This window comes from Bombina bombina, chromosome 5 (assembly GCF_027579735.1).
Source record: "Bombina bombina isolate aBomBom1 chromosome 5, aBomBom1.pri, whole genome shotgun sequence".
Lineage (NCBI taxonomy): Eukaryota > Metazoa > Chordata > Amphibia > Anura > Bombinatoridae > Bombina > Bombina bombina.
The window spans coordinates 467321974-467466152 of record NC_069503.1 but is presented as its reverse complement, the minus strand read 5'-3'; positions in this window follow the sequence as shown (position 1 = coordinate 467466152).

Sequence of the window (144179 nt, the reverse complement as noted above, 5' to 3'; positions counted from 1 at the left end):
GTGTTAGTTCACATATTTCATATAGATAACACTGTCCTCGTGCACGTGAAGTAATCTGGGAGCTGGCACTGATTGGCTAGACTGCAAGTCTGTCAAAAGAACTGAAAAAAGGGGCCGTTTGCAGAGGCTTAGATACAAGATAATCACAGAGGTTAAAAGTATATTAATATAACTGTGTTGCTTATGCAAAACTGGGAAATGGGTAATAAAGGGATTATCTATCTTTTAAAACAATAAAAATTCTGGTTTAGACTGTCCCTTTAAACTAATTACACCTAATCTAATAGCCCTATGAAAATAAAAAAAGCCCACCCAAAATAAAAAAAAACCCTAGCCTAAACTTAACTACCAATAGCCCTTAAAAGGGCCTTTTGCGGGGCATTGCCCCAAAGAAATCAGCTCTTTTACCTGTAAAAAAATACAAACAACCCCCCCAACAGTAAAACCCACACACACACAACCAAACCCCCCAAATAAAACCCTAACTAAAAAAACCTAAGCTCCCCATTGCCCTGAAAAGGGCATTTGGATGGGCATTGCCCTTAAAAGGGCATTTAGCTCTAATGCAGCCCAAAGCCCTAACCTAAAAATAAAACCCACCCAATAAACCTTAAAAAAACCTAACACTAACCCCTTAAGATCCACTTACAGTTTTGAAGAGCCGACATCCATCCTCAATGAAGCCGGGAGAAGTCTTCATCCAAGCGGCAAGATGTCCTCAAAGAAGCCGGCAGAAGTGGTCCTCCAGACGGGCAGAAGTCTTCACCCAGATGACATCTTCTATCTTCATCCTTCTGACGTGGAGCGGCTCCATCTTCAAGGCATCCAGCGCAGAGCATCCTCTGCAAAAAACCCACCCAATACACCCTTAAAAAATCCTTACACTAACCACCGAAGATCCACTTACAGTTTTGAAGACCAGACATCCATCCTCAAAGAAGCCGGGAGAAGTCTTCATCCACGCAGCAAGAAGTCCTCAACGAAGCCGGGAGAAGTCTTCATCCAAGCCGGCAGAAGTGGTCCTCCAGACGGGCAGAAGTCTTCACCCAGACGGCATCTTCTATCTTCATCCTTCCGACGCAGAGCGGCTCCATCTTCAAGACATCCGGCGCAGAGCATCCTCTTCAATCGACAGCTTCTCCTACAATGAAGGTTCCTTTAAATAACGTCATCCAAGATGGCGTCCCTTAGATTCCGATTCGCTGATAGAATTCTATCAGCCAATCGGAATTAAGGTTGAAAATATAATATTGGCTGATGCAATCAGCCAATAGGATTGAACTTCAATCCTATTGGCTGATCCAATCAGCCAATAGGATTGAGCTCACATTCTATTGGCTGATTGGAACTGCCAATAGAATGCAAGCTCAATCCTATTGGCTGATAGGATTTTTTCTACCTTAATTCCGATTGGCTGATAGAATTCTATCAGCCAATCGGAATCTAAGGGACGCCATCTTGGATGACATCATTTAAAGGAACCTTCATTGTAGAAGAAGCTGTCGATTGAAGAGAATGCTCTGCGCCGGATGTCTTGAAGATGGAGCCGCTCTGCGTCGGAAGGATGAAGATAGAAGATGCCGTCTGGGTGAAGACTTCTGCCCGTCTGGAGGACCACTTCTGCCGGCTTGGATGAAGACTTCTCCCGGCTTCGTTGAGGACTTCTTGCTGCGTGGATGAAGACTTCTCCCGGCTTCTTTGAGGATGGATGTCTGGTTCTTCAAAACTGTAAGTGGATCTTCGGTGGTTAGTGTAAGGATTTTTTAAGGGTGTATTGGGTGGGTTTTATTTTTAGATTAGGGCTTTGGGCTGCAATAGAGCTAAATGCCCTTTTAAGAGCAATGCCCATACAAATGCCCTTTTCAGGGCAATGGGGAGCTTAGTTTTTTTTAGTTAGGCTTGTATTTGGGGGGTTGGTTATGTGGGTGGTGGGGTTTACTGTTGGGGATGGTTGTTTGTATTTTTTTTGACAAGTAAAAGAGCTGATTTCTTTGGGACATTGCCCCGCAAAAGGCCATTTTAAGAGCTATTGGTAGTTTAGTTTAGGCTAGGTTTTTTTTTTATTTTGGGTGGGCTTTTTTATTTTGATAGGGCTATTAGATGAGGTGTAATTAGTTTAAAGATCTTGTAATTTGTTTTTTATTTTCTGTAATTTAGCGGGGTTTTTTTGTAATTTAGCTAATTGTATTGAATTTAGTTAATTGTATTTAATTTAGGGAATGTATTTAATTGTAGGGTTAGGTTAGGTGTTAGTGTAAGACAGGTTAGGTTTTATTTTACATGTCAATTTGTATTTATTTTAGCTAGGTAGTTATTAAATAGTTAATAACTATTTAGTAACTAATCTACCTAGTTAAAATAAATACAAACTTGCCTGTAAAATAAAAATAAACCCTAAGCTAGATACAATGTAACTATTAGTTATAACTAGCTAGCTTAGGGTTTATTTTACAGGTTTTATTTAGATTTATTTTAATTATATTTAAGTTAGGGGGTGTTAGGGTTAGGGTTAGACTTAGGTTTAGGGGTTAATAAATTTAGTATAGTGGCAGCGACGTTGGGGGCAGCAGATTAGGGGTTAATAAATCAAGGTAGGTGTCGGCGATGTTAGGGCGGGAGATTAGGGGGTTAATAATATTTAACTAGTGTTTGTGATGCGGGAGTGCGGCGGTTTAGGGTTTAATATGTTTATTATAGTGGTGGCGATGTCCGGAGCGGCAGATTAGGGGTTAATATTTTTATTATAGTGTTTGCAATGCGGGAGGGCCTCGGTTTAGGTGTTAATAGGTAGTTTATGGGTGTTAGTGTACTTTTTAGCACTTTAGTTATGAGTTTTATGCTACAGCTTTGTAGTGTAAAACTCATAACTACTGACTTTAGAATGCGTTATGAATCTTGATGGTATAGGCTGTACCGCTCAATTTTTGGCCTCCCAGGACAAGCTTGTAATACCGGTGTTATGGAAGTCCCTTTGAAAATAGACTATACACAAATTGCGTAAGTTGATTTGCGGTAAGGCCAAAAAAGTGTGCGGTGCCCCTAAATCTGCAAAACTCGTAATACCAGCGGTAGTAAAAAAGCAGCGTTATGAGCCTTAACGCTGCTTTTTTACTCATAACGCAAGACTCGTAATCTAGCCGTTAGAAAATGAAAATGTATCTGCAACTAGCAGTCTTCAAATCTCTCGAAGGCATTTCCACCATCTGAAGAAATGTCTTTATTTCTGGAGAATGATGACTGAATTCATCCCAAGCAACTAACCTTACGGAAAACACACATCATGTAATGTGTTAGATTTAACAACCAACATTGTAATGAGCAACAGAAAACATATTAGCCAACTTTAATCATTTTTAAAACAAATCCATTTTGTTCCCTGCAACTTTTTTCAATAGGCAAACTCCATCCATCGCTTGCCTTATATGGAGGAGTCATTCTGGTCTTTAGTCTGCAGACAACAATGCTAGCCATGGTTATAAAGTTAGTATAAAGTGAATTATTTTGCAGTGTTAAAACCAATTAGGGAAATATATGTAGCAGGGTTAGCCTTGCCAAGTTAGTAGGGTGCATCCACAATTTTCAGAGCTAAATTATATGAAAAGGGTGCAAAATAAATAATTGGAGTATTTTGCAAAGTTCTTTTACTACTCATTATTCAACATTTTATTTTAAAATCACAAGGATTTTACTGTCTAGTAGACATCAGCCACCTACAATTGTTATGTATCAAGTATTGTATAGTCATCGTAATATTAATTTAGACTGGAAAACAATTCCAGAAAAACAATTCTTATTATGACATCAATTCATTTTGTAAAATAAATATGATGACTTTAAAAATGTAAGAAAATATTTCTAAGAAATGAATGCTTCTATAAAACAAAAATCACCTTAAACAATGTTGTCAAAGACTAACATAACTTCTCATTGCAATATTTTATCTGATTGGTAAAATATAAATAATTTAGATCGTCCTGAGCCTAAAATAAAATACAACTAATGATTTTAATTTCACCAGGACCAAGTACCTCATAAGAAATCAAAGTATCAATGAATTGACATAAAAAGAATACAATTTTCAGAAGGCAAATAAGTCTAACAGTAGCTCAATAGTGAAGAAATATCTATATTTGTTTAAGAAAAGGGATATGAAACCCATAGTTTTGTTTTTTTGATTCAGACAAAGCATACAGTTTTAAAACACTTTTCAATTTATTTCTATTATCAAATTTGCTTTGTTGCCATACACCTAGATTTAGAGTTTTGCGTTAGCCGTCAAAACCAGCGTTAGGGGCTACTAACGCTGGTTTTGGGCTACCGCTGGTATTTAGGTACTTTTCCATACCGCAGATCCCCTTACGTCAATTGCGTATCCTATCTTTTCAATGGGATCTTTCTAACGCCGGTATTTAGAGTCTTGGCTGGAGTGAGAGTTAGAACTCTAACGACAAAACTCCAGCAGCAGAAAAAAGTCAGGAGTTAAGAGCTTTTTGGGCTAACGCCAGTTCATAAAGCTCTTAACTACTGTGCTCTAAAGTACACTAACACCCATAAACTACCTATGTACCCCTAAACCGAGGCCCCCCCACATCGCCACCACTCTATTAAATTTTTTAACCCCTAATCTGCCGACCGCACACCGCTGCAACCTATATTATCCCTATGTACCCCTAATCTGCAGCCCCTAACACCGCCGCCACCTACCTACAATTAGTAAGCCCTAATCTGCCGACCGGACCTCACCGCTACTATAATAAAGTTATTAACCCCTAATCCGCCTCACTCCCGCCTCAATAACCCTATAATAAATGGTATTAACCCCTAATCTGCCCTCCCTAACATCGCCGACACCTAACTTCAAGTATTAACCCCTAATCTGCCGACCGGACCTCACCGCTACTCTAATAAATGTATTAATCCCTAAAGCTAAGTCTAACCCTAACACTAACACCCCCCTAAATTAAATATAATTTTTATCTAACGAAATAAATTATTTCTTATTAAATAAATTATTCCTATTTAAAGCTAAATACTTACCTGTAAAATAAACCCTAATATAGCTACAATATAAATAACAATTATATTGTAGCTATTTTAGGATTTATATTTATTTTACAGGCAACTTTGTATTTATTTTAACCAGGTACAATAGCTATTAAATAATTATTATTAATAATATTTAATAGCTACCTAGTTAAAATAATTACAAAATTACCTGTAAAATAAATCCTAACCTAAGTTACAATTAAACCTAACACTACACTATCAATAAATTAATTACATAAAATACCTACAAAAAAATACAATTAAATAAACTAACTAAAGTACAAAAAATTAAAAAAGAACTGTTACAAAAAATAAAAAAATAATTTACAAACATTAGAAAAATATTACAACAATTTTAAGCTAATTACACCTACTCTAAGTCCCCTAATAAAATAACAAAGCCCCCCAAAATAAAAAATACCCTACCCTATTCTAAAATAAAAATAGAAAAGGTCTTTTACCTTACAACCCTTAAAAGGGCCTTTTGCGGGGCATGCCCCAAAGAATTCTGCTCTTTTGCCTGTGAAAAAAAACATACAATACCCCCCCCCCAACATTGCAACCCACCACCCACATACCCCTAATCTAACCAAAACCCCCATTAAATAAACCTAACACTAAGCCCCTGAAGATCTTCCTACCTTATCTTCACCACGCCGGGTATCACCGATCAGTCCAGAGGAGGCTCCGAAATCTTCATCCAAGCCCAAGCGGGGGCTGAAGACATCCATCATCCGGCTGAAGAGGTCCATCATCGGGCTGAAGTCTTGATCCAAGCAGGCACTGAAGAGGTCCATCATCGGGCTGAAATCTTGATCCAAGCGGGCGCTGAAGAGGTCCATCATCGGGCTGAAGTCTTCTATCAAGCGGCATCTTCAATCTTCTTTCTTCCGGATCCATCTTCTTTCTTCCGGATCCTGGCCGACGACTTCCCGACGAATGACGGTTCCTTTAAGGGACGACATCCAAGATGGCGTCCCTCGAATTCCGATTGGATTCCGATTAGAATCCTATCAGCCAATCGGAATTCGAGGGACCCCATCTTGGATGATGTCATTTAAAGGAACTGTCATTCGTCGGGAAGTCGACGGCCAGGATGGATGTTCCGCGTCGGCGGGATGAAGATGGATCCGGAAGAAAGAAGATTGAAGATGCCGCTTGATAGAAGACTTCAGCCCGATGATGGACCTCTTCAGCGCCCACTTGGATCAAGACTTCAGCTCGATGATGGACCTCTTAAGCCGGATGATGGATGTCTTCAGCCCCCGCTTGGGCTTGGATGAAGATTTCGGAGCCTCCTCTGGACTGATCGGTGATACCCGGCGTGGTGAAGATAAGGTAGGATGATCTTCAGGGGCTTAGTGTTAGGTTTATTTAAGGGGGGTTTGGGTTAGATTAGGGGTATGTGGTTGGTGGGTTGTAATGTTGGGGGGGGGTATTGTATGTTTTTTTTTTACAGGCAAAAGAGCAGAATTCTTTGGGGCATGCCCCGCAAAAGGCCCTTTTAAGGGCTGGTAAGGTAAAAGAGCTTTTCTATTTTTATTTTAGAATAGGGTAGGGCATTTTTTTATTTTGGGGGGCTTTGTTATTTTATTAGGGGGCTTAGAGTAGGTGTAATTAGCTTTAAATTGTTGTAATATTTTTCTAATGTTTGTAAATTATTTTTTTATTTTTTGTAACTTAGTTCTTTTTTTATTTTTTGTACTTTATTTAGTTTATTTAATTGTATTTATTTGTGGGTATTTTATGTAATTAATTTATTGATAGTGTAGTGTTAGGTTTAATTGTAGATAATTGTAGGTATTTTATTTAATTAATTTATTGATAGTGTAGTGTTAGGTTTAATTGTAACTTAGGTTAGGGTTTATTTTACAGCTAATTTTTTAATTATTTTAACTAGTTAGCTATTAAATAGTTATTAACAATTTAATAGCTATTGTACCTGGTTAAAATAAATACAAAGTTGCCTGTAAAATAAATATAAATCCTAAAATAGCTACAATATCATTATTATTTATATTGTAGCTATATTAGGGTTTATTTTACAGGTAAGTATTTAGCTTTAAATAGGAATAATTTATTTAATAAGAAATAATTTATTTCGTTAGATAAAAATTATATTTAATTTAGGGGGGTGTAAGTGTTAGGGTTAGACTTAGCTTTAGGGGTTAATACATTTATTAGAGTAGCGGTGAGGTCCGGTCGGCAGATTAGGGGTTAATAATTGTAGGTAGGTTGCGGCGACGTTGGGTGCGGCAGATTAGGGGTTAATAAATATAATATAGGGGTCGGCGGTGTTAGGGGCAGCAGATTAGGGGTACATAGGGATAATGTAGGTTGCGGCGGTGTGCGGTCGGCAGAATAGGGGTTAAAAAAATTTAATAGAGTGGCAGCGATGTGGGGGGCCTCGGTTTAGGGGTACATAGGTAGTTTATGGGTGTTAGTGTACTTTAGAGCACAGTAGTTAAGAGCTTTATGAACCGGCGTTAGCCCAAAAAGCTCTTAACTCCTGACTTTTTTCTGCGGCTGGAGTTTTGTCGTTAGAGTTCTAACTCTCACTCCAGCCAAGACTCTAAATACCGGCCCATTGAAAAGATAGGATACGCAATTGACGTAAGGGGATCTGCGGTATGGAAAAGTCGCGGCTGGAAAGTGAGCGTTAGACCCTTACCTACACGACTCTAAATACCAGCGGTAGCCCAAAACCAGCGTTAGTAGCCCCTAACGCTGGTTTTGACGGCTAACGCAAAACTCTAAATCTAGGCGTTAGAAAGTTGTTTAAAATTGCATGCTCTGTGTGAATCAAGACAGAAAAAAAATTGTGTTTCATGTCCCTTTAGCTGTTGTGCCCCAAAACCATTGAGATATTTGCATATACATTTCTAAGGGTTTTAAAAAGGTACATTATCCATTTAGTGGGCATGTGTGTGTGTGTGTGTGTATGTATATGTGTGTGTGTGTGTGTATGTGTGTGTGTGTGTGTGCGTATGTTTGTGTGTGTGTGTGTGTATGTGTATGTGTCTGTGTGTGTGTGTATGTGTGTGTGTGTGTGTATGTGTGTGTGTGTGTGTATGTGTGTGTGTGTGTGTGTTGGGTTATCAATTTTGATCATTTTTAGTAGTATAACATTTTTTCTTATTAATGTTATAACTTAATTTGATTGAGGAGGAAGCATTTGTATCTGTTTGGTGATGTTGTTATCTAATATAGAGGTAATTTTAGTGTGTTTTCCCAATGTGCAAAACCAATGTTACCTTCAAAAAGTTTTAAGGTATCTGGTAATAAGTAAACAAAAATATATATATATATATATTGTCTGGGATTTAGCCCTTTAGCTATTGAATTAAAACTAAGTGAAATATGCCCAGGTACTGTGTCATTAAATGGACATAATACTCATATGCTAAATCACTTGAAACTGATGCAGTATAACTGTAAAAAGCTGACAGGAAAATATCACCTGAGCATCTCTATGTAAAAAAAGAAGATATTTTACCTCACAATTTCCTCAGCTCAGCAGAGTAAGTTCTGTGTAAAAAAATATACTTCAGCTGTTGCTCAGCTGCAGGTAAAAAAAATATATGAAGAAATGAACAGCAGCCAATCAGCATCAGCAGTGCTGAGGTCATGAACTCTTTTACTGTGATCTCATGAGATTTCACTTAACTCTCATGAGATTTCATAGTAAACTTCCTTAAACTGAATAGGTAAATAACATGAGAGTGCACATAAGCTCAACCCCTTAGCTGTCCCGGGACAGACATACTGATTTGCTGCTTAGAAGTCCTTTACAATGGGATGTGGCTACTGAGGAATTTTTGAGGTAAAATATCTTTCTTTTTTACATAGAGATGTTCAGGTGATATTTTCTAGTCAGCTTTTTACAGCTATGCTGCATCACTTTCAAGTGTTTCAACATTTGGGTATCATGGCCCTTTAAGTATCAAGAATTTAGATTGTGATCAGAAAAACAGACTAGCACATGTAAAGTATAGGACCATTTTTCACCAAAACATTTATGAAAAAAGTGCTGCCAATAAACAATTAAAATTGATGATTTTGATTCCATCGACATAGAAAACGGCCTAACAGTAATTGTTAATACATTAATAATCAAATGATAAAATGTATTCAATCCCTTCATTTCTGATCATTTGCATTAAAAATAAATAGTGAACTATAATTCAGACCTGTTATTTGCAGGGTTTTTTTTATAAGGTATAATAGCCTGAACAAGTTTTTGAGCCAACTATAAAGCTTCTGCCAACTCACTTTCTTTCTCTTTGTAAAATAGACCGTTAATGCTGCTGAAAATTTGAATACAAAATATTTTCTTAAAGGGATACTAAACCCAATTTTTCTCTTTCATAAATCAGATAGAGCATGCAATTTTAAGCAACTTTCTAACTTACTTCTATTATCATTTTTTTTTAGTTCTCTTGCTATCTTTATTTTAAATGCCGGAATGTAAAGCTTAGGAGCAGGCCCATTCATAAGCCTAAGTTCATAAACCAGGAAATCAGTCAGGATCAGGCGTATGAACAAGGATTGAAGCAAAAGACAGTAAGTCAGTCTAAATTCAAGCCAGGCAAAACAAACAGGAACAAAAGTTATTAGGATCATCACAATAAAATACCCAGGCATCAAATGAAAGGCACTGCAGGTTTTTAAAGGGTGCTTAATTAGTAACAAACTCCAGCTGGAATTTCACGTAAGCAAGAATAGGAGCTAAATGAACATACAGCTAGATTACGATTTTGGCGTTATGAGTGAAACGCTTTTTCCCTAACGCTGCTATTACTAGTCTTGTTGGTATAGGTGTACTGCACACCTTTTAGCCTGTCATGCAACGTCAGTACCACACTTTTTCAATGGGACTGAATGAAGAGGATGCTCCTCTCCGAATTTCTTCAGTATGGACCCGCTCCGCGCCGGATGGATGAAGATGCCGTCTGGATGAAGACTTCTTGTCGCCTGGATGAGGACTTCGCCGGATGGATGAAGATAGAAGAGGCCGTCTGGATGAAGACTTTTTGCCGCATGGATGATGACTTTGATGATGATGATGATGATGATGATGGATGATTGCCTTTTCAGGGCAATGGGGAGCTTAGGTTTTTTTTAGATAGTTATTTTATTTGGGGGGTTTGGTTGTGGTGGTGGTGGGTATTACTGTTGGGGGGGTGTTTGTATTTTTTTGACAGGTAAAAGAGCTGATTTCTTTGGGCCAATGCCCCACAAATGGCCCTTTTAAGGGCCATAGGTAGTTTATTGTAGGCTAGGGTTTTTTACCATGGTAAGCAAGTTAAAACAAGAAAGGTATTTTAACTTGCTTACCATAGTTAAATAATAGTTAACTGGTATACTCTTACTACTTACCTCAGCCCAACAGTCTCATTAATTATAAAAATATAAGCTTAATTTAGCCCTCGGATTATAAGGGCTTCGTTTATTTTATTTTTAAACGTTGGCTGACAATTTTTATCCATGAGTATCTCTCTGGCAACTTTATTTTTAATACTAACCTAGTTAAAGTGTTTTAAAACTTAGCTTAAGCTATTGTATGAATGATTATTCCTGGCTGTGACTTATATTTTATAATAAAGATAGTAATGTGTGAATGCAATGGAATAATATTTTTCTAAAAATTCCTTATCAGTCTTGCTGAGTTAATATATACTTCTTATCGTGGAGCTAACCCTTCTATACTGAATGGTGTACTTATTTACAATTAGTCTAGCTAGTTGTCATGTGCTGACTGTTTAGTTTCCACAACAGGTAATAATCTAAGCAGTATTTAAAATTTACAAATTAATTTTTAAAGAAAAGCAATATTTAGAAATTACCTGCTACTATATAACTCCGCTCCCCCCCCCATCCCCTCTTTTTGTCTCGTATTTATTTTAACTAGATAGTTAGTAAATAGTTAATAACTATTTACTAACTAGTCTACCTAGTTAAAATAAATACAAACTTGCCTGTAAAATAAAAATAAATCCTAAGATAGCTACAATGTAACCATTAGCTAGCTTAGGTTTTATTTCACAGGTAAATATGTATTTAGTTTAAAATAGGTATTATTTAGTTAATAATTGTAACTTTAGTTTAGCTCTATTTTAATTATGTTAAAGTTAGGGGGGTTAGGGTTAGGTTTAGGGGTTAATATAGTTTAATTTAGCTTGTTGCGATGTGGGGGGCTGGCGGTTTAGGGGTTAATAGGTTTATTTAGTTAATAATTGTAAATTTAATGTAGCTATATTTTTATTATGTTAAAGTTAGTGGGTGTTTGGGTTAGGCTTAGGGTTACGTTAGGGTTAGGGTTACATTAGGGTTAGGTTTAGAGCTTAATGGATTTATTTAGTGGTAGTGATGTAGGTTTAAACATTATTTTCTTTTTCCCCATAGACATTTTCTTTTTCCCCATAGACATCAATGGGGCTACTTTACGGAGCTTTTGTTTCCGCGATCGCAAGTGTTAGGCTTTTTTTTTGCCGGCTCTCCCCATTGATGTCTATTTGGAAATCATGCACGAGCACGTCAAAGCAGCGCTTGTTTTCGGTGTGGTATGGAGCTCAACGCAACCATTTAGCTCGCACAAGCCTGCTTTTTTTAAAACCTGTAATACCAGCGCTATAGGGAGGTGAAATAACGCCGCTTTTGTGGTGAACTTGAAAAACATGGATCACTAATATCAAATGCATGAAATCCATACCACTTTCATTTTTGTGCTGCTATAAGTCTTTGGTTAGTATTTATCACACGTATGTTATTATGATATGTACTATAGTCATTCATTTTGATTAGCACTGATGCATAAAGCCTTTCATTATAGTTTAGTTCATTTTCCTCAGGTAATGAATTTCTATGAGGACCCAAAACATATTATTGTTGGATAGTGCCAGTGTGTAAAGCTGCTCTAGAGCCATACTTTCATGTAATTACGCTTTTGTTTTATTTCTTTGCTATACATTGTCCATATTAGTTTAATTGTACGTATTAGATGTAACACATACTGTCAGGTTCTGTGTTAGACAAGTTCTGTGAGCAGTGAATCTCAACTGCAGACCTAGTATGTAACTGGTAAGAAGGAATTTTAAGAAGGCTCCTGCTATCTTGTTACAGGAGAGTGGTTGAGAGATGCTTCAGGCAGCAGTTAATAGGAGAGATATGGTTGAGCTAAGGTAACTGCAAGGAGAGAGCGAGGAGCGCCGTATCCAAACAAGCAGGTATCAAGCTAGTTGCATATAGTCCAGAGGCTAAACGCCTTAGTTAGCAGTTTATAGGGTAGTAATTGTCTTACTCAATATGCAGTTAGTAGTCCGGTAGTAGGCTGTGGCAGCAGAGGATTAAACAACAGGTCCGTTGTGCTGTGAAGGGAGAAATGCTTGAAGCTGCAGTGGCAGCGTCTGAGAAGGGAGTGTGCGTCCTGCACAATCAGGAGGCTGGATTTGCTGACAGGCTCTGTGCACACTGAGCGCACTGGAGGCAGGCGGGCAAAAGCAGAGGGAGACGGTAGGCGGCTGAAAGCAAACAAGCCGAAAGTGGAAGCCCAATAAGTCGGAAGCACAGCTTCTAGTCAGAGGTTTCCAATTGTAGTTGTCTTTGGTAATAGTTCTTGTAGCAGCTGTGAAGTCCGGTACTTAGAATGAGGCAGCTTGAGGAATTCCACAAGACAGGGAAAAGTCTTTAGATAACCCCTTTTAGTGATGATAGGTGTTATGGGGTCACGGCACTTAACGAGTGCTAGGAATGAAATCCAGAAGATTAATAGTTTTAGCTTTGCCGGGCGTTAGGAGTCTCTGCATCAAGGTAGCTTGGTCAGTAACTCAAACGGATTAATTGGCAGGTGTAAGGGGGAGGAGTAGCCTTATATAAGGTTTGCTTAAAGGTACATACACACTGACAGGAACCTGACACATACACACATACATTTACAAACTGATTATACCATATACTCCTTCCCCAACACCTCAAATCATTATCAACTTCACTAGACTTGCAATATGACCATAAAACTTTTTGATAGATAGATGTGATATAGATGAAATATAAGTGGATATGCAAAATGTATTACAAAAGCCATAACTGTTTTATACACGATTAAATATAGTTATTATATGTATTACAAAAATGCAAACATGTAATTGATTAACAGCTATTATGTATGTTGTTTTGTTTTGTTTTAATATATATATATATATATATATATATATATATATATATATATATATATATATATATATATGAGACAAAAAGGGGAAATATATAAAGGCGCTAGGCTGAGGGGGTAAAAAGATATATGTGCACACAAGATAGTATACCTATATCATACTAGAAGGCAATATTCCCCTTAGAGCAAAGAACCAACCATATAGCAGCTGTCCCTTTAAGAGGAGTGTGAAAGCTGCACCAAATAAGAAAAAGTGCATGGATACTATCCCACTTAATCTAAGATGCAGATGTACTATAGAATCCTATCAGCCAATCGGAATTGAAGGGACGCCATCTTGGATGACGTCCCTTAAAGGAGCCTTCATTTGTCGGTAGTCTGTCGGGAAAGAAGGATGTTCCGCTTTGGCGGGATGAAGATTCAAGACCCGGCTTCGAAGATGACCTCGCCCGGATAGAAGACTTCTTCAGCGCCTCTTGGAAGATGACCTCGCCCGGATGGAAGATTTCTTCAGCGCCGCTTGGAGGATCACTTCATCGGATGGAAGATTTCTTCAGCGCCCCTTGGATGATCACTTCTGCCGGTCCTGATGTCCTCTTCAGTTCCATCGGTGGCTCGGCTGAGTGAAGACGACTAAAGGTAGGATGATCTTCAGGGGATTAGTGTTAGGTTATTTTAAGGCAGTGACGTGCAGTGACGTCAGAGGCTGGTGAGGCAGTGGCAGGATACGCCTTCATTCTTTAGATATCCTTTGTTGAAGAAATAGCAATGCACATGGGTGAGCCAATCACATGAGGTATCTATGTGCAGCCACCAATCAGCAGCTACTGAGCATATTTAGATATGATTTTTAACAAAGGACATCAAAAGAATGAAGAAAATTAGATATTAGATGTAAATTGGAAAGTTATTTAAATTTGCATATGGGTTTCATATGGGTTTCATGTCCCTTTAAATGGTGTCTTGGAAAACTGGTCAACTTAGTAAACATCTGATTTTAGTTTAAAGGATTGTAACAGAAACTCTTGCCAGATAACACAATGCTTGCTCTGATTATGAGATCTAGAAATCCATGCCCATTAAAATATGTTTAAAACATACTTTTTACTTTAATGCTGCAAATTATGCTTATAGATTCTTTCATTACATAAGGGATGAGAGTCAGAGGGGGAGGAAGAGAGACAGAGAGAGAAAGAGACCATGGGGGAGAACAACACATAAGGAGAGAGATGGATACAGAGAGAGACACACACACACACACACACACAAGGGGGGGGGGGGACCACTGCATTTTAAAGTAATAAAACAGCAGAACTACAGAGAGTTCAGAAAATTAGTCTATAATTTAGTGTGAAGTACAGAGGCAAGCTGCTAAGTTAGTGGGTGTAAAGTTTGAGTAAACAAAATACAAAAACGACCCTGCTGTAAAAGAGTAAACAAACACTAAACCACATTCATTAAATTATCATTTTCACTAACAGAATCCCTTTCAGTAAAATCTTACTTTAATAAGATGTGGGTGAAACACTGCTCTCTGTGCCTCTCTCCTGCTCTGGAAGGATTCAAGAAGTGACAGTGGCACATTCCACTGCACTTAGAGGGGAAGAACAGAACTCTCTTTTTCATTTTAGCAAAGCTGACAGCTTCACAGGACAGCAACAAAATATATGAAAGTTGTTTTTTTCCGTTTTTGTTTTGTTTTATATGATTTAACATCCAGCCCCAACCCTATGTTCCACTTACTAAGGCCTCTCGTTGGATTGGTTCAGCCCAAATAGGACTGCCTCAAATAAGCAGTTAATGGGCCATGCAATGATCTTAACCACTTGCATCCAGTAGATGGCGCAGCATGTTGTGTAATGGTGGGCAGACCTGCTTGTGCCTCTTCATTGCACAACATATAGCTGTGAGAAAAGAAAATGCTGGGAAAAAAAATTATAATTTTTTTTTTAAAGCCAATAAAAAAAATATATTTTTGCCCATATGAGAGGTGAAGCACTGCCTCACCTGCCTCTAGTGACTGCACATCACTGTTTTAAGGGGGGTTTGGGTTAGATTAGGGGTATGTGGGTGGTGGGTTTTAATGTTGGGGGGGTTGTATTTTTCTTTTACAGGCAAAAGAGCTGAACTCTTTGGGGCATGCCCCCACAAAAGGCCCTTTTAAGGGCTGGTAAGGTAAAAGAGCTTTGAACTTTTTTAATTTAGAATAGGGTAGGGCATTTTTTTATTTTGGGGGGTTTGTTATTTTATTAGGGGGCTTAGATTAGGTGTAAGTAGCTTAAAATTGTTGTAATATTTTTAACATGTTTGTAACTTATATTTTTTATTTTTTGTAACTTAGCTTTTTTTTATTTTTTGTACTTTAGTTAGTTTATGTAATTGTATTTAATTGTAGTTATTTGTAGGTAGTTTATTTAATTCATTTAATGATAGTGTAGTGTTAGGTTTAATTGTAACTTAGGTTAGGATTTATTTTACAGGTAATTTTGTATTTCTTTTAGCTAGGTAGTTATTAAATAGTTAATAACTATTTAATAACTATTCTAACTAGCTAAAATAAATACGAAGTTACCTGTAAAATAAATATAAATCCTAAGATAGCTACAATGTAATTCTTAATTACATTGTAGCTATCTTAGGGTTTATTTTACAGGTAAGTATTTAGTTTTAAATAGGAATAATTTATTAAAGTATAGTGTAGTGTTAGGTGTAATTGTAACTTAGGTTAGTTTTTATTTTACAGGTAAATTTCTCTTTATTTTAGCTAGGTAAGCTATTAAAAAGTTAATAACTATTTAATAGCTATTGTACCTAGTTAAAATAAATTGAAAGTTACCTGTAAAATAAAAATAAATCCTAAGATAGCTACAATATAATTATTATTTATATTGTAGCTATATTAGGGTTTATTTTAAAGGTATTTAGTTTTAAATAGGATTAATTTAGTTAATAAGAGAAATATTATTTAGATGTATTTAATTCATATTTAAGTTAGGGGGTGTAAGGGTTAGTTTTAGACTTAGGTTTAGGGGTTAATAATTTTATTACAGTGGCGGCGGTGTAGTGGGGGGCAGGATAGGGGTTAATAAATTTATTATAGGTGGCGACGGTGTAGGGGGGGCAGGATAGGGGTTAATAAATTTATTATAGGTGGAGACGGTGTAGGGGGGGCAGGATAGGGGTTAATAAATTTAATATAGGTTGCAGCGGGTTCAGGGAGCGGCGGTTTAGGGGTTAAACTATTTATTTATTTGCGGTGAGGAGCGGGATCAGCAGGATAGGGGTTAATAACTTTATTATAGAGGGCGGCGGTATAGGGGGGGCAGGATAGGGGTTACTAGGTATAATGTAGGTGGCGGTGGGCTCCGGGAGCGGCGGTTTAGGGGTTAAGACATTTATTATAGTTGCGGTGGGCTCCGGGAGCGGCGGTTTAGGGGTTAAGACTTTTATTATAGTTGCGGCAGGGTCTAGGAGCGGAGCTAGCAATAAAGCTGGGAAAAAGCCGAAGAGCAGCGAGATCGGATGAGTGATAACTCTCACAGTCCGCTGCTCATCGCCCCGCGGCTTATTGACAACTTTATTTGATAACTTAGGCGTATTTTTTCAGGTCCGCGGCGGCGAAGGTAGGCGAGCTTAGGCGGGCGTATTGGGCCGGCGAAGGCAGAAAAGTTGACGGCTTGATAACTACCCCCCAAAGTGTTTAATGCCCCTTTTACCTTACCCAGAAGGTCGTAATTAATGTAAAATTGGTTTACCCTTAATGCATTTCCGATGACTTGTCATACCAACTACAGAGTATAAAATGTATAGGAAATTGCTTCTTTAGGTTTATTTTTGTATATTAAGTTGTTCTTTTTGCTAGTTGAAACGACAACCCATATAAATGGGCAGAGTTGATCTTTTTTCTCTAAATACACTATGGCCTCCTTATCTCATCTCTGTCTGATTACAAAAAAGTAAGTGCAATTGAAAATGAACATTTTAGAACAAATATCAGAATGCCCACTGGGAATGTAAATTCTTCTGCACCTTCTTGTTTACATAGCTTTAATACAGCCAAAACAAGAACTGAGATTTTCAGTATAGGTGGGAATACAACCAACAAAAGTAGCTATTTTAAATGGCAAAATAAGAGTAAAGGATCTATTTATAAACAATTTAATATACTCTAGCAGGTATAATAAATAATCTGAAACACATTTTAAAGTACAATATCTATTTAAAAATATTTATTTCTATATCAGTCTTGTTCAGCTTCATTCAATGCTTTTCTCTCCAATCATCAGAGTATTACAGTTTATTACCTTGACCTGTATATAGAAATGTACCAGCACAGTTTATAATCCAATAAGTAAATTTATATCATGGTGCTTTGGAACTAGAGACATGAAGGTACATGTACAAGGTCACTAATAATTGTGATTTATAAATATTGAATTTATGGGCAAAATAAAAACTACCTGACAAAGCCAGTCTTTGATTCTTCTATTTAATTAGAAAGGACAGAACAAAATGAATACTTAGACTTTTTTTTTTACATTCAGTGTAGCTGCAAATATACAGTATGTGTGTATTCAGGAAGGATATATTGAAGCTGCTACATTTGCAGTTAAATAGACAGTAATTACTTTGAGATTGTAATATATAAAGTGTTTATGGTTAGTAAAAACAAATTTGCAATATACTTTCATTATTTATTTTGAAACCTTTATCTGTAACTGCAAAACTAACGATAGTTTACTAACAAAAGGGTTGATTCTTTCCAATTTGTTTTTTTCACTGATGTTTGAAAAATGGGAAATATCATTATTTATTTTTTCCAATAACAAAGTTATCACAATCTTTCTGAGTCACAGCCAAGATTGTTAACACACTCAAGATTTGATCTCCATTTTTCTGCAATGGCACTTAGAACTGCTGGTAATGGATGCCAATCACTGAAATAACAAATGGGTTAAAGAGTTAGTGGAGTCCATGTCTGTGTTTTGCAATTGGATACAATGATCTTTATGATAAGTGTTGAAAAATAGGAATGACATTTGTATATGGGTATTATGGGTATACTGGGAATGTTTGATCAATTATGTTTTTTGAACTTTTAATATGTTTGTTTCCTTTTTAACTCATTTAGAAAATTTTGTTTTCTGTTTTGGTGAGAAACTCATATAAAATGAGGATGAATAGCGCAGGATATTAATTCCCATAAGAATAAAGTGGCCACTACTAAACTCATCTTCTAGAACGGGATACTTTACAGTTCTCACACTGTAATTGGTGAAACAGCTAAGTGACTGTACAGAGTCAACCGCACTGTACAAACTGCATTTTCAAACCTCCCTCTCACTGTACAGACCGGGGTTTCTCTTTGTCACATTTCTATAACTGTAAAAATATTACATTTTAAACAAACAAGACTGATTGGCAACTACATTACTCCTGGTCACGATGACGCAATTGCCAAGAGAAACCACGTTTGTAAAGAAGAGAAGGCTGTACCTTATAATCCCAAAAATGCAAGTATGAAATAAAAACAAACACCAAGATTACGAGTTTGGCGTTAGCCTTAAAAAGCAGCGTTGAGAGGTCCCAACGCTGCTTTTTACCTAACGCTGGTATTACGAGTCTGACAGGTAGAGGCTCACCGCTCACTTTTCTTCCACGACTCGAGGCTACCGCAAATCCCCTTACGTCAATTGCGTATTCTATCTTTTTAATGGGATTTGCCTAACGCTGGTATTACGAGTCTTGGAAGAAGTGAGCGGTAGACCCTCTCCTGTCAAGACTTTGCCCGCATTTAAAAGTCAGTAGTTAAGAGTTTTATGGGCTAACGCCGGAACGTAAAACTCTTAACTAAAGTGCTGCAAAGTACACTAACACCCATAAACTACCTATTAACCCCTAAACCGAGGCCCCCCCACATCACAAACACTAAAATAAAATTTTTTAACCCCTAATCTGCTGACCGGACATCGCCGCCACCTACATTATACCTATGAACCCCTAATCTGCTGCCCCTAACATCGCCGACACCTACATTATATTAATTAACCCCTAATCTGCCGCCCCCAATGTCGCTGCCACCTACCTACAATTATTAACCCCTAATCTGCCGACCGGACATCGCCACCACTTTAATAAATGTATTAACCCCTAAACCGACGCACTCCCGCCTCGCAGACACTAGTTAAATTTTATTAACCCCTAATCTGCCGTCCCTAACATCGCCGACACCTACTTACATTTATTAACCCCTAATCTGCCACCCCCAACGTTGCCGCTACTAAATTAAAGTTATTAACCCCTAAACCTAAGTCTAAACCTAACCCCCCATAACTTAAATATAATTTAAATTAAAAATAAACCCTAACCTAAGTTACAATTACACCTAACACTACACTATCATTAAATAAATTACCTAAACTACCTACAATTAAATACAATTAATTAAATAAACTAAATTACGAAAAAAAAACCCACTAAATTACAGGAAAAAAAAGAGGACCACTTGTGCCCGGCTGGGTGAAGACGGCTCAAGGTAGGGAGATCTTCAGGGGGTTAGAGTTAGTTGTTTTTTTTTAAGGGGGGATTGGGTGGGTTTTAGAGTAGGGGTGTGTGGGTGGTGGGTTTTAATGTTGGGGGGGTATTGTATTTTTCTTTTACAGGTAAAAGAGCTGATTACTTTGGGGCAATGCCCCGCAAAAGGCCCTTTTAAGGGCTATTAGTAATTTAGTATAGGGTAGGGAAATTTTATTATTTGGGGGGGCTTTTTTATTTTATTAGTGGGATTAGATTAGGTGTAATTAGTTTAAAATTCTTGTAATTCTTTTTTTTTTCTGTAATTTAGTGGGGTTTTTTTTTCGTAATTTAGTTTATTGAATTAATTGTATTTAATTGTAGTTAGTTTAGGTAATTTATTTAATGATAGTGTAGTGTTAGGTGTAATTGTAACTTAGGTTAGGATTTATTTTACAGGTACATTTGTACTTATTTTAGCTATGTAGCTATTAAATAGTTAATAACTATTTAATAACTATTGTACCTAGTTAAAATAAATACAAAGTTGCCTGTAAAATAAATATAAATCCTAAGATAGCTACAATGTAACTATTAGTTATATTGTAGCTGGCTTAAGGTTTATTTTATCGGTAAGTATTTCGTTTTAAATAGGAATAATTTATTTAATTATGTTAAATTAATTTCGTATAATTTAAATTATATTTAAGTTAGGGGGGTTAGACTTAGGGTTAGACTTTTAGGGATTAATAAATTTATTATAGTAGCGGTGACGTTGGGGTCGGAAGATTAGGGGTTAATAAATGTAGGTAGGTATCGGCGACGTTGGGGGGGCAGATTAGGGGTTAATAAAATTTATTAAAGTGGCGACTATGTCCGGTCGGCAGATTAGGGGTTAATAATTGTAGGTAGGTGGCGGCGACGTTGGGGGCGGCAGATTAGGGGTTTATAACTATAATGTAGGTGGCGGCGGTGTTGGGGGCAGTATATTAGGGGTTCATAGGGATAATGTAGGTGGCGGCGATAGCGGCGGCGGCAGATTAGGGGTTAATAAGTGTAAGATTAGGGGTGTTTAGATTAGGGTGTTAGGTGCAGACATATTTTTTATTTTCCCATAGGAAACAATGGGGCTGCGTTAGAAGCTGGACGCTGCTTTTTTGCAGGTGTTAGGTTTTTTCCAGCCAGCTCAGCCCCCACAAGCACGTTTAGCCATCTTACCGCTACCGTAAGCAACGCTGGTATTGAGGTGAGATGTGGAGCTAAATTCTGCTCTCCGATCACCTTTTTGCGGCTAACGCCAGGTTTAAAGAAAACCTGTAATACCAGCGTTGGCTTAAGGGAGTGGTGGAAAAAAAGGAGCGTTAGACCTGTAAGCCTTACCGTCAAAACTCGTAATCTAGGCTAAAGAAATTAAGAGCAAAATTGCTACTTGCCATTCCTCAATATTGCAGTTGTGATTTCTATTTTCTCCTGAAGATTTCATTAGCTCTACAGAATATTAAGTAAATGTGTCTATTAACCCTTTAACTTGTGATCCATTTCCAACCCTGTGCTGAGCTGTTTCTTTTTTTAGATTCTGCTCATATGTAGGCCCTACTGTAGGTCATTTTTTAATTAGAAACCATCACATTATATATAATAGTATAACCAGCAGATTCAAACGTTACCATTATTTTATGTATGTATTATGATATGTAAGAAACCTGCAACAAAAAGTGTGAACATTTTTTTTAATTCAAATTTTAATAAACAAGGTTATAAACAATAGTGTGTGTGTGTTTTCCCCCTAAACTTTATAGTAAAAAACAAGGGTTATCATATAAATAAGGGGCTTTCTGTATAGTTATGTAACTTTGATCTTTGATCTGCAAATAAATGGAAATGTATTCACACCAGGTGATAACTATTACCACAGTGAACACCTGGCTATTAAAACCTATATAGGGACTTTATTTTAAGAGGGGCTTTAAAACAAGGGGTCTTGGGGCCTCTAAACCTTTTTAGTGGCCTATTAGAATGGTGTTTATATGTATATGTGCTTAAAAACATTGGTGTCTTTTTTAAGTGCTTATACATAAACCCCCAAGACACATCATTTGACACCTGCACTGTTCATTAGCCCATCTCTCTTAACCTCATGTTACTTTTATATTCATGAAATTCACACATTCCTAAAGACTCTCACCTCCCCTTGCACCTAATCCCCAAAACAGCCTCATTACTGCAAATCTGCATTTCATCTCATGTCACTCTCCCTCTTGCTCATACTAGCTGCTGGTGACATCCCCCCTAATCCTGGTCCCCCACAACTTCCTAGCCTCGCACACCCATGTGTGCCTTTCTATAGACTTCAAAAACAAAACTCTGGTAACCTTAATCTCATTCCTCTTGCATCCAAAGCCACTACCCCCTTCACTTGTGCAGTCTGGAACTCTCGCTCTGTTTGCAACAAGCTCACTTCTAACCATGACCTCTTTATCTCCCACTCTCTCAACCTTCTGGCTCTCACAGAAACCTGGCTCTCTCCTTCAGACACAGCTTCCATTGCTGCACTATCACATGGGGGTCTCCACTTCAGCCACAATCCTAGGTCTGGTAATAGACAAGAAGGTGGTGTTGGTATTTTACTTTCCTCTCATTGCACCTTTCAACAAATACAGCCCTTCTCTTCCCCCACATTTTCTTCATTCGAAACACACATGATTTGCTTATTCTCTCCCCTCTCTATACGCGTTGCAGTCATATACCACCCCCTGGCTCTTCAACTTTATTTCTAGATCACTTTGCTGCCTAGCTACCTTATTTCCTTTCCTCAGAAACCCCTGCCCTCATTCTTGGCGACTTCAACCTCCCTGTTGACAATCCCACTGCCTCCTCTGCAAAACAACTTCTGAAACTCACTTCCTCTTTCAGCCTGTCTCAATGGACTGACTCTCCCACTCACAAAGATGGTCACTCCCTTGATCTGATTTTCAGCTATCAATGCACTATTTCAAACTTCACAAACTCCCCTTTTCCTCTTTCTGACCATCATCTCCTCACTTGTAACATTGCATCCCTCCCTACAACTCTTCCTCCTTCTACTCCTCACACCAAACTTCACAGAAGCATCAAGTCATTAGATCAGCAACAGCTTGCTAGCACTCTCAAACCTCTCCTCTCTTCCATCCCCTCCTTTTCCCGCCCTAATGAATCTATCTGCCACTATAACTCCATCCTTACATCGGTCCTTGACATTCTAGCCCCACATACCATAGCTTGGAAATCATACACTCATCCTCAGCCCTGGCATACTCCTCTGACATGGTACCTACGCAGTTGTTCCCATACTGCTGAGCGACACTGGAAAAAATCTATGAGTTCAGCTGACTTTCTTCACTACAAGTTCATCTTGAACACTTACTATTCTGCCCTTAATCTATATAAGCAACATTAATTCTCCACTCTTATCTCTACTCTTCTTCAAACCCAAAATGTCTCTTCTCCACGTTGAATATTCTTCTCTGCCCACCTCCACCTCCTACTACAACTTCTCTCTCAGCCTAAGATTTTGCCAGCTACTTTAATAACAAAATTGACTCCATCCGAAATGAAATCAGCTCTCAGCATGCTACCAGTCTCCCACCTCCTCAAAAGCTCACAATCACCTTCTATCCACATAGCCATAAATTCAGCTCTTTTACCCCTGTTACAGAGAAAGAAGTTTCTGCCCTTATACTATCCTCTCACCTCACTACCTGTCCCCTCGACGCCCAATCCCCTCACAGCTACTCCCCTCCCTCTCTTCTACCCTTACCCTTATACTCAAACACATCCTCAACTTCTCCCTCAGCACTGGTATATTTCCCTCATCTCTTAAACATGCACTGGTCACATCTATCTTAAAAAACCCTTCTTTTGATTTAACCTCCCCATTCAACTACTGCCCTATTTCCCTACTCCCTCTTGCCTTGAAGCTTCTTGAAAAGCTAGTATATGCACATCTATCCATTTCTTTACAGTGTCATTTACACACTCCCTCTTTGACCCACTGCAATCTTTCGCCACATCACTCCACAGAGACAGCAATTGTTAAGGTTACCAACAACCTACTTACAGCAAAATCCAAAGGCCACTTCTCTCTGCTTATCCTCCTTGATCTGTCTGCAGCCTTTGATACTGTCGACCACCCTCTTTTGCTCCAAACCCTCCAATCCTTAGGCATTTGCAACACAGCTCTCTCGTAGTTCTCTTCCTATCTCTCTAACCGTACCTTTAGTGTTGCCTTCTCTGGGGCATCCTCTGTTGAGGTACCACAAGGCTCTGTCCTCTGTCCCCTTCTCTTCTCAATCTACATGTCATCATTAGGTTTCTTAATAAAGTCTCCTTCCTTGCAAACCCGTGTCACTACCTGTCTTTCTCATATCTCATCTTGGATGTCCTCTCACTACCTTAAGCTAAATCTCACCAAGACTGAGCACATTATTTTCCACCTTTTTTCAAAAGTTTCCACCCCAAACTTCTCTATAACTTTCGATAACTCCATCATTACCCTTACCCCACATGCCCGATGTCTTGGGGTCACACTTGACTCAGAACTTTCTTTCATTCCTCACATTCAGTCCTTGGCTAAAGTCTGCCGTTTCCACCTTAAAAATATTTCTAAAATTTGTACATTCCCTTACAACTAAGATTTTAATCCATTCTCTCATCCTTTCCCTCCTCGAGTACTGCAACTCCATCCACTCTGGTCTCCCTAGCTGCCACCTAGCTCCTTTACAATCCATAATGAATGCCTCTGTCAGAATCATCTTCCTTACACGTCACTCTTCATCTGCTGCACCTCTCTGCCAATCCCTTCACTGGCTTCCTCTGGCCTCCAGGCTTAAACACAAAATTCTCACTCTGACATACAAAGCCCTCAACTGCACTGCTCCCCCCTACATCTCAAACCTTATCTCCAGATACTCTCCCTCCCGACCCCTTTGCTCTGCTCATGATCTCCTAGTCTCCTCCTCTCTTGTTACCTCCTCACATTCCCGTTTACAAGACTTCTTCAGACTGGCTCCCACCTTATGGAACTCTCTGCCTCGCTCCATAAGACTTTCCCCTAGTTTTGAAAGATTTAAGCGCTCCCTAAAGACTGTACTATTCGGGGATACATACAACCAACACTAACCTTTCCTTACTCCATTGCTATCCCCTTGAACTCCTTAGCATGTAAGCCTATGAGCCCAGCTGTTTTTAGATCACCCTCATAAGAGCCAACTACAACAGCGCAACTCTCGGCGGGGCCCTCTACCCATTTGATCCCTATAAATGTTATTGTGTATACCGCCTATGTTTATAGTGCTGTGGAATCTGTTGGCACTCTACAAATACCTGATAATAATAATAATAATAGGGTTTGAATACCAACCTCCCCATCCAGCTCCCTTAAAGGGACAGGAAACCCCCAAATGTTCTTTCATTAATCAGATAGAGCATACCATTTTAAACAACTTTCCAATTTACTGCTATTATTTATTTTTCTTCCTTCTCTTGTTATCCTTTGCTGAAAGCTTTATTTAGGTAAGCTCAGGAGCAGCAAAGAACCTAGGTTCTCACTGCTGATTGGTGGCTGCATATATATATATTGATTGTCATTGGCTCACCCATGTGTTCAGTTAGAAACCAGTAGTTGCTGCTCCTTCAATAAATTATACTAAGAGAAAAAAACAAATTAGGTAATAAAAGTAAATTAGAAAGTTGTTTAAAATTGTAAGTTCTACCTAAATCATGAAAGAAAAATTTTGGGTTTCATGTCCCTTTAAGCCCTCTTCCTTCCCGGCACTTCTGGGTTTCAGTGGCTTGATGATGTCACTGGCATCTCTGGATTCCCAGGGCTGGAGCCCTAGACCACCAGAGATTAGGTGTAAGTGTAGGGGAGGGGGGCTGTGATGAGCTCCGAAAGCACCCCTCACCAGATGATAACACGCTGTCATCCATGCTGAATACATTGTTTGGATGACGACAACATGTAGATGCACATACTTACAGGGTTAAATATATATACATATGTAAATGTATGTGCCCCCACTATTGAAGGACTATATTTTAGTGGTAAAAATAGGTTTAGTGATCCTAGACTAAGAGGCCGAATTATGAAAGGTCTTGCGGACCTGATCTGACAGTGCGAATCAGGTCCGCAAGACCTCACTGAATGCGGAGAGCAATACGCTCTCCGTATTCAGCATTGCACCAGCAGCTCACAAGAGCTGCTTGTGCAACGCCGCCCCCTGCTGACTTGTGGCCAATCAGCCGCCAGCAGTGAGGTGTCAATCAACCCGATCGTATTCGATAAATGGGCCTCAATATATTCATATATATATATATATCTAAAATGCTGTTTATGGCATTTCATAGTATATTGCACATGCACAATATAATAGAAATATTCCAAACCATCTTGGAATATACAGAAGCATGTGAAAAAGTCTGGTTTTGCAATTTATCACCACCCTTTGTGTGCTGAATTCAATGTGTTCATTTTATTGCTGAAATAAAGTACAAAATCAGTGGGCGGGAGAATTGTGATCGCCAAAGCTATTGCTGTCCTTGCATCCTATGGAAGATTTTCCCACTATCTGCTCGGATCTTATCTGAGCTTTTCTCAAAACGGAAATGTTGTTATCACTTAGATTATGGTAAACAATATTGCCTAAGTTTAGTAGTAAGTCAAAATGGTCTCCTCCAAATATGTCAAGTGGTGATGAAGTGAATGGAGTTTTGCTTTTGAAAGCCAATTACACCAAGGGCCCGATCCAATATGCAGTGTCGCCCGCAAAAGCCGGCAACGCCGGTTTTTGCGCGTTTTTGGTATCCTATATACAGCGCTGCATATAAATGTGGCACGTATATTTCACCCGTCGCTCGCAATTTTTACTCCCATAAGCTAACATGGGACCGCGTCGTAAATCGCTATCCAATATCCAGCGCAAGGCCTTACGTGGAGAAAATGGAGAAATCTTACTCCATTTTCACCTCGCCATAAAAAGCAGCCGTAGCAGGCCTTGCGCTGAGTATGGGAGCACTGTAACTCCCTTAAATGCCTGCAAAAATAAACTAACACCTAACGCATGCTCAATGTCTATTTACATGTCAACCGCAATCCCCCACCGCAATAACTAATAAACTGTATTAACCCCTAAACTGCCATAGCCCACACCGGAATAAACCTATCCTAGTATTAACCTCTAAACCGCTGTAGCCCACATAGCCTATTAAATGTATTAACCCCTAATCTGCCGCCACCAACGTTGCCGCCACTATAATAAAGTTATTAACCCCTAAACCTAAGTCTAACCCTAACACCACCCTAAGGCCTAGATTTAGAGTTCGGCGGTAGCCGTCAAAACCAGCGTTAGAGGCTCCTAACGCTGGTTTTGGCCGCCCGCTGGTATTTGGAGTCAGTGATTAAAGGGTCTAACGCTCACTTTACAGCCGCGACTTTTCCATACCGCAGATCCCCCTACGCCATTTGCGTAGCCTATCTTTTCAATGGGATCTTTCTAACGCCGGTATTTAGAGTCGTTTCTGCAGTGAGCGTTAGAGCTCTAACGACAAGATTCCAGCCGCCTGAAAATAGCAGGAGTTAAGAGCTTTCTGGCTAACGCCGGTTTATAAAGCTCTTAACTACTGTACCCTAAAGTACACTAACACCCATAAACTACCTATGTACCCCTAAACCGAGGTCCCCCCACACCGCCGCCACTCGATTAAAATTTTTAACCCCTAATCTGCCGACCGCCACCTACGTTATATTTATGTACCCCTAATCTGCTGCCCCTAAGCCCGCCGACCCCTATATTACATTTATTAACCCCTAATCTGCCCCCCACAACATCGCCGCCAGCTACTTAAAATAATTAACCCCTAATCTTCCGACCGCAAAGCGCCGCCACCTACGTTATCCCTATGTACCCCTAATCTGCTGCCCCTAACACCGCCGACCCCTATATTATATTTATTAACCCCTAATCTGCCCCCCTCAACGTCGCCTCCACCTGCCTACACTTATTAACCCCTAATCTGCCGAGCGGACCGCACCGCTACTATAATAAAGTTATTAACCCCTAACCCGCCTCACTAACCCTATCATAAATAGTATTAACCCCTAATCTGCCCTCCCTAACATCGCCGACACCTAACTTCAATTATTAACCCCTAATCTTCCGACCGGAGCTCACCGCTATTCTAATAAATGTATTAACCCCTAAAGCTAAGTCTAACCCTAACACCCCCCTAACTTAAATATAATTTACATCTAACGAAATAAATTAACTCTTATTAAATAAATTAATCCTATTTAAAGCTAAATACTTATCTTCCTACCTTGTCTTCACCATACCAGGTTCACCGATCCGTCCTGGCTGAAGAGGTCCAGAAGAGGCTCCAAAGTCTTCATCCTATCCGGCAAGAAGAGGACATCCGGACCGGCAAACATCTTCTGGACCTCTTCAGCACCGGATTATGGATCGCCAACCCCCGCTTGGGTTGGATGAAGATCTTGGAGCCAGGACGGATCGGTGAACCTGGTATGGTGAAGACAAGGTAGGAAGATCTTCAGGGGATTAGTGTTAGGTTTATTTAAGGGGGGTTTGGGTTAGATTAGGGGTATGTGGGTGGTGGGTTGTAATGTTGGGGGGGGGTATTGTATGTTTTCTTTTACAGGCAAAAGAGCTGAACTTCTTGGGGCATGCCCCGCAAAGGGCCCTGTTCAGGGCTGGTAAGGTAAAAGAGCTTGTAACTTTTTTAATTTAGAATAGGGTAGGGAATTTTTTATTTTGGGGGGCTTTGTTATTTTATTAGGGGGCTTAGAGTAGGTGTAATTAGTTTAAAATTGTTGTAATATTTTTCTTATGTTTGTAAATATTTTTTTATTTTCTGTAACTTAGTTCTTTTTTATTTTTTGTACTTTAGCTAGTTTATTTAATTGTATTTATTTGTAGCAATTGTGTTTATTTAATTTATTGATAGTGTAGTGTTAGGTTAATTGTAGGTAATTGTAGGTAGTTTATTTAATTAATTTATTGATAGGGTAGTGTTAGGTTTAATTATAACTTAGGTTAGGATTTATTTTACAGGTAAATTTGTTATTATTTTAACTAGGTAACTATTAAATAGTTCTTAACTATTTAATAGCTATTGTACCTAGTTAAAATAAATACCAAGTTGCCTGTAAAATAAATATTAATCCTAAAATAGCTATAATATAATTATAATTTATATTGTAGCTATATTAGGATTTATTTTACAGGTAAGTATTTAGCTTTAAATAGGAATCATTTATTTAATAAGATTTAATTTATTTCGTTATATGTAAATTATATTTAAGTTAGGGGGGTGTTAGTGTTAGGGTTAGACTTAGCTTTAGGGGTTAATACATTTATTAGAATAGCGGTGAGCTCCGATCGGAAGATTAGGGGTTAATAATTGAAGGTAGGTGTCGGCGATGTTAGGGAGGGCAGATTAGGGGTTAATACTATTTATGATAGGGTTAGTGAGACGGATTAGGGGTTAATAACTTTATTATAGTAGCGCTCAGGTCCGCTCGGCAGATTAGGGGTTAATAAGTGTAGGCAGGTGTCGGCGACGTTGTGGGGGGCAGATTAGGGGTTAATAAATATAACATAGGGGTCGGCGATGTTAGGGCAGCAGATTAGGGGTACATAGGGATAACGTAGGTTGCGGCGGTTTACGGAGCGGAAGATTAGGGGTTAAAACTGTAATGCAGGGGTCAGCGATAGCGGGGGCGGCAGATTAGGGGTTAATAAGTGTAAGGTTAGGGGTGTTTAGACTCGGGGTACATGTTAGGGTGTTAGGTGCAGACGTAGGAAGTGTTTCCCCATAGGAAACAATGGGGCTGCGTTAGGAGCTGAACGCTGCTTTTTTGCAGGTGTTAGGTTTTTTTTCAGCTCAAACAGCCCCATTGTTTCCTATGGGAGAATCGTGCACGAGCACGTTTTTGAGGCTGGCCGCGTCCGTAAGCAACTCTGGTATCGAGAGTTGCATTTGCGGTAAAAATGCCCTACGCTCCTTTTTTGGAGCCTAACGCAGCATTTGTTTTAACTCTCGATACCAGAGTTAAATTTATGGTGCGGCCAGAAAAAAGCCCGCGGAGCGTTAACAGCCCTTTTACCGCCGAACTCTAAATCTAGGCCTAACTTAATTATTATTTAAATTAATCTAAATAATATTACTATTATTAACTAAATTATTCCTATTTAAAACTAAATACTTACCTATAAAATAAACCCTAAGATAGCTACAATATAATTAATAATTATATATAATTATTTTAGGAGTTATTTTTATTTTACAGGCAACTTTGTATTTATTTTAACTAGGTACAATAGCTATTAAATAGTTAATAACTATTTAATAACTACCTAGCAAAAATAAATACAAATTTACCTGTAAAATAAATCCTAACCTAAGTTACAATTACACCTAACACTACACTATCATTCAATTAATTAATAAAATAAATTAACTACAATTAGCTAAAATTAAATACAATTAAATTAAATAAACTATAGTACAAAAAAGCAAACACTAAATTACAGAAAATGAAAAAAATTACAAGAAGTTTAAACTAATTACACCTAATCTAAGCCCCCTAATAAAATAAAAAAGCCCCCCAAAATAATAAAATGCCCTACCCTATATTAAATTACAAATAGCCCTTAAAAGGGCTTTTTGCGGGGCATTGCCCCAAAGTAATCAGCTCTTTTACCTGTAAAAAAAGAAATACAACCCCCCCAACATTACAACCCACCACCCACACACCCCTACTCTAAAACCCACCCAATCCCCCCTTAATAAAACCTAATACTACCCCCTTGAAGATCACCCTACCTTGAGCCGTCTTCACCCAGCCGGGCACAAGTGGTCATCCGATCCGGGCAGAAGTCTTCATCCGATCCGGACAGAAGAGGACATCCAGACTGGCAGAAGTCTTCATCCTATCCGGGCAGAAGAGGACATCCGGACCGGCAGACGTCTTCTTCCAAGCGGCATCTTCTATCTTCTTCCATCCGACGAGGAGTGGCTCCATCTTGAAGACATCCAACACAGAGCATCCTTCCAGCACGATGACTACTCGACGAATGCCGGTCCCTTTAAATGACGTCATCCAAGATGGCGTCCCTCGAATTCCGATTGGCTGATAGGATTCTATCAGCCAATCGGAATTAAGGTAGGAAAAATCTGATTGGCTGATTTAATCAGCCAATCGGATTGAAGTTAAATCCGATTGGCTGATTAGATCAGCCAATAGAATGCGAGGATAATCCTATCGGCTGATCCAATCAGCCAATCAGATTGAACTTCAATCCGATTGGCCGATTAAATTAGCCAATCGGATTTTTCCTACCTTAATTCCGATTGGCTGATAGAATCCTATCAGCCAATCGGAATTCGAGGGACGCCATCTTGGATGACGTAATTTAAAGGAACCAGCATTCGTCGAGTAGTCGTCGTGCTGGAAGGATGCTCCGCGTCGGATGTCTTCAAGATGGAGCCGCTCCTAGTCGAATGGAAGAAGACAGAAGATGCCGCTTGGATGAAGATGTCTGCCGGTCCGGATGTCCTCTTCTGCCTGGATAGGATGAAGACTTCTGCCGGTCTGGATGTCCTCTTCTGTCCCGATCGGATGAAGACTTCTGCCCGGATCGGATGACCACTTGTGCCCGGCTGGGTGAAGACGGCTCAAGGTAGGGTGATCTTCAAGGGGTTAGTGTTAGGTTTTATTAAGGGGGCATTGGGTGGGTTTTAGAGTAGGGGTGTGTGGGTGGTGGGTTGTAATGTTGGAGGGGGGGTATTTCTTTTTTTACAGGTAAAAGAGCTGATTACTTTGGGGCAATGCCCCGCAAAAAGCCCTTTCAAGGGCTATTTGTAATTTAGTATAGGGTAGGGCATTTTATTATTTTGCGGGGCTTTTTTATTTTATTAGGGGGCTTAGATTAGTTTAAACTTCTTGTAATTTTTTTATTTTCTGTAATTTAGTGGGGGGGGGGGGTTGTACTATAGTTTATTTAATTTAATTGTATTTAATTTTAGCTAATTGTAGTTAATTTATTTAATTAATTGAATTATAGTGTAGTGTTAGGTGTAATTGTAACTTAGGTTAGGTTTTATTTTACAGGTATATTTGTAATTATTTTAACTAGGTAGCTATTAAATAGTTATTAACTATTTAATAGCTATTGTACCTAGTTAAAATAAATACAAAGTTGCCTGTAAAATAAAAATAAATCCTAAAATAGCTACAATGTAATTATTAATTATATTGTAGCTATCTTAGGGTTTATTTTATAGGTAAGTATTTAGTTTTAAATAGGAATACTACTTTAGTTAATAATAGCAATATTATTTAGATTTATTTAAATAATATTTAAGTTAGGGGGTGTTAGGGTTAGACTTAGGTTTAGGGGTTAATAACTTTATTATAGTGGCGGCTACGTTGGCGACGGCAGATTAGGGGTTAATAGATTTAATAGGCTATGTGGGCTATGTCGGTTTAGGGGTTAATACTAGAATAGGTTTATTGCGGTGTGGGCTATGGCAGTTTATGGGGTTAATAATTTAGTTATTACTTGCGGTGTGGTCTATGGTGGTTTAGGGGTTAATAATTTAGTTATTACTTGCAGTGTGGACTATGGCGGTTTAGGGGTTAATAATCAGGCTTATTGCGTTTATTATTAGGAGTGAGAGGGGGGATTGCGGATATAGGGGCATACGTGTCGGGCTTATTTTTGGGAGGCGTGTTAGACAGTTACGGGAGATTTAAAATTTTTGTTACTTTTCTTAGGCACCGGCAGTTTCTAAAGTGCCGTAAGTCACTAGCGACTCCAGAAATTTGTAGTTACGCTTATTTCTGGCCATCTCTAGTTTATCCGACTTACGGCACTTTAGGAACTGCCGGCGGGGTATATGTAATACCCCGATGTGCAAGGTGAAATTACGGGCGGCGCGTGTTCCCTCGCTTTCGCCGAAAACTACGCTGTATATCGGATCGCGCCCCAAATAAGGTGTTAATGCATTAAAAAAAAAAATGAATTCATCTCACTCTGTGTATTTGTTTATTGCATGACTGTAGAAAAAGTGTGTAATTACAAGGAGTTTACTCTTTAACTAATACATAACTAGGCTGCTTAGGAGCTACCATAGACACTGCACATTTTCATTCAAGTTGAAATACAAAATGTTAAGACTTTGAAGTTTGCAGACTAAACAAATATTTGCAGGTCCCATCATGTCACAAAACACAGGTGATGAGCCGTTTGATAACTGAGACATCTAATTAGAAGATAAAAAACTGATGACTACAATACTTCTCATCTCCTTAGTGGATAAATGACTTAGCTGTCAAGGTTAGATCAGCTTTGAATCAATATCCCCATAACAAACTAGTAACCAGCAAAACTTACATATATTCTAGTGTGACTGAAAGCAATTTTGAACAAATCATAACAGCAATTTTCTTCCAGGTTTGCAGTTGTTTTGGCTTGTCTGCTCTTATCTGGTTCCCTAACTCATGCACAAGGTTTTGTCTGAGTGATATACGCAGCAAACAGGGCTGAATTTCTCATTTGTAATAAAAGCAACTGCTTATGGGAACCTTCACTGAGAGGGACTAACCTAATTATAATATTTTGCAATTCATTCCCTACCATTTTGCATTCAGTTTTCTATACTATTCTCTGCTGAGTAAAGCTCAGAAACTAAAGCTGCTAGGACTGATGTGAAAAGAGAATTTGTTTAAAATTAGATTAAGTTTTACTACAACATGATTATTATTTCTATATTCATTCTTTAATATCTACATTGACATGAACTGTAAAATTACCAGCAACAGTAGTGGATTTAAAAAACATATTTTAGGTATTAAAACATAATTTTGGTAAGATGATACATTTGACATGCAGTAAATATTGCAAAGACACCCAAGTATTTTTTTTTTACTGATTTTAATCAAATTTCCATTAATCAGTAAAACCACAAAGTTAATTTGAAAAAAAAAAACTGAAATATGTTACAATGTTTTGGTATTTTTCTTGCTTCTGAAAAAATAAACACGTGAAAAACAAATCAAGGACTAAAAAATATTTAATGATTTTCAAGTAGTTTGATACAAGGATTTTTGGAGATCATCATTATGCTTGTGCAATGATAAATCATTGGCTTATCTGTGCACATGTCTTAAGCACTATATGGAAGTAGTGTTAAAGACAACTTTGTAACAATGTTATACATTGTTGCAAACACTTGCCATATAGTGCTCAAGACGCATGCCCACACCTGAGCATATGTAGATATTCTCTTAAACAAAGGCTACCAGGAGAACAAAGTACATTTGATAACTTAAAGTGAAGGTCAATTTTGATGAATTAGTGCCCGGTTTTTAATAATCCTATTAAAAACAAGGGCACTTTAATTCATCAAAATAGACATTTTACTCTTTTTCTTCAAAAACTTACCTTTACATTCTCCAACAATTCCCACGGCCTTTGAAAGCCTCTGCAGACGTCAGAAATGACGAATCCGGCTTCCTCCAATCACGGTTTCCCCCCGGGGGAATCTTGGCCTGATGCAACAATGTGATTGGAGGAAGACGGATTTGTCATTTTGGACCTGCGAAGACGGCTTGCGACGGGCGGAGGAAGTACTGGAGCGGCTGCCAGGATTAAAAGGTAAGTTTTTGAAGAAAACAAGTGAAATGTCAATTTTGATGAATTAAAGTGCCCTTGTTTTAAATAGGATTATTAAAAACCGGGCACTAATTCATCAAAATTGACCTTCATTTTAAGTAAATTGAACCTTTTTCTATATTGCGTGATCATGTCTGAATCATGAAAGTTAAATTTGACCCCTGTCCCTTTAAGCGCACACAAACACAGTTGATAATAACACAGTTGATAATATAAGTAATGCTCATTGTTATTAGATTTAAATAATGTTTTATTTGCTTACAATCCTATATTATAAAAGGCCAAGGCCAAGTGTGTTTGTCTGAAGCCGTCATGCGCAGTAGAGACTGCGCGTTGACAAACACACCTGGCCTTCAGCTGCAGAGTAGTGCGCACTGCGGAAGCTGCCTGGGGGGGCGTGACTGGCGTCGGGCGTGCTGTGATGGGGGCGTGGCAGACATGGTGAGGGGGTGTGGCTGGCGGGCGTGATGAGGGGGTGTGGCCTCGTGGGAGCGCGTGGGAGGGGCGTGGCCGGCGGGAGAGACCAAAACAGAGAAAGGAAAGAAAGACAGCGAGCAGAAGAGGGGGGAAGAGCAAAAGAGGGAGAGAGAGCACAAGAGAGTGGGAGAGAGAGAGGGGGAGAGAGAGGGGGGAGAGAGAGAGGGGGAGAGAGAGGGGGGAGAGAGAGAGCTCAAAAGAGAGGGGAGAGAGAGAGCTCAAAAGAGAGGGGGGAGAGAGAGCTTAAAAGAGAGGTGGGAGAGAGAGCGCAAAAGAGGGAGAGAGAGCACAAAAGAGAGGGGGAGAGAGCGCAAGAGAGGGGGAGAGAGTGCAAAAAAGAGGGGGAGAGAGCGCAAGGGGGAGAAAGCACAAAAGAGAGGGGGAGAGAGCGCAAAAGAGAAGGGGGAGACAGAGTGCAAAAGAGGGAGAGAGAGAGCAAAAGAGGGAGAGAGAGAGTGCAAAAGAGAGGGGGAGAGAGCAAAAAAGAGGGGGAGAGAGCGCAAAAAAGAGGGGGAGAGAGCGCAAGGGGGAGAAAGCACAAAAGAGAGGGGGAGAGAGCGCAAAAAGAGGGGGAGAGAGCGCAAAAAAGAGGGGGGAGAGCGCGCAAAAAAGTGGGGGGAGAGAGAGAGCTCAAAAGAGACGGGGGGAGAGAGAGCTCAAAAGAGAGGGGGGGAGAGAAAGAGTTTAAAAGAGAGGGGGAGAGAGAGTGCACAAAAGAGGGGGAGAGAGAGTGCAAAAGAGAGGGGGAGAGAGCGCAAAAGAGAAGGGGGAGAGAGCGCAAAAGAGGGGAAGAGAGAGTGCAAAAGAGGGGAAGAGAGAGCAAAGAGAGGGGGGAGAGAGAGCAAAAGAGAGGGGAAGAGAGAGCAAAAGAGAGGGGGGAGAGAGAGCAAAAGAGGGGAAGAGAGAGCAAAAGAGAGGGGGGAGAGAGAGAGAGCGCAAAAGAGGGGGGAGAGAGAGAGAGCACAAAAGAGGGGGGAGAGAGGGAGCAAAAGAGGGGGAGAGAGAGAGCAAAAGAGGGGTTGAGAGAGCAAAATAGGGGAGAGAGAGAGCAAAAGAGGGCGAGAGAGAGCAAGAGGGGGGGAGAGAGCAGATGAGGGGGGGAAGAGAGAGCGCGAGCAAAAGAGGGGAGAGAGAGCAAAAGAGGTGGGAGAGAGAGAGCAAAAGAGGGGGGAGAGAGAGCACAAGAGGGGAGAGAGAGAGCAAAAAAAGGGAGAGAGAGAGAGCAAAAGAGGGGGGAGAGTGCAAAATAAGGGGGAGAGAGAGAACTCAAAAGAGAGGGGGGAGAGAGAGCGCAAAAGAGAGGGGGGAGAGAGAGGGAGCAAGGGTTGGAACCGCGGTACCTAAAAAATTTGCCCGTGTACACGGGCTTTAGGACTAGTTAGCAAATAAATAAATAAACAGTTAAATAAAGCACAAGATGACACACAGGCCCGCTGACATTTACACACATATCCATATAGATGTGTACATACTGGTAAACACGCATTTATACACAATCACAAGCAAACTGGGCAAAGCAATGTAGTGTTGTGGGTAAGGTCTGGGTGGTCCCTAGTTTGACTTGGGGAATGGTGACATTTAGAACACAGGGACTGTGGGAAAGAGCAATGATAATCCAGCAGCATGGAGGGTGGTTGAAAGCTCTGCCTATTTAGGCCATGATAGAACATTGAGGCTCAGATGCAATACCAGTTCATTACTTCCTAAGCTACACTGTGTTTTATGTTAGGCAAAAGTATATCAACTGCAAAAGTATACACCAGCCTCCTAATGGGACAGCCAATCAAAATGAAATATAGAAACTTAAGAATAGAGGAGATTATAGGGTGCTGTATCTGGGCTTCCTCTGAGAAGCTTCTATACTAGAATAGGGGGCTTTCTAGTTAGATTTGCCAGTAATGTGAACTCTATGGGGAATTTGTATCTAAGTTTTTAGAAGACAAAATTAAAGGTAAAACACCTTAGACACAACAGGGTTTTGTTATAAAATATAAAATTATTGTTAAAATATATATTTTTTTTACTATAATAAATGTAGATTCCTTTTTTGTTTCATCTGTATTCCTCACAGGGGCCATGATGATCAAAAGAGCTGTGAGGCGGCAATATATTTAAAAGGGATCTGATGCGATGGCAAAAATGTGCAATGATAAATCATTGGCTTATGTGTGCACATGTCTTGAGCATTATATGGAAGTAGTGTTAAAGACAACGTTTGTAACAATGTTATACATTGTTGCAAACACTGTTGCCATATAGTGTTCAAGACGCATGCCCACTCCTGAGCATATGTAGATACACAGGCCCGCAAAAATGGCAAAAATGCTGGTAAAATATTCATAAGTGCTGTCATCACTGTTTAAAGGCAGGATGCAGAGAGGCGTCTTACTATACATTGCAATGGGTGGCGATGCTGGCAAAATATTCCAAGCAGCATCTGCACCAACATTGGCGATGTAAAGAAAAGGATCCCTTTTAAATATATAGTACCAAGCCAGAGGCATAACTAGAAGCCGCAGGGCCCAGGTGCAAGAATCTAAGAAGGGCCCCCCAACCCCCCCCCAAAAAAAAGTGAATTTGATACATATGTTTGTTTTTGTTTTTTTACATTTAACACAGAAAAAAAAGTGAATCAGATTACATGTCTGCAAAAGGAGGTACTCTGTGCCCACAGTCTGAGAGATGGTCTGACCCCCTATTACTGTATATAGTGACACTGTTTAACCCACCAGTACTGTATAAAGTGAGTCAGTGACACAGTCTGTAATCTGTCGGTGAGATGGCTGGCCTGACCCTACCCGCCCCAGTACTTTATAAAGTGACCACAGTAGTTTGTGACATGGTGGTACTGTATAGACTTACACTGTTTACCCCCGCCCCCCCCCCCATGCTGTATAACAAGGTCTGTAATTTGCTGGTTCCACAAACATACACACACCCATACATGCATAAATACACACACAGTCACATACACACACACATACATGCATAAATACACACACAGTCACATACATACACACACACACACACACACACATAAACACCAATGGGTAAACAGAAACACTAACCCCTGTAGTCAGAGACACTAGTGAAGCATCATGTCACAATCACATTATATCAGTGCAGGCCAGGATCGGCTCTAAGAGGGGGCATTGGGGGGCAATGCCCCCCAAATGGAATGCTGTGCCCCCCAGGGCAAAAGAAGTGATTTAAAAACATTTTTTTTTTTTTTTACATTTTAAAAGTGACGGAACGTCCAGGGTCCCAAATGTTACATCAAACATTTGCAGCCACTGGACCCTGGAGATCCACCACTGGGGGGCCCAGCTAATCTCTTTACTCTCCTCTATTTACAACCAGATAAACAATAAAGCTGCATTTCCCTGCTAGTGCTCTCACAGTTAACCTAGGGCTTGCAATGCCCCTCCTCCTGCTAGCCCACTTACTACAGAGCTGAAGTGAGATGATGACATCATCAGACCTCTGCAGGAAGTGCTGGGAAAAGCTAACAGTCAGTGAGAGGGAAGGCAGAAGTAAGTTTGTGAAAAAACAGCCGTATAACCAACGTGTGTGAGAGAGTAGTATCCCTTCCCTATTGTGCTTTATATCCTGGCAGCCACAGATAAAGAGGCAAATTGGGAATTCCTAGATTTCCTCACTGCAGGTCACACAAAACAAGTGTGCACTGTGCCTGCTTTATCTGCAGTGATCAGTGTAAAATGTGTGTCAAATTATAGCCTTATGTTTATTATTTACATGTTTCAAAACATCTCCTATTTGTCCCCAAGGTTGTTTTATTATATATATATATATATATATATATATATATATATATATATATATATATATATATATATATATATACACACATACATCATACATTCAGGTGATCTCTGAGTTTTTCACCTTTATACCTGGCAATTGTTGCTGAATAAAATACTTGGTTATCAAGCTTCAAGTCTCCGGTTGTCCATCTCTCCTTTCGGAACCTGGTTTCCTACATACATACACACAATACACACACTGTGTGTGTATATATATATATATATATATATACTGTGTGTGTGTATGTGTGTATATATATATATATATATATATATATATGTGTGTGTGTGTGTGTGTATATGTATGTATGTATGTGTGTGTGTGTATATATATATATATATATATATATATGTGTGTGTGTGTGTATATATGTATGTATGTGTGTGTGTGTGTGTATATATGTATATATATATATATATATATATATATATATATATATAAATAATTTTTGTGTATATACATACTGTATATACTGTGTGTGTGCTGGTAAATATCATTAATAATATCTGTACAAGTAATGTACTGCTTGGCACTGAAACTTATTGTCACGTAAAAGCTTATTTGATCATTAGTAGGGTTATTGGTAGAGCTACACATGCAAACAGTATCCACTGGCTGTGTCATATGTGGGAGACATTCCTGAGATATGACAAATGTAACCCCTGCACTGCCATATATCTGGTAAATTTAACTGCTGCGGCACTGCCAGACATCTTATAAATGTAACCCCTATACTCCTTGAGATATGACACATGTAACCAGAAATATAAACAAATCTAACTCCTGCACAGCCAGAGATCTGATAAATGTACCCCCTGGATTGCCACAGTAGGTCTGCTCTTATTTTGACTCTCATACATGCTTTTTAAATGCGTCCCCCCTCGTGAAAAAAAAATGCCCCCCCATTTCATTCATTCTGGAGCCGACCCTGGTGCAGGCAGTGGCAGGTCAATGTTTTTTATTGTAAAAAAAAAATATAAATATATATATTTTTTTTAAGCTGGGCCCCCACCCTTGGGCGCCCGGTCGCAATTGTGACCTCTGCACCCCCTGTAGTTTTGCCCCTGTACCAAGCCCAATAAATATACCTATTTACTCCTAAACCCAACATAACCCACCACCGCAAACTAACCATACAATAACTAACTCCTCTACCACCAATAAACATCCTAACCTATTAAACCCTATACCCCCAATAGCCAACCACAATAAACTTCCTATCCTATTACCCCTATACTGCCAATAGCCCATCGCAATAACCTTCCAAACCTATTAACCAGCATACCTCCCCACCGTAAACTACCCTACACTACTTAACCGCTATACTGCCATAACTCCTATAACCACTGCAAACAGCACCTAACCTATTAACCCGTAAACCATGAGAACCCCCAAAATGCAAACTTCTTCTAACCTATTAACTTCTACACTGCCACAACCCCTAACGCAAACTAGCCCCAAACTATTTAACTACCAAACAGCTAATCCTCCCAAGACCCCTAACCTAACACCCTCTAAGTCAGTGTTTTTCAACCAGTGTGCCGTGGCACACTAGTGTGCCGTGAGAGATCCTCAGGTGTGCCGCAGAAGACTGCCAACAGTGTGACATATTTTTTAAATTTTGCTTGTTTTTTATTCTGGGCCGTTTTTTTATTTTGAGTGAGATGATGACTGAGGGTAACAGCGCAGCGGCAGCTGGCTTCTCCGACCCATGTTCACACTTGGAAGGAACCCCCACCACAACACGTGTCTAGTGCCGGCTCTACACGCCGCAACACTTCAATCCCCCATGCATGCTGGCGCAGCTTTGCTCCTCCTCCTGAACAGTTCCAGCCAGCGGGGGTGTCCCTCTTTCAAATTTTGAAATATTGGGATGTATGTGACAGGCTCATCAGGCATCATTTACAACCATGACATATTGACAATCATGATGATTGTTTGTGAATGAATGTCAATATGTCATGTATAGTTTGTAGGAGGCATGGCATGACACAGTACAGTGTGTGTGTGTGTGTGTGTGTATGTATGTATGTATATATATATATATATATATATATATATATACACACACTGTATTAGGCTACAATGTGTGATTTTGTAACATTTTGGGATGGTGGTGTGCCGCAGGATTTTTTAATGTAAAAAAGTGTGCCACTGCAAAAAAAAGGTTGAAAATCACTGCTCTAAGTTACACAAAATAACAAACATTAACATTACACAAAATAAAAAAAAAAAACATTATAAAAAAGCACTAACAAAATAAAAAAAAATAGTTATGCCTATCCTAAAACTAAAGCCCCCTTAAAAAAACACCCCAAAATTAAAAAAAAAACTATACTAACACTAAAAGTTACTATAGAAATAGCCCTTAGAATTGCTTTTTGTAGGGCATTGTCCTAATGTGAGTTATCTCTTTTTCTCAACAAAAAAAAATACAACCCCATTCTACAATAAAAGTAACCCCCCACCCCCAAAAACAATCCTACCCTAAAAATTGCCTTGAAAAGTATAACGTAATTTCAGCTCTTTTGCCCATTAAAAAACAAACTATTCTTTTAAAAAAGTTTGCCCTAAAAAGGGCATTTGATTGGGAAATGCCCTTATAAGGGCATTTGGTAGGACAGTGCCATAAAGTGAACATATCTCTTTTGCCCATAAAAAAAGCCCTATAGTAAAAAAAAAATCCTAAAAAAAAAAAAAACTTTGATACATGACAATGCATATAATTTGCAATAGGGAAGGTTTTTTTTGTATACTTTAGTAGTCAGGTAGATTGCAGACGTGATATAGGTGTAGGCGTTCTGTGGGTGTAACTTGGGCATTCCATTGGGAGTATAGGGAAGACAAGACATAGGTGTAGGTGGTCTATGGGAATTGGCTGGGCATTTAAGAGCGAGATTAGCTAAAATATGATGTACGCGTTCTGTGGGAGTGAGCTTAGCATTCCAGGAGAGTAACCTACACTTTCCAATCTCTGAAGTACAGGTTACAAGTAGGGTGTTTGTCTCACCACCAGTGGTGAGGCTTTACAATGTGAGGTAGGTAATGTAGGTGTAGTTACAGTAAGGTCACAGAGGCAGTATTTTAAGTATTCCTACACAGAAACCGACGGACTGCGAGGCCGACGGACTGCGAGGCCGACGAGGCCAGAAAGGCAGTTTCTCATTGGTCTGTCGATGCTTTGAATATTGGGGCCAGGATGATTTATCTGTTCACACTTTTACTTTTTTTTTAATCAGGCATCAATATTTCAGCAATAAAATATTAAGGATAACCATATTTTAATGTATAACTGATCAAGCATATATCCTTCCCAAGTACTTTCTATATTGTTCACTCCCTGAACTTTTACTTGAAAGTTAGGAAAAATGGTTGTAACAAACAAAGCTTAGTATTTCCAGGCACCATAATTGCAAAACTTTGCGTGTGTGTGTGTGATGTATCATGTAGTTCAAAGAGAATAAGAAAATTGATGCTAGCTGTCAGAAGATTCACAAAGTGCTGCATGAATCAATCTTGTGTTACTTAGAGCCAAGTTTAACATTGACACTTTGACAAATTGACCTCCTGGTTTCTAGTGTCTGGTGCAAGGAACTACTGTAAATAATTCTGATGGAATTCTCTGAGATGTTAAAGCATTGATATAATTTCATTGACTCCTGGAGTACAACTACATTTTAAAAATATACTGATTTTTTTCTTCTTCTTTATTGCTAACATTTTATTTTTGTCTTGAGACATGTTTTTAGTTTATTTATTAGTTTTTATTAAACATACATAGAAGTTAAACAAAACACATCAGCAATCAGAACTAAGAACAATTGGTAATTTGGGTATACAGTTGACAACATATATTATATACGTAATATAAGCGCTCTGCAGTGTAACATTATTATTACAGTTTTCTAGCCAAGTATTTTTCCCAGATCAATTTGATTGAGTGACAGATATCCATACGTTTAGTAATCTGAAAACCATATTTCCCCAATGACAAGATGAGGAAGGCCTGATCCTCATTCTACGACTGTTGTTATAGTAGCTTATTGTGTACTACATATTATAATATAGAAAAGTTTTACCCATAGAAGGCATTTCAGTTTTGGGGTGCTTTTGGGGAATATAGAATTATCTAAAAGTACTTGTAAATGTAGAAAGAACTGAAGCTTCTTAAAAGGGATATAAAAGTCAAAATATAACTTTATGATTCAGATGGTACCTGTAATTTTAAACTTTACAATTTATTTGTTATTAAAGTTGCTTTGTTCTCTTTGTATTCTTTTGTTAAAGAGCTAGGCAGGCTCAGAATTGTGAGCATGTCTCGAGCATTCTATGGAGGCAGTGTTTACAGAAATAATTTGAAAAATGTTATACATTGTTGCAAACACTGCTGCCCTTTTATGCTCAACAATATCTAACATTGTGAAAAAAAAGTTACATGCACTGCTACCATATAGTGCCCACAATATGCGAACACTAAGAGAGTTTATGTAGGTATGCTCTCCAATAAAGCATTCCAAGAGAATGAAGTGCATTTAATGATACAAGTAAATAGGTAAGTTGTTCTGTCTGAATCATGAAAGTCTAATTTTGAATTCTATGCCCCTTTAAGTCCATGACTGTCAATCTTTTTCAAGGCTTATTATGCCATATCACTCATGACATTTTACAGATAAATGGAATTTGTTCTTCGGTGACTACTTTTCAACATTATTAACTCACTCATTTATTATATAATCTTAATTGTTAGCATTCATACAGTATATCATGCTCCAAAATATTCTACAGCATTATACCTAGAACATAATGAATACTAGATTAGTCAAAAATATACATACATAAATGTAGTCATATAGCATATTATTTTATGACAAAGTATGTGTAAAACCTACTTTGTATATTTAAGGAAAACCCCTAACATCATCATTATTCTATTGAATATAATTTGCAATGATAACCAATAATGGATCAAATCCATGGTCATGTAATTACTCTATAGAAGTAAGGATAAGTTAAATCCCATTCTGTTTCTCCCATAAGTTTTACTTGCAATCTCCTGACATCCATTATAGGTGGAAAATCACGAAAAAAATATGTACCACAAAATGTTAGGGCCAGATTACAAGTGGAGCGCTAACAGTTACGAGCGAGTGATAAGGGGTATTTTTTGCAGGGGTTTAGGAAAAAGTTCTTCGAACGCGGCACCCATTCTCTCATCCTCTCCTCTTCCCACTCTTGCTAGTTGCTAGTGAGGAGATGCTGCGCCTGACGTCACTATACTGAGTCCTGAGTGTTTCTGCACACTAGTGCACAATGCAGATGCGATGGAGCCGGATTTGATCACTGTGAGGACTGGAGCAATAGATAAAATAGCCGCCTTAACTCTGCTAACTTGTAAGCCACATTGCGGCGTAGCAAGTTGCAACGTACAACACTGGTCCTGGTGAATGCGGCAGCTTGATTAGCAATGGCACTATATATTTTTATATAGGCATTGTCAATAAATCTGAAGCACTCACCATGGCCAGTGTTGCTATGCGCTGTGGCTTACAAGTTAGCGGCTGTTCCATTGCTCCTTTGGCAAAGAGCTGTGGCTGCTTGAGGCTGGCAGTCCCAGATAGCGCTGATGCTGACTCACAGGGGATACGTTACGTAGGGCCCACGGCCACTTCCATATTCCACCTTACTACCTGATTAGGGCCTATTTACAAGCGAAGGCTTGGAGCTGCAGCTCCAAAAAACTTTACGCTAATCTGTCAATCATAAAGAATCATAAAATCATTTTTAAAAAAAAGTTTAAAAAAAAAGTTTTAAAAAAAATACTGAATCTAGTATCACTGGCGCCCCTTCTGCAATGCGCCTGTAGGCACATGCCTACTGTGCTTAATGGCAAATCCGGCCCTGCCTCTCTCAACAATGTGTGGTTTCTCCTACAGCGATCTGCTGGTTCTGCTTCAGACTCGCCCTTTCTACTTCCTTGCCACTGGGTCCTAAAAGTCCTTTTTGTTTAAGCTGTCCCAGAGATACTTAAACAAATTTAGATGGAATAGGACAGGCTTTCGCAAGGCCACTGGCAGCAAGGTACCTTTCCACTTGAGCCACCATAGAATCATATGTAGTTGGGTTTCCTTGTCCTACCCACTCATGGATGCCACAGGGCAGTGCTTGCAAGAGTCAAGTATTAGCATTTCAACAATCTGTGCAGGACGTTGGGCCTCTGGTCTAAGTGATTTTCTCGCCAGATGTGTTAAGTCAAACATCTTGGACCTGGGAGGTTTTCCTATGTTGAAATGCCAGTTATAGAAACATTGAGCTCTCACTTTACATGTCACACCCATTCTGGTGAGAACTTCAGCTTTTAGCTGTGTATAGTCTCCAGCAGTCTCTTATTCCAGTGCACAATAAGCCTTTTGAGCTTCACCGAGGAGAAAAGGAGCAATGATTTCTGCCCATTGCTCTTGTGGCAGGCTTGCCGGGTAGCTGTGCATTCAAACGTCACCAAATAGGCCTCCACATCATCCTCTGGGGTCATTTTCTGAAAATAGCCACTTGCCTGTATCCTGTTTGCACCTTCTGCTTGTGCAGGTGCTCCTTGAGCAGTAATAATACGCTGCACAATATCATAAAGCATGGCATGATCCTGTTTTTGGGCCTCAGACAGGGTCCCAATCTGCAAAGCTAAAAGTCAGTTAAACTCTTGCTGAGTTGCCACAGATGCTGCAGGCTGATGGTTAATTTCTTGTTGTACAGATATCCCTTTATTACCTATTCCACAGTTTTGCATAACCAACAACAGGGCCTTTAAAATGTCCTCCATATTTCAATGGGTCTGTACCTTTAAAGGGACAGTCTACACCAGAATGTTTAGTGTTTAAAAAGATAGAATACCCCTTTATTACCTATTCCACAGTTTTGCATATCCAACACAGTTATATTAATACACATTTTACCTTCTTACTAAGCCTCTGCGGACTACCCCCCTTATTTCAGTTCTTTTGACAGACTTGCATTTTAGCCAATTAGTGCTGACTCCTAGGTAACTCCATGGGCGTTGGCACAATGTTATCTATATGGCACACATGAAATAATGCCCTCTAGTTGTGAAAAAATGTCAAAATGCATTCAGATAAGAGGCGGCCTTCAAGAAATTAGCATATGAGTCTGCTTAGGTTTAGCTTTCAACTAAGAATACCAAGAGAACAAAGCAAAATTGATGATAAAAGTAAATTGGAAAGGTTTTTTTAAAATGACATGCCCTTTCTGAATCATGAAAGTTTATTTTTACTTTAAGGCTTCTTATGTAGAATATCCCTTCAATTCCCTCTACAATTTATTGGTTGCAGAAAAAAAAATACATAAAAAGAGGGACAGAGACAGAGAGAGAAATAAATGTTACTTTCCTATGAAGTTTTTTTCTCTCAAATTCTAGAGTAACCTCAGCCAACACAATATAGATACCTTTTCATTTTTTAAAGATTTTTTAAATTGGAAATGACGAGAGATTTTTTGTGTGTAAGAAAAAAAATGAAATATTTCACATGAACACCCTTTTCTATAGTTTGAAATGCCAAAAAAAGGAAACTAACAATCAAACAAGTTAAATATAAATTCTTACACATTAAGTCGACTACAAATTCTTACATATCAATACATCATGGTTTGAAATAGGTGCTTGCCTTATTTTTAACACATACAACTTTGTAAAAAAAAAAAAAAAACTATTCTAAGGTACCATGCTGATGGCCACATGATATCATGCAGAGGTCCACATGACTAAAAATGTCCTTTGGCAACTTCCAAGAATAATCTGTATAGAAATCCATACTTGAACCCATCCTCTACATTTTAGAGAATAAATTGGATTTTCTTTTTTCTGAATAACTATATTAAAATCGTGGCCATTCAGCACTTTTGCTGCAGGCAGAAGTGAAGGAAGCTTCACTAAATATGAAAATTAGTCTACACCTAATTTAATTTCAACTGCAATAATCATTTATATCCCTCCATAGCAATGATTTCCTGAGTGAGTGGTAGTGTGTAGCGGAGCGTGTCTCCCGAATGTTCACTAAATACATTATTTTTAAAGTCTGAGATTTTAGATGAAAAAAAATTATATAAAATATTTAACAATTTTTGATTGTTTTGTTAAAAAATATATATAATTGTCTAAACTTGAAGTGGGAGGGCAGATTTTGAGGGATGATTCTATGGCATGAAGCCTTCCTCCTCTCATGATTTTTAAATGTTTTATTTATTAATTTTATTAAAAGGAATTGTTGTTATCCAATGGGGTGCATGAGACCTTAATGCCGAAGCAGACCTACTCAACAGAAGCCTCTGGTGCAAACAATATTTTGCCCCACAAATGCAGTATTATATATAAACAGTGATAATGAGCGTACTGCACTTTATAATGATACTGAGTATTTATACACTGGCCGTGAGCTCACTGTGCTGTATAATGATGTTAGTTTCTCTAAAATATTCCCTGATAAGTACACTGCCCCGTGTAAATACCACCATTTGCCTTATTTGGAGGAGCCAATAAGGGTTTTAGTCCACAGTCAACAAGGCTAGCTACTGTAAAAAATTAGTATACAATGCATTGTTTTGCAGTTGTTAACTGATAAACAGGGTTAGTCTTGAGAAGTCAGCAGGATATATTTCAGGTGATTTCATTATGCATAACTGAACATTTTATATAATATTTTCAAAGTGCTTAGTGTCCCTTTAAACTGGCTGCCACTATATCAGTGCTAATGCTATATAGAAAAATTACTTGTAACCAAATAATCCTAAATAAATTGTTTTCCATAGTGCAACTTAACATAACTGATTTCTTTGTAAGTAACAACATTTGTTAATCAAAAGTTGCTGCAAACACTGCAAATCAAAATTTCTTAAGGGAGTGGGACATGAAACCCCAAGGGGGATATTTATCAAAGGTCTGGCGGACCTGATCCGACAGTGCGGATCAAGTCTGCCAGACCTCGCTGAATGCGGAGAGCAATACGCTCTCCGTATTCAGCATTGCACCAGCAGCTATTGTGATCTGCTGGTGCAACGCCGCCCCCTGCAGATTCGTGGCCAATCGGCCGTCAGCAGGGAGGTGTCAGTCAACCAAATTGTACTCGATCGGGTTGATTTTCGGTGATGTGTGTCCGCCTGCTTAGAGCAGGCGAACAGGGTTATGAAGCAGCGGTCTTTAGACCGCTGCTGTTTCTAGTGAGCCTGCAGGCTCAACAGAAACACGTGCCCTCAAGCTCCATCCGGAGCTTGATAAATGGGCCCCCAAATGTTTATTTCATGATTTAGATAGAGAATACAATTTTAAACAATGTCCTTGTTTACTTCTATTATCTTATTTGCTTTGTTATCTTGGTATCCTTTGTTGAAAAGCATGCCTGGGCAGGCTCAGGAGCTGGTAACTAGCTGCTGATTGGTGGCTGCACATATTTGCCTCTTGTCATTGGATCACAGATGTGTTCAGCTAGCTCCCAGTAGCTCATTGCTGCTCCTTCAATAAAGGATACCAAGGCAATAAAGCTAAATTGAGAATAGACATAAATTGCAAAGCTGTTTTAAAATTATATGCGCTATCTGAATCATGAAAGATACATTTTGGGTTTATTTTCCCTTTAACTGATAAAAACTGCAAAGCAATTACATTTTTAATAACTTGACAACAATGGCTAGTAGGCATATGCATTTGGCAGGTTCGTTAGCTGCCTAATATGGAAGAAGATGGCCGCTTGCGGCCTTCAGCTATTTTCAGAGCCAGATTCATTGTTGTGAAAGTACAGCATACCAAGATCTGTGCAAACCCAAATCTTGAAAAATAATTGCAGTAAAAAGGATGTTAATATGTTTTAAAAACATTAAGACTTGGCTCAAATGAATGATGCTCTATAGCAACACAACAAAATGTCTTCTAATTACAATATGTTTACTGTCTGAAAAATGGAAAAAGCTAAAGATAAATTCTACAAAACTAGAGATCAAGACAAATACCTACCCCATGGGGTCAATAATTTACTAAGTGTCAGACGGACATGATTTGCTGTATCGAATCATGCCCACCAGACATCGCTAAATGCCGACAGTATACGCTGTCGGCATTTAACATTGCACAAGCATTTCTTGTGAGGTGCTTGTGCAATTCTGCCCCCTGCACATTCGCTGCCAATTGGCCACTAGCAGGGGGTGTCAATCATTTAAAAGGTGGCAAACAAGTTAAGTAGCAGCGGTCTTACGACCGCTGCTTTTTAACTTATGTTTCCGGCGAGCTCGAAACTACGCGCAGAGAAAGCAGCGTCCACTGCTTATTAAATCTACCCCATGAGGCCGACTTATCAAGCCGTCAACTGTGCTGCATTCGCTGGCACCAATACGCTCACCTGACTTTGCCTAACATCGCTGCCGCGGACCTGAATACGTTCTTCATAGTTAACAAAAAATCTGTCAAAAAGCTGCGCACCAAGTACGGAGCGATGAGCAGCGGACTGTTGTTAACTGTCAGTCATCGATCTCGCTGCTATTCGGCTTTTTCCCAGCTTTATTTGTATACTGTCACTAAACACCGCCACTATACTAAACTGTTGAACCCCTATCCCACTGCTCATGGACCCCGCTGCAACTAAATAAAGTTATTAACCCCTTAACCACCGCTCCCAGATCCCACTGCCACTCTTATAAACTTATTAACCCCTATTTCTCCGCTCCTGGAGCCCACCGCCACTCTAATAAACTTATTAACCCCTGTTCCTCCGCTCCCGGAGCCCACCGCCACCTACATTATGTTATTACCCCCTAATCTGCCGCCCCCTACACCGCCGCCACCTACATTATACTTATTAACCCCTAATCTGCCACCCCCTATACCGCCACCACCTACATTATGTTATTAACCCCTAAACCGCCAGCCCCCCACATCGCCATAAACTAAATTAACCTATTAACCTCTAAACATAACAACCTGCTAACTTTATATTAAATATTAACTTATCCCTATCTTATAATAAATTTAAACTTGCCTTTAGATTTAAATTAAACTATATTAAACTATTAATTAAGCTACCCTAACTTTTATAATAAAATTACATTAAACTATATTAAATTAATAATTAATCTAACCTAACTTTTATAATAAAATTACATTAAACTATATTAGATTAATAATTAATTTAACCTAACTTTTATAATAAAATTACATTAAGCTACAAATTAAATTAACTATATTATATATTTAAACACCTAACCCTACTCAAATAATTTAAATCTACACTAAAAAATTACAAAGTTACAAAAAATAACAAACATTAAGTTACACAAAAAAATAAACACTATGTTAAAAAAAATAAAAAAGAAATTATCAAAGATTTAAACTAATTACACCTAATCTAAGGGCCCTATGAAAATAAAAAAGCCCCCCCAAAATAAAAAAAACCCTAACCTACAATAAACTACAAATAGCCCTGAAAAGGGCATTTGGATGGGCATTGCCCTTTAAAGGGCATTTAGCTCTATTGCACCCAAACCCTAAGCTAAAATTAAAACCCACCCAATAAACCCTTAAAAAATCCTAACACTAACCCCTGAAGGTCGACTTACAGTTTTGAAGATCCGACATCCATCCTCCAAAAGCCAGCAGAAGCCTTCATCCAAGCGGCCAAAGTCTTCATCCAAGCCCGCAGCGGCTCCATCTTCCAGACATCCGACGCAGAGCATCCTCTTCCATCAAAGTCTTCTTGAACAATGGATGTTCCTTTAAATGACATCATCCAAGATGGCGTCCCTTAGATTCTGATTGGCTGATAGAATTCTATCAGCCAATCGGAATTAAGGTTGAAAAAATCCTATTGGCTGATTGCATTGAAAAACAGGTACGCTGGGCTGGAATAGTGGCGAGCGTACCTGGTAGATTTTTGTTAACTTACAAAAGTAGTCAGATAGTGCCGAATTTGCATTCGGAACATCTCTAGTGACGTAAGCATCAATCTGTGTCGGACTGAAACCGGCGGATTGTATGCTACGTCACAAAATTCTACTTTTGCCGGTCTATAGGCTTTGATAAATAAGGCAAATCAAGCTTGTCACAATTACGCTGCAGAATTCCAGCGTATTTGCGGTTGACGGCTTGATAAATAGGCCTCCAAATTGTAACACTACAATTTAACACGCTTGGACTTTAACCCCTTAACGACCGAGGACGTGCAGGGTACGTCCTCAGAAAAAAGGCAGTTAACGCCTGAGAACGTACCCTGCACATCCTCGGTGTGGAAAGCAGCTGGAAGCGATCCTGCTCGCTTCCAGCTGCTTTCCGGTTATTGCAGTGATGCCTCGATATGGAGGCATCCTGCAATAACCTTTCACGGCCATCCGATGCAGAGAGAGCCACTCTGTGGCCCTCTCTGCACCGGACATCCATGGCAGGTATCGTTGGTGGGTGGGAGCCGGTGTGGGAGGTGGGTGGCGGCCATCGATGGCCCTGGTCATGTGGAGGGGGGCGGGATCGTGGGCGGGTAAGCCCGGGACAAAATTTAAATCAATAAAAAAGCCCTTAGGTGTGATTTAGGTGGTGGGGGTTGGTCCGTGGGGGGGGGGGGGGTCATTGAGCTACCCTAAACACAGCATATGTAAATATGCTTTTTTTTTTTTTTCTTAAAAAAAAAACTTATTTTAGTACTGGCAGACGTTCTGCCAGTACTTAAGATGGCGGGGACAATTGTGGGGTGGGGGAGAGAAGGGAGCTGTTTGGGAGGGATCAGGGGGTGGGATGTGTCAGGTGGGAGGCTGATCTCTACACTAAAGCTAAAATTAACCCTGCAAGCTCCCTACAAACTACCTAATTAACCCCTTCACTGCTAGCCATAATACACGTGTGATGCGCAGCAGCATTTAGCGACTTTCTAATTACCATAAAGCAACGCCAAAGTCATATATGTCTGCTATTTCTGAACAAAGGGCATCCCAGAGAAGCATTTACAACCATTTGTGCCATAATTGCACAAGCTGTTTGTAAATAATTTCAGTGAGAAACCTAAAATTGTGAAAAAATTAACGTTTTTTTTTTACTTTGATCGCATTTGGCGGTGAAATGGTGGCATGAAATATACCAAAATGGGCCTAGATCAATACTTGGGGTTGTCTACTACACTACACTAAAGCTAAAATTAACCCTAGAAGCTCCCTACATGCTCCCTAATTAACCCCTTCAATGCTGGGCATAATACACGTATTGTGCGCAGTGGCATTTAGCAGCCTTCTAATTACCAAAAAGCAAAGCCAAATCCATATATGTCTGCTATTTCTGAACAAAGGGGATCCCAGAGAAGCATTTACAACCATTTATTCTATAATTGCATAAGTTGTTTGTAAATAATTTCAGTGAGAAACCTAAAGTTTGTGAAAAAATTTGTGAAAAAGTGAACAATTTTTTTTATTTGATCGCATTTGGCGGTGAAATAGTGGCATGAAATATACCAAAATGGGCCTAGATCAATACTTTGGGATGTCTTCTAAAAAAAAATATATACATGTCAATAGATATTCAGGGATTCCTGAAAGATATTAGTGTCCCAATGTAACTAGCGCTAATTTTGAAAAAAAGTGGTTTGGAAATAGCAAAGTGCTACTTGTATTTATGGCCCTATAACTTGCAAAAAAAGCAAAGAAGATGTAAACATTGGGTATTTCTAAACTCAGGACAAAATTTAGAAACTATTTAGCATGGGTGTTTATTGGTGGTTGTAGATGTGTAACAGATTTTGGGGGTCAAAGTTAGAAAAAGTGTGTTTTTTTCCATTTTTTCTTCATATTTTATAATGTTTTTTATAGTAAATTATAAGATATGATGAAAATAATGGTATTTTTTGAAATTCCATTTAATGGCGAGAAAAAACGGTATATAATATGTGTGGGTACAGTAAATGAGTAAGAGGAAAATTACAGCTAAACACAAACACCGCAAAAATGTAAAAATAGCCTTGGTCCCAAACGGACAGAAAATGGAAAAGTGCTGCGGTCATTAAGGGGTTAAGCCAAATAGCTGTCATTCAATCCAAAACAGCTACACAAAAGTATATCTGGAGAATCTAGACATCCCAAGGCATTTACCTAGATGTATTGTGACATTTTTAATTTAACCTTTTTATCAGCAAGGCCATGGTGAAAAACAAAAATGTTAGTCTCTCTACTGCAGCCAGAAAGGTTGAAGTGCATTCTGTGGAACTCAGAATTCTGACTCTCCTATTTTTCAATCCTGTGCTTAAATTTTAATACATATATATAAAAATACTTTAATATCCCTTTAACATTACTTAAAGTACAGTGAATACATTTAGAATTGTAGTGAAACAACATTTCAATATACTTTCATTATTTATTTTGCCTCATTTTCTTGTAGTTCAGCTCTGAAAATTCAGCATTTTCTAATTCTCAGAACTTGGAATGCCCCTGCTGACTTCTAAAAAGCTAACACTGCTACATATCTTTAACTAACTGGCTTTAAATGCAAAACAATGCATTTTATACTAACATTATGACCATGGCTAGCCTTGATAACTGCAGACTCAAGCATCGATTGCCTCTCATAAATAAGGCAAATTGTGGGTGGAGTTTGGATACAAAAACAACTGCAGTAAAAGGGGGCTGTCAAAAGAGGCTTAGATACAAGGTAATCACAGAGGTAAAAAGTATATTAATATAACCATGTTGGTTGTGCAAAACGGGAATCTATACTATATTGCGTTTGAAATTTCCGTCGCCGTCGGCAGTTGCGCACGCATCCTCAATGGAATGTTGGCAGCGCGAGGCAGCCAACAGAATGTTGGTTTCGAGTGCAGCCAAAAATAATCACCTTGCGGCAGCGAAGCTGCATCCAGGTGGATTCCGAAAATGGCAGGGTGGTGCCACCCTGCCATTTTCAGAATCCACTGGGATGCAGCGAAGGCAAATGGAGCATTACAAAAAAAAAAACCCACTGCCCGCACACAGTATAACAAAATAAAACCCAACCCTCCCACACAAAGTATTAACAAATACACTGCAAACCCACACATCGCAAAATAATAAAGTAATTAACCCCTTAATCTCTTAATCATCAACCACCACATCGCAATAAACCTAATTACCCTATTAACCCCTAAACTGCGAACCCCCCACATCGCAATAAACCTAATTACCCTATTAACCCCTAAACCGCAAAACCCCCACATCGCAATAAACATAATTAACCTATTAACCCCTAAACCGCAAAACCCCCACATCGCAATAAACCTATTTTCTCTATTAACCCCTAAACCGCAAAAACCCAACATCGCAATAAACCTAATTAACCTATTAACCCCTTAAACTGCCAAAAGTCCCCTAACCTAACACCCCCTAAATTAACACAAATTACCAAAACTAAAAAATACTAAAGTTACAAAAAATAAAAAAGCTAAGATTAGAAAAAATAAAAAAGGCTAACATTACAGAAAATAAAAAAAACAAATTACCAAAGTTTACAAAATTAAACATAATCCCAAAATAAAAACACCCCTTAATCTAATGCTAAACGACCAATAGCCCTTAAAAGGGCCTTTTGAAGGGCATTGCCCTAGGTTAAACAGCTCTTTTGTGAATTAAACATACTAAGACCCCTAACAGTAAAACCCTCCATCCACCAAACCCCCCAAACCCCCCAAAATAAAAAACCTAGCACTAAAAAAACCTAAACTACCAATTGCCCTGAAAAGGGCATTTGCATGGGCATTGCAGCTCTTTTGCTGCCAATCCCTAATCTATAAAAAAAAAAAAAAAGTAAAAAAAAAAACCCTAACACTAAAGCCCCAAATAGATGCTCACGGGTCCTTAAGTCAGGTGAAGAAAGTCCTCTTCCATGCGGTGAAGTCTTCTTCCAAGCGGCCAACAACTTCTTCCAAGCAGTGACCTCTTCTTTCTTCATTCAGGACAGCGGAACTGAAGACCGGCGACAGCGGAACTGAAGATCGGTGACCGCGGAGCCATGGATTGTGGAGGATCCTCTTCTTCCGATTGCCGCCGTACACTGAATAGTGAATTCAAGGTACACAATTAAAGATGGCGTCCCTTGAATTCCTATTGGCTGATTTGACTCTTCAAATTCAAATAAAACAATAGGATGAGAGCTACTGAAATCCAATTGGCTGATTTAAACAGATTTACTGTTAGGGGGTCTTAGTATTTTTAATTCTTTAAAGAGCTGTTAAACTTAGGACAATGCCCTACAAAAGGCCCTTTTAAGGGCTATTGGTAGTTTAGCATTAGATTAGGGAGTGTTTTTATTTTGAGGGGTCTTTTTTATTTTCATAGGGATTAGGTTTAATTTTCTGTAATATTATATTTTTTTATTTTCTGTAATTTTAGCTTATTTTAAACTTAGGTTTAATGTTTTAATTTTTGGGGGTTAGACTTAGGTTGTTTTTTTTTTTTAGATTAGGGATGGGCAACAAAAGAGCTGAATGCCATTTTAAGGGCAATGCCCATGCAAATGCCCTTTTCAGGGCAATGGATAGTTTAGATTTTCTAGAGTTATGTTTATTTATTTTGGGGGGTTTGGTGGGTGGTGGGTTTTACTGTTAGGGGGGACTTAGAATTTTTGGTAACTGCAAAAGAGCGGTTTAACTTAGGGCAATGCTCTACAAAAAGCCCTTTTAAGGGCTATTGGTAGTTCAGCATTAGATTAGGATGTGTTTTTATTTTGGGGGAGTTTTTTTATTTTCATAGAGATTAGGTTTTGTTTTTATTTTTGGGTGTTTTTAGACAGGTTATTTTTTTATTTATTTTTTAGATTAGGGATGGGCAGCAAAAGAGCTGAATGCCCTTTTAAGGGCAATGCATATACAAATGCCCTTTTCAGGGCAATGGGTAGTTTAGGTTTTTTAGTGTTAGGTTTATTTATTTTGGAGGGGTTTGTGGGTTTTACTGTTAGATGGGACTTGTTTAACTTAGGGTAATGCCCTACAAAAAGCCCTTTTAAGGGCTATTGGTAGTTTAGCATTAGATTAGGGGGTGTTTTTATTTTTTTTTTGGGGGGGAGCTTTTTTTTCATAGGGATTAGGTTTAATTTATTTATTTTTGTATAATTTGTTTATTTTTTTCTGTAGTTACATTTTTTTTTATTAACAACACATAGACTGTCCTCTGGGCAGGCTTACCAACTAGTGGGTAATAAAGGGATTATCTATCTTTTAAAACAATAAAAAATCTTTTGTAGACTGTCCCTTTAAAGAGATATTAAACCCAAATGTTTTCTTTTATGATTCAGATAGAGAATGCAATTTCAATCAACTTTCTAATTTACTCCTATTATCACTTTTTCTTCATTCTCTTGGTATCTTTATTTGAAAAGCAGGCATGTAAGCTTAGGAAAAAACCCTATTAACCCCTTAAGGACCAGCGACGTACCCTGTATGTCGCTGGCCTTTTTTTGGGACTTGATTGTTTTAAAGCGCGGTTTTGCCACCAGCGTTGCGACTGCTCTATTCCACAAAGCCTTCTGGTGGGAGTGCATTAATAGCGTGTTCTTGCTAGACTTGTGCTATTATGTCCTGAAAAAACCCTTAACGACCAGTGACATACAGGGTATATTGTGGTCATTAAGGGGTTAAGAGAATAGGGAAAAGTATGCTCTTTCTACACATAACGTATAACCCCTCTGAGGAATCGTATAAGTGAAACGCGACTGCGTCAGGGGCTTTGTGTTTATTTTAACTGCACTCTGTTAATTTCAGACTATCTACTAATTGATATATTTTTTATTTTTTTTAACAGTTTTTATTAAGGTTCAGTTCAAGGCTTACAAATAATAAACGTCAACACATATTAAAGAATACAGTAATAAATGGTTACAAGACTTCAAACTGATACAAATCAGAATATATATATGTATATAAAGCATGAATTAATGACTTGTACATTCTTTGTATAAGAAAATGTTTGCCCTACAATTTGTATACCAACTCAATGTTATATGAGGTCACTCTTGGACCCCCAAATTATATACATAGTGTGTCGTTATAGTTGGTAAACTGAGACAGAAGAAGACCACTCATGGGTCTCACATTGAACCTTTTTTTTATATTTATAGAATAGATGAGAAGTTCCCCTCATAATTGTATACAATTTAAAACATATTACCCCAGTTAAACTCTAGCAGCCTCTCTTGGACTGCTGAAACTATAGAGAGGGAGATATCTGGGGGCACGTAGGGGAAAAAGATATATATGTGAAAGGGCCACTTTTGGACCCACAGGACAATATTCGTACCAACAAATGTATGTATTAGGAACCAACTTGCCAACTAGTTATAGAGAATTATGTAGGGAAATGTGCTGGGAAATAGTACCCATAGTCAAATCTCCAATTGAATTGAACTAAGAGTATATCTCTTTCATGGAGGGAGCTAAAGTAATGAAACAGGAGTATTAATACAAACAAGTCAACTAGTGCTATAATAGATAACATATTATAATCAGGAGGAGTATTGTATAGCATAAGACGTACTTCTAGGTAGAGCTGATATGCTATGGAATTTAACAATAGAGGATGCAAACAACATTTTGTAAACTATGTCACTCGTACCTATGCCGTACCGCACCGCCTCGGCCGCTGGCCACGCAGCACAAGCACAGTGAACACGCTGGGTAGTGAGAGTGAAGTTAGGCAATAGGCTTAGCGCCCCCTAAGGAAAAAGAAAAATCAGGACATGCTATAATACACTGAGAGGGACTAGGGAGTAATCAATACCATGTCTGCATACTTATATAAAGCTATTCTGCCCCATAAGGTATAATACTATTAAATGTTCATTGCCACTTAGAATCCTAACAATGATTCAAAGCTGAATATGGCTATGTCTCTGTCATGCCGGGCATAAGTTCTCCATCTAGGTCAAACAGTCTCCGCTGCCGTTCATAGTTTGTTATGGGAGACATTAGGCAAAATAATCTCCCGGTTGTCTTGCAACAATCCCCTAGGGTAAAATCCGGTGGGCTAGAAGGTAATTAGAGCAGGAAAGTGCCGACCCATTCATATAAGGCTATTCTACCTCACAAAGTGTCCATCTGGCTAATCTAGAGTCCCCAAAACTATAAATGAGTGACTTCTTACCTCTCTTTATGTAATTCTTTACTGCCACAAATGAAACAGATTTTTCCCCGCTCAGATCAGGGTTTGCATCCCCAATAAAAGTTTCAGCTTCTGTTCCCATCACGTTAGTGTCTTCTGGAGTGCACAACCCTTCTGCCGGAGCCACCATGAACTTCTCTTCTGTCTCAGGCGTCGACCAGCTCATCTGATGGTTAGGTGTTGGTGTGAGGCTGCTTGTCGGGTCTTCCAGTATAGAATGCCTCCCTTGACGAATGACCCTGATAGATGAGAGATCCGCACATCCGGGACCATCCGTAGAGTAGTAGTTGGTAAGAGATGCTGAGTCAGATGAGCCGGCACTTAGGGCTACAGGATCGCTGTTATCAATGGTCATATAGACTGTCGAAACTGCTGGGCTGAAGAGTATTCTGTACAGTTCTTCTTCTAAGCTCCGGAAGTGTTCATTCAGAAGCTGCGTCACTGAGTGTTCCCACTTGTCCAGGGCCTCCATTTATGAAACAGTGTATGTACGGTTCCCTCTAGCACACAAGAGACCTAAAGATGTTTGGCAAGTTGGCCCCCTTCTGCAATATAGTGGGCAGTCTATGTAGACTGCTATACCCCGGTTACAGGGGGGGGGGAGTCGGGATCTTGTGTAGAGGCCGCCGCCTAAGATCTCAACGGACCAGATCTGGGTCCCAAAGTTCATTAGCTCTGCAACTTTGAGATAATAGTGTGCAGTGGTCTTTAATCTAATCAAAGACGAGTTGTTTATCTAGGTGAAGTGCAGAATTGCTGCTTAAATCGGCGGATTGAGCAGTTCACTCCAGGAGCCCCAGATATTGCGACCATTCATGGCCGCCGCCTAGCCACGCCCCCTACTAATTGATATTTTTTATTTGTTGTTGTAACATTTATTGTAACATTTGGGGCATATTGTGGGAAGGATGGGGAAGGGATATATAGCATATTTAGTGTAAAAAAAGTGTCTCATCTACACTAATATAGGGCAATACAGGACACAGTTCCCAAATAGAGGCTCTACATTTACCTAATACCTTTGATTTCTCCCCTCCTCATATGTGATAGACAACCTAAAATCAGCAACATTGAAGTACTTTATACAAGTCACAGTTACAGAGTTGTGTTTTTAACTATTTTCCTGGCACACTAGATACAACTTCTATTTCTGCTGCCTTTTTTAACTATAACTAGTAAAAGTTAAATTTTAAGTGGAAAATATATACTTTATGAGTAAAAAGAGCATACTTTTCCCTATTCTCTTAATAGGGTTTTTTCCTTGATTTAAATGTTGTAACATGCTCTAAGCACACTCCCAGCCAGTTACCGCCTGCTATAATATAGACAACAAGGTCAGCTGGGAGACAATAGAATTTTTGCCTTTTCCAGCAAATCTGGGATCACTTCCCTTTGTTTTGTTATGTAAGCTTAGGAGCCTCCCTATTTTTGGATCAGCGACAGGGTAGCGCTTGCTGATTGGTGATTTAATGTAGCCACCAATCAGCAAGCGTTACCCAGGGTTCTGAACCAAAAATGGGCCATCTCCTAAGTTTACATTCCTGCTTTTTCAAATATATATACACCAAGAGAACGAAGAAAAATTGATAATAGGAGTAAATTAGAAAGTTGATTAAAAAGGCATGCTCTATCTGAATCATGAAAGAAAAAAAATGTGGGTTTCATATCACTTTAATTTGTTTTAATAATGTTTAGGGTAGGCTAATATGTTTCTCTATAGCAACACAACAGAATTATCTTGTTGGTGTTTACTGTCCCTTTAAATAAAATGTTTTAATGAAAAATATACAGCCAGTAAAGGCATGAACACAAAAAGAATTACTTTTAAAAATAACGCCAATCAACCAGTATCCCTTGGAAATGAATTTATGCAGTCATGAAATACATGTTGTAATCCCAATAGAAAAGTAATGACCCTAAATGTCAATTATGTTATTATGATGAGCAATAAGTAGTATTGTGCTTGCTGTTAACCGCTATATGGTATTACACTGAATGTGGACAATCATGATTCATCATAATAAAAAAGCAGAAATAATTCAATAGAAAGTATTACATAGTTATATTTAGACTAAGGATACATCTAATCTTTCCAATAATAGAATACAATTGCAGTATAATATTAATGTTGCTGTCAATGCCAGCATAGCTAAATTACTTTTCAATATATATTATGCTCATTACATCAGAAGAAAATGTTGTCATGTCACTAACAACACTTCAAGAAGACAGGAGTTATCAACCATATTTAAAATGCAATTTATGTAAATGGTGAATTAATTACATATTCAAAATAGATTCTTATGTAATTAGAAGATGTTTAACCATGACAGGACTTTTATTTGTATATTTCTTTAAAAGATAAATTGACCTGAACTACACAATAAATGTTTGTAAAATCAAGTTGAGTGCAAGCGTAAAAGAAGATGATGTACAAAGATGAGACTGGAGCTACATTTATCAAGCTGCGTATGCAGATTTGGAGGCGTGAGCGAGCCTGCAGCTGATAGTTAGGAGGCAGCAGTCATCAAACGGTTGCTTCCGAACCTTTACGCTATCTTTTAGCTGGCAGATTAAAATCACCAGGACATATTCGCCTGCAGTTAATTGACAGCCCCTACTCGTGGGCCATTGGGATAGCATGAGCAAGGTGCAGCATTGCACAAGCACACGACTGTGTAATTTTAAATATGGGCAGTGCTCCCAGTTTTCTGCGATCCAGGGTGGACAGGTTCATGGAAGCAAATCTTGTCTGTCCGGGCTTTATTAAATGGGGCCCTAAACTTTTGGAGAATTTATTTGAACTTTTATACTTTAATATATTAACCACCTTGCATATGTTTGAGGTTTAAAGGGACAGTCAAGTCCAAAAAAAACTTTTAAATAGGGCATGCAATTTTAAACAACTTCCCAATTTACTTTTATCACCAATTTTGCTTTGTTCTCTTGGTATTCTTAGTTGAAAGCTAAAACTAGGAGGTTCATATGCTAATTTCTTAGACCTTGAAGACTGCCTCTAATCTGAATACATTTTGACCACTAGAGGGCATTAGTTCACATGTTTCATATAGATAACATTAAGCTCATGCACGTAAAGTGACCTAGGAGTGAGCACTGATTGGCTAAATTGCATGTCTGTCAGTCAGCAGAAGCTTAGATACAAGATAATTACAGAGGTAAAACATGTATTATTATAACTGTGTTGGTTATGCAAAACTGGGGAATGGGTAATAAAGGGATTATCTTTCTTTTTAAACAACAAACATTCTGGTGTTGACTGTCCCTTTAAACTTGAAAATGTCAGGTGGTTCTAGATTATAACATTTAACAGTACTAAACGTTGATCATAAAGCTAAATTGGAAGGATGCAGGGGTTATTGTTCAAGCCATAATCTTCTTCTACCTATTCCTATTAGACATGTGCATTTGTGTATTTAGTTTCTATCCGAATGCAGAAGAAGGCGGCCACTCATGCCATTCGTCTATTTTCGAAGCTGGATTTCTTCTTGTGAAAATGCAACACACTAAGATCTGTGCAAATCCAGATCGTAGTATGTTGTATTTTTACAAGAAGAAATCCTGTTTCAAAAAAGAGTCAAGCACCATGGGTGGCCACCTTATTCCACATTCGAATAGTAACAAAATACACAAATGCACATGTCTAATTCCTACCTTTAATTTTCCGAATCCCCCATTCACCTCTTTTGCCTCTCTCCTGGTATAAAAAGGCAATATCTTGCAAATTCAGGGAAGCTGAGGTTTGGAGCATCTACAGTAATGAATTGGAGTGCATGGCATTCCCTGGAACCACCATTGTTAAGGGAGGGGTAGTAATACATTTCTCTGCTATATATGTTCTCAAAGGTAACATTAACCTAACGACACCTGCAAAATAAAAAGGATTTTAAAGATTTATCCCCCTCAAACCCGTACTTACCTTAGCTTCCTTGCCAGCCTCTACTGCTCTTCTTATTTCTTCAATAGCGCGTCACAGGCGTACTGTCTAATCACAGTGCACCAGGTCATGCCTTTGAACTACATGTAGCGTGCTCCCTCGCTGGGTAAAGGAGAGCGCTGCATGTAATTCAACTGGATGACTAATTGCACTCTTATTAGGCAACACAACCGTGACCCGCTGTTGAAAAAACCAGAAGAGGCTGGCAAGGAAGGTAAGATAAGTACTGGTTAAATCTTTAAAATCCGTTTTTCTTTTGCAAGTGTCTCTAGGTTAATGCTAAATAATTCTGCATATAATGCATAATTATGTAAGTCGGGTGGGAACACATGGGAACGGAGTTCCTGCACTATTTTTTCAGGAGGAACTAAGTTCCCTCTGGACAGAGAATAGAAACGCTTCAGTAAACACTGCTGCTGCTGGTGGGAGGATCTGGAGCACAGTCTGATTAGAGGGATAGTGAGGTCCTCTAGTAATGGGCAGTAACACTTCCTACAATACACTAAATGCAAGCCTGTTAGCGGTACTGCTGTGTGATCACCCGCACGGTGTGGAACACATTTCTGTGCAGCTTACTCTGGGGTTATTTAGCTCCCCTCAGCAAAAATAGGACTATTCCACCTTAAGTGGGTGAATCTCTGTGACAGAGATTGAGGCTCAGGCCCAAAGGTACATTCAACCCATCATTGGAATGAATTTGCTGTCATTAACCAATGTGTATAGATTATATACATATAAATACAGTGTGTGTGTATGTAAGTGTGTGTGTATAAAACAATATTAATTGTAAAGGTGGTTGAAGTCTTGGTGAGTTCCCACACTTTTTTTTGTAGGACTTGACGCCTGATTATGTAACATTAATTTGAACGTTTACTGGTCCTTTAAATCTGCCATCCTAAAGCTGGCAGAAAGACCAAGCAGCAGCAATCTTAAGACATTAGCTAATTATCTAGGGTTTCAGGCTCGATTGGGCAAGCCTGAAATGCCTGGGCATCCGCAGCTTCATGAATTGGGCCCACAGAAGATAGTATGAGGAAACCAATATGTCTAATTCAATTCACAGTTCATTATACTGTCTATGAAATATGTATATACCGTAAAATGAAGACATATTGGGAAAAGTGATATATATTCACAATCAGTTTTACAATAATTACATAAAAAGATGCGCATGAATTCCCACAGTGAGCATACATCTATAGCAAAGTATATTCAGAAAACAAACCTAAAGCATATCAAATATGTATGGTAATGAGATATTCTAAAGTATTAAAAAAAACTCCAGATGATAAGACCAGATTGTTTTTGTTGTTGTTGTTTCATGGACATCCTCATACATTTTCAAGGGTGGGCAAAAAAATAAAATCCAATATTCAGGGTACTAGGCAGAAATGTGTGTACATATGTTATGCAGAATTCAGTACACATGTTCTGCATATCATTTTAAAAATGGAGGCTCAAAGAGTGACTCAAGTGGACACTTCATTTCGCCCCCTTTGCTCCCCCTTCAGACACCCATGCTCAGCCTCGCTCTGTTACTCCTTTGTCCAGAAACATATTTTATTCTATTGGAGGCATTCTGAGTTTCATAGTGTTAGAATAAGGAAGTTAATTTAAATAGCCTAGTAATGTTTTTTTCCACTGTTAAAATAGATGAAGGGCTGCCCCATTAACTGGGAGATTCATGATCAGACAAAAGGAGTGAAACATTAAGTGGTGCACTGAATTAATGTAAAATAGGACCATCTGCATGTATTGCACTGCAGGTAGGAGTGCTGGATAATATTTCAATCTACAAAACAAATGTACGCATATGGTATAACTAACACATTCTGCAGAGTTTTAATGGCAGCGGAAACACATCATTACACACTTAAGGCAGTGGACCGTTATCACCACTCTGCTCACATTCATGGAGTAATTGCACTATTTAATTTCTATCATGCTTTTTAATTGTGAATTTATGACTGTAATTAAAATATGAACATATTGTCCCTGCCAGTTATGGGAATTGGAGACTCTGATCGATCTGTATTTGTCATCATTGAGTATAGCTGTAAGCCAGGGTAATGTACTTGCAATAAGGCTACAATTACAAGATGAGTTAAAGACCCGCATATAAAACATTATGAACCAGATTACGAGTGGAGCGCAAAATTGCGCTTTCACAAGCGCAATATTTGCACTCGACTCGTAATACCAGCACACGCAATTGCAGGGAAGCATAGGCTCCAATGGGAGCCTCGTTCTCATGCCATGAGACACGGCAGAGAACCTACAGCAACGAAGGGGGTAAGTCGTGCAGCGATGGGCAGCAGATTAAAATATATATGAATATATATATTTTTATGTGTTTATATGTTTATAAACACATATATACATATATATATGTAGGGAACACATAAATATATATGAATATAAGCATATATATATATATATATATATATATATATATATATATATATATATATATATATATATATATATATATGTAGGGAACACATAAATATATATGAATATAATCATATATATATATATATATATATATATATATATATATATATATATATATATGTAGGGAACACATAAATATATATGAATATAAGCATATATATATATATATATATATATATATATGTAGGGAACACATAAATATATATGAATATAAGCATATATATATATATATATATATATATACATATATATATGTAGGGAACACATAAATATATATGAATATAAGCATATATATATATATATATATATATATATATATGTAGGGAACACATAAATATATATGAATATAAGTATATATATATATATATATATATATATATATATATGTAGGGAACACATAAATATATATGAATATAAGCATATATATATATATATATATATATATATGTAGGGAACACATAAATATATATGAATATAAGCATATACATATATATATGTAGGGAACACATAAATATATATGAATATAAGCATATATATATATATATATATATATATATATATATATGTAGGGAACACATAAATATATATGAATATAAGCATATATATATATATATATATATATATATATATATATATGTAGGGAACACATAAATATATATGAATATAAGCATATATATATATATATATATATATATATATATATATATGTAGGGAACACATAAATATATATGAATATAAGCATATATATATATATATGTAGGGAACACATAAATATATATGAATATAAGCATATATATATATATATATATATATATATATATATATATATATGTAGGGAACACATAAATATATATGAATATAAGCATATATATATATATATATATATATATATATATATATGTAGGGAACACATAAATATATATGAATATAAGCATATATATATATATATATATATATATATATATATGTAGGGAACACATAAATATATATGAATATAAGCATATATATATATATATATATATATATATATATATATATATATATATATATATATATGTAGGGAACACATAAATATATATGAATATAAGCATATACATATATATATGTAGGGAACACATAAATATATATGAATATAAGCATATATATATATATATATATATATATATATATATATATATATATATATGTAGGGAACACATAAATATATATGAATATAAGCATATATATATATATATATATATATATGTAGGGAACACATAAATATTTATGAATATAAGCATATATATATATATATATATATATATATATATGTAGGGAACACATAAATATATATGAATATAAGCATATATATATATATATATACATATATATATATATATATATATATGTAGGGAACACATAAATATATATGAATATAAGCATATACATATATATATGTAGGGAACACATAAATATATATGAATATAAGCATATATATATATATATATATATATATATATATATATATATATGTAGGGAACACATAAATATATATGAATATAAGCATATACATATATATATGTAGGGAACACAAAAATATATATGAATATAAGCATATATATATATATATATATATATATATATATATATATATATATATATATATATATATATATATATATATATATATATAGGGAACACATAAATATATATGAATATAAGCATATATATATATATATATATATATATATATATATGTAGGGAACACATAAATATATATGAATATAAGCATATACATATATATATGTGTAAACCAAATGAAACGTAAAACAACACAGAGTTGGATTTACTAATTATTTCAAGACATTGAAATCAATATCATCACTTTATGACAACATATAAGTTCCAAAAAGAGCTCCAAGTTTAAGTTTAGCTTTTACGTGTTTAGAACTTTTTTTTAGGTGTAATTATTATTATTTTTTTTTTTTAAAAAAAGCCTTATTATATTTTTTTATTGAAGCTATTAAAGGGACAGTCAAGTCCAAAATAAACTTTCATGATTCAAATAGGGTATGTCATTTTAAACAACTTCCAATTTACTTTTATCACCAATTTTGTTTTGTGCACTTGGTATTCTTAGTTGAAAGCTAAACCAAGGTAGACTCATATGCTAATTTCTTAGACCTTGAAGGCCGCCTCTAATCTGAGTGCATGTTGACAGTTTTTAACCACTAGAGGGCATTAGTTCATGTGTGTCATATAGATAACATTAAGCTCACACACTTGAATTTACCTAGGAGTCAGCACCGATTGGCTAAAATGCCAGTCTGTCAAAAGAACTGAAATAAGGGGGCAGTTTGCAGAGGCATATATACAAGGTAATTACAGAGGTAAAAAGTATATTAATATAACTGCGTTGGTTATGCAAAACTGGGTAATGTGTAATAAAGGTATTATCTATCTTTTTAAGCAACAAAAATTCTGGTGTTGACTGTCCCTTTAAGCATACAAAATAAAGAAATAAGACATTGCATACAAGTTTCAAAAGACAATGCAAATATAGTCAGGTGCTTCAAAACAATCCAAGTAATGATGTACAATATTATTTGAAATCTCAAGATTTTTTTCTTTTAAGCATGGGTATTTTACATAAAATGGAAAATTCAAGAACAAGGGGTCATGAGCTCAAGCTAAAGGGTAGTAGATTCAGAAGTAATTTGAGGAAGCACTTCTTTACAGAAAGAGTGATTGATTTATGGAATAAACTTCCTCAAGAGGTAGTAGCAACAAACACTGTGGGGGACTTTAAAAATGCATGGGACAAGCATAGGGCTATCCTACGAACTAGATAAGTTTATACTGTTAGGTAAGGTCGGGCAGACTTGCTGGGCCTATGGCTCTTATCTGCCGTCAATATCTATGTTTCTATGTTTCTATGTTTCTATATATGAATATAAGCATATACATATATATATATGTAGGGAACACATAAATATATATGAATATAAGCATATACATATATATATGTAGGGAACATCTCACATTCCTTAACTTTAACCCCTAAAAACTGCTTTGTGCAGTTATTGTTTTAAAAATGAAAGACGCTACTTTTTTTTTTTTTTAAAGACACCATACAGTTTATTTTGGGGGCAATTGGGGGATATTTTTAAAATTAACCAGCGATCTGATCTCTGGTTGATTTTCTGAGCGCTAATTGCTAACGCGAGTTCGTCGTACCATTAACCAGCCACTTTTAATGGCTGGTTATTAATTGTGCACTCATAAACTGGCGAATTTGCCCGTTTACGGGCGTGCAGTAAATTAGCACTCCACTTGTAATCTAGCCCTTTATAGCTGAAAAGAATTGAGCATTAACACTGCATTCACATTTTGAAAGCTTTTCTCAGTGATGATGTGTTTCCTGGATATCAAATGCATTCTAAAAATATCAACATGTGTAAACCAAATGAAACGTAAAACAACACAGAGTTGGATTTACTAATTATTTCAAGACATTGAAATCAATATCATCACTTTATGACAACATATAAGTTCCAAAAAGAGCTCCAAGTTTAAGTTTAGCTTTTACGTGTTTAGAACTTTTTTTTAGGTGTAATTATTATTTATTTATTTTTTTTAAAAAAGCCTTATTATATTTTTTTATTGAAGCTATTAAAGGGACAGTCAAGTCCAAAATAAACTTTCATGATTCAAATAGGGTATGTCATTTTAAACAACTTCCAATTTACTTTTATCACCAATTTTGTTTTGTGCACTTGGTATTCTTAGTTGAAAGCTAAACCAAGGTAGACTCATATGCTAATTTCTTAGACCTTGAAGGCCGCCTCTAATCTGAGTGCATGTTGACAGTTTTTAACCACTAGAGGGCATTAGTTCATGTGTGTCATATAGATAACATTAAGCTCACACACTTGAATTTACCTAGGAGTCAGCACCGATTGGCTAAAATGCCAGTCTGTCAAAAGAACTGAAATAAGGGGGCAGTTTGCAGAGGCATATATACAAGGTAATTACAGAGGTAAAAAGTATATTAATATAACTGCGTTGGTTATGCAAAACTGGGTAATGTGTAATAAAGGTATTATCTATCTTTTTAAGCAACAAAAATTCTGGTGTTGACTGTCCCTTTAAGCATACAAAATAAAGAAATAAGACATTGCATACAAGTTTCAAAAGACAATGCAAATATAGTCAGGTGCTTCAAAACAATCCAAGTAATGATGTACAATATTATTTGAAATCTCAAGATTTTTTTCTTTTAAGTATGCCTTCTGTTTGCTACATATTGTATAGGGAATAGAAGACCATACTCGGGTCTGTTTATAACTGTTTAGTGTAAAATAATCTCTAATTATCATTAGTGTATATGGTGAAATGCATAATACCGTATTGTCCTCAGTATAGGCTGCACTTTTTCCCCCTAATTTAAATCTTTAAATTAGGAGTGGGGCCTATAATCCGGATGTGATCGACGACATCCAATGTCATTCCATATTCAGGGCCAGACTGACAAGTTGGACAACTCAGCCCTTGCCCGAGGGCCTAGCAACTTACAGGGCCTGCCACCACTGCAGAAACGCATCATGCTGCAGCAGCAGAATTTTTTTTGTTTTATTTTTATATTAAAATTAATTATTTTTATTATTGGACTTGGCGGCTGGATTTTGGACTGGAAGTTCCTTTCTGGGGTGGGGTGCGCTCTTACGTTTGTGCGGTGGAGGTGGAGAGTGACTAAGTGTGGGGTTGTGTGAAGTGGAAGGAGCCAGGAAGTCCTGGCCTGGAATATACAGGCAGCTGGGAGCCCTGTACCTAACCGGCATGTGGACATGGCGTCAGCCATCATCTGCATCTCCAGCCGACTAACTAACTACTGATAAGTACTGCTTGCAGCTGAAAGTCCTATTAGTGTATTGTCCTGTTTTGGATCAAACACTTTTTAGATTTTATAGAGATACACTTGTAAAGTGATAATTCCAGTTTATAAACTAAATTACATTTTCTTTAAAAATGGCACCAAAATTCAATTTTCTTTAAAATGGCACCAAACTTTAAGGGTGCGGCTTATAATTGGGTGTGGCCTATACTCGGGACAATACAGTTGTAATCTCTTATGCTAGGAATAATGTGAACGCTTTTACCTAATAGGCTCACTTCTTTAAACATAACCAGGGCGAGATCTATCCATTTAAAACAGTAAACAGTAAACTCTTGAGCAGCATTCCAAAATTAGGAGTGCTGTTAGGATGCATCTCTTAGGAGCAGGAGTGCTATAAAATACATAAAATTAACCTCTTGTGTTAGTAGCATTGTGCACTAACATACTCACTTATTTAAATTTAAACAGGACTAAATCTAACTTTTCTGACTAGTAAATAAAATAACTCTGAACCCTAAGAACTAGATTATGAGTGGAGCACTATTGTTTGCATGCGAGCGATATCTGATTTTCACAGCCATTTGCGAGCAAGTTAAATTCTGCTTGTATTACAAGTTGAAAGTAAATGCAGATGCGTGAGTCAAAATTTTGCTACAACACACATCAAACTTACATTTAAAAGTACAGTTACACTCATAATACACACTATCTAATAAAAGCTATTAAAAAATTGCACAAAAATGTTATAAGGGCCCAAAGATATGAGGTCTCAGGTTAGGTAGGCAAAAGGCTTTAACATAGACATAAATACATATACATGTCTAAATAAGTATATGTTTATGTTTGTATTCAACAACATTTAAAATTATGGGGATGCGAAAAGTGAGTTTAGATATGTGAGTATATATATATGTGTGTGTGTACACATTTATTTATATGTGTATATATGTATTTACATTTTTATATTTATATATATGTGCATTGGAGTCCTTTGTTGTCAAGTAGATGAACATGAAAAAAATCATAGTTCTGCAAAAATTATCGGCTAGATTATGAGTTTTGCGGTATGAGTGAAAAAGCAGCGTTAAGGCTCTTTTTCACTACCGCTGGTATTACGAGTCTTGCAGGTATTTCTGCACCGCACACTTTTTTTGGCTGTAACGCAGCGTAACTACCGCAGCTTTCCAAAAGTCCTTTTTCAATGGGACTTCCTTTGCGCCAGTATTACGAGTTTGCCTGGGAGGCCAAAAAGTGAGCGATACAGCCAATACCGTCAAGATCCATACCGTAAACTGAAACTCAGTAGTTAGGGTTTTACGCTACAGAGCTGTACCATAAAACTCATAACTAAAGTGCTAAAAAGTAGACTAACACCCATAAACTACCTATTAACCCCTAAACCGAGGCCCCACCACATCGCAAACCCATAATCTGCTGCACCCGACATTGCCGCCACTATAATAAACATATTAACCCCTAAACCGCCGCACTCCTGCATCGCAAACACTAGTTAAATATTATTAACGCCTAATCTGCTGTCCCTAACATTGCCACAACCTATATTACAGTTATTAACCCCTAATCTGCCGCCTCCAATGTCGCCGCCACCTACCTACACTTATTAACCCCTAATCTGCCGCCCCCAATGTCGCCGCCACCTACATTACAGTTATTAACCTCTAATCTGCCGCCCCCGACATCGCCGCCACCTACCTACACTTATTAACCCCTAATCTGCTGCCCCCAATGTCGCCGCCAATTACATTACAGTTATTAACCCCTAATATGCCGCCCCCAACGTCGCCACCACTATACTAAAGTTATTAACCCCTAAACCTAACCCTAAGTCTAACCCTAACACCCACTAACTTTAATATGATTAAAATAAATCTTATTAAAAATTTCTATCATTAACTAAATAATTCCTATTTAACACTAAATACTTACCTATAAAATAAACCCTAAGCTAGCTACAATATATAACTAATAAAACCCTAGCCTAAACTAAACTACCAATAGCCCTTAAAAGGGCCTTTTGCGGGGCATTGCCCCAAAGAAATCAGCTCTTTTACCTGTAAAAAAATACAAAAAAATCCCAAACAGTAAAACCCACCACCCACACAACCAACCCCCCAATTAAAAACCTAACTAAAAAAACCTAAGCTCCCCATTGCCCTGAAAAGGGCATTTGTATGGGCATTGCCCTTAAAAGGGAATTTAGCTCTTTTTCCGCCCAAATCCTAATCTAAAAATAAAACCCACCCAATAAACCCTTAAAAAAAATCTAACACTAACCCCCGAAGATCCACTTACAATTTTTGAAGACCCGACATCCATCCTCAACGAAGCCGGGATAAGTCTTCATCCAAGCGGCAAGAAGACCTCAACGAAGCCGGCAGAAGTCTTCATCCAAGCGGCTGAAGTTTTCATCCAAAACGGCAGAAGTCTTCATCCAGACGGCATCTTCTATCTTCATCCATCCGGCATGGAGCAGCTCCATCTTCAAGACATCCGGCATGGAGCATCCTCTTCAATCGACGTCTTCTTGCAGAATGAAGGGTCCTTTAAATGACGTCATCCAAGATGGCGTCCCTTGAATTCCGATTGGCTGATAGAATTCTATCAGCCAATCGGAATTAAAGGTGACAATAGCCTATTGGCTGATGCAAACTGAGCTTGCATTCTATTGGCTGTTCCAATCAGGCAATAGAATGCGAGCTCAATCCTATTGGTTGATTGGATCAGCCAATAGGATTGAAGCTCAATCCTATTGGCTGATTGCATCAGTCAATAGGATTTTTTCACCTTTAATTCCGATTGGCTGATAGAATTCTATCAGCCAATCTGAATTCAAGGGACGCCATCTTGGATGATGTCATTTAAAGGAACCTTCATTCTGCAAGAAGACGTTGATTGAAGAGGATGCTCCGCGCCGGATGTCTTGAAGGGGGGGCTTTTTTATTTTAATAGGGCTATTAGATTAGGTGTAATTAGTTTAAATATCTGATCATTTATTTTTTATTATGTGTAATTTGTATTTAATTTAGTTAATTGTATTTAATTTAGGTAATTTATTTAATTGTAGTGTAGTGTTAGGTGTTAGTGTAACTTAGATTAGGTTTTATTTTACAGGTAAATTTGTATTTATTTTAGCTAGGATGTTATTAAATAGTTAATAATTATTTAGTATCTATTCTACCTAGTTAAAATAAATACAAACTTGCCTGTAAAATAAAAATAAACCCTAAGATAGCTACAATGTAACTATTAGTTATATTGTAGCTAGCTTAGGGTTTATTTTATAGGTAAGTATTTAGTTTTAAATAGGAATTATTTAGTTATTAATTGTAGGTTTTATTTAGATTTATTTTAATTATATTTAAAGTTAGGGGGTGATAGGGTTAGACTTAGGTTTAGGGATTAATAAATATAGTATAGTGGCGGCGACGTTGGGGGCGGCAGATTAGGGGTTAATAACTGTAATCTAGGTTGCGGCGATGTTAGGGGCGGCAGATTAAGGGTTAATAATATTTAACTAGTGTTTACGATGCGTTAGTCCAGCGGTTTAGGGGTAAATATGTTTATTATAGTGGTGGCGATGTCGGGAGCGGCAGATTAGGGGTTAATATTTTTATTTTAGTGTTTGCGATGCGGGAGGGCCTCGGTTTAGGGGTTAATAGGTAGTTTATGGGTGTTAGTGTACTTTTTAACACTTTAGTTATGAGTTTTATGCTACAGCTTTGTAGTGTAAAACTCATAACTACTGACTTTAGATTGCGTTACGAATCTTGCGGGATAGGCTGTACCGCTCACTTTTTGGCCTAAAAAAAAAGCTTGTAATACCGGCGGTATGGAAGTCCCATTGAAAAAAGACTATACGCAAATTGCGTAAGTTGATTTGCGGTAAGGCCAAAAATGTGTGCAGGACAGCTGTACCTACAAGACTCGTAATAGAAGCGGTAGTAAAAAAGCAGCGTTATGAGCCTTAACGCTGCTTTTTTACCCATAAGACAAAACTCATAATCAAGCCGCAAGATTGCAAACAAATATCATCTCCCTGATGATATTGGCTTTGCTATAAAAATGTGATAACGAGTTCTATATGTGCCAAAGTAAAGTATGTAAAGGAACCAAGGAACCCTAGGTAAAAATTTAACCCCTTAAGGACCACAGCACTTTTCCATTTTCTGACCGTTTGGGACCAAAGCTATTTTTACATTTTTGCGGTGTCTGTGTTTTTCTCAACATTAAATGGACTTTCTAAAGATACCATTATTTTCATCATTCTTATAATTAACTATAAAAAAAATATAAAATATGAGGAAAAAAATGGAAAAAACTCACTTTTCTAACTTTGACCCCCAAAATCTGTTACACATCTACAACCACCAAAAAACACTCATGCTAAATAGTTTCTAAATTTTGTCCTGAGTTTAGAAATACCCAATCTTTACATGTTCTTTGCTTTTTTTGCAAGTTATAGGGCAATAAGTACAAGTAGCACTTTGCTATTTCCAAACCACTTTTTTCCAAAATTAGCGCTAGTTAATTTGGGACACTGATATCTGTCAGGAATCCCTGAATATCCCTTGACATGTATATATTTTTTTTTAGAAGACAACCCAAAGTATTGATCTAGGCCCATTTTGGTATGTTTCATGCCACCATTTCACCACCAAATGCGATCAAATAACAAAAATTTTCACTTTTTCACACATTTTTTCACGAACTGTAGGTTTCTCACAGAAATTATTTACAAACAGCTTATGTAATTATGGCATAAATGGTTGTAAATGCTTCTCTGTGATCCCCTTTGTTCAGAAATAGCAGACTTATATGGTTTTGGCGTTGGTTCTTGGTAATTAGAAGGCCGCTAAATGCCACTGCGCACCACACTTGTATTATCAGGATCGCTTCCATCGCTTGAAGAGACCAGCAACGTACAGGGGACGTCCTTGGTTGCTAAGGTCGTTGGTCCTTAATGGGTTAAGGACTAATAAAGCTACTTAAATGGACTGTCAAGTCAAAATTAAACTTGTATGATTCATATAGAGCATGCATTCTTAAACAACTTTCCAATTGACTTTTATCATCAAATTTGCTTTGTTCTCTTTGTATTCTTTGTTAAAAGCTAAACCTAGGTAGGCTCATAAACTGATGTCTAAGCTGTTATAGGCTGCCTCTTATCCTAGTGCATTTTGGCAGTTTTTCCAATTTAGACAGTGCAATTTAGAACTGTGATAAAGGGGCAGTCTACACAGTCAGGGGAGGTTTAAATACAAGGTAATCACAGAGGTTAAACATTTATTAATATAATTATGTTGATAATGCAAAACTGGGGTATGGATAATAAAGGGATTATCTATCTTTTTAAACAATTAACATTTTCAAGTAGACGTTCCTAGTTCTAACTTTAGACGTTCCTAGTTCTATCTTAGGGGGCGATTCTCTAAGATCAGACATGGATTTTCACGCTGACCCTCACAGCGGCTGCCATGGTGGAATTATTGTAAAAAAAAGGGGGCAGTCCCTGTGAGTGGTTAGATGGCTCCTATATAAAGTAGTGGAGCTCGCTGGAAAGGGACACTGATCCATAGAGCGAAGTTAGCAGGGGGACACTTTAAAACTGAAATCCTGCAGCCAATATAAATCACTTTACGCTGCTTTCTGTGTATAGCATCTTAAAATCAATTCTATTTTCATATGCATGTTTTTCTATTAGAGCTATAAGTATTATGAGTGTTTTGAGAAAAGCTTGCCACCTTCTAACTAAATCCCTATGAGATCTGCACTGCAAAACTTTTTGCGGAATTACGCTGGGATTATAGAGACAATTTCATATATGCCCATGGAACGCCCATGATCATCCCATTTTTCGCAAAAGCAACAATTACGCTTTGTATTTTGTACTTATATGAATTTCTATGTTTTTCTGCCCACAAGTGTACTTAAATTATGATTTACACTGTGCATATTTAATACTATGATTAAGTTGTCACCTGGCATGACATAGCTTATATTTCCAGTATTATGATTTTATGTTTATTGATTTCTCTAAACTATAAGTGTATAATCATTTAAAGACAGCCATAATATGTGTGTGTCAAGTTCAGGTCTCTAATAATACAAATGTTCATTTCAAGGTAAAATGTCATGTCCATGACACTAATTCCCTTTTGTTTTAGCTGATACACATGTGTATTTTTGACCAAACCTGCTATTTTGCCCTGCGTGGCATATTTTATTTGAGTTATGTTTTTTTTCTTTCTGTATGTTTTATGATTTATTTTCAATAAAAGGAAAAAGATTGTATGAAAAAAAATTTAATACAATTTATTCATGTGTAATTTACATCTTACGATTTTTGGTGAAGAATTTTGTTACGATTTTTTATGCACCTAACAAGACTTCCGGTGGGCGGAGCGATCGGGAAGCAGCAGCAGTGAAGAGCTCCGCACCTCTCCAGCTCTAACTGTTACCTTTGCTGCTGTTTTTTCCCTTCCCCGTGACTCCTCTTCTTGCCAGGCCGAGTGTTAGTGCCTTGGCTGATAATTTGCACGCAGGACCTGTCATCCGGTACTGGTCCACGGGGGCAAATTGAGAGAGAAGGAAAAGGGCGCGAACAGACGCCATCTTCGCTGCGGCTCCGGAGCTGCCTAAACCCTGCTGCCTTAAGGTGTCCTGGTTAACCGGCCTCTTGTGGTGCTGTAGAAACTCCTCTTCCCTGAGCACTGTCAACCCATCCTGCATTGGCTGCCAATAAGTGCTGAGAGCGGAGGTGAACAACTCAAGGACCCAGAACTTTAATCCCAGGCTTTGCAGGCCTCAGGGCCAGAGGATAACTCTCCTGCTATGATGGGTCCTGGGACCCTCTGAACTCACCCTCCACAGACCACCTCACCACGATTTGTGATCAGCTCTTACATCTAGCAGTATATCGCAGTGAGTCACCTTGGGTTCAGTGTGGGTCCTGGGGGCTCCTATTCTGTTTCGTTTACAGGGGTTCACTACACACTACCTCTTGCAACCAAAAGGACAGTAGGGTACACACTCTTCACAGCTATAAGACGCAACTATTTCACAACTCCCTGCTTATTATCCTTATATTAATTTTATGGCGGTGCCTATTAGGGTAGTCTCCTGGAACGTGGGAGGCATTACATCGCCTGCAAAGAGAGGTACTATCTTGCAACACTTAAACTCCCTACAGGTGGACGTAGCTTTGCTCCAAGAAACTAGGTTGACAGCAGATGAACACGAGAAGCTAAAAATACGCTGGGTGGGTCAGGCACTGTATTCCCCAACAGAGGGTAGAAAGAGGGGGGTGGCGATTTTAGTGAGAAAGGGTCTTCCAATCTCCTTCTCGCGGGTTGAAATTGACCAGAAAGGCAGATATATCATAGCTTTGTTACCTATACCATTTGCAACATCTATGGCCCGAATGAGGTTAACCCCAATTTCTGGTCAACTCTACTAGCGAAATTACTAACTTACAATGCCCCACTGATCATGGGGGGATTTTAATCTGGCCCAAGATCTTCCCTTAGATAGATTCAAAGATCCATCAGTCGAAGGTCTCTTGAGACAATGTACTCCACATAGTAGAGACGAAACCCTAATTAGCTCTTTAAAAGAGACACTAGACGGTAGATGTCTGGAGAATGAAAAATCCTGAGGAAAGATTTTTTACTTGCTTGTCAAAAACACACCACACCATGTCAAGGATTGACTACTTCCTTACATCTTCGGCACTAACACCTCAAGTTCATACTACTACAATAGGACAGATTACAATCTCGGACCATGCCCCTATCATGTTACTGTTGCATCCTACACCCATGACCCCTCCTAAGAAATCCTGGAGGTTCCCCAGGTATCTTTACAGCAATATAAATTTCCATAACCACCTAAAGTCTTTATGGTCACACTATGCATCAGATAACGATGTACATAAAGATACCCCTGATTTGTTTTGGCATGCCTCTAGGGCAGTAATGAGGGGCTGTATTACGGCCTTTATGGCCCAATACAATAAAAACAACAAACGAATAGATGGTGACTTCCTTTCGCAGCTTACTGAGGCATACAATGACTACCTTTCTGACCCCTCCCCCACTCTTCAAAAAAAGTATTACAAGCTCAAGCAGGCAAGAGACACCTTCTTAACCCAACAACATCTTAAGCTTAATATACATAGGCAGGGTAGATACTTTTGCCAGGGTAACAAATCTGGAAAACTATTGGCCAAGCTGGTTCATTCTTATCGCCCCAAATCTCATATAGCGGCTATATACTCTCAGTCTAAATTAACTTCAAACAATAAAGACATCATGATGGAATTTGTGAAATACTACACGCAACTTTACACTAGTCAGACAATAGATCATGAGGCAAAACAAAGGTTCTGGGGTTCGGTGCAGCTACCTACTATTTCTGAGGAGCAAAAATCGACCCTCAACACCCCAATTCAGGTGCAGGAAGTTATCAAGGCCATATGGAACAGCAAATTAGGGAAGGCCCCGGGCCCTGATGGGCTGCCCTCTGAATACTTTAAGCTTTTGAATGAGGAAATTGCTCCCACCTTACCTCTCTATTTTCAGCATATCTAGAGGGGGCGTCGCAAATGTATGGACGTTTCTCGGAGGCAAACATTTGTTTGATTCCTAAACCTGACAGGGATCATACCCAGACCTCTTCATATCACCCAATCTCCCTTCTTAATGGGGATTATAAACTCTTGACGAAGGTCTTGGCCGACTGCCTAGCACAGGTCTTGCCATCGGTTGTACACAGGGACCAGACAGGCTTTGTAAAGGGGAGGTCCTCAGTGGTTAATATCCGGAAAGTTTTAGCCATTTCATCATATTACTGGTATAATGCAACATCACATACCCCTTCCAGTTTGCCAGACGCGTGCCTTTTGGCACTTGACGCAGAAAAAGCGTTTGACCGGATAGAGTGGGACCATTTGCACACATCCCTGGAACAATTCGGAATCTCTGGATACTTTGCTGACTTCTTTCGTACACTGTATCAGGCCCCTATGGCATCCCTTATAGTCAATGGAGAGCTCTCTCCCTCTTTCACACTTTGGAGAGGAACCAGGCAGGGTTGTCCCCTTTCCCCCCTGTTGTTTGACCTGGCCATAGAGCCCCTGGCCTCATATATTAGACAACATTGTGCAGGGCTTGATGTGCTTGGGCATAAATATCATCTTTCATTATACACAGACGATCTGCTCTTGTTCGTAGGTGACCCTCGAGATAACCTTCAGCCCCTCCTAGATATCATTAAACAATTTGGGTCCTTTTCGGGGTATAAAATTAATGTCGACAAATCGGAAGTAACCTGGTTGCAGAACCTCAGTAACACCACATTGTCAGGTACTGGACTCAAGGTTACAGAGGTTTTTTTTTTTAAATATCTTGGGATCCTTTTACACATTGATCCCACTAAGCTATACCATCTTAATCTCACAGGTGTTATTGCAAATATCAAACAGTGGTTGTCTGGCTGGACAAGGCTTCCCTTGTCCCTCTCAGGAAGGGTTCAGCTTTTTAAGATGATTGCCCTTCCTAAGCTCCTCTATATGCTACAGATGTTACCTCTTCTCTTGACGCGCAAGGACGCTGCTTCTCTTCAGGTTTCATTAGGCCACTTTATATGGCAGGGGAAAAAACATAGGATAAGTAAAAAATATCTATTTATGTCCTCTGGTGGGGGTGGGCTTTGACTCCCGAACATTACCTGGTATAACTGGTCTGCATTGTCTAAGATTGTCTTGGATTGGTTGGTAGGGAATGAATATTTCACCATACCTGAGTTAGAGGGTGGTCTTGTTAGGCCATTGCATTTTGCTTCCCTGCCCCATTCACCTCTCAAATCGCTTCCCACATCTGTACAGTCTTATATACTATGCAAAGATCCTTTGAGGGCATGGTCCGGGATTTGTAAACTATGGGGGACACAACACTTAGTGACTAAATATTTGCCAATTCAAGGCAATCTACAGTTCCTCCCTGGTTACACGACTGAAGTGTTTGCCACATGGCACCATCAACACCTTACAAGGCTCCACCAACTCTTTAACCCACTCACTTTAGACATTACACCCTTTTCTGAGTTACAGAGTTTGTATGACCTCCCTGGGACACATAGGTTTGCGTACTTTCAATGCAGGCATTATCTTTATAAACTGATCTTAGACAAGCTGTTGTCTTCAGAACCTTCCAATATAGATAAATTGTGTGCTCTGGCTAGGCAGGGCTCCTACAAGATATCGCATACTTATGACCTATTACTCAAACACTGTGAAGTCCACGCTATGTGAGGACTCACAATGAAATGGTCAAATTATAGAGAACTGTTGGTGGACTCTGACCTAATTAAGGGGAGCCTTGGGAAGGTAAATGCTAGTACAATCTCAGCCAATCTACGGGAGAAACATATGAAATTCATTCATCAGTCTTATATTACACCTGGCATCCGTGCCAGGTGGGTCCCGGGGGCGGAAAACATTTGTAGCAAGTGTAGGTACCCATCCCCAGACTGAACTCACTTGCTATGGGACTGTCCCAAGTTGTGAGGATTCTGGTTTAGAGTCTCTTATTGGCTGGCAAAAGTAACGAACCAACAGGTGACACTCACAGCACAACATGTGATATTTTTGATACCCAAAGATAGAGTTTATAAGTTTGACATTTTCATCAGCACTGTACTAATGCTTGCCAGATACTTATTTTAATGGGATGGGCTGGCAACAGAACACCTCCATTCAGGCAGCTGCTTGGCAGGATACACACCCAAATGTTGATTGAACAGGCAGATACAAAGGGGGATCCAGAGAAAAGAGTCAGGAAATTCATCCATAAATGGGAGGCTTATCTTTTATTTCTTTCACCTAGAGTGAGAGACAGTGTTATACACCCATTCAGAAATAGCCTATATATTTTAAGTGAGAACCTCAGAGGTAAATGGTGTCCACAGAATGACTAAGTTTTTCTTTTCGGAAGCCCAGACAATTGTACAGTCTCTGAATTCTGCTGCTAGGTCTGTGGGGGGCGAGTTGGTGGGCCCGGGTAAGTGTTAATGTTATTATCTGTGAATTGTCTGTTATTTGTTTTTGTTTTGTCTTTTGATTGTTTACATGAAAATATGAAAACTGTGTAGGCAACTTGGTTCCCCGCCTATGCAGGAAGAAATCTTCCTTCATCTCATCGGCTACTATGATGGACTTGATGACTCTTACATGTACTTTGGCATTTTCTATTGTTAACCTGTCATATATGTGGTGGATCATTTTGTCCTCGCTATTTATAAATAAAGTTATTTTTAAAAAAAAAACAATACAATGTTTCCGGCATATGTTTATAGAAATGGTTTAATTATTCATTTTCTATGATTTCTTTTGTAATGTATACATCTCCTTTCTATAGGAAAATGCAGTATACACCCCCTTAGGGAGACACCCTGTTTTCAGGGTAAAAAGTGGTTTTATAGAATTCCATCAGGGAAATAGAAGGCTGGTGAGCATTCTTATAGAATCTCACCAGTCAAGAGACCTATAGAAATTCCGCCCCTGAATTCTCCAAATACATAGCGCATCTGACTCTAGAATCACCGCTATTTATGCTTTAGACATTTAGGGCTAGAAGACAAGTGGTTTGCAATATTGAAATATCGCGCCCATGATAATTTCAATGCATGTTACAACTTGTAAGTAAATGTGAACTAAAGTGAACTAAATTTGTGCAACAGAAGACTTTACATAAAAGGGTTAGGGCTAAATAAAATGTTGCACCAAACACAACATTAAAACATTAAAAAATACTTTTACACTCATTTATACTCTGACTACGAAAAGGGCTAGAATTATTTGCTTTTGCAACATCCACTTACAGAACTGAACAATAAGAGGAGAGTGGACCATTGGACAGCTTCAGAGAAGCTGTGAGATCTCTGCTTGACTTGCACCTAGATTTTGGTGCCCTACATTTAGGAATAAGCTACATTTTCATGATAGATTTAGAATTTAGAAAATGATATACACTATGGACCTGATTTATTAAGCTGCGAATGAAGCTGTTTCCGCACGAGCCTTCAGGCTCGCAGGAAACAAAAGTTAAGAAGCAGTGGTCTAAGACTGCTGCTCCTTAACTCATTTGCCACGTCTGAGGTGGCAGACAGCAATCATCCCGATCAGATTGACACCCCCTACTAGCGGACGATTGGCCGCGAATGTGCAGGGGGTGGCATTGCACAAGCATTTCACTAGAAATGCTTGTGCAATGTTATAAGCTGACAGCGTATGCTGTCAGCATTTATCGATGTCGGGCAGACATGATCCGCTACAGCAGATCATGTCCGTACAACATTTAATAAATCTACCTCTATGTGTCTTTTCCAGACAAACCATAGCAATATTAATTTCTTCTGATTTTTACCTTCCCTTTGATCACTGAACGAGCAGCCTTGGGGGCCGATGTATGAAGCAGTCAAGCTGCTTATTCCGCGCAAGCCTTCAGGCTTGCCGGAATCCGGAGTTAAGAAGCAGCGGTCATAAGACCGCTGCTCCTTAACTCGTCTGCCACCTCTAAGGCGGCGGACAACAATCATCCCAATCGGATACAATCGGGATGATTGACACCCCTGCTAGCGGCAGACCGCAAATGTGCAAGGGATGGTATTGCACATGCAGTTCATATGAAATGCTTGTGCAAGGATAAATGCAGACAGTGTATGCTGTAGCAGATCATGTCCGCCCGACAGTTGATAAATCGGCCCCATGGTGTCAACCTCATCTTCAGGATTACATCCTTAACCCCTTAATGATCAGCGCCGTACCCTGTACGATGCTGGTCTTTAAGCCCTTAAGGACCAGCGACGTACCCTGTACAATACTGGTTGCTGCAGTCCTGGGCTTTTCTTTGACGCAATCTCTCTAAAAACAGCGAGATTGCGCTATTTCTGCATACCCCACGAGTGGGGCACTGCAGAAATAGAGTTGCAGAGTTACTCTGTGGCCCTCTCTGCATTGGACAGTGGTGGTGCCGATCGTTGGTGGGGGGGAGGCTAAGGAGGGAGGTGGGTGGGCAGCCCCTCGCTGAAGAGGGCGGGAGGAAGGGGGGAGCAGGTGGGACCGCTAAGCCACGCTACAGACGTTTAGAAAAAAACAAAAACAAGCCAACAGTGAGTGGGAAGGAGGGAGAAGGGGCAATGAGGGGGATCCTATGTGGGATCCGTTAAGGAAAAGGGATCTGGGAGGGGGAAGGGGGAGGGTATTGAGGGGGGCAGCTACACTACAGAAAAAATTGGTATTTTAAATTTTAATTTTTGTTTGCCTTATTTGCAGCAAACTGGGTACTGGCAGACAGCTGCCAGTACCTAAGATGGTGACAAAAAGGTAGAGGAGGGAGGATTAGAGAGATGTTTTGGGGGGGGGATCATGGAGGTTGGGAGGTAAGGGGGGATACTATCCTGCAGAAAATATATTAAAAAAAATTAAAAAATTAAAATTATTCTTATACTGGCAGACTTTCTGTCAGTACTTAAGATGGGGTGACCTTTGGGGGGTGGGGGATGGCGAGAGTTGTTTGAGAGGGATCAGGGGTGGGATGTGTCAGGTAGGAGGCTGATCTCTACACTAAAGCTAAAATTGGCCCTCAAAACAAAAAACATGTACTAGTGCTACTAGTGTGTACTCGTGATACACGCTTAAAGGAATGAATAATAAAACAACTTAATAATAATGTTCATGTACTGAAGCAAAAAAAGACACGTGTCCCAAATATAAAGTGACCAGTGTTCACCCAGTGGTATACTGGTAGTATACAAGGAGAAAACAGTACTTGTATCCTGAGATCGAGTATAAGGAAATCACAGACTGCTCCAGCATTGCAGCTCCTAGATTGAGGGAAAAGTTTGGTGGCACATCCCTTGGAACAACTATAGCAAAAGAGAAACAAACAGAGCATAGATAGTTTAATGCAAAAAACACAGCGCAGATACTGAATACACTTACAATGTTAAAAACTTAAAAAGGCATCAAAAAGATAGTAGCACTCCCACCAGCTACCTCTGTCTTGGCATTCACAGGCCCATTTATCAAGCTCCGTACGGAGCTTGAAGGGCCGTGTTTCTGGCGAGTCTTCAGACTCGCCAGAAACACAACTTATGAAGCAGCGGTCTAAAGAAACATAACCCTGTCCGCCTGCTCTGAGCAGGCGGACAGGAATCGCCGGAAATCAACCCGATCGAATACGATCGGGTTGATTGACAGCTCCCTGCTGGCGGCCAATTGGCCGCAAGTCAGCAGGGGGCGGCGTTGCACCAGCAGCTCTTGTGAGCTGCTGGTGCAATGTTAAATGCGGAGAGCGTATTGCTCTCCGCATTTAGCGAGGTCTTGCGGACCTGATCCGCAGTGTCGGATCAGGTCCGCAAGCCCTTTGATAAAGTGTTCTCTGCCTTTGATACACCAGGTAATGAGTCCAGTCCTCCTGCCTAAGGCACGGCTAATGCGTCACTCCCTGACAAGCCAGCTACAATCCTGAGATTGTAGCCGGTTTGTCAGGGAGCGACGCATTAGCCGTGCCTTAGGCATGCAGAACACTTTATGCCAAGACAGAGGTAGCTGTTGGGAGTACAACTATCTTTTTGATGCCTTTTTAAGTTTTTAACATTGTAAGTGTAATCAGTATCTGCACTGTGTTTTTTTTTACATTAAATGATCTACGCTCAGAGTGGCGTGTGCACTCTGTTTGTTTTGCTTTTGCTAAAATTAACCCTACAAGCTACCTAATTAACCCCTTCATTGCTGGGCATAATACAAGTGTGGTGCACAGCTGCATTTAGCGGCCTTCTAATTATTTCACAAGTTGTTTGTAAATAAATTCAGTGAGAAACCTAAAACTTTGAAAAAGTTAATAATTTGTTTTATTTGATCTCATTTGGTGGTGAAATGGTGGCATGAAAGATACCAAAATGGGCCAGATCAATATTTTGGGTTGTCTACTAAAATATATATATATATATATTTGATAGGTAAATATAAAAAAAGGCTCTATTTCTGTTTAAATTTAGTGATGCTAAAAATGCTCTGGTCTTTTGGGGAAGTTTTTGTCTGAAATGCCCGGTCCTTAAGGGGTTAAAGGAATAGTCTAGTCAAAATTAAACTTTCATGATTCAAAAAGAGCAGCAATTTTAAGCAACTTTCTAATTTACTCCTATTATCAATTTTTTTTCGTACTCTTGGTTTCTTTATTCGAAAAATAAAAAATGTAAGCGTATGAGCCGGCCCATTTTTGGTTCAGCACCTTGGTAGTGCTTTCTGATTGGTGGCTATGTTTTTGACAAAAAGTGCCCAGGTGTCAAACCAAAAATAGGCCGGCTCCTAAGCTTATATGTTTAATTTTGACTAGACTATTCCTTTAATGTTTGTACTGTAGACTTTTTAAGTTTGTTTTTAACCTTGTTTATATTGTGAGTAATAACTGTCTTTATTATAGTGCCCCCTATTGGATAAAACTGTTTTATCTTATTTGAAGTCACTTTATATATACAATATCTAATAACATTTTTAAATATAAGGGTTAAAAGGTATATGATATATATATATATATATATATATATATACACATATATATATATATATATATATATACTGTATATATATATATATATATATACTGTACATATATATATATATATATATATATATATATATATATATATATATATATAAAAAGAAAAACATACACAGCGCTTAGTGGAATAAATAAATCAAAATCTCTGTGGATCGTTATAAGAATTAAGGCTGTCACGTGATGTTGCCCAAAGAAAAACCTGAGAGATCACCAATAGGGTCCCCATCACTAAAGGAATTCTGTCAAGAGGAGAATGAATAGGTTAGAAGATTGGTTTACAGGCGCAGGACTAGACTAGCCCTAATCCTCAAATAATAAAGTAATCAATATGTGTAGATATCAAGTATGCACAGATTAATGTAAAGACATCCAACCCTTACTTGATGTCATCAAATATCAAAAGAAAAAAAAGGAAAAAAGATACTTATTCTCTAATTAAAATATACTTAAAGATTTCAAATATTCCAAAATAGGTAAGTGCCGCACAAGTGGTAGAAGGCTCTCCAATTCACAAGTGATCCGCTATTCAAACGACTCTTGGTATCAATCCCTTTGTTTCCATTCCCCTCTCACACTTGTAATGGTCTTAAAAAGGAGCCAGCAGGAGTCTGTAAACAAGTGTATACATCTGACACTGTGGGGCTTGGTTAGGAGTCTCTCAGGCCACCGAGGTTCCAAATCCAAACTCTGTGTCCAAACAGTGATACCGTTTCAGATGTGTCTATAGGTGAGAACTTAGGATCCAGTGACCATCAATCTGTTTGGTTTAGTATTCATGTACAGAAACTGTCCACCCAGACTGGAAAACCCTTTTACAGAAAGAATGTGCCTTTCTTAGCTAAAAGTTAGACAATATTCATCCACATTGGCCTCCAAAAATAAGCTTTTACTGTGCAGTCATATTGGTGTGGGACAGATCTTTAGTTTGAGAATGCAGGTGAGGCGTCTACTCCTTGTACTGAACCACAGAACTGACCAGACAGAACAAATTAGCTTGAACACATTGTAGCCCTTTACAGTCAAATACCTCAAAACAATAAAAGTAATTTTAATCAATATCAATATTTAATAATGTGTTTTAGTGTGTATGTACTGTAAATATTAAATAGATTTTTATATATATATATATATATATATATATATATATATATATATATATGTGTGTACAGATAGATAGATAGATAGATAGATAGATAGATAGATAAATATTTTACAAAAAATACATCATATATATATATAGAAATATATATTTAAATATTAAAAGGACATTCTCTTCTATGTCAAGAACTTTGGAATGTAAAACATTCATAACTACCTTCAGGTTAGCGCAGTTGGTCTAATGCGGTGTCAGTTTGCGCACTCAATTGAAGTCTTTGGGGAAAAGAAATTAACAAGGCTGCAATATCCAATGTCCTGGAGTTATCGCACGTCGGCTTTCGCTTGCACATAAACATTTTGGGCCAGATTACAAGTGGAGCGATATTTAATGCACCCGCTTGAGTGCTAACTCCGCTAGAAGTAAGATTTGTGCACACGTTGGGTAGCGCTCATTAAAAGCCAAACTTACAATATCATGAACACAATTATGTATTCCCCCATAGAAGTCAATTGAACAAAAAAAAGCACCCTACTCACACACAAACATGATTGCATTTTCTTAAGTGCACTAACCCGACATAAAAATATGAACATTTTACATTCCAATGTTCTGCACATAGCAGAATATGTTCTATTTATTCATAAATACATATTTCTGCATATATCTGATGGTATTTTGGACAATATATATATCTATACCTATATATAAAGATGATTGTATATAGATATGTATAGGAATATCTATTTAAAAATGTCTTAATATCCACCCAGTTACTCTGTGCTTGAACTTTCCTAATCCCTTACAATTGTACCACTCATCATGCACTTATATTGCTTTAAAAAGGAAATAAAAGGAGTATTTATAAAGAAACACACACATAAACACATTTTGTATAGTCTTGTCTTTTTTCTAATAACCTTATTTTCTACTGTGGGCATCATAATGAATACCACACAGCGAGATTTATCCAGACCAAGGCATGATGTGGTCTGCAAAATCAGCATGGAAAAGACTTGCAGCTCATAGCAAAGTGTGTTTTATTTCAGTGTCTTTCCCTGCAAGGTGCAATTTTACTCCAGGGGGCGTCAATCTCGGTGCATTCACTGGAGTCAATACGCTCGCCAGACATCGCTGGCGCAAATCCACATACAACGCCCTTATTTATTAAAAAGTCTGTCAAAAACACTTGCGTCATGTACGGGGTGATGAGCATCGGACTGTTGATAAATAAGAGTCATCGATGTCACAGATATTCTGTTTTTTCCAACTTTATACCATATCATTACTGTCCATGAACAAGCACGCTAATCTTTTATTTTTCATCTGTTAATGTCCAAGAAATAGCTAGATTTATACCTGAACAATATCTCATAGAAAGTATTTTTTTTGTTTTATTTATTTGTTATACAAATAAATCTGATATATATTTTCACATAAATTAATGTATATTTGTATTTCTAGAAATCATGATAAAACTATCTCATGTTTTTTTAAATGATTATTAATGCTAGAATTTGTACATATATCTTTGCACATACTTGTAAATATATATATGTGTTATGTTAGGAATATTTTCCAAACATATTTACATGTCCCTAAATTTTATTTTGTTCTAAACAATGTTGTCTTTCATATCTCTGTGTTTATTTATACCACTATATGTATATAGTGTAAATATATTATTATTATTATGAGGAAGAATAGTTGTGAATATAACATGTAATCAGGGTATCATAGGTATTTATTTGCAAACAATGGATATTTTTTTAAGAACTGGGCTAGTTTTCTCTCTGCACCTGTGTAACCCTTCCTGATTGCAGTCTAGTTTGAAACACCACCCCTACACAGATGTTATAAAATGGGCTGGCATATAAGATGACATTTCTTAATGAAAATGAAATTCAAGGTAAGGAAGAAAAACACTGAAAATATCATGATAGTAAAGAGGTGATTTTAATTTCTGTTTTATCTGATTCCTGACAGTTTAATGTTAGGTGGACTATCCCTTTGAGCTATCAGTTTAAGATTATATTGAATCAAACATCATTTGATTTTTAAAATCATTGTCAAAAATATTACACTGTGTGTCCTAATGTCATCATCAATGTTTAACTTTAATAATATTTCACATATACATACTTTCAAAGATGCCATTTGTTACATTGTGTATAATACACAATGTAACAAATGGCACTTACAAGTTCTGATGAGTGATCAATGACACAAGTATCGAGCAGTTTGATTCGTTAGTGATAGTATAAAATGTATATTTAAATCAGATTGGCTGATGTCATAAATCATGTGATTATGCATTTCCCAATCAAAGGTGGTGGAAAATTTCACAAGTTTGTGGGTTGTTTAGGAGTTTTAGTATTGCGTTTAATTTGGTGCAAAGTATTGCGTCAAATTTGGTTCAAAATGCAGTGGTACTTTTATTACATGCGTTAAACATGGTGAAATTAGATTGAGTACTTTTTAAATGAATCTGTCCCTTGAAATTACATGCAATTATAATATTATTATTTAACATATTATTTAGATACGGAACATGTGTCTTTGTTGTCTGTGTGATTTAGAAAGAGTATACAATTGTAATCAACTTTCTAATTTACATAAATATGTAATACGCTTCATTCCCTTGCAGCATTTAACATACAATATCAAAGAGCAAAGCAAGTGTTCAGTAAATGGATTCCCAAAGGGTGTTATGAGTAGTTTAGGTATAACACCCTGATACATCCAGGGGATCAGTCCCAGTAAAGTCCGTGCTATCAGGGACAGCGGTCAATGTACAGTACATATGGAACACAGCGTTAATTCCTGATTTTCTATTCCTTGCTTGTCAGGTAATTATATGGATGCCACTTCAGCCTAGTTGTCACGGGTGTAAAGTGCAGAGATAAAATGTGCAGTCACTGTAGTAATGTCCGGAAAAACTCTTACCCTCCACAAGACTTGGTGGGGTGCCTGGGCGCACTGCTGTACTTCTCCTCAGACTGGTGTTGAAACCCTTCCGTGGGGGTGCAGCGTGTGGGTCCTTCTTGGCGTGCTTGGAGATCCGGCTCTGATGTCGTAGTATTCTCATGCACACCCCGTGACGTCGCTAGGTGCACTGTGGGTAGTGTAGTTTAGGGCAAACCCGGAAGTCAACGCTGGTTTCGGCTACGGGAGCAACAGGTCAGTATGCGGTATATCCCGCCGCTATATGGATAAAGTTCACAAAGAAAGGAGATCTGTTGACTCTAGGTTAGTTGCTGGAAAAACTTGTTTATTATGGTGATCCAAAACAAGTCAAAGTAAGGCAAAGTACATAGGGTCACAGTGAGGAACGCCTGACGCGTTTCGCGCATGCGTAGATGCGCTTCTTTGGAGGCTAGTTAGTTTACGGCCAAGACAGCTTTTAAACCTTGAAGCCACCAATCCTGGGGTGGCTTGAAAAGATGGCCAATGGGTGCAACATTTCCAAACAGCAGTGTGATCCTACTTTATATATAATCAGTGTGTTTTAAGATCGCTGCTGTTTAGAAGGGGCACATCCTAATTCTAAGTTCACTGTGGACAACTCTCTTATATTTAAATACAGTGGGTAACATATAAATAAATGATATTCACTTTTAAAGATAAAACATATAAAACATATGAACAATTAATGTAAAATAAATGTAAAAATATAATATGGAGTACTATATATCCTGAAATAACATATGTATAAATATACAAAGACCTGCTAGTTGCCGAAAAATAAACCAAGGGCACTATCCTAAGGGGATGTCTATATCCTATTGGGCTCGATACTTTTTAAAAACGGTAACGTTACACTCAGTAAAGAAGGCAACTAGAGGCGATGTGTATGACTCAACCGAATGGTTTATGTGTATATGTAAATTCTGTACACTTGATGAGGTTTTTAAACTATCTCTAACCCAGGGAATTCCCTAAGGCAGTGCATTGCATTGTGCGTGTTGGCTAAATGTCCAATAATTTGTATCTGGCTCCTACCTCTAAAAGAGAAGAAAAAAGAAAGGGGCAGGGGTTTGCCAGATATAGAAGTATGTATAACCTATATAGGTAAGAAGGACATGGGTAGATAATAGCACTAACTTCAATAGCACATAGTTTAATGTATGGAATATAGAGAAACTGGGGGAAAAAAAAAAACTAGGGAGAGGAACATGAGGATAAAAGTGAATAAACTAAATCCAAAAAGTGAGAGAAAAATGTGAGCATAAATATGAATGAACTGTGTGAAAGATAAGGTAACATAATATTAATGATGATAAGTATAAAGATGAGAATAAAATTTAATGAAAAGGCTGAAAAGATGGGAAAATGATATGTCGTTCCAGAACCCCTTTAAAGGGTATGTGAGTGATTGTGTGAGAAGGATAATATACTAATCTCTATCCAGAGGGGACTAGGGTATAGCTCAATGTGGATCTCAATACGGCTGCCTAGGATGAAAAAAAGTATGCACTACTATCTTAAATGATATTGTTGTCCTAATGGATGACATATTAATACTAATCATCTTAAGTATGGCAGTCTTAGAGATGGGCCTGAGCGGGGTCTGGAGGATGTGACTGAAAATAAAATTCAGAGTAATAAATGAGGCTAAAACTAATACTAAACTAGAAAAATGTATACATATGTATATGTAATTAGGGAAGATGTGTAAAGTCTAAGACAAAGTTGTCTTCTAGAGTTGCTGAAATGTAGTCTCAATAAGGTGGGAATTAATAATTTCAAAAGGGGATGTATATATGTAAATGTAGATGTAAATGTGTGGGTCAGTGGTCTTTGGGATTTGTATATCTAAAGTCTGCAATTATATAAATATCTATATATATTACTATTCAATCAGATAGTGCACTTATATTCCTAAATCCAGTGGATATTAGCTTGTCGAGGTAGAATTTTGGGTATTTATAATGCTTTCAATCTCAAGATTTGTTCGCTATATCTACCAGATAGCTGGACCTATTCTTTGTTTATACATATAGGTCAACATCTAATCGTTTGTTGATGCCATAGGGGTATCTTGTGTTCAGTTTTAGAATCCAATAAACTTCCCTTTTTAGTAACCTAGCTGTTCTGTCCCCACCTCTGGCATTTTGTACAATTCTCTCAATTCCCATGAAGGAAAAGAATGTAGTGCCCATGCCATGTTGGCAAAAATGTTTCGCCACTGGGGTTTTGGGGTCTTTTTCTGTTAGGGACAGTAAGTGCTCTCTTATTCGATCTTTTAATGGTCGTGTAGTGATTCCTGTGTATTGTTGAGAACAATATCGACATGTAATCAAGTAGATGACATATTGCGAAGTGCAATCTATTCTTTGTCTAATAGTGTATGTTTCTTTTGTATTGGTTGAAGTAAAAGTGTGATTTTTTTCCGTAAACTCACAACTCTTACAGGGTTTATGGCCACATCTGAAAGAGCCAGGGTTCAAACTCAGCCAATTGGTCTGAGTTTGTGGTCTTTCTGAAAATTTCTTACTCGTAAGGTTATTTAATGAGGGGGCCTTTTTAGCTACAAATTTGATCCCTTTAGAGATGATCTGTTTCAGTGTACTGTCATTGTTTAGTATTACAAGATTCTTCTTGATGATGTTACGCACTTTGTAATATTGTGTGCTATACTGTGTAGAGAAGACTATATTGTCATTATCAATCTTAATGGTCTTCTTCTTAAACAGTGTGGTTCTATTTAATTTTTCAACTTCTTTATTGATGTTGTGGAGTTTAAATTTGTTGTACCCTCTTTTTATAAGTCTGTTAGTCAGTTCTTCAGCTTCTAATTTGTAGGTTTCTAAATTTGAACAGTTTCTACGCAGTCTTAGGTACTGACCTTTAGGGATACCCTTTTTTAGGTGTGATACATGACATGAGTCAGCCCTCAGGATGGTATTTTTAGATGTTGGTTTCCTGTAAGTGGATGTGGTGATGCTCATATTAGTCTTGTCTATTTGGAGTTTTAAGTCCAAATATTCAATTGTGTGGTTATCACTTTTATAAGTGAATGTTAGGTTATAATTATTGTTGCTGATATGTGCCATAAATTCATCTATGGTGTGTTCTTTATGTGTTGTGTCCCATATAATAATGAGGTCATCTATGAAGCGACCGTATAATTTGATGTTATTCTTAAAGGAAAAATCTGTTGCGAATATGTGGGTTAGTTCCATCATACCCATATATATATTGGCATATGCCGGGGCGAATTTGGCGCCCATGGCAGTGCCACGTTTTTGTAGGTAGTAACTGCCCTCATGCAAAAAATAATTATGTTTTAGCAGGAACTCTGCAGTTTCTACAACAAAGGTTATAAAATTTGTTTCTAAGTCCGTGTGTCTCAACAGCATTTTACTGAGGGCTTCAAGGCCTGTGGTATGGGGAATGTTCGAGTAGAGAGCGGCCACGACTATAGTGAGCCAGGCGTAGCCACTCTCCCACTGTACATTGTTAAGTTGCTGGATTAGGTGGCCACTGTCCCTTATATATCCTGGTAGAGCTTGAACTATTGGTTGGAGTATGTGATCCAGCCAGCCTCCCAGTTTCTCGCATAGGGAGCCCTGGCTGGCCACAATTGGTCTACCCGGGGGTTTTGTGAGACTCTTGTGAATTTTAGGTACTATTCTGAAGCTAGGTATAGTGGGAGCTTCATTTAGTAAAGTTTTAGTGAGTTCATCTGTCATAAAGCCATATTCCTTGGCTGTATCTAGATGGCTTTTTAATTGGTTGGTAAAGGATATGGTGGGATTAAAAGTTAGTTTCTTGTACTGTTCCTCATCAGTTAATTGATTGTCTATTTCCTCAAGATAGTCAGTGGTATTAAGGAGGACAATAGCTCCTCCCTTGTCAGCCTTAGTTATGACTATGTTGGGATTTCTTTGTAATTCTCTGAATGCCTTTCTCTCTTTATAATTCAAATTATCTCTGGCTTTCACATTAGTGCTGGATTGTAAGTGTTCATTTAAATCTGTTAGATCTTTTTCCACTGATCTCTGGAAAAGATCTATTAGGTGATCACGTGTGTGCACTGGATAAAAATATGATTTATCCTTTAGTGAATAAGTGGGAGGGGTAGTGTGTGAATATCCCGCTGCTCGAGTGGTGTATTGTTGAAGCGATGTGAGTGTAGTGAGATCAGTTAGGTCTGAAAATAAAAGACCTATTGTGTTCTCCTGTGTGGCTTTGATCGTGTGATCCTCTTGTGGAGTGTCAGTGTTGAAGAAATGTTTCTTTAAAACTATTTTCCTTACCAACTTATTGGTATCCAAAAGAGTGCCAAAAAATCAAAATTAGTGGCTGGTGCAAAACTTAAACCTTTATTTAATAAATTGATGTGAAAATGTGATAAAGTAAAGTCAGAGAGATTTACTACGGCTATTTCTTCTTGTTTTTTCTGACCCTGCTGGGGTATCTATATGTTTTTTCACTCTTCTTAGGGGTACTAGCTTGTTGGGGTGATTTTACTAAACTCTTCAAGTTTTGTCTAGTTCCAGATGTATTACTAGAGGTAGTTGGCACTATATCTATTTATTCTGTTGTTATCTCTACAGTCTCTTCCTCCAAGTTATCTGTCTCTATGCTAGAGAAAGTGACTTTTCTAGGTGTTTGATTCTTAGTCTGTTGTGTCTTATTTTTTCCACTGTTAGGTTGGGTCTTTTTGTGAGGACCTCTTCTGCCTTGTGGTCTGGTTTTTTGCCAGGAATACACTATATCAAGATCATAATCTTTCTTATCTCTATTGTATTTCTGTACTTTTCTATCTGAAAGTGTGGCATCTAGTTGATCGATAGTGTTGTCTAGTTGCAATTTGTAGTCTAAATATTTTTGTGTTGACTCAAAGGTTTTTAACATGTCAATAGTTTTGTTAATCTCAACTAATATAGTCTCCCTTTCTTCCCTTTTATGTTTAAGGAGCTGCTTCATACATATAATTGAGCAGTTGGTTAGATTTGCATTCCACTCCTCCATAAATGTGGGATTATCTAGGGCAAAAGAGGGATATTTTTTCATACGTAGTCCTCTGGGGACTTTATTCTCAGCAATATACAAATCCAAAAACTCAATGTCCCACCATAAATTCGTTTCCTTAAATTTCAGTTTTTCTAGGTTAGAAAATACTCGGCTAGATTTAGAGTTTGGCGGTAAAAGGGCTGTTAACGCTCCGCGGGTTTTTTTCTGGCCGCACCATAAATTTAACTCTGGTATCGAGAGTTCAAACAAATGCTGCGTTAGGCTCCAAAAAAGGAGCGTAGAGCATATTTACCGCAAATGCAACTCTCGATACCAGAGTTGCTTACGGACGCGGCCGGCCTCAAAAACGTGCTCGTGCACGATTCTCCCATAGGAAACAATGGGGCTGTTTGAGCTGAAAAAAAACCTAACACCTGCAAAAAAGCAGCGTTCAGCTCCTAACGCAGCCCCATTGTTTCCTATGGGGAAACACTTCCTACGTCTGCACCTAACACTCTAACATGTACCCCGAGTCTAAACACCCCTAACCTTACACTTATTAACCCCTAATCTGCCGCCCCCGCTATCGCTGACCCCTGCATTACACTTTTAACCCCTAATCTGCCGCTCCGTAAACCGCCGCCACCTACGTTATCCCTATGTACCCCTAATCTGCTGCCCTAACATCGCCGACCCCTATGTTATATTTATTAACCCCTAATCTGCCCTCCCTAACATCGCCGACACCTGCCTACACTTATTAACCCCTAATCTGCCGAGCGGACCTGAGCGCTACTATAATAAAGTTATTAACCCCTAACCCGCCTCACTAACCCTATCATAAATAGTATTAACCCCTAATCTGCCCTCCCTAACATCGCCGACACCTACCTTCAATTATTAACCCCTAATCTGCCGACCGGAGCTCACCGCTATTCTAATAAATGTATTAACCCCTAAAGCTAAGTCTAACCCTAACACTAACACCCCCCTAACTTAAATATAATTTTAATCTAACGAAATAAATTAACTCTTATTAAATAAATTAATCCTATTTAAAGCTAAATACTTACCTGTAAAATAAATCCTAATATAGCTACAATATAAATTACATTTATATTATAGCTATTTTAGGATTAATATTTATTTTACAGGCAACTTTGTATTTATTTTAACCAGGTACAATAGCTATTAAATAGTTAAGAACTATTTAATAGTTACCTAGTTAAAATAATTACAAATTTACCTGTAAAATAAATCCTAACCTAAGATATAATTAAACCTAACACTACCCTATCAATAAAATAATTAAATAAACTACCTACAATTACCTACAATTAACCTAACACTACACTATCAATAAATTAATTAAACACAATTGCTACAAATAAATACAATTAAATAAACTATCTAAAGTACAAAAAATAAAAAAGAACTAAGTTACAGAAAATAAAAAAATATTTACAAACATAAGAAAAATATTACAACAATTTTAAACTAATTACACCTACTCTAAGCCCCCTAATAAAATAACAAAGACCCCCAAAATAAAAAATTCCCTACCCTATTCTAAAATACAAAAATTACAAGCTCTTTTACCTTACCAGCCCTGAACAGGGCCCTTTGCGGGGCATGCCCCAAGAATTTCAGCTCTTTTGCCTGTAAAAAAAAACATACAATACCCCCCCCCCAACATTACAACCCACCACCCACATACCCCTAATCTAACCCAAACCCCCCTTAAATAAACCTAACACTAAGCCCCTGATGATCTTCCTACCTTGTCTTCACCATGCCAGGTTCACCGATCCGTCCTGGCTCCAAGATCTTCATCCAACCCAAGCGGGGGTTGGCGATCCATAATCCGGTGCTCCAAAGTCTTCCTCCTATCCGGCAAGAAGAGGACATCCAGACCGGCAAACATCTTCTCCAAGCGGCATCTTCTATGTTCTTCCATCCGATGACGACCGGCTCCATCGTGAAGACCTCCAGCGCGGATCCATCCTCTTCTTCCGACGACTAGACGACGAATGACGGTTCCTTTAAGGGACGTCATCCAAGATGGCGTCCCTCGAATTCCGATTGGCTGATAGGATTCTATCAGCCAATCGGAATTAAGGTAGGAATTTTCTGATTGGCTGATGGAATCAGCCAATCAGAATCAAGTTCAATCCGATTGGCTGATCCAATCAGCCAATCAGATTGAGCTCGCATTCTATTGGCTGATCGGAACAGCCAATAGAATGCGAGCTCAATCTGATTGGCTGATTGGATCAGCCAATCGGATTGAACTTGATTCTGATTGGCTGATTCCATCAGCCAATCAGAAAATTCCTACCTTAATTCCGATTGGCTGATAGAATCCTATCAGCCAATCGGAATTCGAGGGACGCCATCTTGGATGACGTCCCTTAAAGGAACCGTCATTCGTCGTCTAGTCGTCGGAAGAAGAGGATGGATCCGCGCTGGAGGTCTTCAAGATGGAGCCGGTCGTCATCGGATGGAAGAACATAGAAGATGCCGCTTGGAGAAGATGTTTGCCGGTCCGGATGTCCTCTTCTTGCCGGATAGGAGGAAGACTTTGGAGCACCGGATTATGGATCGCCAACCCCCGCTTGGGTTGGATGAAGATCTTGGAGCCAGGACGGATCGGTGAACCTGGCATGGTGAAGACAAGGTAGGAAGATCATCAGGGGCTTAGTGTTAGGTTTATTTAAGGGGGGTTTGGGTTAGATTAGGGGTATGTGGGTGGTGGGTTGTAATGTTGGGGGGGGGGGTATTGTATGTTTTTTTTTACAGGCAAAAGAGCTGAAATTCTTGGGGCATGCCCCGCAAAGGGCCCTGTTCAGGGCTGGTAAGGTAAAAGAGCTTGTAATTTTTGTATTTTAGAATAGGGTAGGGAATTTTTTATTTTGGGGGTCTTTGTTATTTTATTAGGGGGCTTAGAGTAGGTGTAATTAGTTTAAAATTGTTGTAATATTTTTCTTATGTTTGTAAATATTTTTTTATTTTCTGTAACTTAGTTCTTTTTTATTTTTTGTACTTTAGCTAGTTTATTTAATTGTATTTATTTGTAGCAATTGTGTTTAATTAATTTATTGATAGTGTAGTGTTAGGTTAATTGTAGGTAATTGTAGGTAGTTTATTTAATTATTTTATTGATAGGGTAGTGTTAGGTTTAATTATATCTTAGGTTAGGATTTATTTTACAGGTAAATTTGTTATTATTTTAACTAGGTAACTATTAAATAGTTCTTAACTATTTAATAGCTATTGTACCTGGTTAAAATAAATACAAAGTTACCTGTAAAATAAATATTAATCCTAAAATAGCTATAATATAAATGTAATTTATATTGTAGCTATATTAGGATTTATTTTACAGGTAAGTATTTAGCTTTAAATAGGAATCATTTATTTAATAAGAGTTAATTTATTTCGTTAGATAAAAATTATATTTAACTTAGGGGGGTGTTAGTGTTAGGGTTAGACTTAGCTTTAGGGGTTAATACATTTATTAGAATAGCGGTGAGCTCCGGTCGGCAGATTAGGGGTTAATAATTGAAGGTAGGTGTCGGCGATGTTAGGGAGGGCAGATTAGGGGTTAATACTATTTATGATAGGGTTAGTGATGCGGATTAGGGGTTAATAACTTTATTATAGTAGCGCTCAGGTCCGCTCGGCAGATTAGGGGTTAATAAGTGTAGGTAGGTGTCGGCGACGTTGTGGGGGGCAGATTAGGGGTTAATAAATATAACATAGGGGTCGGCGATGTTAGGGGCAGAAGATTAGGGGTACATAGGGATAGCGTAGGTGGCGGCGATTTGCGGTCGGAAGATTAGGGGTTAATTATTTTAAGTAGCTTGCGGCGACGTTGTGTGGGGCAAGTTAGGGGTTAATACATATAATATAGGGGTCGGCGGGGTTAGGGGCAGCAGATTAGGGGTACATAAGTATAACGTAGGTGGCGGTCGGCAGATTAGGGGTTAAAAATTTTAATCGAGTGGCGGCGATGTGGGGGGACCTCGGTTTAGGGGTACATAGGTAGTTTATGGGTGTTAGTGTAGTTTAGGGTACAGTAGTTAAGAGCTTTATAAACCGGCGTTAGCCAGAAAGCTCTTAACTCCTGCTTTTTTCAGGCGGCTGGAATCTTGTCGTTAGAGCTCTAACGCTCACTGCAGAAACGACTCTAAATACCGGCGTTAGAAAGATCCCATTGAAAAGATAGGCTACGCAAATGGCGTAGGGGGATCTGCGGTATGGAAAAGTCGCGGCTGTAAAGTGAGCGTTAGACCCTTTAATCACTGACTCCAAATACCAGCGGGCGGCCAAAACCAGCGTTAGGAGCCTCTAACGCTGGTTTTGACGGCTACCGCCGAACTCTAAATCTAGGCCACTGTGTCTAGATTATCTTCCCTAATAGATTCTAGGACATCACTGTGGCCCTTAAGTGCTGATGCCATAATACGTTTTCTTTTTTGTTCATCTATTACCCCTATGGGAACTAGTATAGTAGCCATTATAAGAAAACTGTATGTTGGACAGCAGTGGATATAACCCTATGAGTAGTAATGCAATATAATAAAATATGCAATATAATTCTTATTAAGTCCAGCAATTGTATATTAATGTAGCCAGTAACTGAGCACTTAGGATAATAATAAACAAACAATATCAAAGAGCAAAGCAAGTGTTCAGTAAATGGATTCCCAAAGGGTGTTATGAGTAGTTTAGGTATAACACCCTGATACATCCAGGGGATCAGTCCCAGTAAAGTCCGTGCTATCAGGGACAGCGGTCAATGTACAGTACATATGGAACACAGCGTTAATTCCTGATTTTCTATTCCTTGCTTGTCAGGTAATTATATGGATGCCACTTCAGCCTAGTTGTCACGGGTGTAAAGTGCAGAGAAAAATGTGCAGTCACTGTAGTAATGTCCGGAAAAACTCTTACCCTCCACAAGACTTGGTGGGGTGCCTGGGCGCACTGCTGTACTTCTCCTCGGACTGGTGTTGAAACCCTTCCGTGGGGGTGCAGCGTGTGGGTCCTTCTTGGCGTGCTTGGAGATCCGGCTCTGATGTCGTAGTATTCTCATGCACACCCCGTGACGTCGCTAGGTGCACTGCGGGTAGTGTAGTTTAGGGCAAACCCGGAAGTCAACGCCGGTTTCGGCTACGGGAGCAACAGGTCAGTATGCGGTATATCCCACCGCTATATGGATAAAGTTCACAAAGAAAGGAGATCTGTTGACTCTAGGTTAGTTGCTGGAAAAACTTGTTTATTATGGTGATCCAAAACAAGTCAAAGTAAGGCAAAGTACATAGGGTCACAGTGAGGAACGCCTGACGCGTTTCGCGCATGCGTAGATGCGCTTCTTCGGAGGCTAGTTAGTTTACGGCCAAGACAGCTTTTAAACCTTGAAGCCACCAATCCTGGGGTGGCTTGAAAAGATGGCCAATGGGTGCAACATTTCCAAACAGCAGTGTGATCCTACTTTATATATAATCAGTGTGTTTTAAGATCGCTGCTGTTTAGAAGGGGCACATCCTAATTCTAAGTTCACTGTGGACAACTCTCTTATATTTAAATACAGTGGGTAACATATAAATAAATGATATTCACTTTTAAAGATAAAACATATAAAACATATGAACAATTAATGTAAAATAAATGTAAAAATATAATATGGAGTACTATATATCCTGAAATAACATATGTATAAATATACAAAGACCTGCTAGTTGCCGAAAAATAAACCAAGGGCACTATCCTAAGGGGATGTCTATATCCTATTGGGCTCGATACTTTTTAAAAACGGTAACGTTACACTCAGTAAAGAAGGCAACTAGAGGCGATGTGTATGACTCAACCGAATGGTTTATGTGTATATGTAAATTCTGTACACTTGATGAGGTTTTTAAACTATCTCTAACCCAGGGAATTCCCTAAGGCAGTGCATTGCATTGTGCGTGTTGGCTAAATGTCCAATAATTTGTATCTGGCTCCTACCTCTAAAAGAGAAGAAAAAAGAAAGGGGCAGGGGTTTGCCAGATATAGAAGTATGTATAACCTATATAGGTAAGAAGGACATGGGTAGATAATAGCACTAACTTCAATAGCACATAGTTTAATGTATGGAATATAGAGAAACTGGGTGTACAGAAAACACTAGGGAGAGGAACATGAGGATAAAAGTGAATAAACTAAATCCAAAAAGTGAGAGAAAAATGTGAGCATAAATATGAATGAACTGTGTGAAAGATAAGGTAACATAATATTAATGATGATAAGTATAAAGATGAGAATAAAATTTAATGAAAAGGCTGAAAAGATGGGAAAATGATATGTCGTTCCAGAACCCCTTTAAAGGGTATGTGAGTGATTGTGTGAGAAGGATAATATACTAATCTCTATCCAGAGGGGACTAGGGTATAGCTCAATGTGGATCTCAATACGGCTGCCTAGGATGAAAAAAAGTATGCACTACTATCTTAAATGATATTGTTTTCCTAATGGATGACATATTAATACTAATCATCTCATCACATGGAGGATGTGACTGAAAATAAAATTCAGAGTAATAAATGAGGCTAAAACTAATACTAAACTAGAAAAATTTATACATATGTATATGTAATTAGGGAAGATGTGTAAAGTCTAAGACAAAGTTGTCTTCTAGAGTTGCTGAAATGTAGTCTCAATAAGGTGGGAATTAATAATTTCAAAAGGGGATGTATATATGTAAATGTAGATGTAAATGTGTGGGTCAGTGGTCTTTGGGATTTGTATATCTAAAGTCTGCAATTATATAAATATCTATATATATTACTATTCAATCAGATAGTGCACTTATATTCCTAAATCCAGTGGATATTAGCTTGTCGAGGTAGAATTTTGGGTATTTATAATGCTTTCAATCTCAAGATTTGTTCGCTATATCTACCAGATAGCTGGACCTATTCTTTGTTTATACATATAGGTCAACATCTAATCGTTTGTTGATGCCATAGGGGTATCTTGTGTTCAGTTTTAGAATCCAATAAACTTCCCTTTTTAGTAACCTAGCTGTTCTGTCCCCACCTCTGGCATTTTGTACAATTCTCTCAATTCCCATGAAGGAAAAGAATGTAGTGCCCATGCCATGTTGGCAAAAATGTTTCGCCACTGGGGTTTTGGGGTCTTTTTCTGTTAGGGAGAGTAAGTGCTCTCTTATTCGATCTTTTAATGGTCGTGTAGTGATTCCTGTGTATTGTTGAGAACAATATCGACATGTAATCAAGTAGATGACATATTGCGAAGTGCAATCTATTCTTTGTCTAATAGTGTATGTTTCTTTTCTGTTGGTTGAAGTAAAAGTGTGATTTTTTTCCGTAAACTCACAACTCTTACAGGGTTTATGGCCACATCTGAAAGAGCCAGGGTTCAAACTCAGCCAATTGGTCTGAGTTTGTGGTCTTTCTGAAAATTTCTTACTCGTAAGGTTATTTAATGAGGGGGCCTTTTTAGCTACAAATTTGATCCCTTTAGAGATGATCTGTTTCAGTGTACTGTCATTGTTTAGTATTACAAGATTCTTCTTGATGATGTTACGCACTTTGTAATATTGTGTGCTATACTGTGTAGAGAAGACTATATTGTCATTATCAATCTTAATGGTCTTCTTCTTAAACAGTGTGGTTCTATTTAATTTTTCAACTTCTTTATTGATGTTGTGGAGTTTAAATTTGTTGTACCCTCTTTTTATAAGTCTGTTAGTCAGTTCTTCAGGTTCTAATTTGTAGGTTTCTAAATTTGAACAGTTTCTACGCAGTTTTAGGTACTGACCTTTAGGGATACCCTTTTTTAGGTGTGATACATGACATGAGTCAGCCCTCAGGATGGTATTTTTAGATGTTGGTTTCCTGTAAGTGGATGTGGTGATGCTCATATTAGTCTTGTCTATTTGGAGTTTTAAGTCCAAATATTCAATTGTGTGGTTATCACTTTTATAAGTGAATGTTAGGTTATAATTATTGTTGCTGATATGTGCCATAAATTCATCTATGGTGTGTTCTTTATGTGTTGTGTCCCATATAATAATGAGGTCATCTATGAAGCGACCGTATAATTTGATGTTATTCTTAGAGGGTAAATCTGTTGCGAATATGTGGGTTAGTTCCATCATACCCATATATATATTGGCATATGCCGGGGCGAATTTGGCGCCCATGGCAGTGCCACGTTTTTGTAGGTAGTAACTGCCCTCATGCACAAAATAATTAACATATACATACTTTCAAAGATGCCATTTGTTACATTGTGTATAATACACAATGTAACAAATGGCACTTACAAATTCTGATGAGTGATCAATGACACAAGTATCGAGCAGTTTGATTCGTTAGTGATAGTATAAAATGTATATTTAAATCAGATTGGCTGATGTCATAAATCATGTGATTATGCATTTCCCAATCAAAGGTGGTGGAAAATTTCAGTAGTTTGTGGGTTGTTTAGGAGTTTTAGTATTGCGTTTAATTTGGTGCAAAGTATTGCGTCAAATTTGGTTCAAAATGCAGTGGTACTTTTATTACATGCGTTAAACATGATGAAATTAGATTGAGTACTTTTTAAATGAATCAGTCCCTTGAAATTACATGCAATTATAATATTATTATTTAACATATTATTTAGATACGGAACATGTGTCTTTGTTGTCTGTGTGATTTAGAAAGAGTATACAATTGTAATCAACTTTCTAATTTACATAAATATGTAATACGCTTCATTCCCTTACAGCATTTAACATAACCTTTCTGGGTTTTCAGACTCCCATTGATTTCTATGGCATTCGCGGCCTCAAGGGTGGGGGTGTGAACGATAGGTATGCTGAGGCGGAAAAGACCTGTTGAATGTTTGATAAATTGGGAAGAGGGTCAAATAGAGTCGAATGGGAATTCAAAACATCTGGAATGATGCAAACATCGATCTGCATCAGATTGAGATCCCGGGAACGTATATTACATCACACATTTCAATATTTGACGATGTTGATGCTTTGTTAATTACGGTGGATTCAATTTGCCAGAAATAATCTAGTTAATTTTCCATATTTGTAAACATAGTTTCATTCTGTGTATGCAGAGGGATTTAAAATTTTACATTAGCAATCTGTACACAGACACATATTTTTATTATAGGGATCTTTAAAATCATCATTTGGTAGTCATGTTGTTTAACAAGAATTTTGCATCGAAATATGGAAACTTTGCACTAAAGAAATTTAAAAAAAATTATTTAAACTCTTAATTACATTAAAAAATCTCTTCAATTTATTTATCAAACAAACAAAACTGTCCACAGCACCAATGTAATAAAAGGAATCTTCTTTATTGAATGTTTAAAAGCATACAAGACAGGTATGCGACATTTCGAGACCGCAGTCTCTTAATCATGCATACACAGTAATGCACCTGTCTCTTAATTTAAAGACAGTGTCAACCAATCACATTCAGGATCCAAAGTAACACACCTTGTGCTTGGATTAACCTTTTCATCTCTTATTTATACATATATATGCAATTGTGATTTAAGTATGTAGATTCTGCCATCCAGAGACACAAAAAAATATAAAAACAATATATTTACACAAAGAACAGGTAAATTACAAAACACAGGTAAAAAGCAGATGTACACTTACAGAAATATAATTACATCTCGATTTTGCAACTCTTCTAATTTACAGCCTTTAAGCAAAACACAGTTATTTTTTATTTTTTTCAATGTATAACGTTTTTATTTTAATGCTCTAGAGAACGAGATATAAAAATTATCCTGCATAAACTATTAATGGATTTATAACCCTAAACCTTAGGAATACACTCATGATAAAACAATCCAGAGTGTAAATAGAGGGGAACTCAGGCTTAAAATAAGAAGATTTTTAACATCATATTGTCAGAAAAGGATTTAAAAGTGAGTTTGCTCAGAGGAAGACCGACAGATCCCATTCTCTATTTAACCCCTTAGGGTACATAGAATCCAACTTGTGGATCCAAAATGCCTCTCTTTGTTTCAGAAACATTTCTCTGTCACCCCCTCCTCTGAGCACTCCCACTTGATCTATTATTTGCCAACGAAGTTGGCTAATTTGATGGCCAAATTCCACAAAGTGGCAAGCTACAGGAGCCTTATCGTCTTTCTTTCTAATATTTGACTTATGTTGATTGAGTCTATTTCTCATGCTTTGGGTCGTTTCACCTACATAGATACGGGCACATGGGCATTTAATAATATATACCACATATGTGGATTCGCATGTGTAATGTGATTTCAACTTAAATTTATGACCATTTATAGGGTGTACAAATTCCTTGCCCTTGATAACAGAATTACAATTACCACACCCTAAACATGGATAACAACCAACATTCCTCTCAGTGATGTACCTTTCTTTATTTGGTCGTTTAGATCCTAAGTCAGATTTTACTAGAAAGTCTCCAAGATTTTTAACACGCTTGTGGGCCATAATGGGTTTATTCTGCAATATTTTTATCTCTTTATTACACTCCTGGATGATATGCCAGTGCCTTCTTATAATCTTAGATATCTTATTACTGTGCTCATTGTGTTGGGATATGAAGATTAATTTATCATCTTTAGCTTGTCTTGCTTTACCTCTATCCCTTACTCTATGTACATTTTGTATCTCTTGATTAATAAGCACTGCAGGATACCCTCTATTTAGAAACTTTTTGCCCATTTCCTTAAACATGATTTTTTAGATTTCTTGTTCACTGACAATTCTGTCCACCCTAATAAGTTGACTCCTAGGTAATGAGTCCTTTAACCTATTATTATGAAAACTATCATATCTTAAAAGGGTATTGCGATCTGTTTCTTTGCAATGTATGTCAACTTTCAATTCAGTACCCTTTTTGTATATCTCAGTGTCTAGAAACACCATCCTTTCTTCACTCAAATTCAAAGTGAACTCAAGGCCTGTTACCTCATGATTGATCTCATCCACAAAGCGGACCAGGGAGTCCCTGCTGCCCCACCATATGCCAAAGATGTCATCTATGAATCTCCACCAGGTGGCGCCATACTTCTGAAAGAGCTGATTACTATAGATAAATTTTTCTTCAAAAAAATTCATGTAAAGGTTGGCATATGATGGGGCAGCATTAGACCCCATGGCCGTTCCCTTCTTTTGTATATACCAAGAGTCCCTGAAAATAAAATAATTGTAAAATAACACCACTCTCAGTAATTCTTCAAAAAAATCAATTTGTTGCAAATTATATTCCCCTGATGTTATTAACATTTGTCTTATTATACCAATGCCACTCTCATGCTTTATTGAGGTGTATAAACTCTTTACATCTAATGTGTAGATTATGCATTTAGAGCAGTCTAATTCTAATGTGGATAATTTACTGATAAAATCACTTGTATCCTTAATGTATGAGGACATTTTTTCTACATACGGTTGCAGCAATTTATCCAAAAAAACAGCAATATTGGAGAATACAGATTCGACATTAGAGACTATGGGACGCCCCGGAGGACTTTGCATGTTTTTATGTACTTTAGGTACAGTATAAAAAATGGGGGTTCTTGGATGTTCTCTATATAAATATTCTCCCATTGTTTTATCAATGATACCTGCTCTAATGGCATTGGTAATAATACGTTTAATTTCTTTCTGGATCTTAAAAATAGGGTTGGTGTCTAATTTCTGATAGGTGTCAGTATCTTGTAGCTGTGTCAGAATCTCATTTATGTAATACTCTTTATCTAGGACTATGGTGGCTCCGCCCTTGTCCGCTCTTTTAATTATAATTTCATTATCTTTTTGTTTAATAGTTTTAATGGCCTCTCGTTCAACCTTAGATAAATTCAAGTTTTTCCTTTTTCTATCCTTGGTCACTTTAGTTTCTAATTCTTTAATGTCAGACATGACCAATTTCATGAATGTGTCTAGACTGCTGTTATGTACCTGAGGTGTAAATGTACTCTTTTTGTATAGATTATACCTTTTTGGGGTGATAGCACAGCATTTGTCAGATTTACTTAACATGTTGTCATTTATGCCAATATGTTTATTACCAAAAAACAATTTCAATTTTATACTTCTGAAAAATCTAAACAAATCTTTGTTTAGCTCAAAGAAGTCCAGGTCTTTATAGGGGCAAAAGGATAACCCTTTTTCTAAAAGTTCATACTCACTGCTCTCCAATTTGGTTTTGGAAATGTTAATTACTGTTTGCGGGGCTTCCGATTGCCTGGTCCCCTCGTCTTCATCCGCTTGGACTGCTCTCCGCCGATGTTTCCTCCCACCTCTGTGGCTCCGTCTTCGCTGCTGGATAAAAAAGGTGATGATGATCCGGATGACGTATCTGAATTAGCTCCGCCTCCTTCCTTACCAGGCAATCGGAAGCCCCGCAAACAGTAATTAACATTTCCAAAACCAAATTGGAGAGCAGTGAGTACGAACTTTTAGAAAAAGGGTTATCCTTTTGCCCCTATAAAGACCTGGACTTCTTTGAGCTAAACAAAGATTTGTTTAGATTTTTCAGAAGTATAAAATTGAAATTGTTTTTTGGTAATAAACATATTGGCATAAATGACAACATGTTAAGTAAATCTGACAAATGCTGTGCTATCACCCCAAAAAGGTATAATCTATACAAAAAGAGTACATTTACACCTCAGGTACATAACAGCAGTCTAGACACATTCATGAAATTGGTCATGTCTGACATTAAAGAATTAGAAACTAAAGTGACCAAGGATAGAAAAAGGAAAAACTTGAATTTATCTAAGGTTGAACGAGAGGCCATTAAAACTATTAAACAAAAAGATAATGACATTATAATTAAAAGAGCGGACAAGGGCGGAGCCACCATAGTCCTAGATAAAGAGTATTACATAAATGAGATTCTGACACAGCTACAAGATACTGACACCTATCAGAAATTAGACACCAACCCTATTTTTAAGATCCAGAAAGAAATTAAACGTATTATTACCAATGCCATTAGAGCAGGTATCATTGATAAAACAATGGGAGAATATTTATATAGACAACATCCAAGAACCCCCATTTTTTATACTGTACCTAAAGTACATAAAAACATGCAAAGTCCTCCGGGGCGTCCCATAGTCTCTAATGTCGAATCTGTATTCTCCAATATTGCTGTTTTTTTGGATAAATTGCTGCAACCGTATGTAGAAAAAATGTCCTCATACATTAAGGATACAAGTGATTTTATCAGTAAATTATCCACATTAGAATTAGACTGCTCTAAATGCATAATCTACACATTAGATGTAAAGAGTTTATACACCTCAATAAAGCATGAGAGTGGCATTGGTATAATAAGACAAATGTTAATAACATCAGGGGAATATAATTTGCAACAAATTGATTTTTTTGAAGAATTACTGAGAGTGGTGTTATTTTACAATTATTTTATTTTCAGGGACTCTTGGTATATACAAAAGAAGGGAACGGCCATGGGGTCTAATGCTGCCCCATCATATGCCAACCTTTACATGAATTTTTTTGAAGAAAAATTTGTCTATAGTAATCAGCTCTTTCAGAAGTATGGCGCCACCTGGTGGAGATTCATAGATGACATCTTTGGCATATGGTGGGGCAGCAGGGACTCCCTGGTCCGCTTTGTGGATGAGATCAATCATGAAGTAACAGGCCTTGAGTTCACTTTGAATTTGAGTGAAGAAAGGATGGTGTTTCTAGACACTGAGATATACAAAAAGGGTACTGAATTGAAAGTTGACATACATTGCAAAGAAACAGATCGCAATACCCTTTTAAGATATGATAGTTTTCATAATAATAGGTTAAAGGACTCATTACCTAGGAGTCAACTTATTAGGGTGGACAGAATTGTCAGTGAACAAGAAATCTAAAAAATCAGGTTTAAGGAAATGGGCAAAAAGTTTCTAAATAGAGGGTATCCTGCAGTGCTTATTAATCAAGAGATACAAAATGTACATAGAGTAAGGGATAGAGGTAAAGCAAGACAAGCTAAAGATGATAAATTAATCTTCATATCCCAACACAATGAGCACAGTAATAAGATATCTAAGATTATAAGAAGGCACTGGCATATCATCCAGGAGTGTAATAAAGAGATAAAAATATTGCAGAATAAACCCATTATGGCCCACAAGCGTGTTAAAAATCTTGGAGACTTTCTAGTAAAATCTGACATAGGATCTAAACGACCAAATAAAGAAAGGTACATAACTGAGAGGAATGTTGGTTGTTATCCATGTTTAGGGTGTGGTAATTGTAATTCTGTTATCAAGGGCAAGGAATTTGTACACCCTATAAATGGTCATAAATTTAAGTTGAAATCACATTACACATGCGAATCCACATATGTGGTATATATTATTAAATGCCCATGTGCCCGTATCTATGTAGGTGAAACGACCCAAAGCATGAGAAATAGACTCAATCAACATAAGTCAAATATTAGAAAGAAAGACGATAAGGCTCCTGTAGCTTGCCACTTTGTGGAATTTGGCCATCAAATTAGCCAACTTCGTTGGCAAATAATAGATCAAGTGGGAGTGCTCAGAGGAGGGGGTGACAGAGAAATGTTTCTGAAACAAAGAGAGGCATTTTGGATCCACAAGTTGGATTCTATGTACCCTAAGGGGTTAAATAGAGAATGGGATCTGTCGGTCTTCCTCTGAGCAAACTCACTTTTAAATCCTTTTCTGACAATATGATGTTAAAAATCTTCTTATTTTAAGCCTGAGTTCCCCTCTATTTACACTCTGGATTGTTTTATCATGAGTGTATTCCTAAGGTTTAGGGTTATAAATCCATTAATAGTTTATGCAGGATAATTTTTATATCTCGTTCTCTAGAGCATTAAAATAAAAACGTTATACATTGAAAAAAATAAAAAATAACTGTGTTTTGCTTAAAGGCTGTAAATTAGAAGAGTTGCAAAATCGAGATGTAATTATATTTCTGTAAGTGTACATCTGCTTTTTACCTGTGTTTTGTAATTTACCTGTTCTTTGTGTAAATATATTGTTTTTATATTTTTTTGTGTCTCTGGATGGCAGAATCTACATACTTAAATCACAATTGTATATATATATATGTATAAATAAGAGATGAAAAGGTTAATCCAAGCACAAGGTGTGTTACTTTGGATCCTGAATGTGATTGGTTGACACTGCCTTTAAATTAAGAGACAGGTGCATTACTGTGTATGCATGATTAAGAGACTGCGGTCTCGAAACGTTCCATACCTGTCTTGTATGCTTTTAAACATTCAATAAAGAAGATTCCTTTTTTTACATTGGTGCTGTGGACAGTTTTGTTTGTTTGATATTGTGGAGCTGGAGGTCGCCAGCTTGACCAACCTGCACCAAAGCCTAGGAAGGCATTGCCCTGTGCCGGTCTCATCTTACAGTGCTGTTCAATTTATTTATAAGAGATGCAACTGTGTCTAACATTATTTTCAACATCCTCCTCAGTTCCTAAAAGTCTAAAACTTAAAGGGACATAATACTCATATGCAAAATCATTTGAAAGGTATGCAGCATAAGTGTAAAAAGCTGAGCATCTTTATGTTAAAAAGGAAGATTTTTTACTTCAAAATTTCTTCAGTTCATCATAGTAAGTGCTGTGTAAACAGTTATACTTCAGCTGCTGTCCAGCTGCAAGTTGAAAAACAAACAAACAAACAAAAATAGTCAATCAGCATCAGTAGTGCTGAGGTAATGCTTTGCCTTTGCTGTGATCTCATGAGATTTCACTGAAATCTCATGAGATTTAATAGAACTTACTTAAACTGAATAGGAAAATAACTTGACTGTGCCTGCACATGACAGATGCACACTCACTGCCAAGACCTAGGACAAGAATCCTGACTGCTTAAAGTCTCTCTACAGTGGGGTGTGAAAACTTAAGAAATTTGAAGTAAAATATCTTCCTCTTTTACATAGGGATGTTTAGGTGATATTTTCTAGCCATTACAAATGTATAGGCATTCCATGGGAGTTTCATGGACGTTCCATGGGAGTAACCTGTATTTTAATGGGGAAAAATCTTAGATGCACCTTTCAGCCATGTCAGTCTTGCCGGCTTTTCAGTGGCGAGATATTCCATTGTGAGATATCTGCTGAATGTTCAGTTAAAATTAATTAATACATATGTATTATCTGAACTGTTACTACACAGAAACCATTTTTTGTTTTAGTGCACACAGAGTCTGTGTAGTGTAATCTTACTTTGAATACACGCCCCCCCCCCCCCCTTTACGCTGAGATCCGAGATCACTGGTGATGTAGGTGGTCCTTTGCTGAAACTGAGATCCCTACCATTTCCTATGGAAGGCACATTGTCACTCGTTGGAACAGAGAGGGTCAGCTCACTTTCTTTTAAAATATCGCTGAACCCATGGCTTACAAGACTGGCGAGCCCAAAAGGGCAATATCTCGTAGCTCTGACAATGCTTTTCTCATCAAACCCGTAAAGAGAACAATTAAAAATAATTATTTTAGTACCTATATTTGCCACCCCTAGTGGAAGTGAAATTTCTGCTGCTGGCTCTTGTTTAAATAGCTTTTTCTGTAACCATTACTGCAATATTAAAAGTTTAAGAATAGGTGGTGGTTTCAACAAGCAACAACAGCTATTTCAGATATCAAAATAAAGGTGGAAAAGAAGAAAAACAGAGGAACATATGGAGCACTCAGTTATCAGTACATATCAGGGAGGGACTACCTCACAATGTTAAATAAAACTTAACATTTATTAAGGTCACCATTAAAATTCAACAGAAAAAAGCGAAAGTAATAATAAAAATTATATTAAAATTCCAAAATGGAAAAGGAATCCAAAACAGCAGTGAAAATGAATCACCAACAATTAAAGTGAAACCAGAGATAAAAACATGGAGCAATACGCTTTGGTTGTCCCATTATTTGTGCAATGCCAAAAAAATACTATCAAAAGAGGATATCATCTCCACAACAATGAACTATTATGTAGCAATGCACACATAATTACTTAAACTGGTTGGGTCCGTGCAACCAAATATTGCAAAAATAATCTCAGATTTCAAAAGAGCACAACTCTATCAATTGAACATGCTGCTAAGGATTCCAAGAGACGCCTGATGCGCATTTCGCCATTTGGCTTTCTCAAAGATGAACCTTATTGTAGTCCCAATTCAGGTTTAAATATCCTATATTCAACAATCACAAATGGGTTGTGTAATATACCCCCAATCTAACCTATCATGTTCAGACAGGATCTGATTCGATGTTTAAGCATCGCATGATGATTTATGTTTATGTTTGTGAGAGTGTCAAATGTCATAATATTAAACTTCATATTCCATATATTTGTGATTCTACTAACATTCACATAGTTATGCACTTAACCAGATGAATGAAACATTATTTGGCCATTTGATTAGCATTTTGCCGATGCTAGCTAATTATTTGTTGTGGGAATATATGTCACACCCCCAAGTTCAACCTATCAACATCAGGTCAAGTTTGGTTAGGTATTAGAGCGTTACGCACTATTCACTTATGAATATCCTTTTATTCTATGTGACCATTGGATTGGACTAGGTTACAACATATCTTATTATGGGACCGATGATCAGTTGCATACACATGAAAGATTTTAGGTTACTCTTTGCTTTCTCAATCCAGAATACGTGCTTATAATAAGATAGCTGTTGCTTTATACATGCACAAAAGCCATTCTGTATTCAGATTGTTTCAGAAATATTATTTATTGATATAGAAAGTCAACAGGATATACTACAGTTCCCATTTTATTTTTCTGAACATAGGATAGTGCTTTTCTCTGTGCTCTTTATGATCTAATTTTAAGTGTGCTAATAACCAATGGGTTAGAAAATCTATCAATAACATGGGTTATGATATCAATTAGCTTTAGGTTCTTACTTTGACTTTAAGATTCCCCCAGGCAATGAGAAACAATGCCATCCAAAAAATTGATACAGATAGATAGATAGATAGATAGATAGATAGATAGATAGATAATTGCAAATGTTGGTAAATTAAACATAAACTACAAAGAAGATATTAGGACAGAGAAACAGATGTTTTTTTCTGTTAAATCATTCAAAATTATACTAAATTATAGAACAATTTAAATGTATAATGTTTTCCCCATGTTCCAAGGATGTAGTCCCTCTTTATTAGTCTAATTAGAGAATACATCTAATGTTTTGTGCTTTTGCGTAAGTATATTTAGATAGGTGCTTTATAATAGGCATATTAATTTTATAAAGTGAAAATTATGTGCAGTTTATTGCTACTCTTGGTATATACTCAACATATAAGTCTTTCAAAAAACAAACAAGAAAACACTGTTTTAGATGCGACGAAAAATATTTTTAAGGGACAGTAAAGTAATTTTCATGATTCAGATAGAGCATGTCATTTTAACACCTTAAGGACCACAGCACTTTTCCATTTTCTGTCCGTTTGGGACCAAAGCTATTTTTACATTTCTGTGGTGTTTGTGTTTAGCTGTAATTTTCCTCTTACTCATTTACTGTACCCACACATATTATATTCCGTTTTTCTCGCCATTAAATGGACTTTCTAAAGATACCCTTATTTTCATCATATCTTATAATTTACTAGAATTTTTTTTATAAAATATGATGAAATCCAAAATCTGTTACACATCTACAACCACCAAAAAACACCCATACTAAATAGTTTCTAAATTTTGTCCTGAGTTTAGAAATACCCAATGTTTACATGTTCTTTGCTTTTTTGCAAGTTATAGGGCAATAAATACAAGTAGCACTTTGCTATTTCCAAACCACTTTTTTTCAAAATTAGCGACAGTTACATTGGAACACTAATATCTGTCAGGAATCCCTGAATATCTCTTGACAAGTATATATTTTTTTTTAGAAGACATCCCAAAGTATTGATCTAGGCCCATTTTGGTATATTTCATGCCATCATTTCACCACCAAATCCGATCAAATAAAAAAAATCGTTCACTTTTTCACAAACTTTAGGTTTCTCACTGAAATTATTTACAAACAGCTTGTGCAATTATGGCACAAATTGGTTGTAAATGCTTCTCTGGGATCCCCTTTGTTCAGAAATAGCAGACATATATGGCTTTGGCATTGCTTTTTGGCAATTAGAAGGAAGCTAAATGCCGCTGTGCACCACACTTGTATTATGCCCAGCAGTGAAGGAGTTAATTAGGTAGCTTATATAGAGCTTGCAGGGTTAATTTTAGCTTTAGTGTAGAGATCAGCCTCCCACCTGACACATCCCACCCCCTGATCCCTCCCAAACAGCTCTCTTTTCTCCCCCACCCCACAATTGTCCCCGCCATCTTAAGTACTGGCAGAAAGTCTGCCAGTACTAAAATAAAAGGTATTTTTTTTGTATTTTTTTTAAAAAAACATATTCTGCTGTGTAGGATCCCCCCTTAGCCCCCAACCTCCCTGATCCCCCACCCAAACAGCTCTCTAACCCTCCCCCTATACTGTATTGTGTGCCATCTTGGGTACTGGCAGCTTTCTGCCAGTACCCAGTTTGCAATAATATGTTTTTTTTTTAATTTTTACATATTTTTCTGTATTGTAACTGCCACCCCTCAATAACTAACCCCCCCACCCCTCCCAGATATCTTAGATAAAAATTCCCTCCCTCCTCTCTCTCTCCCACTTTATCTTACAGCAATTGTACCATAGTGTAGCGTTCCCACCCACTCCCGCCCTGTGCACTCACCCGCGCCCGTGCGCACTCCTGGCATCCTCGAATGTGATCCCGCCCCCCTCTGTCATACAACCTCCATCGATGGCCGCCCACCCACCTCCCTGCAACGGCTCCCACTCACCAACGATCCTGGCCATCGATGTCCGATGCAGAGAGGGCCACAGAGTGGCTCTCTCTGCATCGGATAGCTAAATTTTTTTATTGCAGGATGCCTCAATATCGAGGCATCACTGCAATAACATGAAAATGGATGGAAGCAATCAGGATCGCTTCCACCGCTTAAAAAAACACTAACGACGTACAGGGTACGTCCTTGGTCGTTAATGACCATTTTTTGTAGGGCGTACCCTGTACGTCCTTGGTCGTTAAGGGGATAAACAGCTTTTCAATTTTCTTGTTTTATATGATTTACTTTATTCTCTTGGTAACATTTGGTAAAAAAAACATACCACGGTAGGCTTAGGAGCAGCAATGCACTAGTGGGAGCTAGCTGATTGGTGGCTGCATATATATGCTAGTTAGCTGTAAGTAGTGCATTGCTGCTCCTTCAACAAAGGATAGCTAGATAATAAAGCACATTTTATCACATAAGCAAAATGAAAAGGTTTTTAAAATTGTATGCTCTATCTGAATCATGAAAAAATGGGATTTGTGCAGTTTAATATCCATATAACTGTCAGTCTGAGATCATTTTAATCAATTTGCCCTATACAACATATGATCCAAAGTCACTGTCAGATAAATATGCTACAGGATACCCTATTCTTTACTCCTCATTCTCCAATGCATGTCCTTTTCTTTTTATCCGAGTGTAAAAAAGACACTGCATAAGCAAATAATGTTGCTAATTTGTAACTGTAACAGAGGCTATACCCCTTGGATAAGATAAGAAGACTGTGAGAGAGTCTATACAGCGAGGGAGTTATGGGCCATGCACTTTTAATCAGGATGTCTTTGTTTTGTTTTAGGGACTTCATGGCTTCAGCCTCCCCTTTAGTGAGGTTGAATCTATTCGCTACATATTTAACCCTTTTAGTTAGCTTTTCAACATCTCTATTTACAAGGTCTATAAAGGTGTTCATACTGTGATCTGCTATGTTGGGGTTAAATTTATTGGTTAATCCTAGACCCTTAAGACCTATGGAACATGACATAATAAGTAAATTGGAAAGTAGTTTAAAGGGACACTGAACCCTATTTTTTTCTTTCCTGATTCAGATAGAGCATGAAATTTTAAGCAACTTTCTAAATTACTCCTATTATCATTTTTTCTTCATTCTCTTGGGATTTTTATTTGAAAAGCAAGAATGTAAGTTTAGAGGCCACGAATCTGCAGGGGGCGGCATTGCACCAGCAATTCACAAGTAGATTTATCATAGTCCGAGCGGACATGATATGATGGAGCGTATCACGTCCGCTCGCACTATGATAACTCTACCCCACAGTATCTAGAACCTTGTGATGCCAATTTCTCACAGTATAGATATTTAGCAAAGACAAACCTCCTTCTGTAGAATGAGGTTTGGAACTTTTGGCAATATTTTTAAACATTGTTACTTAGTGGTTGTATGATTTACAGAATGAGAACTGTTGAAATCATTATAAAAGATGAGATAAGTTGTAGTCACATTCTTTTTATGCAAATTAATTTTCTGCAGTGTTCTTTTTTATTTTAAAAAAAAAATCTCAGAAAAACAGAAAACAAGGTTTTCTTCATGAATTAAAAACAAAACCTTTAACGGGGCAGTAAACTCAATATTAAACTGAAATGGATTTGATAGAGCATGAAGTTTTAAACAACTTTCCATTGTACTTCTATTATCAAATGGCTAGATTATCACCTAGATTTAGAGTTTTGCGGTAGAAGGGGTGCGTTAGCTACGCGTGTTTTTTTTCCCCCGCACCTTTTAAACAACGCTGGTATTTAGAGTTCTCTGAAGGGCTGCGTTAGGCTCCAAAAAGGGAGCGTACAGGCATATTTACCGCCACTTCAACTCTCAATACCAGCGTTGCTTACGGATGCGGCCAGCTTCAAAAACGTGCTCGTGCACGATATCCCCATAGGAAACAATGGGGTAGTTTGAGCTGAAAAAAAACCTAACACCTGCAAAAAAGCAGCGTTCAGCTCCTAACGCAGCCCCATTGTTTCCTATGGGGAACACATCCTAAGTCTGCACCTAACACCCTAACATGTACCCCGAGTCTAAACACCCCTAACCTTACACTTATTAACCCCTAATCTGCCGCCCCCGCTATCGCTGACCCCTGCATTTTATTATTAACCCCTAATCTGCCGCTCAGTACACCGCCGCAACCTACATTATCCCTATGTACCCCTAATCTGCTGCCCCTAACATCGCCGACCCCTATATTATATTAATTACCCCCTAATCTGCCCCCCCCCAACGTCGTCGCTACCTACCTACACTTCTTAACCCCTAATCTGCCGACCAGACCTCGCCGCCACTATAATAAATGTATTAACCCCTAAACCGCCTTACTCCCGCCTCAAAAACCCTATAATAAATAGTATTAACCCCTAATCTGCCCTCCCTAACATCGCCGACACCTAACTTCAAGTATTAACCCCTAATCTGCCGACCGGACATCGCCGCTACTCTAATAAATGTATTAACCCCTAAAGCTAAGTTTAACCCTAACACTAAAACCCCCCTAAGTTAAATATAATTTTTATCTAACGAAATAAATTAACTCTTATTAAATAAATTAATCCTATTTAAAGCTAAATACTTACCTGTAAAATAAACCCTAATATAGCTACAATATAACAAATAATTATATTGTAGCTATTTTAGGATTTATATTTATTTTACAGTTAACTTTGTATTTATTTTAACTAGGTACAATAGCTATTAAATAGTTAATAACTATTTAATAGCTACCTAGTTAAAATAATTACAAAATTACCTGTAAAATAAATCCTAACCTAAGTTACAATTAAACCTAACACTACACTATCAATAAATTAATTAACTAAACTATCTACAATTATCTACAATTAAATCAACTAAACTAAATTACAAAAAAAACACTAAATTACAAAAAATAAAAAAAGATTACAAGAATTTTAAACTAATTACAGCTACTCTAAGCCCCCTAAAAAAATAACAAAGTCCCCCAAAATAAAAAAATTCCCTACTGTATTCTAAAATAAAAAGTTAACAGCTCTTTTACCTTACCAGCCCTTTAAAGGGCCTTTTGCGGGGCATGCCCCAAAGAAAACAGCTCTTTTGCATTTAAATAAACATACAATACCCCCCCAACATTACAACCCACCACCCACATACCCCTAATCTAACCCAAACACCCCTTAAAAAACCTAACACTAAGCCCCTGAAGATCTCCCTACCTTATCTTCACCACGCCGGGTATCACCGATTTAATCAGCCAATCAGATTTTTCCTACCTTAATAGAATCCTATCAGCCAATCAGAATTCGAGGGACGCCATCTTGGATGACGTCACTTAAAGGAACCTTCATTCGTCGGGAGTCGCCGGAAGAAGAGGATGGATCCGCGTCGGCTGCTTCAAGATGGTCCCGCTCCACGCCGGATGGATGAAGATAGAAGACGCCGCCTTGATGAACATGTCTACCGGTCCGGATGTCCTCTTCTTGCTGGATAGGATGAAGACTTCGGACCCTCTTCTGGACCTCTTCTTGCCAGATAGGATGAAGACTTCGGACCCTCTTCTGGACGGATCGGTGATACCCGGCGTGGTGAAGATAAGGTAGGGAGATCTTCAGGGGCTTAGTGTTGGGTTTTTTAAGGGGTGTTTGGGTTAAATTATAGGGGTATGTGGGTGGTGGGTTGTAATGTTGGGGGGGTATTGTATGTTTATTTAAATGCAAAAGAGCTGTTTTCTTTGGGGCATGCCCCGCAAAAGGCCCTTTTAAGGGCTGGTAAGGTAAAAGAGCTGATAACTTTTTATTTTAGAATAGAATAGGGCATTTTTTATTTTGGGGGGCTTAGAGTAGGTGTAATTAGTTTAAAATTCTTGTAATCTTTTTTTATTTTTTGTAATTTAGTGTTTGTTTTTTTTGTAATTTAGTTTAGTTGATTTAATTGTAGATAATTGTAGAAAGTTTGGTTAATTAATTTATTGATAGTGTAGTGTTAGGTTTAATTGTAAGTTAGGTTAGGATTTATTTTACAGGTAATTTTGTAATTATTTTAACTAGGTAGCTATTAAATAGTTATTAACTATTTTATAGCTATTGTACCTAGTTAAAATAAATACAAAGTTGCCTGTAAAATAAATATAAATCCTAAAATAGCTACAATATGATTATTCGTTATATTGTAGCTATATTAGGGTTTATTTTACAGGTAAGTATTTAGCTTTAAATAGGATTAATTTATTTAATAAGAGTTAATTTATTTTGTTAGATAAAAATTATATTTAACTTAGGGGGGTGTTAGTGTTAGGGTTAGACTTAGCTTTAGGGGTTAATACATTTATTATAGTAGCAGCGAGGTCCGGTCGGCAGATTAGGGGTAAATACTTAAAGTTAGGTGTCGGCGATGTTAGGGAGGGCAGATTAGGGGTTAATACTATTTATTATAGGGTTTTTGAGGCGGGAGTGAGGCGGTTTAGGGGTAATACATTTATTATAGTGGCGGCGAGGTCCGGTCGGCAGATTAGGGGTTAAGGTAGGTAGCGGCGATGTTGGGGGGGGCAGATTAGGGGGTAATAAATATAATATAGGGGTCGGCGATGTTAGGGGCAGCAGATTAGGGGTACATAGGGATAATGTAGGTTGCGGCGGTGTGCGTTCGACAGATTAGGGGTTAAAAAAATTTATTAGAGTGGCGGCGATGTGGGGGGACCTCGGTTTAGGGGTACATAGGTAGTTTATGGGTGTTAGTGTACTTTACAGCACAGTAGTTAGGAGCTTTATGAACCAGTGTTAGCCCATAAAGCTCTTAACTCCTGACTTTTTTCTGCGGCTGGAGTCTTGTCGTTAGAGTTCTAACGCTCACTTCAGCCAAGACTCTAAATACCAGCGTTAGAAAGATACCATTGAAAAGATAGGATACGCAATTGACGTATGGGGATCTGCGGTATGGAAAAGTCGCGGCTGGAAAGTGAGCGTTAGACCCTTTCCTGACTGACTCTAAATACCAGCGGGTGGCCAAAACCAGCGTTAGGACCCCCTAACGCTGGTTTGGACGGCTAACACAGAACTCTAAATCTAGGCGTATGAGTTTTGCATTATGGGTGAAAAAGCAGCGTTAAGGCTCTTTTTCACTACCACTGGTATTACAAGTTTTGCAGGTATTTCTGTACCGCACACTTTTTTGGCGTAACGCAGCGTAACTACCACAGCTTTCAAAAAGTCCTTTTTCAATGGGACTTCCTTTGCGCCGATATAACGAGTTTGCCTGGGAGGCCAAAAAGTGAGTGGTACAGCCAATACCATCAATATCCATACCGTAAACTGAAAGTCAGTAGTTATGGGTTTTACGCTACAAAGCTGTAACATGAAACTCATAACTAAACTGCTGAAAAGTACACTAACACCCATAAACTACTTATTAACCCCTAAACCAAGGCTCTCCCACATTGCAAACACTAAAATAAAATTATTGACCCCTAATTTGCCGGTCCCGACATCGCCGCCACTAGAATAAACATATTAACCCCTAAACCACCGTACTTCCGCATCGCAAACACTAGTTAAATATTATTAACCCCTAATCTGCTGTCCCTAACATCGCCACAACCTACATTACTGCTATTAACCCCAACGTCGCTACCACTATACTAAAGTTATAAACCCCTAAAACCGTATGTCTAACCCTAACATCCCCTACTTTAATATAATTAAAATAAATCTAAGAAAAAAATCCTATCATTAACTAAATAATACCTATTTAAAACAAAATACTTAATTCTAAAACCAATTCACCAAGCGCCTGCTGAAAATGACCCTTAGCTCAGATGTATTGACCCCTAGTGGTCAACGGGAAAATGTAAAGACTAAAAGAAATATCAGAGCGCCAACTGTAGAAGGCAGGGTCCCCTAATCCTTAAAAATAAATTTACAAGTTTGGATTCAAAATGTGTTTATTACAACACAATCGTAACAATAATGGTTGTCTCCAACTGCGATAGCTAAGCATCTTGCAATAAAGCTAGAACAATCACATTAAAGCCCAATATTGTGTTTTAGCAAAATTAACAAATATAAAATAAACATAAAATTTTATTATAAAATCACAATCCTCTGGATATTGAATAAAACAATTGTTTCCCTCATGGATCCATGTAAACAATCTAAAACATGCTTTTATCATACAATGGAGTGGTGATAAAATCAATATAAAGCTTGTTTCTGGTGGTTTGGTTTTGACCCCCTATCTCAAACCAATGGATGAGATAACCTGTTTTCCAAAATTGGAACCTTCCAGGTCAGATCAATAAAAAACAATAAACAAGTACACATTAACTGCTAGCAATCGTTAGCGATCAGGGTTTAGCTGAATAAAATCTCCTTGATAAAATAACTAATATAGAACAGATTGAATAGTGGTCGGCTTACTCGCTACTAATACAATACAAATACTTGGGTGTAGTGGTAGTAAAAGCTACCTCCTAAAACGTGATGCACAAGTTGTGAAACAATATTGGTGAAAAAAAACAGTCACAGATGAAAACAATTGAAGTGAAAAAATATTCCAGTAGAAAAACAAAAAAGCAAAAAAGCAACAAAGCAGCAACAATCACAGTGAAAAGAACAATCCGGTGATGGATCTCAATCCTCAATAAAAACAGTATTTTATATTAAAAAGTAAATAATAATATTATAGTCGTGACAGAATAGTCTAGTGATTAATCTTTAACTTAGTGTTCCATCCAAAATATGTCTTTTTAATGGCAAACTAAACAAAAATATAGTGAATGAGTGTGTGCAATACTTGACAACTTTTAAATTCCCACAGTTAATAAGCCACAGTCAATGTATTTATAATCCTCACGGTCCTATGTGTGCAAGATTTCCTTGTCAACCCTGGGTCCCTTTGCTCTCAAGCGTCCGGTCCCTCAGCCCTTTCAAGCTTTTGTTCCCTCTGCTTGTTAGCTCACGGTCCCTCTGCCGAAAGAATTAAAAATAGTGTAGATTGCTACAAATAAGTATATATATCAGAATCAAACTTACCAGCCAACGCGTTTCGGTCAAGTAGTGACCTTTCTCAAGACTGGTTTTAACTGTTTAGACAGGGGGTTTAAATACCCTGTCAGTAGTGACCCTTGCGTCAAACCGGAAGTGTTTGTTTAAAACCTCCGTGTGTAATATATTTATTCCTATTTCATGTTTTTGATATAATCCTAACTTTAGGAGCTTATGCGGTCCTACTACTACTTATGTTAGGAATAAAAAATGTGTAAAAATCTTTGTTTCGATAGCTCTATCACTACCCGATTTTTATCCATTTTGATTGGTTGTTCTGATTGCTTCCAACCTTTATGTGATTGGCTGCCCCTGGGGGTGTGTGACACATACGCTTCCTTATTGGATATTAAGCATTGTGTGTGTCCTTATACTTCCCCATAATTGGCCCATATTCTAACTTTGTTATGGTCTGTTCAGACGTGTCGCTACAGGGGAAACTGACATTATTTATCAGTCATAGGTGTGTTTCCTCATTTGCAATCTGTGTCATGTCTCACTACATCAGTAATGATATCCTAATTTTCCGATGATGTCCCTTTTCACTAAGTGTATTTTGTGAGGAGAATTTTAGGGAAAGAGATACACTCTTTAGTACCGTAAAACTACGGATTTGCTATAGTTTCCTTATACTACATATAATTTAAACCTCTTAATCCTACATATAATTTAAAACTTTTAATCCTGATGACCATTCTGGAACATAGTAGGTGAATTTGTCGTTGTCAGCAATATATTCAATTTTATATTTGCCAATTTTTTTATTTTTTTATTTATAAGTCCTCTAAGCTTCAACTTTTTCAGATTGCTGAGTGTTTATTTATTTATTTTTTCTATATGGAGATACTCTAGGTTCATTTTCTAATTTTCCAAAATAATATATATGGGATTTGTGTAATATGGTGGATGTTCCTATAATCAACACTGGGAGAAATAATACACTTCCAAAACATTTAGAAGCTAAACCAAATAATGCTCACTACGAGTATAGCAATAAACATGAGAGATACAGGGAGAATACACAAATAGAGGGACCATCTAGATATGATAGACCTCAAGATGAATATTACAATTGACCACACTATGTGAGAAATAGAAATCCCATGAACAACCATAATGGATATAAGGGACACCAATATGGGGGACCATATAATTCAAATAGATCACATAGATATATATATGGGGGATCTCACCAAAACTATGGGGGGACATATCACTATAATAGGCCCTACAGTAACAACTATGAGGTGCCTTATGAGGATCAAAGATGGGAAGATAGACAATACGAACAGAGGAGGGGAAGAAGGGATCAAAGATTAGGCACATATGGAGAAAGAACAAGACAACATGAACATCATCAAGGAGAAAGATACGAGCAAAGAATTTGGAAGGACCACAATTACCCTAAGAGGGATTGGAGAAATCAAGAGAATATAGAGGGACAACACCCTCATGACAAGAGAGAGTTACAACAAAGGTGGAATTATGGTGAAGAGAGATCTTCTGATAGAAGATATGACCAAAACTATGGAACACCAATAGGAACAAGAAGACCACAGAAGAGAACTGGGAATGGGAATGGTGAGAAACCAAAGGAGATTAAAAGAAGTGAAAACCCTGAGGGAAGGGGTGAGAGAGGAGATACTAAAAGCCATGCATCCAACATTTCAGGACCACAAGATTTAGAAATACCCCATTCCACCTCTTCTACTACTCCCTCTTTTTCAGTGTTGGACCACTACCACCACAGAGAGTGGGAGGAGAATCAGTCAACAACAAAGGCAAAAAAAAGAACCATAGAGGGAAGAGAGGAGGGGTCAAAGTAAAGAAGAATGAGGAGAAGATCGATAAACAGGAGGACAAGGAGACAAACAAAGGGATATTTAACCTAAGCTCCTATGAACTAAACAAAGATGAAAAATCCATTTTAGGACTGGGCTTATCATTTGCTCCATCTAGAAGCCTCGATAAATTTAATACCTTTGTGAGCACTAAAGAGTTTATCAGGAAACTCACTCTAAAGAGATTCTTTCTCAAAACGCAGCTGGAAAGGATGAGTTATGGATTTATGGAGTATGGTTCTACAGCACGAGAGGACTGTTACCAACACACGGACCTTAAGCCAAAGTCCACATTCTACCCCTTAACTCATAAAGGAACTGCACTGGAGACCTTCGAGACAATAGTGTGTAGAGAGATACGGGACATTCATCTTAAAAAGCTGAATTTGAAGAATAAGAACTTATCCAATAAACAATTTCAAACAATTAAGAAATTGGAACAAAACCACAACCTGACCATAAAATCCGCCGATAAAGGAGGAGGAATTGTGGTAATGAATAGAAAAGACTATAATGATGAAACTGAGAGGATTCTGAGTGATGGGAACACATATCAGAAATTAGGAGAAAACCCAGTGAATATGTATAAAAAGGAGCTGTTAAGAATAATAAAGGAGGCTAAGGAAGATAACATCTTAAATGAGAAAGAATACAACTATATCAATGTACAGTATCCCAGGACTCCAATTATATATCATCTCCCAAAGATTCATAAAGATCTCAATAAGCCACCGGGGAGACCGATAATATCCGGGATAGGTTCGTTGAGCAGCAATCTGTCTGAATATGTCGACAGACATCTGCAAAAACATGTTAAAGAACGCCCCTCCTATTTAAGGGATTCAACCCAGATAATCAATCTTCTGGAAACTATATCATGGGAGAAGGACTATATTTTGGTGACGTGTGACGTGACCGCGCTGTATACCAGCATACCCCACGAGGAAGGTTTAAAAGTGGTGAGATTCTACTTGGAGAAGGATATGGAGATCCCATTAAAACAATGCGACTTTATTCTGGACAGCATCCACTATATATTACATCACAACTATTTTTGTAATAGTGGAAAGTTTTATCGACAGATATGTGGTACAGCGATGGGGACTAGGTTCGCGCCAAGTTATGCCAATCTCTATATGGCCAAATGGGAGGAGATCTTCTGGGAATCATGCCCAGCAAGCGCGGACCTAGTCCTCTATCGCCGATATATTGATGACATCATAATGATCTGGAAAGGGTCACAAGAAGATCTGGAGCATACTATGAATGTCATGAATGGAAATGAAGCCAACTTACACTTCACGTATGAATGGAGCCGAAAGTCACTAACATACCTTGACTTGAATATAGAGGTAAAAGAGGGAACAATTGAAACATCAACTTTTTTCAAAAAGGTGGACAGTAATAACTATGTCCACCAAACAAGCTGTCACCATACCAATTGGAAGAGGAATATCCCCAAGAGGCAGCTTCTCAGAATGAGCAAAAACTGTTCTAATCACTCAAAGTGGGAAGAACAAGCGCAAATAATTAAGGCGAAGTTTTTAGACAGAGGTTATAATGAAGAAGCATTGGACCAGAAAATAGAAGAAATAGGAAAAATCGATAGAAGAGATTTAACCAAATATAAAGAGAGGATAAAAAAGATTGACGAAGAGGTCATAAATGTACCTCTAATTGCGGAATATAGCCAGAACAGCCGAATCATTGAAGATATCTTCAGAAAACATTGGAATATTCTTAAAGATGATGACATTCTTGGTGAAAAACTACCACAAAAACCAAGCTTTGTATATAGAAGGGCCAATAACTTAAAAAACACACTGGCACCCAGTATCCAAAAGAAAAAACCACCTGAAACAAAGGACCCATTTGGGAAAATAGTGAGAGGTTTTTTCCCATGTTATACATGCAAAGCATGTAAGAGTGGTATAAAATCAACTGAATTCCAATCAAATAATAGCATGAAGAAATACAAAATTAAAAATTTGATTCGCTGTCACGACCGAAACATCATCTACTTACTCCAATGTCCCTGTGGCCTCCAATATATTGGACAAACATCAAGGCCACTAAGGGACCGAATAAGGGAGCATATCCTCTGTATCGAAAAACTCAATAAGGAAACCCCCTTCTACAAACATTTTTACGAAAAACATCAGGGAGATATAAAAACCTTGAAATATATGGGGATACAAAAGGTCCCTATAAATTGGAGAGGGGGAGATAATGAAAAAAAGCTATTGACCGAAGAATCTAGATGGATCTTCTACATGGACTGTTTATTCCCAAGAGGGTTGAATAACAAAGAAGATCTGTCCCACCTCCTAAACCTAAACTAAGAACGGATGGGAATTACAACTGGAACTGTTACATTCTGAATATATTTAAACACTCTGGATAAATCCAGCTAAAAAAGAAAACCCTCACCTCAGAAATCATATTCAGTGACTAACCATAAGCCACATCCATTTATATGTTATGAAGGAATAATAGTAAAAAGTACCGCATCTCCAACTACACATAGGTTGATCCAACCTGAAAGAATACCTTCAAAATAATTAACACTCTCATAGATAAAACATCTCACAAATTTGAAAGAGCACTGTACAACACCCATTGTCACCAAATAGACCACTTGAAAATCTCTCACAGCATCCAAATTCTGTAGATATACAGAAATTGGAGAAGAATCCTCTCCACCTTTCCTGCTAGATATAACTACTAACATAGTTGTTTTAAATTCAAATACTAAGATCATCAGGATAAGCTAAAAAAGAAACAATGTGACTTACAAACTCTTAAAGAAAGGTATAATGAACACAGATATACCAAAAGACCTAGATGAGTAGTAAAAATAACACTAACACTACAGAAAATTGGCAACACACACAAAAAATTGAAGTTGTAAAGGAAGCTATATCCAGGATATCTTAAGAACCTACACACTAAGATCAGCATAAAGGACTTCCAAATAACCAAAATGAAAAGGGTAATATAAAAAATTTTTCCTCTTTTTTATCTCTTCTATAAATGTGAATATATGAACTGTATCAAGTTCACTTAAAGCATGAGAACGCATTATTATATATGTACCCAATGATGAGGGTGGAAAATATATATATAAATAGTTGTTACTTTAGAATAAATGCTAAACCGGAGGATCCCCTTTTTTAAAAAACCTCCCTTCCATCTGTTGGAGAACTGAAAAGGAAAACTAATATTAACCCACAGATTATTAATATCCCTAAAAGTTGATTATAGGAACATCCACCATATTACACAAATCCCATATATATTATTTTGGAAAATTAGAAAATGAACCTAGAGTATCTCCATATAGAAAAAATAAATAAATAAACACTCAGCAATCTGAAAAAGTTGAAGCTTAGAGGACTTATAAATAAAAAAATAAAAAAATTGGCAAATATAAAATTGAATATATTGCTGACAACGACAAATTCACCTACTATGTTCCAGAATGGTCATCAGGATTAAAAGTTTTAAATTATATGTAGGATTAAGAGGTTTAAATTATATGTAGTATAAGGAAACTATAGCAAATCCGTAGTTTTACGGTACTAAAGAGTGTATCTCTTTCCCTAAAATTCTCCTCACAAAATACGCTTAGTGAAAAGGGACATCATCGGAAAATTAGGATATCATTACTGATGTAGTGAGACATGACACAGATTGCAAATGAGGAAACACACCTATGACTGATAAATAATGTCAGTTTCCCCTGTAGCGACACGTCTGAACAGACCATAACAAAGTTAGAATATGGGCCAATTATGGGGAAGTATAAGGACACACATAATGCTTAATATCCAATAAGGAAGCGTATGTGTCACACACCCCCAGGGGCAGCCAATCACATAAAGGTTGGAAGCAATCAGAACAACCAATCAAAATGGATAAAAATCGGGTAGTGATAGAGCTATCGAAACAAAGATTTTTACACATTTTTTATTCCTAACATAAGTAGTAGTAGGACCGCATAAGCTCCTAAAGTTAGGATTATATCAAAAACATGAAATAGGAATAAATATATTACACACGGAGGTTTTAAACAAACACTTCCGGTTTGACGCAAGGGTCACTACTGACAGGGTATTTAAACCCCCTGTCTAAACAGTTAAAACCAGTCTTGAGAAAGGTCACTACTTGACCGAAACGCGTTGGCTGGTAAGTTTGATTCTGATATATATACTTATTTGTAGCAATCTACACTATTTTTAATTCTTTCGGCAGAGGGACCGTGAGCTAACAAGCAGAGGGAACAAAAGCTTGAAAGGGCTGAGGGACCGGACGCTTGAGAGCAAAGGGACCCAGGGATGACAAGGAAATCTTGCACACATAGGACCGTGAGGATTATAAATACATTGACTGTGGCTTATTAACTGTGGGAATTTAAAAGTTGTCAAGTATTGCACACACTCATTCACTATATTTTTGTTTAGTTTGCCATTAAAAAGACATATTTTGGATGGAACACTAAGTTAAAGATTAATCACTAGACTATTCTGTCACGACTATAATATTATTATTTATTTTTTCATTTTTTAATATAAAATACTGTTTTTATTGAGGATTGAGATCCATCACCGGATTGTTCTTTTCACTGTGATTGTTGCTGCTTTGTTGCTTTTTTGCTTTTTTGTTTTTCTACTGGAATATTTTTTCACTTCAATTGTTTTCATCTGTGACTGTTTTTTTCACCAATATTGTTTCACAACTTGTGCATCACGTTTTAGGAGGTAGTTTTTACTACCACTACACCCAAGTATTTGTATTGTATTAGTAGCGAGTAAGCCGACCACTATTCAATCTGTTCTATATTAGTTATTTTATCAAGGAGATTTTATTCAGCTAAAACCTGATCGCTAACGATTGCTAGCAGTTAATGTGTACTTGTTTATTGTTTTTTATTGATCTGACCTGGAAGGTTCCAATTTTGGAAAACAGGTTATCTCATCCATTGGTTTGAGATAGGGGGTCAAAACCAAACCACCAGAAACAAGCTTTATATTGATTTTATCACCACTCCATTGTATGATAAAAGCATGTTTTAGATTGTTTACATGGATCCATGAGGGAAACAATTGTTTTATTCAATATCCAGAGGATTGTGATTTTATAATAAAATTTTATGTTTATTTTATATTTGTTAATTTTGCTAAAACACAATATTGGGCTTTAATGTGATTGTTCTAGCTGTATTGCAAGATACTTAGCTATCGCAGTTGGAGACAACCATTATTGTTACGATTGTGTTGTAATAAACACATTTTGAATCCAAACTTGTAAATTTATTTTTAAGGATTAGGGGACCCTGCCTTCTACAGTTGGCGCTCTGATATTTCTTTTAGTCTTTAAAACTAAATACTTACCTATCAAATAAACCCTAAGCTAGCTACAATATAACTAATATTTACATTGTAGGTAGCTTAGGTTTTATTTTTATTTCACAGGCAAGTTTGTATTTATTTTAACTAGGTAGAATAGTTACTAAATAGTTATTAACTATTTACTAACTACCTAGTAAAAATAAATACAAATTTACCTGTAAAATAAAACCTAACCTGTCTTACACTAACACCTAACCTTACACTACAATAAATAAATTACATTAATTAAATCCAACACAAAATAAAAAATAAATTATCAGATATTTAAACTAATTACACCTAATCTAGTAGCCCTATCAAAATAAAAAGCCCCCCAAAATAAAAAAAAACCCTAGCCTAAACTAAACTACCAATAGCCCTTAAAAGGGCCATTTGCGCGGCATTGCCCCAAAGAAATCAGCTCTTTTTCTTCGAAAAAAAATACAAATAACCCCCCAACAGTAAAACCCACCACCCACACAACCAACCCCCCAAATAAAATCCTAACTAAAAAACCTAAGCTCCCCATTGTCCTGAAAGGGGCATTTGGATGGGCATTGCCCTTAAAAGGACATTTAGCTCTTTTTCCGCACAAACCCTAATCTAAAAATAAAACCCACCCAATAAACCCTTAAAAAAAAAACTAACACTAACCCCCGAAGATCCACTTACAGTTTTTGAAGACCGGACATCCATCCTCAACGAAGCCGGCAGAAGTCCGCAACGAAGCGGCAGAAGTCTTCATCCAAGCGGGCCGAAGTCTTCAACCAAGCCGGCATCTTCTATCTTCATCCATCCGTCGTGGAACGGGTCCATCTTCAAGACATCCAGCGCTGAGCATCCTCTTCTTATGACGGCTGATTTTAACAGCCAATAGAATGCAATCTCAATCCTATTGGCTGATTGCATCAGCCAATAGGATTTTTTCACCTTTAATTCCGATTGGCTAATAGAGTTCTATCAGCCAATCGGAATTCAAGGGACGCCATCTTGGATGATGTCACGTAGGGGAACCTTCATTGGAGAAGAGCCGTCGTAAGAAGAGGATGCTCTGCTCCGGATGTCTTGAAGATGGACCCGCTCTGCGCCGAATGGATGAAGATAGAAGATGCCGTCTGGATGAAGACTTCTGCCGGCTTCGATGAAGACTTCAGCCCGCTTGGATGAAGAATTCTGCCGCTTCATTGAGGACTTCTGCTGGCTTCCTTGAGGATCGATGTCGGGTCTTCAGGTAATGGAGAGCTTAGGTTTTTTTAGTTAGAATTTTATTTGGGGGGTTGGTTGTGTGGGTGGTGGGTTTTACTGTTGGGGGTTTATTTGTATTTTTTTTTTCGAAGAAAAAGAGCTGAATTCTTTGGGCAATTCCCCGCAAAAGGCCCTTTTGGTATTGGTAGTTTAGTTTAGGCTAGGGTTGTTTTTTTTTTGGGGGGGGGGTTATTTTGTTAGGTCTATTAGATTAGGTGCAATTAGTTTAAATATATGATAATTTATTTTTTATTTTGTGTAATTTAGTGTGTTTTTTTTTTTGTAATTTAGTTAATTGGATTTAATTAATCAGCCAATAGAATGCGAGCTCAATCCTATTGGCTGATAAGGTTAGGTGTTAGTGTAAGACAGGTTAGGATTTATTTTACAGGTAAATTTGTATTTATTTTAGCTAGGTAGTTAGTAAATAGTTAATAACTATTTAGTAACTATTCTACCTAGTTAAAATAAATACAAACTTGCCTGTGAAATAAAAATAAAACCTAAGCTAGCTACAATATAACTATTAGTTATATTGTAGCTAGCTTAGGGTTTATTTTACAGGTAAGTATTTAGTTTTAAATAGGAATTATTTAGTTAATGATAGGATTTTTTTATTAGATTAATTTTAATTATTTTAAAGTAGGGGGTGTTAGGGTTAGACTTAGGGTTAGGTTTACGGGTTTATAAATTTAGTATAGTGGTGGCGACGTTGGGGGCGGAAGATTAGGGGTTAATAAGTGTAATGTAGGTGTCAGCGGTGTCGGGACAGCAGATTAGTGGTTAATAAGTGTAATGTAGGTGTCGGCGATGTAGGGGGAGGCAGATTAGGGGTTAATAACTGTAATGTAGGTGGCGGCGACATTGGGGCAGCAGATTAGGGGTTAATAAGGGTAGATAGGTGGCAGTGTGTCGGGAACGGCAGATTAGGGGTTAATAAGTGTAATGTAGGTGTCAGCGATTTCGGGGGTGGCATATTAGGGGTGTTTAGACTCGGGGTTTATGTTAGGGTGTTAGGTGTAAACATAACTTTTGTTCCCCATAGGAATCAATGGGGCTGCGTTACAGAGCTTTACGCTCCTTTATTGCAGGTGTTAGGCTTTTTTTCATGCACGAGCACGTAAAACCAGCTCACCGCGCGCTGGTATTGGAGTGCGGTATGGAGCTCAATTTTGCTCAACGCTCACTTCTTGCCTGCTAACGCCGGGTTTTTGTAAACCTGTAATAGCAGCGCTAGAGGGAGGTGAGCGGTGACAATAACTTGCAAGTTAGCACCGAGCCGCTCTTACCGCAAAACTCGTAATCTAGCCGATAGTTTCTTAACTCTCTTTGTATCCTTTGTTAAAGCTTAATCCTAGGTGAGCTCAGGAGTGTGCATGTGTTTTAGCAATCTAGTAGCAGTGCTTGCAACAGTTTTTATAGTAATGTTTTCAACAAAGGATAACAAGAGAATAAAACACCTTTGATGATATAAGTAAACTGGAAATTTGTTTAAAAATGTGTGCTCAATCTTAATGATTAACTTTTATTTTTGTCTTTACTGTGCCTTTTTCTTTTTGTTAAATATTCTTTTATTGAGATTCAGCAGAAATGACAACTGAAATATAGAAAATAACAATCTACATAAACGTATAAATTAACAATTGCACATTTCAGACATTATAGATAACAGGATCTAATGAATAGCAATTAAAGTACAAATGATTATACATCATGATGTTAACATATAGCTGAGAACCTAATTTTTATATATAATATCAGCAATTGCAAGGGGTTAATGGTTTGGCTGCTTATGAGCCAAGTGATACAGGAGAGGTATTCTATGTATGATAACCACATGGGTGACCTCAGTATGTCTGGATGAAGTAGAAATAACTTAAAGGAGTTAGCTAAACATGGGGTGAAGTGAATCTAGTTTGCAGGCATATTGCACATAAGGGAAGGGGGGAGGGGGAGAAGAAGGGAGAGGAGGAGAGAGGGATAAGGGATGGCGAGGGAGGATTAAAAAAATCTTTACTCCGCCTTATGAGTTTTAAATCGGGAAGAGTCTCAAATGGAAATCAAAGAGTCCCAGGCATACCATATGTTATGATATAGATCTAATTTATTTGTCAATCTGAAGACGTAGAGCTCCATGGTTTTGATATATTCCCTAATAGCAGTTTTAGGAAAGGATGGGGAGGCTGTCTGTTTCCAATCTCTTGTGATTGCAAATTTTGTGGCCATCAGGAGATATATAATGAGATATCTATCAGACTCATAGAGATTATGAGTGCCATGGTGTAGCAGACCCAAGGCTGGGCCCATGGGTATAGATATATGCAGATTTTTATAATGTGTCAAAAATTATTCTCCATAGGCCCCATATCTTAGGGCATTCCCACCAAATATGTATAATTGTACCAAGGTTATGGCATCCTCTCCAACATAGAGGTGAGGTTTTATAAAATATATGAAATGTGGTGGGTACTACATCATATTGTTATTTTGTAGTATAATTCCCACAATGTTGCACAGTGTAGAATTTTATTGGCGACCACCAGCTCCCTGAACCATTCAGATGCCTCTGTGACTACATAAAAATCTATCTCCCAGGCCATGTATTGATTGTGTTTGGTGGGATCTGGTGTGGTAACTAAAGTGTGGTAGATGATAAGGAGGCTTTAAGAGGTTTAACTAATGCCCATTTTTGCTCCCACGGCGTTAAGGTCCTGGGATTATGGGTTACCAAGTCCAATGAATTTAGTAGGCTTAGGAGGAGAAGGTACTCGAAATTGAGTGATTGAGGAACATTACATTTTTCACTGGCTGATGGAAAATCTAGTATTTTGTTTTCGTTGTATAGGGCTTTGATAGGTAAATTGGCCGTATCTGACCATTTAGAAATATGTGTCTCAGGCAAAGAGATTAGGATAGTTTGGATCTTGTATATAGGGGATGGGTGTGGTGTGATAAATGGAGAATATTTAGTTGCATCCCAATGCTTAAGAGCATCAAGGATAATTGGATGATCTATCTTTAATCTACTTCTCAGGTAGGAAGGTATCCAGGGGAGATCAGATAAAGAGATGCCTCTAGGCAATAGAGATTGCTCGACTTCTTGCCAACGAAAACTGGCTGCTGGCTTAGACCAGTTCATCAATTGGGCAAGGTGAGCTGCATCATCGTATATAAGAATGCTGGGGTAGGAAAGTCCTCCCCTATGGATCGGCTGTTGAATAGTGATAGTGGCTGTATGCGGTCGCTTACCTCTCTACACATAAGCTCTGTATTTTGTTTAAGGTAGATCTAGGGACTGTGAGGGGGATACATCTAAATAAATATGTGATCTTAGGTAGGAATTCCATCTTAACCGCCGCTATTCTCTCCGTCCAAGAGAATTCTCTAAACTCCCAGCTGTTTAGGAGCTTCCCAAACTCGGGTAAGTGTTCTGTGAAGTTTTTTGCAATGACTAAGTTTATGTCCGAGCTTAAATGTACTCCTAAGCGTCTAATTGTATTAGGTGACCATTGAAAGGGATATTTATCTTTTAACTTAGTTAGGTCTGGATGGACAATGTTAAGGCGTAAGACTTTTTTCAGGACATTTAGCTTGTATGCACTGAATGTGCTAAATTTCTCAATAATGTCAAAGACCACAGGCATTGAAGTCATGGGAAAAGAGAGTAGTAGTGTGACATTGTCTGCAAATAATGCTATTTTATGCTGAGAATCACCAAAAGACATATTTGTAACACCTGAGTTTAGTTGTATTGCCTGAGCTAAGGGTTCTATGGACAGAGCGGACAACAGTGGGGACAACGGACAGCCCTGTCTAGTTCCATTTGTTATATTAAAATACTCTGATACAAAACCCACTCCTTGAACTTGGCCATCGGATTTGAGTACAGCATCCGCACTGCATTAATGAACTAGAAAGGAAGGTTATAAAAGTTTAATACCTCCCAGAGGTAGTCCCACCTGACCCTATCAAACTCTTTCTCAGCATCAAGTGACAGGGCCAAGAGGGGTCTTCGAGCCTCAAACAATATAGATAAGATCTGGCGAGTGTTGTCTGGGCCCTCTCTACCAGGGACAAAGCTCACCTGATCCTTATGTATTACCTTTGATATGACTTCTGCTAGTCTGTTAGCTAAAAAATTGGAATATAGCTTGGTGTCTGTATTAATAAGTGAGATAGGTCTGTAGCTCTGACAAAGCTGAGGATTTTTACCTGGTTTGAGTATTGTTATGATTTTGGCTTCAAGAAATTCCTTGAGACAGTTACCTGTTCTAGCAAATTCATTAAAATTCTTCAGTAGTAACTGTTAAGCACCCACAATCAAAGGTATTTAATTAAAGAGATATGCTTGAGTTATGTTACAGCTTGTTGTAGTAATTAGCAGTTCAAAGGATTATATAACGATGATGACACAGAAGTGGGAAGAGTGGAGTTCTCCTCAGAGTTTTGGTCCTACTCTGGGGAAGGGGAGGGTGTTTCAGAAAGAAGATAATTATAGTATTAATGGTGAATAAATACAAAATGAGAGACATTTGGACAACACGTGATAATACTTTGACTCTGCATCGAATCACGTATTAGATATATTGCTTCTCTCTGAAGGACTCATTTTCAATAAGATTGATGTAACCAAATGGCACTAGACTGTAATTGTTGTTAATTTGTCACTCAATAAAAATATATGTTTAAAAATTCTTCAGTAGTAGGGGACTGACGACGTCAGCGAAAGTCTTATAAAATTGGCCAGTGTACCCATCTGGGTCTGGAGCTTTGCTAGATTTTGTCTAGTGACTAGCTGTAGCTCTTCAATAGTGAAGGGGGACCTAATGCATTCTATCTGATCTTCATCGAGGGTAGTCTAGTCTAGTATTGATGCCTGAGGGTTGGTGTGAGAATCATTCAAATTGTAGAGGGAGGGATACAATTTGCAAAATTAATCACCAGTGTCTTTAGGGGATATAACAAGATTCTCTCCATTTTTAATAGAGTTGATTTTTTGTTGTGCTTGCCTGTGTCTAACCTTGGTGGCTAGCATGGTGTTAGCTTTATTGCTGTGGCAGTAGTATATCTGTCTGAGTTTGCTAAGGGTATTTTGTGTTCTGGTAAGTTTCTTCTGTAACAGTTCAGCTCGTATTTTCTCTAGTTGTGCTATTCCCTGGGTAGTAGGATTTATTTTCTGTAGATTATTGGGGATCGGTATGAACAGAGAAGTTCAGCTAGGGACCTACACTGTCTCTTCTGTGCAAAGGCAGCCTGCTTAATACAAATACCTCTAACAAAGGCCTTGAGAATGGCCCAGACAAATTGTGTGGGTGCTTGTTCAGTATCGTTAAAAGTTATAAACTCCTTTATCTCATTTTTAATATTTTGTAAAATTACTGGGTCTCTTAGGGCCCAGTTTTCATTTCTCCATTTCAGGCTAGAATGCTTAAGGGAGGGGGTGAGGGCTACTATGACTGGGTCATGGTCAGACCAAGCTGTAAGAGTGATTGTGGATCTTTGTATAGTCTTTAGGGTCCTTGAGTCTGTGAAGAGATAGTCCAACCTAGAGAACATCTTATGCGGACACAAATAGAAAGTGTAATCTCTATCTATTGGATGCTTAGCTCTCCATATATCGTATAGACCGTACTGTGACATCAGGTTTCTAAAAGCACTGGCTAGGGAACTGGTGGATCGATCAGGTGGATATGATTTGAGTCCTTTTTTATCTATGAAAGTGTTCCATACTAGGTTAAAATCTCCACCCAGTATTAGTGCGCCCTGTTTAATCTCTGCTACAAGTTTAAGAACTCTCTTGAGGAATGGTATCTTTTGGGAGTTGGGTGCATATAAATTCACAAGTGTGTATAAGTGATTGTTGAGTTTACAGATTACTATGCTATATCTCGTCTCTGGGTCTTGTTCCACATGTAATTTCTCGACAACTATGTTGTCTTTAATTAAAATAGCCACACATTTTGATTTAGATGCACGAGAGGTGTCCTAGACATTAGGAAAATGTTTGAATGTGTATGGCGTGCCTGCACTCTTCATCCAACGAGTCTCCTGTAAAAAGGCTATATTCGGTTCATTATCACAATACTTCTCTTTATTGGGGAGTTTAACCCCTGCACATTATGGGTGGTAAATATAAAATCCATAGCTCAGGAGGTTAAGGTAAAATTTAATAAATGATGGCTGTGAGGAAGAAAAAAAAAGGATGGGGGGACAGGGAAGAAGGGGTGAGGGTAAAAGAGAGGGGTAGAGGGCTTCGTTTGGGAAAGTTGATATCAAGAGCTGAACAGCTTTAGCGCTGAGAGTCTACAGCAATATGCCTACTGCTAATGAGTACAGGAGTGCTCAGCTGGTAAACACTGCTTGAAGATTATAATTAAAAAGCAACGTATATAGGGGGCGCCCTTGGTAAATATAATCAGAATATACTAGAGGACTATTGGTAGGAAATTTAGAAAGTTAAGAACAATTGGTGTCTTGGCCTAAGGTCTAAAGAGAATTAAAATATCCTATATCTCACAGTGTATCTCACACTGTGAGTCTCGTACTATGAATGAGACAAATTCAGGAAAGTGATATATAAAAGGAATTACTGCAATGGTATCACTTCATACATAAATTACCAAAAATATGACAATAGCTCAATATAAATAACAGAATAGATGATAGTAGTAAAGTCCCATATGTGACAAGGTATCGCCAATAATTGGTAGTTGGTTCAGGTCAAGGCAGCTGTCTGTATAGGGTTCAAGGCCATGATCCAGGATCAATGATCTAGAGACAACATAAAAAGACAGAAGTGCCACATGGCCCAATATTGTTTGATATAATGTTGAATTTTATGTATACTGGTTACACTCACATAAGATAAAACACCCCTGATGGTGCAGAAGAAGCAGGCTGGGGTCTAATTCTGTCACCCAGCAGACTGAATTCTGGTAGGTGTTCAGTATTCTGTAATCTGTAGGTGATATATTCAAAGGACAAAAAGTGCCAATATGGCCTAGTATTGTTTGAACAAGGCAGGTGTGATATTGTAACGTTTAAACTCACATGTGATGAAGCACCTCCCTTGGTGCAATAGAAGTGAACTGGGATTGAAACAGTCACCCAGTAGACTGATGCCAGGCACACCGGAAGTCGCAACAATCCAGGATAGATGATGGTGATAGTAGGAGTAATGTATGGCCGCAAGTGGTAAGTCAAAATAACTTACTTTATTAAAAAAAATATAAAAAGCAAGTAACGCGTTTCTCAGCCAACCAGTGGCTGTTTCATCAGACTTAATACAATAAGTAACAAACACTTGCTATATATACCATACATATTCATCTAATCAATAAGCAACACCTGAAGTGGGTGTTACCTAATCAAACCAGACATATTGATTGACAGATCAACTAAGTCTAACATGATTACATCATCAGACTATACACACAATGGTATAAAGTATTCACAAAACATCATCATATGTGTAGCAAAAAAATTACAAAGTATATATACATTTACATATATATATACACACATATATAAATCTATAAAAGTTAATGCTATCTAATAATTCATATGACCTCCTCTAGTTGTTTCTCATGGGAACATATATGCTATAAAAACCATTAAGTTAGCCTTGAAAATAAGATGTTAGTGAAATCTTTTAAACATATAAAGGTATGTGTTAAATCTCATTTGTCTATTAGGGAATGTAAAACGTCTACTATTTATTTGATTTTTTCTGCCAGCTGCAGCGTCAAATGTGTATGTCAAATGTAAGCATGGCATTTTTTATGTTGTCTCTTGAACATTATAATATTGCAAGTAAAACTAGCAACTTTTTTATTGAATTGTAGTAGATAGTTATACATGTGGGGGTGGAGGGGAGAATGTTGAGAGCGAAGGGGAGCAGACAAAATAACAATCTATCTGAAGGAGATAGCGTAGCTCTTAGGCTGCAATAGCACAGAGGGTGGTGGGGTCAACTTAATATAAAAGTGTAGCATATGTTATGAGGGGGGCAGTTGTACTACCCCCCAAATTATTGTAGAGTGAAAATAGTGATGGGAGAAGCTTCATGCTTCTGGGAAAGATAACACTTGACCATAATTGAGTGCTGGTGATACATTTTTGACAGGGAGTATCCAACTATATTGACATTAAAACAGGTCAACTATTATTAAACCAGAGGTGCTAATGCACAAACTAAGGCCTAGATTTTAGAGTTCGGCGGTAGCCGTCAAAACCAGCGTTAGAGGCTCCTAACGCTGGTTTTGGCCGCCCGCTGGTATTTGGAGTCAGTGATTAAAGGGTCTAACGCTCACTTTACAGCCGCGACTTTTCCATACCGCAGATCCCCCTACGCCATTTGCGTAGCCTATCTTTTCAATGGGATCTTTCTAACGCCGGTATTTAGAGTCGTTTCTGCAGTGAGCGTTAGAGCTCTAACGACAAGATTCCAACCGCCTGAAAATAGCAGGAGTTAAGAGCTTTCTGGCTAACGCCGGTTTATAAAGCTCTTAACTACTGTACCCTAAAGTACACTAACACCCATAAACTACCTATGTACCCCTAAACCGAGGTCCCCCCACACCGCCGCCACTCGATTAAAAATTTTAACCCCTAATCTTCCGACCGCCACCTACGTTATACTTATGTACCCCTAATCTGCTGCCCCTAACCCCGCCGACCCCTATATTACATTTATTAACCCCTAATCTGCCCCCCACAACATCGCCGCCAGCTACTTAAAATAATTAACCCCTAATCTTCCGACCGCAAAGCGCCGCCACCTACGTTATCCCTATGTACCCCTAATCTGCTGCCCCTAACACCGCCGACCCCTATATTATATTTATTATCCCCTAATCTGCCCCCCTCAACGTCGCCGACACCTGCCTACACTTATTAACCCCTAATCTGCCGAGCGGACCGCACCGCTACTATAATAAAGTTATTAACCCCTAACCCGCCTCACTAACCCTATCATAAATAGTATTAACCCCTAATCTGCCCTCCCTAACATCGCCGACACCTAACTTCAATTATTAACCCCTAATCTTCCGATCGGAGCTCACCGCTACTATAATAAATGTATTAACCCCTAAAGCTAAGTCTAACCCTAACACTAACACCCCCCTAACTTAAATATAATTTTAATCTAACGAAATAAATTAACTCTTATTAAATAAATTAATCCTATTTAAAGCTAAATACTTACCTGTAAAATAAATCCTAATATAGCTACAATATAAATTATAATTACATTGTAGCTATTTTAGGATTAATATTTATTTTACAGGCAACTTGGTATTTATTTTAACTAGGTACAATAGCTATTAAATAGTTAAGAACTATTTAATAGTTACCTAGTTAAAATAATAACAAATTTACCTGTAAAATAAATCCTAACCTAAGTTACAATTAAACCTAACACTACCCTATCAATAAAATAATTAAATAAACTACCTACAATTACCTACAATTAACCTAACACTACACTATCAATAAATTAAATAAACACAATTGCTACAAATAAATACAATTAAATAAACTAGCTAAAGTACAAAAAATAAAAAAGAACTAAGTTACAGAAAATAAAAAAATATTTACAAACATAAGAAAAATATTACAACAATTTTAAACTAATTACACCTACTCTAAGCCCCCTAATAAAATAACAAAGCCCCCCAAAATAATAAATTCCCTACCCTATTCTAAATTAAAACAGTTACAAGCTCTTTTACCTTACCAGCCCTGAACAGGGCCCTTTGCGGGGCATGCCCCAAGAAGTTCAGCTCTTTTGCCTGTTAAAAAAAACATACAATACCCCCCCCCAACATTACAACCCACCACCCACATACCCCTAATCTAACCCAAACCCCCTTAAATAAACCTAACACTAATCCCCTGAAGATCTTCCTACCTTGTCTTCACCATCCAGGTATCACCGATCCGTCCTGGCTCCAAGATCTTCATCCAACCCAAGGGGGGGTTGGCGATCCATAATCCGGTGCTGAAGAGGTCCAGAAGAGGGTCCAAAGTCTTCCTCCTATCCGGCAAGAAGAGGACATCCGGACCGGCAAACATCTTCTCCAAGCGGCATCTTCTATCTTCTTCCATCCGGTGCGGAGCGGGTCCATCTTGAAGCAGGCGACGCGGATCCATCCTCTTCTTCCGATGTCTCCCGACGAATGACGGTTCCTTTAAGGGACGTCATCCAAGATGGCGTCCCTCGAATTCCGATTGGCTGATAGGATTCTATCAGCCAATCGGAATTAAGGTAGGAATTTTCTGATTGGCTGATGGAATCAGCCAATCAGAATCTAGTTCAATCCGATTGGCCGATCCAATCAGCCAATCAGATTGAGCTCGCATTCTATTGGCTGATCGGAACAGCCAATAGAATGCGAGCTCAATCTGATTGGCTGATTGGATCAGCCAATCGGATTGAACTTGATTCTGATTGGCTGATTCCATCAGCCAATCAGAAAATTCCTACCTTAATTCCGATTGGCTGATAGAATCCTATCAGCCAATCGGAATTCGAGGGACGCCATCTTGGATGACGTCCCTTAAAGGAACCGTCATTCGTCGGGAGACATCGGAAGAAGAGGATGGATCCGCGTCGCCTGCTTCAAGATGGACCCGCTCCGCACCGGATGGAAGAAGATAGAAGATGCCGCTTGGAGAAGATGTTTGCCGGTCCGGATGTCCTCTTCTTGCCGGATAGGAGGAAGACTTTGGACCCTCTTCTGGACTTCTTCAGTGGATGTCTAGCCCCCGCTTGGGTTGGATGAAGATATCGGAGCCAGGACGGATCGGTGAACCTGGTATGGTGAAGACAAGGTAGGAAGATCTTCAGGGGCTTAGTGTTAGGTTTATTTAAGGGTGGTTTGGGTTAGATTAGGGGTATGTGGGTGGTGGGTTGTAATGTTGGGGGGGGGGGTATTGTATGTTTTCTTTTACAGGCAAAAGAGCTGAACTTCTTGGGGCATGCCCCGCAAAGGGCCCTGTTCAGGGCTGGTAAGGTAAAAGAGCTTGTAACCTTTTTAAATTTAGAATAGGGTAGGGAATTATTTATTTTGGGGGGCTTTGTTATTTTATTAGGGGGCTTAGAGTAGGTGTAATTAGTTTAAAATTGTTGTAATATTTTTCTTATGTTTGTAAATATTTTTTTATTTTCTGTAACTTAGTTCTTTTTTATTTTTTGTACTTTAGCTAGTTTATTTAATTGTATTTATTTGTAGCAATTGTATTTAATTTATTTATTGATAGTGTAGTGTTAGGTTAATTGTAGGTAATTGTAGGTAGTTTATTTAATTATTTTATTGATAGGGTAGTGTTAGGTTTAATTATATCTTAGGTTAGGATTTATTTTACAGGTAATTTTGTATTTATTTTAACTAGGTAACTATTAAATAGGTATTAACTATTTAATAGCTATTGTACCTGGTTAAAATAAATACCAAGTTGCCTGTAAAATAAATATTAATCCTAAAATAGCTAAAATATAATTATAATTTATATTGTAGCTATATTAGGATTTATTTTACAGGTAAGTATTTAGCTTTAAATAGGATTAATTTATTTAATAAGAGTTAATTTATTTCGTTATATGTAAATTATATTTAAGTTAGGGGGGTGTTAGTGTTAGGGTTAGACTTAGCTTTAGGGGTTAATACATTTATTAGAATAGCGGTGAGCTCCGATCGGAAGATTAGGGGTTAATAATTGAAGGTAGGTGTCGGCGATGTTAGGGAGGGCAGATTAGGGGTTAATACTATTTATGATAGGGTTAGTGAGACGGATTAGGGGTTAATAACTTTATTATAGTAGCGCTCAGGTCCGCTCGGCAGATTAGGGGTTAATAAGTGTAGGCAGGTGTCGGCGACGTTGTGGGGGGCAGATTAGGGGTTAATAAATATAACATAGGGGTCGGCGATGTTAGGGCAGCAGATTAGGGGTACATAGGGATAACGTAGGTTGCGGCGGTTTACGGAGCGGAAGATTAGGGGTTAAAACTGTAATGCAGGGGTCAGCGATAGCGGGGGCGGCAGATTAGGGGTTAATAAGTGTAAGGTTAGGGGTGTTTAGACTCGGGGTACATGTTAGGGTGTTAGGTGCAGACGTAGGAAGTGTTTCCCCATAGGAAACAATGGGGCTGCGTTAGGAGCTGAACGCTGCTTTTTTGCAGGTGTTAGGTTTTTTTTCAGCTCAAACAGTCCCATTGTTTCCTATGGGAGAATCGTGCACGAGCACGTTTTTGAGGCTGGCCGCGTCCGTAAGCAACTCTGGTATCGAGAGTTGCATTTGCGGTAAAAATGCCCTACGCTCCTTTTTTGGAGCCTAACGCAGCATTTGTTTTAACTCTCGATACCAGAGTTAAATTTATGGTGCGGCCAGAAAAAAGCCCGCGGAGCGTTAACAGCCCTTTTACCGCCGAACTCTAAATCTAGGCCTAAGGGACTTAAACCATAAGATATATAGATTGACTACAGTAACAATATGCAATTGAGGGAAACTAAAACCCATTGCTTATATTAATATTTGACTAGGGTCCTAGGGCACAATGAGCCAGTGAGACTTATAACCAGATGGAAATATTGAGGTTTAATGGACAACAACTGTTCAGGAGTAGTGATGTCGCGAATTGTTCGCCGGCGAATAGTTCCCGGCAAACATAGCATGTTCGCGTTCGCCTCGGCGGGCGAACATATGCGATGTTCGATCCGCCCTTTATTCGTCATCATTGAGTAAACTTTGACCCTGTACCTCACAGTCAGAATACACATTACAGCCAATCAGCAGCAGACCCTCCCTCCCAGACCCTCCCACCTCCTGGACAGCATCCATTTTAGATTCATTTGGAAGCTGCATTCTTAGTGAGAGGAGGGACAGTGTAGCTGCTGCTGATTTAATAGGGAAATCGATAGCTAGGCTAGTGTATTCAGTGTCCACTACAGTCCTGAAGGACTCATCTGATCTCTGCTGTAAGGACAGCACCCCAAAAAGCCCTTTTTAGGGTTAGAACATCAGTCTGCTTTTTTTTTTTTCCTGTGTAATCTAATTGCAGTTGCCTGCCTTCCAGCGTATACTGTGCCCACTTGCCCAGTGCCACCACTCATATCTGGTGTAACAGTAGTGTACATTTAAAAAAAAAAAAACTTTTTTGACTGTGAAATAATAGCAGACAGCTGCCAGTACCCAAGATGGCCGCCAATAAGGCAGATGGGGAGGGTTAGAGAGCTGTTTTGGGGGGGATCAGTGAGGTTGGGGGCTAAGGGGGGATGCTACACCACAGCATATGTAAATATGCTAAAAAATAATTTAAAAACCTTTTATTTTAGTACTGGCAGACTTTCTGCCAGTACTTAAGATGGCGGGGACAATTGTGGGGTGGGGGAAAGAAGGGAGCTGTTTGGGAGGGATCAGGGGGACTGATGTGTCAGGTGGGAGGCTGATCTCTACACTAAAGCTAAAATTAACCCTGCAAGCTCCCTACAAACTACCTAATTAACCCCTTCACTGCTAGCCATAATACACGTGTGATGCGCAGCAGCATTTAGCGGCCTTCTAACTACCAGAAAGCAACGCCAAAGTCATATATGTCTGCTATTTCTGAACAAAAGGGATCCCAGAGAAGCATTTACAACCATTTGTGCCATAATTGCACAAGCTGTTTGTAAATAATTTCAGTGAGAAACCTAAAGTTTGTGAAAAAGTGAATTTAAATTTGATCGCATTTGGCGGTGAAATGGTGGCATGAAATATACCAAAATGGGCCTAGATCAATACTTTGGGTTTTCTACTACACTACACTTAAGCTAAAATTAACTCTACAAGCTCCCTACATGCTCCCTAATTAACCCCTTCACTGCTGGGCATAAAACACATGTGGTGCGCAGTGGCATTTAGTAGCCTTCTAATTACCAAAAAGCAACGCCAAAGCCATATAAGTCTGCTATTTCTGAACAAAGGGGATTCCAGAGAAGCATTTACAACCATTTATGCCATAATTGCATAAGTTGTTTGTAAATAATTTCTGTGAGAAATCTAAAGTTTGTGAAAAAGTGAACAATTCACTGCTGGGCATAAAACACGTGTGGTGCGCAGTGGCATTTAGCAGCCTTCTAATTACCAAAAAGCAACGCCAAAGCCATATAAGTCTGCTATAATGGCATGTCTGGCACACAGTGTTGGGGCAAGGGTCCATCTGACCACTGATACCTGGTCTGCAAATCATGGTCAGGGTAGATATATCACCTACACTGCGCACTGTGAAGCGGGCGTAACCCTTACACGTAACCCTTACACTACGTGATCGATACAACATCATACCTGATGTTTTAAAGCACGTTATTCCAAACAATTTAGGAATGTTAGGTGATTTATGTCCTTTATGGATTAAAACCAGACTCTGCATCAACTATGTAATTTTCCATGGGAGTTTTGCCATGGATCCCCCTCCGGCATGCCACAGTCCGGGTGTTAGTGCCCTTGAAACAACTTTTCCATCACTATTGTGGGCAGAAAGAGTCCCTGTGGGTTTTAAAATTCGCCTACCTATTGAAGTCTATGGCGGTTCTCCCGGTTCGCCGGTTCGCAAACTTTTGTGGAAGTTCGAGTTCTCCGTTCGCGAACCCAAATTTTTAGGTTCCCGACATCACTATTCAGGAGACATTTTTAACTATGTTATACCTTGGTAGTCAGCATTGATTGACAGGTACAGTGCATCTAAGTATAAATGTCATGCACATCCACAGTTAATGTAAAATACAATAAAACATATATGTGGTGTCAGATGCACATTAGCAAAAATCCAACACATGAAAGACAAAGAATAAGGCAGTTA